The following is a 144,179-nucleotide window of genomic DNA, read 5'->3' on the forward strand; positions in this document are numbered from 1 at the left end:
ACAGTAAAGTTGAAATGATGTATGTAATCTGCTCTGATCCCGACAAGTCGATTGAAAGTACAATAATTCGTTTCGCTGTGGAGAATATAAACAACAAAATAAATAAGTTGTAAATTATTGAAACGAGTCCAATGTTTCCTTATGTTGAATTAATAGAGGGACAGAAGGAGACATTGCCTGCTTATGAATGTAGTCAATTGCAAAGCATGACAGTAAAATAGCGTGCAAATATTCTTCTACTATTATATATTAAGCCAAGACCTATGTCAATATTAGAATTCGCTTCTGTCAACATATGTCGACACTTGTATTTACAGCTGTAATATGGATATAAACGTGCCAGTAACTGATCAACCGTTCCGTGGACATTTCTGTATGTATGTTGAACTTCTTTCGCACTGTATGTAGCCGTGCTAAAAAGAGGTGCAAACCATTGAGTACATTATTTATTCTTTTGATGGTTATGAATACTATAACATTTTACAACAAAATGCCAAATATTCATTCAAAGAAAAAAAATCTCAAAATGTTTTTAAAAAGTTACTCACATGATCACGGAATGAATCTGTATCATTTATTATGTCAGGATTCTTAAACCACATAGTGAATTCCGCCTTCGGTGTGCCTTCAATAAAAGATACGTACGCACATATTAGCACCGTTAATGATTCAACAATACAATTAACGCAATCACATATTTAATACAGGAATGCTGACTTGGAAATCCAGAGGTCATGGGTTCGATTCACGTGTGGCGGGGTAAGTGTGGTTTAGCCCCACATCTTTCCAGGTCTTCTCTTCTGTGTAAGAGCATGTTTTTTGTTTGTATTTTCACCACAATTATCTGTGGTTAATGCAGACATGATTCCTTGCAAAATGGTTTCAGTTTGGTTTTTAACATCTTACCACCTGTTTTGTTGCCAGAAAAAGGGGAAAACCTATTCTCATATTTTATCAGAAAGTGGTACTAATTAAGTAATTGAGGAGTGATAAAACTATAATCCTTCAATTGCGAGTAAAGCACTATACCCAGAGTGACACTTTGTTGGATACTGCAGCTGGACAAATGATTGCTCGAATTAATGCACTTCTTTCAGAACCTTGATCAGTATCTATTTTAAATTCTTAAATATTGTTCGTGCCTTTTCAAATGAGACACAAGGCATAACTTTTCAGTTATAGAGAAAACATTGGCAAGAGGCGGAAACTATGTTAACAACTGTGCTGTAACTGAGAAAATATTCATCACATATACTCAATCCACTGCTGAATAAATGTATATCCGTGTTGTCATCGTCATCAATAGTCACTTGATGTAAAAAGTCTGCCTAGGATCTGTGCACGAGGTGATTTAAACGTTCCACTTCCAGAGTGGACAAACTCTCACACGCGTCCCTTCTCTTGGCTGCCAGTCCATTATTAGTCTCGACCACCGCCATCATCCCTTCTAATAATGCATCCTATCCAAGCCCGCTCATTTCTCTTGACAGTCAAAATTGTCTTGTACCTCTTTTGGTCCCTCAATGTAATTCTGAGCATTCTGTCCTAACATTTTAGCTTAAGTATTTGTAAATAAACAGCCCATGATTACCTTCTTTAAAAGTGGCACCGACGTAGCTGGCACCATACTGGCACTTGTCACCTCTGTAAGCAATCGGGCACTGACAGGTGGCGGTACAGTTGACATTGTTGGAACACACTCCTTCGTTCTTGCAGTATCCAGGAGTGCAGGCAGCTTCCTTGCAATTCTCTGCCACACACTGCTGCCCAATGTCTGAGAAGTGACAGACATGCCAAACGTCACTTACTACAAGTATACCTGCTCCACATTGTCATTGATACATTTAATGGGTTAATTTATGGGAAATGCAAAGTCAATTGTGCACACAGTACAGCCTTATATCTTACAGTTGTATCCATCCTGGCAGACACACTTGAATGAACCCGGCAGGTTCTCGCAGATTTCAAACAGAGGGCATGGGGAATTCCCAGACACACATTCATCCACGTCCACGCATGCTTTATTGACGAGCTTGTATCCCGCGATGCACGAGCAAGAATATGAGCCCACGGTGTTATGGCACACGGCCGCCTCGCCGCAGGCTTGTTTGTCCCCAGGTTGACATTCGTCAATGTCAAGGCAAAATGATCCATTGTCTGCGAGACAAAAGAAACATACATTTCCAAACCAAGAGCCATAAGCTCGACATGCTGTGCCATTCTTGCCACACCCAGCCCCCACTGCACCGGCACTGGCCACTGCACCACCAGGAAATTTGAGCCTCTAGCCACCACTGATTGTTTTATTTGAAACAATTTGGCTCCACATTCAGGTGATGCATCCCTCAGAAGGGGTGTTCAGGGTAGCCACCTCTCCTGACCCACCCGCCCCACCTTGGTACTGAAGTGTTCACAGCATTACAAAGTGTTTTCTTCCATGTCTACCGTCAGAAATGATATACAAATACATAGTATGCCAAATAACGTAGTTTTGTGTTCATTCACAGACATGTATGCATATTCATCTTCTTGGTTCTTTCAGTAAAGTCACGTAGAAGGGAAGTAATAAAATAATAAAAATAAAAATAATAAAATAATTCTCACGACGTTTCGGCCACAACGCAAGCAGCCGTCCTCAGGTGAAAACCAGGTCTGTCGAGGCGACAGAACCAAGAAGATGAATCCCTGCAGTCACGAAAGCTTTAAATCGAAATGTATGCATATTATTACGTGTATCATGTACAACTCTTGCTGGGCAATGCTTGTTGGTCAACACTTGCTGGCGAAGGCAGTACCACAATACATTGCCTCTGCTGCCGACAATGAAGCGGATAACCAAATCGCTGTGCGGCCATTCCCATAGCATCTCTGAAGATAATCGAGGTTGAGCCTGGATAGTACTTGCCTGGATAGCCACCAAAGCATAACAGATACCATAGGCTGCTTGGACTATATATTACCAAACAGTATTGTAATTACATCTAATTTACAAGAATACTAATTTCAAGAAAGTGAAAAAGACCATTTGAATTACATAGTCGCATACTTGTATGTGCTCAGAAAAATCTCTATTCAGTGTGCAATTGTCACAACTTGCTTTTATTTTTAAAAATACTTTAAACAACTATAAATAGTTTGTAAATGTGTATTTTTTTCTATTTTTTTTATTGTTTTCATTTTATGTTGAGCATTGATGTGACGGCGCTTTGGCGTGGAATATTTGTGCAAGAAAAGTGACGTGTATGTAAAACAAAATTGCAATTAAGCTGATTTTACGTAGATCAATAAAAAGGGTTGTATTTCATCAGCAATAAACACAATTCACATGCACTCACATGTATAACCGATGCTGCAAGTGCAGTTGTGGGAGCCCTCTGTGTTCACACAGATAGAGTTTCCCAAGCATGCAGGTGTGCCACTCTGGCACTCGTTTATATCCTTGCAAGTGCGCCCATCCGGTTCCAGTTCATATCCATGCTTACACGCACACGTATAGCTGCCCACTGTGTCCATGCATAACCCATGCAATGGATCACACGGTGTTCTTTTGTCAGCCCCCACTGATGAATTGCACTCATTGATGTTGACACACGCTGTTTCGCTTGTACCATCCGGGATGAATCTGAAAATCAGAATTGAAAGTTTTTTTCCCACATTGAACAAAGCGTTACATATTGCAAGTTATGTTTATGCTTTAAGCAAATATAATTGCGGCAATACTATCTAAAACATATGATTAGTGGAACTGGAAATTAATACGAAGGTACCAATGACATGCAAGATGTAAATGCTGTAGTTCTCATGTGGAATACGCTTTATTATTTAACCATATTATTAAACCATTTGAAAGCAAATGGTTTAATAAGTCTGTGTGTGTTTGTATGTGTATGTATGTGTGGTGGGGAGTTGTAGTGTAGTGGTTAGTGCGCTGCGCTACGAACCTGCCGATCCTGGGCCTCCGCTAGGTCGACTCAGCCTCAAATTAGTAACTGGTGCGGTGTGTAAACATCGCCACTCGGGAGACAAAGGCGGCCGGGCATGGTTCTGGCCACCCACCCCCTCGTGTGTTTGTGCCGGCCTTTATACATGTGTGCGCGTTTGTGTAAATGATCCTACGTCACCTTTGTCTTGGTGTACATGTGTGTTTGTGAAGTCTAGGCCTAGCCGAATGCACGGTAACCATTCGGAAGTGACTGCTTTCTGTTAACGATTCATATTAAAATCAACAATTTGATACAGCATATGTTCCGTTAGTTTAATAATGGGTAGTGTTAGGGTAGATATTTGATGAAATGAAAGAATCATAGGAAGTGCAGAGCGTATGTACAGCAATACGCGATACAGGTAGTGATAGAAAACGGACATCGCGATACGGTACTGAGAGAAAACGAAACTAGTAATCGGGTAGGGGAGGCACAACTATTTCCGGCTATGGGATTTTATCTTGAGTTTGTTGGGAAATTGTTCAGTTTTTCTGACATACGAAAAATTCGGGTTATGGATCGTTCTTGGGAACCTAACCCTTCCGTAAGTCGGGGACCGCCTGTATATAATTGGCAACAATTTGGGCTTTGGCCCTTTTTCATCGCACATAAACCAATGAAAGAAGGGCCAGTGCCCAAAACATCATGAATTAAATGTTTTCTGAAAAGGCATTGTTATTAATGAATGTTAATTGTGCTTATGCACCAGTGCCAATGCAGCAGAATCACCAAATGATGTTCACAAAACGTAACCATTTTGTGTGAACTTTTGGTAATATCCAGAAAACAAAAACCTGCCAATAAATGTATCTACATCACCCCTGATTATGCAATAACTACTCTGCACAAATTCTAACATTTAGCTTTTTCGTTATTAAAATTACATTATGCAAACTACTTATATGTGCTGGGAGAATACGTCATGCAAAGATACAAGATACATACCCCTCATAGCAGACACAGATTATGGAATGTTCTGCAGTTACGTGGCAGGTCCTATTGACACCACATATATCAGTCTCACAGGTATTATTGTTTCCTGAAAAGATAAAATTATTATTGTTAAGAAGTATGGAATTAAGTTGTATGCTGAAGTGCATTATTCTATGCATGGGGAATCAGCTGATTAAAATATGCACACTAAAACTAAATGTTGGTGGGAAAGTGGTTAAAGTACATTGTCCTTTTAAAAGTACATTTGCACGTGTTTTTCTGTTGTGATTTTGTAATTTTTCTAATTTTCAGAAAGTATTTAAATGAAAAAGGTCGCCATTCCATGACGTTCAAGGCGTACTAGTAGTGCATATTTTAGTGAAAAGATGTTTTACTAGCTTAGAAGTGTAGCTGTGGCTGTTAAGAACATACCAATGCATATGACCCCATTTCCTGTGTAACCAGTCTGGCACTGGCACTGAAAACCGCCATCATAGTTTTGGCAGAGTCCAACCTTCTTCGAACAGTTGTTTTGATCTGGTCGGTCACACTCGTTGATGTCTTCACATGACAAACATATACAATAAAACAGATGTGAACCATGAATAGCATTGGCATGTAAAACACTTTAATTGGGAAAACGTATCTTTGGTGTGCTTTTATTGAAATTAAACCTTGTGGAGTAAAATGTATTTCAAAGAGCAACTAAAGTGGCATTTATTTACATTTAAATTAAGGACAAATAAGTGGAGCACGATGCAGTGGAATATACTGACTTTTTATACCCTAAACAATAAAGGGTAGCATTGCTGCAAAGTTTAAACCTCTGCTAAAAGCATAGCTTAGCACACGCCTTTTCTATATTATACCATATCGCATGGACTGATGCTGTTTTCTGACATAAGGATCTCTGCGATGAGTTCCCTTAGTTGTGATGTTGAATTGGAAGGCATTGTTTAGGGTATGATTTAAGACTTGATGAGAATGTTAAGTGGAATGTGCAGTGGTGGTCTTGAGAAATAAATGAGCATGAACTCTTATACGAAACATTTATTTGCGTGGTATGACCCAATACATCAATTATGAAACTTATAAGATGTTTACAATGCCAACATTTTTTATTTGATTTGAGCGACTATTTTCTCAGCAAGTGCAGATGTAGGTTACATGTGATACTGGTGCCATTGAATTACCTGAACAATCTCTGTCCACGTCAGTCTCGTACCCTGTTTTACAGCTGCATGTGTATGAGCCCAGCGTGTTGGCACAATCCTTTTTTACTGGACAGGGATGCTTCTCCGTGCATTCGTCAATGTCTGAGATATGACAAATGTGGTTCATTCACATTTAACACCCAAAAAATGTAAACATGTATTATTTCATACAAACAGTAGGCATCGTCAAATATAATGAGGTTTATTATTGTGACTAGGTTAGTGTGCTATATTTATCATCACAATACCTGTGCAAGTTCCAATATTCATTCTGTATCCTGCTTGGCATTCACAGCTAAAAGTACCATTCTTGTTGATGCACTTTTCCAGTTCCTGACATGGGTTACTCAAACATTCATCAATGTCTGCACAGAAATAAAAATCATCCATTCACATTACGCGCATGCTGTAAGTTCACTGCAACAGTACAACACCAGAGTGGTGAAGTCAACAAATAAAATACCACCAACACATCACACGTATTTTAATACACAATGAAACATGTTAAAATAACTGAACTGTATTCCTATAATGGAGAGATATGCAACACATATTTTTTTGTAAGAGGAAGGAGAGTTGGCAAAGACACATTCCTTCCTTCCTGCCACTAATATTACTTGTTAAAATGTAAGTAGTAAAGCTTATACGAGTCCTAAAGTATAGTTATAAGTATTTTAACTTTAAATGTTTTCTGTTTTGGATCATAGTGACATTACTTACCATTGCAATGAGTGCCATTTCCTGTATATCCTCTGGCGCAAGTACAATAGAAAGAACCTGGAGTGTTCGTACAATTTGTACTTGCACTGTCACAGTTGTTAAGGCTATTATTACCACACTCGTCAATGTCGTAGCAGTTTTTGCCACTTCCAGCGAACCCTGTTTTGCATCTACAGTCGTACGAGCCATCCGTGTTGATACATTCGGCATCACTGTGACACGTGTTATTGTTGGTGTTGCATTCATTTATGTCTGTAAAACAAAAGTTAATTTTGTTGAATTATTCCAACAGTGATATCAGTGTCATGTCATTATACGAAGAATTTAATTGGAGCGGTGCATACCCCGTGTATTGGAGAACGGAGCATGGAATGAGATTTATAGAACTACTTCTGATATTCTCCCAATGGTAGATGCATTTACTCACATCACCTGCTACAGAACAATGCTTGTTTTACAGCTGTAATTTATACAAATGTGTATATACCCTTTGGTTCTTTCGGTAAAGTCACGAAGGTATAAAGTAAAATAAATCACGACGTTTCGGGCGCACAACACAAGCGTCCGTCATCAGGTGGGAAAGCGTAATGCGGACACTTGTGTTACACCCGAGGTAGGAAAGCATGATGATGGATGCTTGTGTTGCGCCCGAAACGTCGTGATTTCTTTTATTTTATACCTACGTGACTTTACCCGAAAGAACCAAAGAGTATGGATTCCTGCAGTCACGAAAGCTTCAAATCAAAAATGTGTATATATTTGTTTTATTATCAAATGTGATGGGTTTTTTCTATCATTGGTGACACTGAGCTAAGACAATAACGTTTCTACAATTGAAACCCCAGTTAATTACAGGAGGCTGTACCAATTGGAACCCATATTGTTCAGCAGTACTGGCTCAGTGGTCTGACTCGGCCACCTTCTACGAGTTTGTTGAAAGTGGCTGGGTTGCAACCCAAATTCCAGATTCATACCATATTCCAATGGATTAAAATATATATAATTAACCTGGACCTCAGCCGTATGTGCATGTCCGGGATCAAAATAATCTGTCAGATATAGTCAAAATATCATTATCTGTGGACGTTTATTCAAACCGAGTCAGTGTCTCCAAGCTCAATCAGAAGTGGTGCAGTGCTCATCACTATTGTAGGCCCTGAGCCAGAAAAGGACATTTCGCTTTCCCCTGATGTGAGGAGATTCTCTCAAGGAGAACCATTGTTGAATTCTCACAAAGGGGTACAAATTCAGACATCCATAGACAAGTGAGATATACATAATAAGTTATTTTTTTTGTTACCTGTGCAATTGTCTCCTGCGTATCCACTTTTGCATATGCAGTTGAAGGACCCCTCAGTGTTGTTACAAATGGAATTATTCCATAAGCGGCAGGGATCGTTATTGATACGACACTCAAAGATATCTGTAGGGAACATACAGAAGGCTTATAACAATTTGAAACAACTTCATTTTGTAATGTTGAAATATAAACCCCCATTGTGTAAAAAGATTACTTTATAATATAACAAATATATGAATAGTACATCCAGGGATACATTTTCTCAATTTCCCAGGGAGTATTTTTTAGCCCCCCCCCCAACTCCTAACCCCCTGCCGCCTTCAACAGCAGTAGTGGGATACGGGAATGGGGACATTTTACGAAGCTCAGCCCTAAACAGCTCTGGCTGAATATATTCCATTTAGTATGTACATTTTTCAACGACTCATTTTTGTCATGGCAGTATCAAGCAATGTTGGCTTAATGGTGTCATATTAAAATAAGACACAGTGTATTTGTACAATGGTCTTTTTAAAATAGGTGTACAAATAAAATCCAAGTAAACATAAAATCCTCCAAACAAATGTAAGCATTTCGTACCATAACAATACTTATCGCCATCTCCTTGGAATCCATTATTGCATCTGCACATATAGCTCCCAGGTGTGTTGACGCAGTGCCCATTTGTTGCACAAAGAGAAGAATTCAGTGCACACTCATTGATGTCTGCACACAAGGAGACACCACTTTTTAGCCATGGCACTGGGTGATCATATTGGGGCACATTAAAATTTCTTGAAATCATATTATTTGGGTCTTTCGGTATAGTCACGTGACTTTACCGAGAGACCCAAAGAATATGAATTCCTGCAGTCACGAAAGCTTTAAGTCAAGATTCTTCAAATCACTTAAGTCTTGGTTTGTGATGCACTTCCTTCGTCAGTATTACATTTATTGATATCTCTGTGTAGATGCATGCATCTCATATGCATGTGTAAATTTCTGGGATCTGTACTTAAAGTTGGGCTCACCAGAACCTAAAATATCCATTATCATTAGCAGGGGAGGAGACAAGTGGGGCTCACATGCCTTTTCTAGTGGAATTCCAACCTTACTGACAGCACGTAACACTCTTATTGGCTTAAGAGGACAATAATTGCCTTGTGGTACTTTTATATATAAGCATGGGAGTGTTTGCGTGTGCACAACTGTGTGCAGATAGCAATGGTGTGTTTCATAATAAATGTAAATGATGAGAAAAACAAAACGCCATCATAACATAATAAGAGTACAGGACAGAAAACCATAAAGTTTCCAACCACGTACAGACAATTGTGTCCAAAGCACACAGGCTCTGTGCATATATAAAAACAATCATAATTTTCTGAAAAAGTGCATTGTGGTCCTCTTCTCTTAGGTCACCATCAAAATACATTTAAGCAAAATTGACGAACTTACAGGCAGCAGTGATTAAATTTGTCCACAGTTGTCTATCACTGTCACCTGTCACATTTGTTCATATTTATTTTGTTGGTGACCTAAAGTAAGAGGACCGCAACGAATTTCAAGAAATGCCGATGGTATTTTCTTTTTTCACGGAGGCTGTGAGCTTTTTACAAATGTGTGTGTGTTGTTTGAAACTCATGGTGTGTTTGTCAGTGTATCGTACGAGTCACTGTCAACAACACAGCATTGTGGAAAGAAAGGCGTTCAGGCTGGTGTGTAAATGGCTCTGCCATTTCCTTGTGTGCTGTGCAATTTTGAAAGTTGGTCACTTAGAACATACATAGGTCTCTATGTTTGTATGTCTTTGTTTGTGTGAGTGGGAACAACATGTGAATGTGGTCTATATCTTGTTTTCAAATGCCTTACGCAAATATTGGGTTTTTTTTCTCATATACACGTTTTGTAATCAAATGACATGAACAAGAAACAGAGTACATCCAATGGTTAATAATACACACGCCAAAAGCTGCTCTTGCTTGACGTCCAGTATAGAGAGCACGCAATAAAGTATCTTACAGTTATTTAACTTTTTCATAAAACCTTTGTTCTGTTGTATGTTAAACTAAGAAGATCACACGTCATAAAACACACAGACACACATCTGTGAGCATACCAGATCAAACACAGCTATAGCCCTTGACCTTGATTCGTAAAACTAACAATGTTGATATATATTTATCCAGAGACGTTTACTTCATAGCAAATAAGAAGTCATCCAACTTTTTCCATATACAACATTTTCTTGCCAATGGAATTTCTCATCAATATATCCCATACAGCACCTTCACATTGGGAGCTGTTTGTGGTGCTGATGCTGTATCCTTTTGTGCAGCTGCACTGGTATCCACTAAGCGTGTTTTCACATGTCTGATCACACACCAGTGGCTGTGCCAAGCACTCATTCTCATCTGTCGAACAAAAACCAAAACAGATGATTTGATAGAAGAGAATGTCAAGCAACATGAATTCGCTACAATATTGTACAAAGGGGATTAGAACATGTATATAAACATTTCGCGAATTGTCCACTACCACAGTATAAACACATGTTCACTATTTTAAAACACATACATTTTGGCATTAAATTAATTAACCACAGTCACCAAACACATGGATACATGTGAATGATACGCAAGCATGGATGTATTTTGAACTTCTTTCACACTGTACGTAGCCAACCACGCTAATTGGAGGTGCGATACAGACTGATGTACAAGGATGTAGCTGATAGCATCAAAATGTGACTGCCCTCAACTAGGAGAGGATGATATAATCTACACAGAGAAAATAATTCACATACCATAACACTTTGTTCCATCGCCTTTTAGATGTGCTGGACATGGCCCGCATGTAAAATTCATGGATGGAGGGGGTAAATCAGTGCAATTCACGCCAGGGTGACAGGGGTCGTCTGCACACGCGTTAAAATCTTCTGCGCAGTATGTCCCCGTGTACCCAGGTTCACATAGACAGCCAGCAACCTTCAAGCACGGGCATGATAGGCGGCAAAAACACAAAGCTTACTGAGCAACATTAAATTTAAGTTAGTTGTGTAGCGTTGTAATGGGGATGCTGCCTCGGTACAACCGTTAGCACATTGGACTTTGGATCCAGAAGTCGCCTGGTTTGTTCTCTTGGGACAGAATTTGAAATAATTATGCATTTTCTTAAATCCCCCCTCTGTCCCGCCCCAGCAGTATACGTGGGTACACCACCACAGTTGGTTGTGCGTGTTGGGGAAAAGTGTGGGTACTTCCACCAATTCCAAGGTGTCTAGCCAGGATGAAAGTAGGCCGATTATTCTCTAGCAGGGCTCTCAAGAGCCTCCTCTAGTTCCAGGGTTTCACCTTCATCTCTTGGTAATCACAAAAATTGTCAACATATTTTATACAAGGCTATTTCAAGACTTACAAATTGAGCAAATACTGTTTAAAATAACGTGCGTAATTTTTTTTTAAATGTGTTTCTTTTTCTACTTGAAATGCATCATTGTGTAAAGACAGTACAGGGCCTAGTGGCCCTAAATAATGATTGCAGCGATGAGGACAGGCAGGGTCAAGTGAGGTAACTGGGTGAGGAGTCAACGCAGGGGTCGAGATGGAACCTCCGGGGTGTTATAGTGAGGCAAAGGAAAGAGTTCGGGAAAAGGGGCGTGGCAGAGCCGAGGGGAAATAAAAGGCAGCGTGGAGCGGGGCTCGGGGCTGCTGTGGGGAGTCGGGGTCCAGACCGTCGTCGCAGTCATCACGGTGGATTTCCCTCATCGTCTTGGAAGGCTAGGAAAGAAGTTATATATCTTCGCCGTGGCTACTACATCGACGGCTCCTATATGGTCAGTCAGCTACGTAGTGAACGTTGTGTAGCAGCTACGTAGATTCACCCAGTTGTATATAGTCAACCTGTGTCCACCTGACGACATGTCGAGTCGGGTGGACTGTAATATATAATCAATATTTTTTTACTTAAGCAAGACGGCGTCTCTGAGTTATACATTACAATTGTATTTATGATGTCGTTTACAATTGCTGGAGAAAAAAATAACGCATTCATATCAAGTGCCATGTTGTCAGTTGTTGCTAGTTAAATCATTCATAGGCTCAATGGACATTTTTAGCAGTGAAATACACCATAGGACAGTAATTCTAATACTTAGAAGAAAGAACCAAATTTGAGGGCCCCAGATAAAAAATTCACAGATATTCATGTTCTTGGTTCTTTCGGTAAAGTCACGTAGAAGGGAAATAAAAAAATAAAAAATATATAAAACAATAAAATTCTCACGACGTTTCGACTGCAACACAAGCAATCATCATCAGGTGTGAAATCCACAGCAAAAATTTGTTTTAAAAATTTTTCAAATTTTCTTGCTGTGGATTTCACACCTGATGATGATTTCTTGTGTTGCAGTCGAAACGTCGTGATAATTTTATTGTTTAATATTTTTATTATTTTTTTATGTCCCTTATACGTGACTTTACCGAAAGAACCAAGAATATGAATCCCTGCAGTCACGAAAGCTTTAAATCAAAATTCACAGATATTCGTTGCACAAATAATTGGAGTTCAACTGTATTGAATGATTACAATGTATTCACATGGCGTTTAAGAAACAATAACCCCAGAAGTTTTTTGACTTGTACAATTTTTTTTACAGATTTTGCAGCTGACCTGGTAAGTGGATCCATCTCTGCCGTTGACGCTCAGGGTGGTCTGGTTGTAGAGGCACGTGGAGTGGACGCTGCAGTTGCACAGAGTGAGGTTGAGCAGCAGCACAGAGGAGGCCTTGCCGTCGCTGGCGCTCACCACGCCAAACACCGGCTCTGAGCTTCTGGGACTCCATGTAAAATTCCCATCGCCTGCAACAACCATAGGCAGCAGCAGCAATCGCTGATCGTAATTTTGCGTAAAACATTTATAGCTATTTGTTATTTTAAACTGGATTTTGTCAATTACCTTACGAGTGCATTCCTACAAAGACATTTGGGTGGCACTCGATATTGAAGGTTGTTATTTTAAAGGTCATGCATCGTGGTTTCATTCATGTTCCTGTTACAATGAAGCACTCCGAGTTTAAAGACAACCACTCAATATTTATTGATTGCTCAACAGAGTTGAAAAATGCATTACAGTTGATACATAGTCACAGTATCAGAAGATAGGCAAAGAAAGATAGGGAATCTTGAACAACCTGTAAATATGATTAAAATCACATTTTCAGCTGTTGACCTTGACACCAAAAGAACAATTTACGAAAACGATGTGGTCCCAGAAAACTGAAACTCCACTTTTCCATATGGGTATTTTAGTGGCATTCCTGGATTACAATCTGTGGCGATTAGTCAATTAAGCAAATTAATCGACCATTAATTTCAATTTACCACTACTTTTTGCGGTCGATTACTCGGGCCCCCTTTAAAAATTGTTGGCCATCCTCCACACCTTGCCTCTTGAAGGTGGGAAACCCCCCAAACAAGCCCCACCAAGCATAATGTGAATGCTGATGCCGATGACGTCACCAATTCCCGTCCATCATACTACCGTCCAGGGCCACAAGCGTGGGAATAGAGGTGGGACCTTTTTCCCCATCTATTTTCCTGTTGTCATTTTGCTCAAGTAATTAAACCGAAGTAATTTTACTTTACTCAATGCTGGACAGAATACAACATCTGTATGGTAATCATGTTCCATTTATAATGTACATTTACAATTATTTTTCAGTGCATGACTATTGCCATGTAATGGATACTTACTTGTAATACTGAGGTCTGAGGAGTTAGTTATGATGTTAAAGTCTATGGGGTCCTTTTCTAAATCCACTGCAATCAGCTGGAAGAACACTGTTTCATTCAGTTTGCAATTAATCTGTCCAACGGAATTGATGTTTGGTGGGAAGTTTTCTGCAACAAGAACAAAACAACATTTCATATTTATGGAAAAAACCTCACCTTGGTTGAATAATTTATGCTAACTTCAGGCTTTTTTAAATTTTCTAAGCATTTTCTGCCAGGGATAAAACAAACATGAAATTTAACCACCTAATCTATATGTTCAGAAGTTTATCAAGGTCTTTATTTAATACATATTTTGTTTGTTATAATAACCTGTGTCACTGATGACCTTTTAGAAATCTTTCTTTTTTATTATTACCTACTATAATCAGCCAAAAATGTCTGTCTGTCCCGCGCGTGACGTCACTCCACATGAGGCCCACCCCCCGCGTGACGTCACTCCACATGAGCCCCCCCCCTCATTAATATTCATAAGTGGGTGGATTTTTTAACTAACGCAGAGGAAGGTCGAGCTCAATGAAATAATTGATTACGCTAAGTCGTTTCAAATATGACATTTCTTTATAGAATGTGACAGTAAAATATAAATATACGCAGCACAGTGCTGCATCCATGCGTGACGTCACTGAAAAAGAGCCCCCCCCCACTACATTAATATTCATGCCCGCGTGGAAATTTACACTAACGCACTCCACATGCCGCACCCCTCCCCTCATTAATAATCATAAGAGGGTGACGTCACTCCAAATGCCGCACCCCTCCACAATAACCATTCGCGGGTGAGGTCACTCCACATGGGGCAAGCCCCCCTCATTAATAATCATGAGCTGAACAATATTTCTATTGAATATTTCAGATTTACTGCAATATACACCCGTCCTTGGACGGGCAAAAAAGCTAGTATATATAAGTCATAATGAAAACTTGAAATGCTAACACAACACACATGAGCAATGCAGTATTACCAGTCAGCGGGTCATATATGTGATCCCACAAAAAGTTAACTGGAATATGACCTCCAACTCACCAAAATAATGTTACTACAAGTTAAGTTTCACCAAAATTTAACACAGATTGACTGCATGTTTTTGAGGATGTAACATCAAAAACGTGCACACTTACTTAGCTCTTGGCTCTCTTTGATAAACGCGTTAGTACTGGTTCGTGTAGCGAGTCCGAATTGCATGTCTCCAGTGCTAAGTGTATCAAAAATGCAATCCTTCTGCCCTCCACATGTACTTTCAACTGCTGCCAGATTTTCTGGGCTCGTTTGATTCACGAGGTCTTCATAAAACAGTGGCACAAAGCTATTGTTGTTGAAGGTGTACCAGCTCTCCCCAGTGCTGCTGTTATAAGAAAACAGGCTTGTGCTTGGTGTAGTTTTCCCTGCAAAGGTAATTGGAAACGGTGCTTTTTAATAAGCAAGCAGTACCCATCATTATGCTCATTCTTGATAAGTTATATTCAAAGCAATAAGTATAATTTACAAAACACGTTGCACTACAGGACAACTTACAAGTCATGCCAAACTCATAAAATATTGTAGATTCTGGTGGTAACGTTCCATTGAATGGCAGTACAGTGCCATTTGAAGGTTGAAAGTCATCTGTGGGATCCTTGTTGAAAACACCTGCGTAGAAAATAATCAAAGTAAGTGTTGCGAATTTATAACCCACAGAGCATTATGCCGTTTATATGCAGAACGTTACTCAATGTTTCCAGACTGCATTGTCATGTGTAGCACAGGTACTACTTTTGTCTGCAAAGAGGTACTGCATGTATGCATGTTTGTTGAAATTATTTCGCACCGTACGTAGCCAGCCGTACTAATTGGAAGGTGCTGCAGCAGTGGATATGTCATTAAAGTAAAATGTTGTGATCAAATGTATGGCAGATTTCATACAGTTATACAAGAACACCTGTATGTGTGAAAGCAATGCCATGCACGTTGGTCTAGAGATTTCAGCATGGCGATGCAAACATTTATATCAAGCCTAGGAGTGTCAGAACAAAAGTGGCAGCAACTTTAATTAACACACGATGGTGATGAAATAATTAATACCAGACAAAACACAGGTGTATTGCAGATAGGTCACCATGCTGTGCAATAAATGTTGTCTGAATTGCTGTGTCCCCATGTACAGCCATACATCTCAGCAGCACCTTTCACGAAAAATCTGATCATAGCTTTCTGCTTGACACTTGTATTTTTTTGCTCTTGTAGTGGCAGCCTCTGTGCAGCTTATACACGACACTACACGGCACTGCAGCATTGCAACCAATTGAGAAACATGCTGGACAAAGGCGACTGTATTCATCGCATGTGTTTTTCGGTAAAATGAACCTCTTGGAGTTTCTGTATGCACGTGTGAAATTTTTTTTTATTTAACCAGGTAAAAACTCAGCACACTAGGAAAGTTGCATGTCAAAGTAACCTGGGTCATTAAAATGACAAAAATAATAAACAGGGAAAATAAAAAAAATCAAGACCATGTTTTGGGTAAGATCACTTTAGTATAGATGTGTCATAAACCCACCACCAGTCGATATAGCCAATTAGTCAGGTTTGTCACGTAAATAAAACGTGCCAATTAGTTTATACTTCAGAACACTGGTGTGTTGGAGAGTAAATGCACAACATTTATCATTTGAGTAGGATGTTTCGCTGGTAATTACATCCAGCATCATCGGGCGATTTTGCCAGAATTGACACCGGTGGGCTGAAGTAGTAACTAAATGGCATGTTTTGTTTACGTGACAAACCTTACTAATTATCTGTGTCGGGTGGTGGCGGGTTAACAACACATTTATACTTATGCGATCTAACCCAAAACACCTTCAATATGAATAATATTGGTTGTGAAAGCCAAAGTGTGAAACTGAAACTCAAGGCAGTTTAAAAAATAATTATTTAACACAATGCTTGCTAAGTTGATACGTTTTAAGAAGGCACATGTTGTTTTAATATTTAGGACTGACATTCGACAACTTCGTGTGCCATTTGACGAACGATGAAGGGTCAATATGTGAGATTCCATCAGAGATAAGTCTCACCTAGTAGGCCTTGCGTGCGGTTGATGAACGTTTCTGGCAGCAGAATGATGTAGCTGAGGGCCCCGTAAACCCCTGACACGTTCACGGAGATGCCCGACGGGAATGAGGCCATTAGGCCTGAATTTCCTGACCGCTGAATTGATGTTGAGTTTTTTATGAATGGAACATCTGCCAAGACAGCGGCACCAGAATAAAACAATTAGGGCATGTCACGATATATAGAATAATCAATTAAAGTGAAATTTTACACTTGGAATAGTTTTATTTGTTTTATTATTTAAGATGTATTAAATTCACAAGCACATCACATGCTAATGCTTGCATTTAAGTTAATTGACTTAATACGATTAATACATATATACAAAATTACACATCAATCACAACATACAATACAAGAGGGGAAACTATTGATTATTGAACTGAATTACAACTCCGAATAGTGACATTTCATCAATCATTTGGAGATTAATCAGTACATATGTGTCTATGGATGATAATGACGGGCAATTTTTTTACACGGACAGTCAGAAGTATAAAAAAGGGAAGATTTTACGTTTAATTATTTGTATTACTTATATTCTCTATAATTATGCTGATGACGATTACAGTATTATTATATTTTAGTGTGTTTTTTTATGTATGTGTGAAAGTAAGCATACACGTCGGTTGTATTTATGTGAAGGGGTTTACTATTTTTATCTAGGCTGAGGATGCATGTAAATGTCTACACAAACAATACAATTATAACTTAATTTAATATATCGTAAAAAAAATACGTCCTCACATCCAAAAGGATGTATTTATATATTGACAGCATTGTCACATACACTACTTTGAATGTGAATTACACATTATAATATGTGCCTCATAAATACAAATAATAATGATAAACTGTATTGTTCCAAAAGTTACCTGTTACATTCACAGCTTCGTCGTTTAAAAAGACTGCAGTGCTGTTATCTCCGAGTATCCACTGCACCTGTTTAAATTGATCATAATTGTAAACATACATAGAAACATACCGCTCCGGAGGCTGTGACCCAGTCCACAATAGATAATAATAATAAAAATAATAAAGACCGTCAAACACAATCATGTTGTTGAAACAAGAGCGTAGGAGTGCGTGCTACATCAGCCCCATGCCAGTCTTCGAGATTGGAGTGGTAAGTACAATACAGTCAAAAACGGTAACTTTTACAGCAGGATATTTATTTTTTACTCTTCGTACGTTCATTTATGCCGATTTCAAAACAAATTTAAACAAAAAATAACATACATACGACACCTAAAAACATGGTTTTCAATGATGTGGAAAAATAAGCTATTTTAAATAAAGATTATTAGTGATTATCCGGCGTTTTTGAAAAAACCGGCGCTCCCTCCCCCGATAATCGATTATATTCTATGATCTACCTTATACCGTATATGTCATTTTGTTGCGAGACCCTTCATATAGGCCCTCGGTATTTTTGGTACGACAGTATAATGTTACACCTGTTGGTATGCCCATCATGTGCCACAGCAGTCTAGTGTGTTTTCAAAGAAAGTAATTTGGGACTTTGGAAATGCGGAAATAAGTTTGGTCATGAATTAGTAAGCTAACTCGGCAGTGTCATTCTGCTTGTTTAACATGCAGTGCATTTACAGCCTTTTTGGTCAATCCACTGCTGGGTGAGGGCCTTCCCATGCCATGTGGTTGTGGGAGATGTTTCATATTTTTCCACGCTGGTTCAGTACTGTACTGCTTGGTGAATGTGGGTCAGAATGTATTCATATATCACTCGCTACTAACGTTGATTATAGCAGTGGTCAAACCCATGGTAACTCGTGTTTCGTATAGCTGTGCTAATCACCTGCACTACTCCTCACCCAGTTACAGTTACTATACATACAGTTCCTTTATAGCACACGTTTGTATCTAACTTCTTAACAGAGTGATTCATTGGTAGACACTGTATGAGACTGGAAATGCATGTGAATGTATGGGGTAACATAGACCACAGCAAGACCACAGTTATTTTACAATCTGTGCGGATATCACGCAGATAAAGTACCGTGTAACCCTATGCATGTGCATTACAGGGAGATTTACATCATTGTAAATCACACTGCCCCCACATACCTTTGCTCCCCCCGTCTCGTGCGCGACAAGAGCTACAAAGGAGGTGGCTTTGAAGGTCCCATTGGTGCCTGCAACGTCAGTCCGGCCCTGCAGGATTAACTCGCTGCCATTCTCTCCGAATGCGTGAAGAACGGTGAACTCCCCGAGGCCGTTGAAGGTATACGAGACGTTGTCCAGCGTCGTAATGTGGGGGTCACCGATTAGAAATGCTGAAACAAAAATGTAACAGAAAACAGTGTCAGACCGCAGTTAATGTCCAATACACGGTAGTATAATACACCGCTGGAGTACTGCGCATAGACAAATGCACAAAAGTGTGATGATGGCACAATGTAGGCACCGAAGTTAATTTGAAAAAATAAGTGAATCAATATTACGGTTAAATATATAGATTTTACAGATGCCCGTGCCTCAAAGTTATAGTGTCAGTTGGTGGATGTCTTCATGCAGCAGCAGTGGATTGAAATTACATTATAGGATTGTAAATGTTTTTTAGTGTATGACCAAATATACAATATATGTAATGAAATCCCTATTACAAGAGGAAATACTGTTTTGGCAACTTTATAGCGTGGACTTAAATAGAAAGCTAATATAATAACTGGCATTTTTGGGAACATAGGAAAGATACGTGACAAAATGTGTGGAAGCTAAAGCCATAAGGCAATTCTGAGCAACGATTACAAGGCACATTCACAGTGTAACGCTTCGATTAGAACAAAAGTTGGTACATTAACAGTGCACGGTGATGTGACAGGATTGCTAAAATTCCACGTGCCCTCATTGCCTCTTTCAGGTGCAGCAATAGAGGAGTTACCCCCAACCACGCAAATCATCCACATCCCTTCATACACCACGCATTTTTGCAGCTGCTGCTGTTTCTTTAACTCACCGTGGAGATCAACCCTCTCGACGTGATTCATGTTTTGGAGGCCAAATTCCCTGTTGGACTAGGACATCAGTGCCATCAGAAGCTGATGTCCAGCCATGAGAGGTGTACTTCTTATACATTCGTAAATAAATTGTCGGGAAAGATTCATATCTGTTATTTTGGATCATATGGATGTCAGTCTCTTCCAACGGGTGGATGATATCCCTCGCACACAATTCGTTCTCGGCTCCTCAGTTCAAGAACTGCATCGAGTGTGCACGGTTCAAATCGGGATACATCGATCACAGGCCCAAGTCAAACCTCAAACCAGTTCAATATTGTTTCTCAATGGACATCTTTAAACAAAACTGTCCGATAGTTGTGGAAATAAAAAGTAAAGCCTTTTCTGTGTTGATCATTTTGATACTGTACTGGCAAAAAAGTCCCATAGATATAAACTGCTTAACTTGAGGTATTTATAATTTGGCGATACATTATCCTTGTATTGTTTGTCTTTTGACGTTCTCCGGTATAATGCTGGTGAGATAAAGCCATAAAGGAGTCTGTCTCTTGTGTAGGCCAATCAGTTTCAATGGCAATGCGTTCATTACCAAATCATATTTAATTGCATGTTTTACCACAGCTACAGTATGTGAGGTTAATGCAGACTCGATGCCTTGTAATGGGTGTCTCTTTGGTGTTTAAACGTCTTGACACCTGTATTGTTGCCTGAAAGGGTAAAGGTTTTTCTTTTTTCATCATCTTGATAATGGCAAAAAGGGTCCCATGGATCCAACTGGATTGGCAGATGGCTATGGAAGCCAATAACCCGGGAAATACTCAACAGAAGTCATGGGTCGGTTCAAGACCATTCATCGAGAGGAAGGCCGGATTGGTTTTGCATGATGCGGCAGTTAGGAAGAATCAAGAAGCATTTAAGGACACATTACAAGAGTTCAGAGTGCTCTTGAGTATTGGTTCTCGACAAGTGTGGTGTCACTTTGTCGCTCGGCTTAATAAATAAGCCCTTTCAGTACTCACGTTGTCGAGGTCCTTTTAAAAGTAGCACAGCAAAATTCAGTTCAAAATAGCGTGTTATGACGAGCTGCATAACATCGATGATGAAGAAGAAATACGAGACAGTGCTTTGAATGTTTTAATGAAACGCACACCTTGTGGTGCTTACTGATACAACTCAGTGTTCATATTTCCCGAAAAACCTGAGTGACTTGCATTACAAAATCAGTATGATATGAATTATATTTGTGAATCCTGTGCAAGGTGCGCAGGTAGGTAGTTTAGAGCTATATAATGTGCGGCAATTAAAGACGATATGTCTTCAAAACTGTGCGAGGTAAAAGCTTGATGAAAAGTTTTGGCAGAGAGATGTATGAAAGGCAAGAAAGATAACAAGAAACAAGAAGAGAAAGATAATGTTGTATGAGCTGAAGTTTGGAAGGATGAATTAGGAGGCATGTAAAGAAAGAGCAAAACATAATACACAGAACACCAATTGAATTGCATGCAATGTATGTTAAACACGTATGGTTTTAGCTAATGAAGCTCACCAGAGGTGGGTGGCCTATAGAAAGCACACTGGTTACGAGGGCGCCTCTGCTGATATAGCTCGCACAGCCTGCTCTCTCCAGATTTTTGACAGCAGGATCTGTAGGGTTCCAGTTCGTTTTCTAAAAGGAGTACAAAGACACACACACATAAGCAAATGGAGAATTAAAATTTATGTATACTCTTTGGTTATTTCGGTAAAGTCACGTAGGTATAAAATAAAATCAATCACGACGTTTTGATCGCAACACAAGCGGTCGTCCTCAGGCGGAAAAAATATAATCTAACAGTGAAACTGCTGAACTAGCGCAAGAGTAGCTGCTCTCTCGTCGTGATTTATTTTATTTTATACCTACGTGACTTTACTGAAAGAACCAAAGAATATGGATTCCTGCAGTCACGCAAGCTTAAGATTACATTTATGTAGCCTCTAGAATTGTGACTGCATCTTTAGATGCTGTACACAAGTAATGGCCATATTTTTATTTAGAAAGCATGCCCCACAGAAAGCCAATCAAATCTACATCATTTGTTGGTCTTTCACGTGTTTTTTTCAACAGTTACTTAAACTCGCTGGTATATTTTAACATACCATTGGGCTATTTCCAGAAAATATCGATTGAACTGATTCAGTGTGCAATGTTAACAAACCTACTGCACAAAATATATGGAAACAAATATACATTGCTTCTTGTACCTTACTGTCAAAACAGAAAGACATTAAACTCGGTACACGCAATCCTACAACAACATTCTTTGTGGGCGTTCTGAGTTCTTCACTCTATCATTTCACAATTTTAGCTGTGAATAGTGATAGCATATGAACTTCAAAGGTGACATTTCTGTAAAGCTACATCCAGTTTTTGTTGAAAAAGTATACACAGGAGCTATGTTTGGTTTGTCAAGATGATCGTTGCAATGAATCATCTACACTATTCAGAGAGTGACGTTAAACTGCCCTGTTGGGGTGTTGGTTTACTTTATAACATATCCAAGATGCTCCCATCTTGTTAATGTGTAGCATTACCATGGGTTCAGAGTAGGACATTTGATAGTGTTGACTAACTAAAACTTGATTTAACACAGCGCCATTCATACAAAGCCTCACAGCGCTCAACATAAAATAACCCAACCCTTAACAAACCCTTGCCATAGAAACCTGAACATTTTTTTTTCTTCTTGAGGTGTTGTTTCGGTGCAACATTTTAAATATTTCCTTTTTTACACCAGCTATAGAAAAACATTGTTGTATGTTTGTGATATTTTATGCCTTGGCACAAGTGGATTATTGTTGGATATATTTACAGACATAGTCCTGAAAAAGCTTCTATTTTGTTGAAAGAGAGGAGGCCTACATCTACAATATATACTTGGGAAACTCTGAGGTACGGTTTATGAAACATTCTCTCTAAATCCATCCTTAGAAGCTTTTATTACACCAAAACATGACTCACCTAGATAGTGCTGCCTCTCTTGTGGTAACCAAACATTGTGCATCCAATCGTAGAAGTCGATCCTTTGGTTATTACTAATGACATAGAGAGACCATTCATTGACGGGAGGATTCCACGGGGTGGGTAGATGCCTTTCATACCACCCGGACATGAGTGCCCCCAGTCTGTTGTAGTAGCACCTCACGCCTCCCCCAAAACGATTTTTACGGAAGCTTTGTAAGATCCAGCGCGCACCTAATGATAACGCAAAAGTGAACAGCAAAAAAAATCCATCACAATTTTTACAAAAATCATATTGATAAAAAAAATACACGACGCAGTATTACATTTAATTTCGATACGCGTTTCGTGACTTTTAAAGTTCTGCATCGTACTTTTAAACGAAGCCTGTGGCGTTAAATTGCACATAATTTAACAGGAGCGATTTGAAACTTTATATCATACGAGAAAGAGTAGAAACCATGCCAAAACATTTACATTACTTTTGCTTATTGGGTTAGGTAACGTTTTTTTGCCTTAATCATTTGAATTATCTGTATATTTAGTAGTGTTTTATGCAACAAATAATTAACTTCATTTACAGTGACTAATTTCTGTATTTTATTTGCGGTGTACTCGATTGCATTTCACTTAATACCATTAGACAAATGTATGGAAAGTAAGACTTTGCAAAAGCTATGTTTAATATGGTGCAGTTTACAATTGTGTATCAGAAGCCATGCTGCTATTAGATTACCTGGGACGTAGTGAACATCAAAGGAGTAGTAGAGGCTTATTAGGTTGCCATCAATGTAGTTACTGTCAAACACTCCTTGCTGATAGGAGCAGGGACAAGAGGTGAAGTAGGCCAAGGGAGGAAGGGCTATCTCATTCCTAACCCACTCTAGGCATTGACGCTTTGGGTTGGTTATGCTGAGTGAGTTATTTTCCAACCTGTAAGCCCACCTTCCCTTTAAACCTGCAATACATAATTTTTCTCAATGTAAAAAATAGTCACTTTATGAACAGATGAAAACATGTATTGCTGAGATTATTATTGTCATGAAAAAAAGTCATCAAACATATCAATCAAAGGGTGATTCACAAAATTCAATTGATGTGATGCAGCAATTAATAGGAGGCTGAATATTTCCAACTCCTAGTATACACATTGTACATTAAAGCGTTAAGTGTAAGATTGAGATGTAAACAAAAATATGTTTACATCTCATATGAATACAAAAAAATAAAAAATGTACATATCATTAACTTTGGTGTTCAAATGTTACCGAATTCCATACCTGTGTCTAGTCCAATAGCCTGGTCTGGACGATAACGAACCGACATATTTCCCCTCGAAAGTGGATGATTATAGTACAGCTCCTTGGTTCCACTGCACACAAAACGGTGGAATAGGTAGAACAGAAATGTGTGAATGAATGAAAAACTATTAATCCACTTTTAAGATCTAATGAGATCGGGTCCATGATTTGGTCACAGGCAATGTCACTTTTAACAGCACATATCGTTATACAAAATTTATGTTTGCCATTAATGAAGCCAATATAAATAACCTTCGTGTTATAAATATTTCAGTTTCATTTATTTGGTATAGCCCTGTGAGCCATTCGGCTCTTGAATCGGGTGCAACCGCAACAAACAAAAACATGAACAAGAAACATCTTAAAGTGACTACACGCAAACAGAAAAATTCAGGAAAAAACTGCAAAGTCTTCCAGAAAAAGCACCGTATATCAATGCTGTGTGCAAAAATCCCAGTGGGATACAAGTCAAACAATAACAACCATAAGACAATTTAGATTAAAATTATCAGTCTAACTCTGTACTACAACAAACAAATATGGCTAATCTTCTTGGTTCTTTTGGTAAAGTCACGTAGAAGGGAAATAATAAAATAATAAAAATAAAACATAATAAAATACAATTCTCACGACGTTTCGGCCACAACGCAAGCAGCAAAAAAAAAATACGGCTAAACCAAAACGTTTTCGAAATCACCAAAATAAAGCTATAAAAGCAATGTAACAGTGATCATAGGAACTGTGATTGAAATTTTCTAATAAACGATATACATAACATGTTCTACCAAACTTTTCAGCCATAGCTGGCTGCATGAGTCACTCCATAACAATAGGAGTATCAAAAATTGTCAATGCACCTTTAAAGATCATATAAATCAGTGCATCAAAGGTGATAAATGCCTTCATGCTGCCATATCCATTCACCTGTGAAATCCCATTAGCGCATTGTTGGTATTAGGGTCTCTGGTCTCTGGCCTCCACAGCATGCCTCCATCTTTAAACATTATTAGGCAAAATGAGAAGACGCCATCTGTATTCAGGACAGCCTGGAAGGTATTTGTCTGAAATAGAAATAAAAGCAAGTAAAAAGGTAATTATGCAGCCTTGCAATGTCTTGCTCACACCACTGATGGTAAAAGGTCTCCTGAATGTAATGCAGAATGTAATAATGGACAAAGTCTATCATAGTCAATTATATTATATAATAAATATATATTCTATATCACTCTAAAACAAAATTGGAATGAAATTGAGGACATGAGCTCTATTTGATGATAACTGGTTAATTGCGGATTGTTATTTTATGTCACGGAGAGAAAAAGAGCATCTGATGTATGTACGTATGTTAAACTTATTTCACGCCGTATGTAGCCAACCGTGCTATCCTTCAAAAAAAAGAAAACTTGCAAAATGGACAGGTTAGATGTGTTATCACAGAAAGGCCGTACATTTGCCAAGTTATTCCTGGCAGGTATAGCTGGGGCCTCCTTCCAGGTGATCTTCAGCATCCAAGTGGGATCATAGCTCTGTAAGTCTGGTTGACTGCTACTGCTGAAGTTGGCCCGAATCTGGGCCTTCACTCTTTCACGGAGGTCCTGGGCATGCATGGTCGGGGGGTTGCTGGTTTTTGTAAAATCGTACTCCTGCCAACAGACCACAGTTGCAGTTGGAATCAGTAGCTGTGTTGTTGGTTCAACTTATACATGTAATATGTATTTAAATAACATCACCAGATACAAACAATATTTCAAATGTGACTTTTCAACAACAACAAAATAATGCATTTAAAATAGAAGAGTTGTCTGAACAACATGAGCATTCTCAACATAATTGAACAAATCTGAAATGTAAGCGACGGGATATAGTCGATAAAAAATACTGGAGATATGTCGTAAGTCAGTATTCTTGAAAAGTCAATATCATATATAAAGTCAATATCCTTTATTTAACCAGGTGATAAAAAAAAACAATTGAGACATTTCATCTTTTGCAAGGGTGACCCGGTTCACATGTATGAATTAGTTTATAGCATTTGGAGAAACATAGCATCCTTTACTTCATATAATTGATACAAACAAATCATAATAAGACTGATCAGGTCAACAACAATAAGCCATTGCGTATATCTAACCAATTTAGCATACTACCAGACATCTTCTGTAGTGAGTGTGAAAGGATGATTCACTGGGTCTGTCTTAATTAAAAGATTCCAAAGTTAAAATTCTATAAATACCTTTTGCCACCAACACCCAACTATTATGTAATTACACATTTTTCTGGTACCTCTTTTCACGTGGACTTATAGGGTATAGAATGTCAGACATGTCCCACAAGATTTCGTGTATGTATGGCTGCATAAGTTCTCCTCTTTCATTGCTTTTTTACTGAATTCTCTATAATGCATTGCATTACCGCGCAGTGGATTTTAAAGCCTTTTTTATGCTGATATGTACATAGAAATCATGTACGCACCTGGAAATACATCGTCCCATTGTCTGATGAAAAATCGGAATCATCCCAGAAAACGGCAACCATGGGGACAGGAAATGAACTCGTAAATCCATTTTTGATGGGGTTGGGAAACGCGAAACGTGTCGGATTTTCACCTTCTTTGAACACAATCAACCCATTGTCTGAAAACTGTGGTTGAAAATAAATAATACAAAGATCAAGTAACAAATAGGTTCACACGAGTGAAAAACTTGCATACATCAATATGAAAAAAATATGACAAATATTAATACTATAATGACTAATAGATAAAATAACTGTTTTAAAAGTGCATGATGGTTTCAGAGAAATGGATGGAAAGTGACTGACTTTTAAATAGTTGGGCATGTTAATGGCTATCATTCTTCATTCAGCGACAAGCTCAGAGCTGCTTAAATACATTATTATGCCAATGTTTCATTTCACAACAGCGTAAAGTGGATACATATCTATTTTTGTGAATTTCTATTTACATGCAGACTGTAAACAATGGCAGTGTGATGAATAATTTATAAGTGAGCTTGTATATATGAATGACGGCTATGGGTATTCTAAACATATTACATGATTATTACCATGACATTTTTTAAATTTGGTGTTTTACATACTTTGGTAATAGACCACAACATTTGACAATTTGAACATAACCATCATTTACTCACATACAACTGTTGGTAGAACTTTGAAGAAAATGGAAACCCATAGGGAGGCGTGAAAGAAGGAGACACGAAATCTGTTAACCTGACTTTTAACTCTCGGTCATTCACTTCTGGACCATAATCAAATAGTCTGTTTTCTGTAAAATGGGGGAGAATGCAATATATTTATAATTATATACATATCACACGTGACATACATTCACTGAAATACTATTGCATTATTTCAGTCACCTTTCTCAAAAACGGATTAAAAAGTTAACGTGCCAAGCATAAATTAAGAATTGATTTTGACTTAAAACTTTCGTGACTGCAGAATTTATATTCTTTGGTTCTTTCGGTAAAGTCACGTAGATAGAAAAATAAGAGAAAAAAATAAAGTGAATAAAAATAATAACAAAAAAAACACTAATGCAGACTGTAGCCTGGTTCTTAACCTGAGTTAGCGCATAAGTTGACATTATCGACTGTCAGTACGCTCACTCAGTTTAATAACCATTTCTACAGTCGACAGTATAGACTGCCAATACGCTCACCAGCTTTAAACCAGGCTACAGTCTACATTATAGACTACCAGTACGCTCACCAAACTTAATAACCAGGCTACAGTCCACATTATAGGTTGCCAGTACACTCACTCCGATTAAAAACTAGGCTACAGTCTACATTAGTCGTTTTTGTTTTTATAATTTTTCTTTTATTGTTTTTATTAACTTTCATTTTTTATTATAATTTTTCTATCTACGTGACTTTACCGAAAGAACCAAAGAATATAAGAGTCAATTGATAAGCAAATGTAAAAGGTTGCTTTAATTACAGTACTGGCTGTAATATTTACGAGCGCAATGTAGCTTTGTAAATGTTACCAAAACATTCGATGCCGTCTCCAGCATAGCCAGCGATACACTGACAACTGTAAGAGCCAGGTGTGTTGATACAGACCCCCAGGGTTCTATGGCACCGGAAGGACCCTCCTTCACACTCGTTAGTATCTGCACATAAAAATACACACGTGAATAGGTCTTTTTGTTATGATTGCGTCCTGGATACATCGACAGAAATGTTACATCTTTTCTAAAGGAGGCTACAGTCAACATATGGAATGAGTTTATATTTCCATATTACTGATCATTCTGGGCAGTTTTTAAATGTGGCATATTCAGATGGTGATATCAACAGGCAGTGATACTGGCATGTTTTAGAAATGCTCACATAATTACTTTTCCGTAACTTTTATGCATGAAAACATCAAATATGAAATCATTTAACAATTAAATGAACATTTGTGGATAACACATTGCAAACAAATAACTTTTAAGGACGTAAATTTATTGGCAATTTGATTAGTAATTAACACGAAGTAATTAGAATACTTTTACTGTCATGACATTCATTTCAAGGTAGCACTTAATTTTCTGAAATCAATAATAGACCGAATGATAGACTTAAGTGATAGTGATCTGAATTGCATTAAGCATGTAAAAAAGTATATCTTACCAATCGAACAGGTATCACCACTCCATCCATCTACACATCTGCATGTGAAATTGCCAATGCCATCCACACATGTTGCATTATTCTGACATGTATTTCCAGTGCAGTCGTCAATATCTTTGAGGGGAAAAAGGAAAACAATACATAATTCAAATATTCGACGATCTGGTTGATTTAAAAAAAAAAACTTAGCATCGACCAAATATATGAAACTCATCACTATTTTTTTCCCATATTTAAAAAATTGACATCCATGTTAAACAATACTGATGAATAGACGGCAGTCTCGCACTTACCCAACTGGGACCAGGTGTGAATCTAAGGCAAGTAGTACCACAATGACTGGTCGTTATCGCGATAGCACAGTGCCTTAAGGTCACGCTTGGATGATAGAGGATTGCTTTTTTTCATGATCGAATAATTAAATTAGAGTCAGAATATTTAAACTGGAGGTATCTGATGAGATATAAAGCTCTTTTTCACAGATGCCCAGTAGGGGCAGGTCAGAACGTTACAACAATAAACAATATAAAAACATAATAGAAGTGAAAAGTATAGAAATAGTAAACAAATCACTTAAAAAATACAAATAAAACTAAACTGTTGTTTATCTTACCACGTAAAGCCCATTGAGCTATTAGCTTATTTTTCAGAAGCCACCTGGCCATAAATAATAGCTCAACGAAGTGGCTTATCGTGTGAAAATTTATAGCAGCAAAATAATCTGAATAATCTAAACACATGTTTCTGAATGTGGATGGAAAACCCAGAGGACCTGGAGAAAAAAATCCACACCACCACTGGGAGAACTTGCAAATTACAAAAATAGTGGTGCCAGGATAGAACCTCTGACCTCCATACCAGGCAAGGAAAATGACATCACACCACCATGGCACCCTTTGGTGTCAGGCAGCCCACAATACACAGCCTTGGTTTGTATCTGCAACTGCTGCCCAGTGTCTAGTGGGCTAATTAAAGCAGCAAAACGATAAGACATTGAGAATGATTTGGTAATGCTGCATTGGAAGCAGTGGTGCGCAAGTACAATGAACAAAAACAACTAAACACATTCGTCAATAACACAGCCGTGAACATGTATAACACTATGTAACAATATTTTTGTTCTTAGTAAGTGTTATTTTATAATTGTTTATGCCTCAAAAGTATAGTAGCTATTATTCCCCATATATAGTTTGTTCTTCTAATTCAGATACGTTGGCAAATGTATTGCATTGACTTTTGACATTGAGAATAGTCCTGCATCACCTCACTTCGACGCTGTGCTGCCCATTTTCAAACTGGAAAGTGCATAACGTTGGGGAGAAAACAACGTGTGATCATCTCACACTTGACCACGTGAGCGCTTACTATATTCGCAGAATTCTCCCATGAACCCTGGGGCACAAGTGCAGTTGACTCCATTGACAAGATCGTTGCAAGTTCCGTCATTTAGGCACAGCGGCATGTCTTTGCAGTCGTCAACGTCTGCATCAAAACAATACATTGTTGCAGATGAAGGGTTACATGTGAGACCAATACTTTTTAAACATCATCTTGTCAAATAGTAAAAAACTAAAATATAGATTTTCAGCATTTATAGTTCATAAATAGGCCGATAGCATATGCCAACACACAAGATCGACAAGTATACATGTATCACGCTTCTGTAGATGTGTATATTTAGTGCCTGGAGTTTCAAATAATGTAACACTGAACTGTTTATTAGCAGTGTAAATCATGAGTGAAGTAGAATAATTAAGCGTAAACAATTATTTACGTGAACGTTTACATTTCCCCTAATTTCTTAATGAGATTTGCATGCGATTAGCATACGTTATGCAATATGCTACAGTGTGCCCTATTTAATAGTACATTAGTTGTCAAGGTAGCTTTCATCATGAAGAAGTTATAGTTGTGTGAAATTGTGGTCCATTTAAATTCCCCTCTATATGCCATGAAAGCACAGTATATAACAATTTCCAAGCTATTGAAGCTGTCAAAATTAATGTTAAGAGGGATTGCTTGACAAATATTTCACATGGGAGTCACTCTTAATCATTCGTAATCATTTGGCAATACCATGGATGTGGATTATAGCATGGTGGAATGTTTGTATATCTACACACTTCCAAGCAAGATAACGACATTACGCAACACTGATTTAGTGCAGCAGTATAGGGCATACTAGGGTATATAAGTGTATTACTACAGAGTCCATCATTGCTGAATTGATTGATCCATCTTGCCATGTTTGCTCTACCTTTACACAACACGTTGGACGGTTGTAAAAAGGGTACAAGTACAGACGGCAGAAAAAAACCACACATTTTAAAGTTGTAAGGTAGCAGACAAAGTAAATGTGTAATTTGCAAATACTGTACAATATACAACACAGTGTGATCTCACTTGGCTCTCGACAGTTTGATTGGATTACAAAATAGGCACAGCTATGACTTTAAATCAAATATGCTTGGCTAATACTAAAGTGTGTGCATTATACACAGGTGTGACATCAAAGTGAGGGGCGGTGGCACTGTATTTGCGCATTCACAAAGAACCTGGCAACCCAAGTAAAGTTCCCTGTCATGGCTACATGAGTGGAAATTATATCTGAACCTGCCCTGGCTTCCCCTATTTACAAACCTGCACTGCCCAGTGTGGTGAAGTATGGTCAAAACAACAGTGATGTGGGCCTTCATCCAGCAGAGAATGTATGAAGAGATGTAAATCACCATTAATCACAGTGTTATAATATAATAACGGTTTCCCCCTCCTGATTGCCTGTCTTAAAACGTGTTCTGCTTGATGCAGATTTTCAATCCATAAATATAGTTATGTTTTCCCACAGCTTAAACAATTCATACACCACAGCCTCATTGGTAAGATAAAGGAGAATGTGCCGGCATAAGAGTATGTAGGAATTTAAGGAACTTACTTTTGTCACATAAGTTTCCTGTCCATCCCTTGGCACATTCACAGAAGAATTGATTGAGTCCATCCACACACTGGCCGTGCATGCAAGGATTTGACATGCAGTCATTAACATCTAAAAAACACGCAATATTATTTTAAGTTAATCCAGGCATCAAACAAACAGTTCACTCTGCAAATTACAATAAATTAGATTTGTTGCAGACTTCTGTTACTGAAATATAATATGCACGGTGCTTGGGCGAAAGCATAATGTTACATTTTGAATTACAGTAGTATGGAAACGAAATCATACAGATGTAGGGCTGTTACAGAGGGTCTGTTTGTGTAGGGCTGTTTACATAGGGGCAAATGGAAAACAGACACAGTGGGCGGGGTCTCCGTGAGCACACGGGGTGGTGCCCGCAACGACGTCCGTACTGGACGGCGTGAGGGGGGTTTCGATCCTCTAACGGGGTATAAAAAGGGTTGAGCCAGAGAGCTCGGGGCTCAGTCTTAGAGTAGTTAAGAGAAGAGAGAAGACCAGCCAGATAGGCCCTGGACTCCCCCTGGGACGCCGCCCTTGTAAGGGCAGTGCAGGCTGGAGCCAGTGGCGTGGTCCCGGAACCAGAGTCAGACCTCTGGGATTCCGGGTACCGTAGCCCGACTAACCAGTGTCGGGCCAGACAGCCTCCCCTAGCCCGTTAGCGGAGGACTCAGCTAGGAAGGCTAGCTAGGGGTGAATTCCCAGTTGTACGGGTGAGGGGGCCGATACATCCCTCTAGTACTGTAAGCCCTTTGTATAAATAAATACGTGTGCCTTACCCCGTTGTCCACGCGTCTTCAACAACACTTCATCTGGCGTCAGAAGTACCAAGAACATGGACACGCGCCAAACAGCTCGAGCCAGGGAACAGCGGGCGGAGGACGCCGCCGAAATTGCCGAGCCCGAGATGGCTCTACTAGACGACGTGCAGCCGGGGCCGGATGCGGGCTTACCGGAGCATCGCCATGAAGAGGAGCAGCGGGGAGACGACCTGAGGCTGGCTCATGAGAGGCTGGCGGAACTGCTCTACGCCGCTGCCGCTGCGCTGGGGGACATCACACGGCTGGCGGCTGGTGGTCCACCGCGGGGCGAGAGGAACCGGCGTGGGGAGCGTCTTCCCGCCATTTCTGAAGATTTAAATTTTGAAATTCCCGCCATCGACGCAGCGACCGCTAGGGGCGTGGCCAACCTCAACCTGGGGTCCGACATCGGCCGCGCTGGGGCTGCTGCATCAACGACGGAGGAGGGCGCGTCATCAAAGCTGCGACAGGCGATGCCATCTGCCATTCGCGCCGAGACGCAGCCGAGTCGGGGAGGCAGCAGTCCACGGGACTCCACGGCAGCCGCTGCGCTACACCAAAGGCTGCCCCCGCTTAAAGAATTCGTGGGCGCAGAGGGCGACTGGAGCGGCTTTCAAAGACGCTTCCTCGCCCACCAGGAGATGGCTAAATGGACGGACGAAGAAGCTCTCAGCGCCCTGCCGGCGCTCCTGGACGGCGACGCGCTTGCCGCCCTAACATCGGCACCCAAGGAAAGGCGCTCCACGTTACCGATGGCGCTGCAGCTGCTGGGAGGGGTCTACGGACCGTCGGCGGAATGCAGACAAGAGTTCTACGACCGCAAGCGGGGAGAGAAGGAGTCGCCCCTAGCGTACCGAACGAGCCTCCTGGCGATGGCCAAGTCGGCCTTCCCCCGGATGGATGACGACGGCATCGACGCTATGGTAACGGAGAAGATACTCCTCCTGGCCGACGATCTAGACATCGCTGTCGTCGCACAGGAGGACGCGGAAATGACATCGCTCCAGGCGGCGCGGCTCCTCCACGCAAACCTCCTGTCGCTTCGACGCAAAGCCAGCAGGGCATCGGCGGGGCGTGCGGTGGCTGCAGCCACCCTTCCGACGGAGGAACTCTACGCCGTCGACCACCGACGGCAACAGGCGACGAGTGCACGGCCGGGCCAGGACGGGTCAGGCCGTTCCGACCACTCGTCACCTCCGACGTCGCTCCCGCGGTGTTATAACTGCGGCGTCCGGGGCCACGTCGCCTCGGGGTGCCGCTCTCCTCGTCAGCGCGGGACGACACCTCACCGGGACGACGGGCCTCATCCCAAGCTCCACCGTCAAAAACCGGCGAGTCGCGGCACCCCACACGTTTGGCCCACACACACACCCGTCACGCACTCAAACACCGCGACGAGAGGGGGGCCGGTATCACGCACCATCGCACCATCACGCACCACTCCGGGTACCCATATCGAACCCGGCCAGTGGTCCGTGCTGGCCGATCGTGTGGTTGCCGCATCGTCGGGGTCGTCGGCCGTTGTAGGATATATCGACGGGGTGGAAGTGCGCATCCTGGTCGATACGGGGGCATCGGCGACTATTATTTCGGAATTAATTTACAATATTCTCCCTGTCCGGAGCCGTCCTTTGATGCCTGTTAACGTACCATTCTATGCGGCTAACGGGGGCTCACTTGGCATCATCGGACAAATTCGTGCCCAAATTTGTATTGGGGAAATTAAATTGTCTGGGCCGATTTTTGTTTCGTCCTCGCTGGCGGTTCCGTGCCTGCTGGGGACGGACTTCCTGGCCAAAATGCCGATTGTAATTTTGATCGACCAGGGGTGCATAGAGCTTCCATCGGGCAGACGCATGGCGTTCCTGCCATCACCAGTTGCGACTCGGACGGCGTTCGCGACGGTGCCGGCGTTCGTGGAGAGAACGGTACGCGTTCCTCCGGGAACGCAAATGTTGGTGCCCTTGAAGCTTCGGCGGCCCCTCGTTAAGGGTGCCGGGGCGCAAGGGGTACTGTTGGGACCGTCTAGGGCCGGGGTTAGTGGACCTGATTTACTACCGGCCCAGACCATAGTGAGAGGGGATAGTGAACCCTTCATCGCGGTCCTAAACGTGGGCTCGCAGACGGTGGTGCTCCCACAGGGGACCGTGCTTGCTCACGCAACGCCGGTGCCGTGTGAGGAGCCCGCCGTCAATTCCGTCAACACTGTCCCTGCGTCGCGACCGCGTTCGGACAGCGATGAAGGGTGGCTCGAGGCGCTTTGTGCGGGATCGACGGACCTGTCCGATTCAGAGCGTCAACAACTTAAAACGCTATTGCGAGAATTTTCCGACGTTTTTAGTCGAGATAAATATGATTTGGGCTGCACTCACTTGCTGCGTCACCATATTGACACGGGTGACAGCGCGCCAATTCGCCAAAATCCGTTTCGGTTGAGTCCCGCCGAAAAGGAACATGTCAAATCGGCTGTTGATGACATGTTAGCCGCGGACATCATTTCTCCTTCCACCAGCCCTTGGGGAGCGCCGATCGTCCTGGTTAAAAAGCAGGACGGTTCGTTGCGGTTTTGCGTTGACTTCCGGCGTCTTAATAAAATTTCGGTTGCCGACGCATACCCGCTCCCTCGGATGGATGAATCGCTTGACGCTTTGGCGGGAGCGCGATTCTTTTCCACACTCGATTTACTTTCGGGATTCTGGCAGCTTCCTCTGGATGATGAGTCTAAGCCTAAAACTGCTTTTCGTACACCGCACGGCTTGTTTCAATTCAACAGGTTGCCGATGGGCTTGCACTCAGCGCCGGCAACTTTCCAGCGTTTGATGGAATTGGTTTTGGCTGGACTGCAATGGGAGTCGTGCCTCATTTATTTGGATGACGTTATCGTCTTTAGTAAAACTTTTGATGACCATCTCCAGAGGTTGCGGGCAGTTTTCCTAAAGATGCGGGCTGCTAATTTGAAATTTAAGCCCCAAAAATGCCATTTGTTGCGTGATTCGGTGCGTTATTTGGGGCACATCGTGGGACGCTCGGGTATTGCTACCGATCCCGCCAAAACGCAGTGTGTCAGCTCCTGGCCGACTCCCACTACGGTGGGAGAGGTCAGGAGTTTTATTGGGTTCGCGTCGTATTATCGACGGTTTGTTGCTGATTTTGCAACAATTGCAAAACCCCTGCACGCTCTAACATCTAAAGGGGTTCGTTTCCACTGGGGTCAAGAGGAGGAGGCTGCGTTCCGCTCCCTTCGGGACGCCCTGGTGAAAGCCCCTCCCTTGATCTACCCTGATTTTTCGAAACCCTTTTTGCTCGACACCGATGCGAGCAACACGGGTATTGGGGGTGTGCTTTCCCAGGTGGTTGATGGCGTTGAACGGGTGGTCGCATACGGTAGTCGGGTGTTGTCTCCTGCGGAGCAGAGATATTGTGTTACCCGTAGAGAACTGTTGGCAATTGTTTTTTTCATCCAACAATACCGCCCATATCTGTACGGTCGGCATTTCACCGTCCGCACAGATCATGCGGCACTACAGTATGCCCTGCGAGTTCAGCAACCATCGGGACAGTTGTCTCGATGGTTGGAGGTTCTCCAGGATTTTGATTTTGAGACCACTTACCGTAAGGGCGTTCGCCATACCAACGCGGACGCTCTGTCACGCATGCCAACCGCCTCGGAATGTGCATGCCTCCTGGGGTCGGGACGTTGCAGACCTTCAGGGGACGCATCGGTCCCGATCCTGGCAGCCACCGACGATGACGAGCCACTGGCTGATAATTCTATCGAACAACAGGGAAGGGATTCCCTGTTGGGGTTGCCCGTCACTGAGTGGGGGCGCCTCCAAATGGAGGACACCTCCCTCCTCGGGTGGCGTCGTCGCGTCGGGGGTGCTGGCCGGGTGAAAGGTGATTCGGGTGCATGGGAAATGGTACAGGGTCTGCTCATGCACTGGGACGCAAAATCACAGCGACATCGGCTGGTCGTCCCTTCGGAGTTGCGAGGCAAAGTGGTGTGGGCCGCGCATGAGCGCCTGTTACATCTGGGGACTCTAAAGACCCTCGCACTAATACAGCTAGATTTTTTTTGGCCTGGTATGACAAAGGATGTGGGGGATCTTCTGAGTTCATGCCCGCGGTGTGCGCAGCGGAAATCGCCGGCGCGGGAGTCTAACCCGCCTTTACAATCGATCAAGGTGTCCAGAATAAATGAGCTGGTTGCACTGGACATCTTGGGCCCATTTCCCGCCACCCCCAGGGGCAATAAGTATTTGCTGACAGGTGTCGAGTATTTTACGCGCTGGCCCATGGCCTGGCCCCTTGCCAACCAGTCGGCAGCAGCCATCGTGGACGCCTTTGTTCAGGGTTACGTCCTGGACAAAGGTGCCCCGGAACGGCTGCTGACCGACCAGGGTAAAAATTTTTCCAGCAAATTACTTAAACAAGTCTGTGACCTCTTAGGCACAAAGAAAATTCGGACCTCCCCGTATCACCCACAGACTGACGGAATGGTCGAGCGCCTGCATCGCACCATTTCGTCAATGATGGCACAGCAGGTCTCAGATTCCCAGACTGATTGGGACCTGCATATTCAGGGGGTCTTGGCGGCATATCGGATGGCACCCCATGCAGCTACGGGGTTTTCCCCCTTTTACCTTATGTACGGTCGCGAACCCGACCCGCCTGTTCGCGCCCAGCTGCAGATCCCCGACCAGCAAGGTAAAACAAAATTGGCTGACCACGTCAAATTTAATTTGGCTAAGTTAACAGAGGCACGGGATGCTGCGAGGTTAAACTCGGACCTCCGTCAAAAGGCGAACGAGCGCCTCAGGTTGGGTCGAGCGCATGTCATACAGTGGAAACCGGGGGACAGGGCATGGTTGCACTGTCCCCAAGTACCCCTGGCTACCTCCCCAAAGCTGGCGCGACCGTGGCGGGGGCCTGTGGAAGTGGTCGAGGTCCTGCGACCACAGTGCGTGCGCATTCGTTGGGGGAAGCGGCGATGGTTCGTGCACCCCTCTCGGTTGAAACCTTTCGTCGCGGCACACAAACCCACTTCACACATGCGTGGCCAGACGTGTGGGGGGTCGACCGACTCACTAGGTCCGTCCCCACCGCGCTCACCTAATGCCTTGCCGGCCGTGCCACCTCCAGGTGCATCGAGACTGACGGGCTCACGCCCGACCACCCCTTCTGGGGATACCAACAGTCACGAGGCATCAGAGGAGGCCCCGCTCCCGGACGGACGATTGCCACCTGACGGTCCGCCACCCGGGGTTCCCCCGTGTGAGGGGCCCGCCGCAAGGACACGCGCAAAAATGCGCAAACTGTTGTGAAACCGCAAGGACACGCGCAAAAATGCGCAGACTGTTGAGGAACCGCAAGATTTGTATATATATGTTGTGTTCATTGTGTGTTGTGTGGGGGGGGGTGTCCCCTGCCCATTGGTGTGCATTGTGGCTTCGCTACAAATTGTATATAGCGTTCTTACGGTATCCGTATTTATTCGGGGGGGGGTGCGTCGGATTGTTCCCTTTCGGGGTTGAGGGTTTTGTTGTTGTCATTGTCGTTGTTGTTGTTGTTACTGTTGGTTCCTTCAAGTTAGCGTTAAAAACGTTTTTTTAAGGCACACGCGGGGATCCAGGGGTTGAATAACCTTTATTGAAAGTTGTTGCAGCCGGGACGGCTGCGAGCTGTACAGGGGGGGGTGATGTAGGGCTGTTACAGAGGGTCTGTTTGTGTAGGGCTGTTTACATAGGGGCAAATGGAAAACAGACACAGTGGGCGGGGTCTCCGTGAGCACACGGGGTTGTGCCCGCAACGACGTCCGTACTGGACGGCGTGAGGGGGGTTTCGATCCTCTAACGGGGTATAAAAAGGGTTGAGCCAGAGAGCTCGGGGCTCAGTCTTAGAGTAGTTAAGAGAAGAGAGAAGACCAGCCAGATAGGCCCTGGACTCCCCCTGGGACGCCGCCCTTGTAAGGGCAGTGCAGGCTGGAGCCAGTGGCGTGGTCCCGGAACCAGAGTCAGACCTCTGGGATTCCGGGTACCGTAGCCCGACTAACCAGTGTCGGGCCAGACAGCCTCCCCTAGCCCGTTAGCGGAGGACTCAGCTAGGAAGGCTAGCTAGGGGTGAATTCCCAGTTGTACGGGTGAGGGGGCCGATACATCCCTCTAGTACTGTAAGCCCTTTGTATAAATAAATACGTGTGCCTTACCCCGTTGTCCACGCGTCTTCAACAACACTTCACATATACATGTGTAGTACATTTCTGTGCATTATACCAATTCACTTAGTACATACGTGTATGATAAACATATAAGTATACACATTTAGTGTTATAGAACAACTGTATTTAGATCTAAAATTTGATATACACAATTTTTTATATAGTATATTGGGAGCAACTTCATTTTAAGCATTTGTTCAATTCCACAGCAGTGGAAATAAAACTTTACCGAAAGAACCAAAGAATATGAATCAGAAACTGATAATCACAACATTTGGCCTTTTCAGATATGGTTTTTGCACACCAGGTTTATGGAATACCTTAAAGAGCAAATTTCATCAACTTGAAATTTTGTTATCATGATATACCGACCAACACATTCCGAGCGACAACATACTTTCTGAGCAGAGGAGTCCAGTCCAGCCTGTTAAACATTCACAGGTGAATGACCCCGGGTTGTTATTACAGCTGCTCCCGTGCTTGCATGGGCTTGTGAGGCATTCATTTATATCTGTGACAAAAGGGTAAAAATGAGTGTAAATTAGCTGTGAACACAACATTGGATTTAAATAGCACTGCCACCTCTCCATAGTGTTTACACCTGGATGTGAGTATTTCATGGCATTGTGTTGGCAGCGGTGCATGAGCACAAAACGCAAATTCATCAATAATACTTTGGCTTTAAATAATTAGTATGGACAATACGTATACAGTACAGATTTCATATGGGTCTCCTCGGATGTTCGGGAGCACATGTTTAATATGCAGCAGATGTGGGATCTGGTAGAAGGTACAACGCATTGGCAAGGTGCAGGGCATAAATGGCTTTGGTCATGATGACATCTTGATCTCCTCTGAATTATGTGACTTGTTTAGTAGGTTGTGCTATTTGACAACTGCATACGACTTTGAAGTAAAACACTTTTGTTGCATGGTCATTGTTCACATTTGTTAAATTCAAAAGAGGCAACTGTATCTCTTCATGGTATTTGTTGTCATATTTACCAATGAGTAAATGTACGCAGTGTCTTCGGATAGCTTATATTTTCAATGATAACTAACGACAAATAGAATAACTGAGAGTGATTGCACAAAGAGTGATGTTTAAGCAACCAGAAAAGATGCATAGTTTATACGACCAGTAGGAATCGCGGTGGCATTCACATGCTAATGGCCTCAAAGCATTTGCTTAAAACTGGGTTCACCACAACCCTTGTTTATTATTCTTTAAAGTGTCTCTCAGATATATTGTATGCTTATCTATTTTGTTATTATATATAACGATGATCATTCTTATTTTTGAGTTTGTATTTTGTAAATTTTGCGTAATTTGAACTCGGACATAACCTAAAGAAGGGTCCTTACTTACAGCATGTTAGAAAGTTAGCCAGTGTCAGTTCAGGCAGGGCTGGCTCTCCCAGTGGGATCTCTCTGTTGGGACTGGTCCACAGTGTTACTGGTGCTGAATCAATACTGTGGCTACGTGGGCTGACGTTCACTCATGTAACATTGACATCGATATATAGAAATTGTATTATTAATTTTACTTGGGTATCTGGTGCTTTGTGTAAAAACATTCGCTAGATAAAAATAATGCTGCTGAAATCATTCAATCTCAGAAAGCCTTTAGGTTTTGTATATATACATATTGTCTTGCTTATACATATTGTCTTGCTTATCTAATTTGTTATTTATATTCTCCATAATGACACTAATGACTATTTATTGAGTTATGTATTTTTTAAAGGTCATTGCAAAAACTCATTAATAAGTACCGTGAATTGAATAAATAACTGTGCTTTTAATCCTACATGTTACTTGGTGATGCTCCATTTGGCAGTGGTGCACATCCACATTAAACAAACAAAAACTCGTCAACAATATTGCCTTAAAATTATAAAATATATAATCGTTGACATTTTAGGCAATGACCATTCTTCCATAGCACACTTAATCTTTTATGGAAGAAGGGCATTTAATCAATACTAAAACGAAGCCTAAACTTTTTAGTTTACCAGGTAAAGCTCACTGAGCTATATATGCATTTTTCATATAAGCAACCTGGCTACAAATGATAGCTCAAAGTTGATTGTGTGGAAATGTATAGCAGCCAAATATTCTAAATGCATGTTGATTCCAAATGTGGTGGAAAAAAAACCAAGAGGACCCGGAGAAGAATCTACGCGACCACGGGGAGAACATGCAAACTCCAAATATGCAGGCGTCAGGGTGGGGATTGAACCCAAACGTTATCATATCCCCCATCTGAGTTCAAATAGCAAAAGTCACACTACCCGAAACTAAAAACTGTTGCAATAAAGGACAGGTAGTGAGTTTGATCAAACTCACTGCAAGATTATCAGTGAATACTAACGTGTCAACAATGTTTGCGCAATTCTTTGGGATGGCTTCATTCCTTGAAACGTTTTGTATTTTTATAATACACAGATACGTTTGTTACATGAACCAGCCATCATCATATAAAATCAGCAATGACTCAAGAGTCCATATAAAAAAACGTGTACGCTGTTTGTCGTTAACGCCACTTTGAATTAGAACAATGGGCAACAGTAGTGATTTTATAATCGCCTAGTGATTTTATAATCGTCTAGTGTAGGAAGCCAGTTGTAATGGCAGCACAAAGGTTGGGCGACTCCACCCAAGCGCCTGTTGCTCATTCGCTTTATGTGTGGAAGAACTGGTTTCTGCTTGAACACGCCATTGGTCGTACAATTTATGACTTTATGTGATCGTATTCAGTTATACGTTGCCTTGGTACACACCATAACCAAGTGTCGTAAATATATGCAACTGTCATCACAGTTGCATACATTGTAATAAAAGAGCTACTATTTTATGACTGATTTCTTTTTGTCACGGTTCAAAAGGCGATTAGCTACACTCTATTGCATTGTTAAAAAAATTGGTATTTTTTAGTTTTCACTTCCTCTAATGAACGGTGTAATATATACATCGGGCTTGCTTACCATATTGGTCCTCGTTTAAAAAGTTTCAGTAGATCAAATATCGTTCCATAACGTTTACAGGATGTAATTTAAGTTGAAAATTAGACATTATATAGAGCCCCGTGTGTTACTTTCAAATACTGTATATGTCAATGTTCCACATTTTTTTAAATGACAAAAGTAAATGAGCAAATGTGAATGAAATATACCTCTCAAATGGAATGGAATTACATACATTGTGTGTATATTAGAGAGCGCCTATTATCCGCCGGTCCAATTTATCCGCGACTCTTATATTCTACCGCAGCTGTAGGAGAGCGAAAACGCTATCATTTGTGATTCTGCGACTTTTCCCATAAGTGATTGGGGTATGATATCCTATCATATAAACTTTTTCGCATTTAAGCAGGGTCATGGCAGTAAATGTAAATGACCAATCTGTTTCAAAGACAATGCATATATTATCAGAGAATGTTTTTTTGTTTGGATTCTGACCACAAATATTGTGGTTAATGCAAATGTAGGGATGTTGGAGAGAGGGCCGTTATGCATGGCAGCCTATGGGAAAGAAACACAGTGGGCGGGGCTACGTGTGTGCACAGGGAGATGCCCTCTGCGACGTCCGAGCCAGACACCCTGGGGGGGGGCTGGTTCGGCGTTACGATCCCCCGGGGCCCCACCCCTCAAGGAGGGTTGGGTATAAAAAGGGGTCGTTATATGGGCTTAGTTAGTTATGTTATAGTTAAGCTAAGAAGTCGGAAGACGTCGTAGCTAGAGCCCTGGACTCCCCCTGATCGCCGCCCTTATCAGGGCCCCACGGGATCAGGCTCGAGCCAGTGGCGTGGTCCCGCGAACCAGAGCCAGTGCTCTGGGACTCCGGGTACCGAGCCCGATTACCAGTGTCGGGCCAGACAGCCTCCCCTAGCTCTTAGTGGAGGACTCAGGGGATAGGCTATGGATAGCTAGGGGTATTCCCTGAGTTATACGGGTGAGGGGGCCGCTACCCCCTCTAGTGCTGTCCTGTACTGGCAACTTGTTAAATAAATATACGTGTGCCTCAACTCCGTTGTCAAGCGTCCTCGACGGGCACTTCATCTGGCGTCAGAAGTGGTAAAAATGGAAACGCGCCATACAGCTCGGACCAGGGTACCACGGGAGGAGGACGCCGCGGAGATCGCCGAGCCCGAGACAGAGCAACAAGATGGGGTGCAGCCGGAGCCTGGCGCCTTCTCACCGGGACGTCAGCATGGAGAGGGGCCGCAGCCAGATGCACTACGACTGGCTCACGAACGGCTGGCGGAGCTACTTTATGCCGCTGCCGCCACACTGGAAGGCATTACGCGGTTGGGGGTTGGTGGTCCACCGCAGGGCGAGGAGAACCGGCGGCCGGAGCACTTTCCCGCCATTTCAGCGACTTCAAAATTTGAATTTCCCGCCATGGACGCCGCGGCTGTTCGGGGCGTGGCCAGCTTAGACATCGGCTCCGACATCGCCGTCGCCGGGGCTGCAGCGTCATCGCAGCCGAAGGATGCGTCATCGCTGCCGCGACAGGCGATGCCATCGGCCAGTCGCGCCGAGGCACCGCCAAAGGGAGGTGAAAGCAACCTGCGGGAGTCCACATCGACCGCTGCGCTTCACCAAAGACTGCCCCCGCTGAAAGAATTCATCGGTGCGGAGGGGGACTGGGGCGGCTTTCGGCGACGCTTCCTCGCCCATCAGGAGATGGCGCGGTGGTCCGACGAGGAGGCCCTTTGCGCGCTGCCGGCGCTCCTCGATGGGGACGCGCTCGCCGCACTCACGTCGGCACCAAAAGAGAAGCGGGCTACACTACCAATGGCGCTACAGCTGCTGGCCGGGGTCTATGGACCTTCAGCCGAATGCCGTCAGCAGTTCTACGATCGCAGGCGGGGTGAAAAAGAGTCGCCTCTGGCTTTCCGGACAAGTCTTCTGGCGCTGGCAAAAACAGCCTTTCCCCGCATGGACGACGACGGCGTGGACGCAATGGTCGCGGAGAAGATCCTCCTCTTGGCGGACGACCTCGACATCGTCGTCATCACACAAGGGGATGCAGAAATGACCTCCCTCCAGGCTGCGCGACTCCTCCACGCCAACCTTCTGCAGCAGCGGCGAAAGGCAAACAGGGCATCGGCTGGGCGTGCGGTGGCTGCAGCCACCCTTCCGTCAGAAGAGCTTTATGCCGTCGACCATCGACGGCAACAGACGACGGGGGCGCGGCCGGGTCGGGACGGGTCGAGGCGTTTCGACCGTCCATCGTCTCCATCGGCGCTCCCGCGGTGCTTCAACTGCGGCATCCGGGGCCATGTCGCCTCGGGGTGCCGTTCTCCTCGACAGCGGGGGACGACGCCTCGACAGGACGCCGGCCCTCCTCTTCCTCCTCCCAAGCTCCAGCACCATGATCCGGCGAGTCGCGGCACCTCACATGTTTGGCCAACGCACCCACCTGTCGCACATTCTCGCACCGTAACGAACGGGGGGCCGGTGGGGCGCTGCGATGGACCGGCGCGGATCACTGCGGGGACTCAAATCGAGCCCGAGCGGTGGTCCGTGTTGGCCCATCGCGTGGTGGCCGCGGCGTCGGGATCGTCGGCCGTGGTCGGTTACATCGATGGGGTGGAGGTACGCATCATAGTCGATACAGGGGCATCGGCGACAATTATTTCGGAACTAATTTACAATATTCTACCGGTGCAGAGCCGTCCTTTGCTACCGGTTAATGTCCCTTTCTATGCCGCTAACGGGGGCTCTCTCGGCATCGTGGGACAGATTCGAGCGCAAATTTCTATCGGGGACATCAAATTGTCGGGGCCGATTTTTGTCTCCTCCTCACTGGCAGTTCCGTGCCTGCTGGGGACGGACTTCTTGGGCAGGATGCCAATTCGTATTTTGATCGACCAAGGATGCATTGAGCTTCCGTCGGGGCGACGTATGGCGTTCCTGCCTTCCCCTGTAGCGACTCGGACGGCGTTCGCGACGGTACCGGCGTTCGTCGTAAAAACAGTGCGTGTGCCGCCGGGGGCACAAATGCTGGTACCTCTTAAACTTCGTAGGCCCTTCGCTAAGGGTGTTGGGGATCAGGGTGTTGTGCTGGGGCCGTCTAGGGCCGGGGTTAATGGGCCTCATTTAATTCCGGCCCAGACCATTGTAAGGGGGGACGAGGACCCCTTCATCGCGGTCCTCAATGTCGGGTCGCAGACAGTAGTGGTTCCCCAAGGGACTGTGCTCGCTCACGCGACGCCGGTGCCCTGCGAGGAACCTGCCGTGAACCACATTGACACTGCTGCTCGGACGCACCCGCATTCGGACGGCGATGAAGGGTGGCTCGACGCGCTTTGTGCGGGATCGACGAACCTGTCCAATTTAGAGCGCCAACGGCTTAGATCACTGCTAAAGGAATTTTCCGACGTTTTCAGTCGGAATAAATACGATTTGGGTTGTACTCACCTGCTGCGTCACCATATTGACACGGGTGACAGCGCGCCTATTCGCCAAAATCCTTTTCGGTTGAGTCCCGCCGAAAAGGACCATGTCAAATCGGCTGTCGATGACATGTTAGCCGCCGACATTATCTCTCCCTCTACCAGCCCTTGGGGAGCACCGATTGTCCTGGTTAAGAAACAGGATGGCTCGTTGCGGTTTTGCGTAGATTTCCGTCGCCTTAATAAGGTTTCGGTTGCCGACGCATACCCGCTCCCACGGATGGACGAATCGCTGGACGCCTTGGCGGGAGCGCGATTCTTCTCCACACTAGATTTACTTTCGGGATTCTGGCAGCTTCCTCTGGACGATGATTCGAAGCCTAAAACCGCTTTCCGTACACCGCACGGCCTGTTCCAATTCAACCGGTTACCGATGGGCTTACACTCAGCGCCGGCAACCTTCCAGCGGTTGATGGAATTGGTTTTGGCTGGATTGCAATGGGAATCGTGCCTGATTTATTTGGATGACGTAATTGTTTTTGGAAGAACCTTTGACGAACATCTCCAGAGGCTGCGGGCGGTTTTCCAAAGGATGCGGGCTGCTAATTTGAAATTTAAGCCCCAAAAATGCTATTTGTTTCGCGAGTCAGTGCGTTATTTGGGGCACATCGTGGGGCGCTCGGGTATTGCTACCGATCCCGCCAAAACGCAGTGTGTCAGCTCCTGGCCAATTCCGACCTCGGTGGGGGAGGTGAGGAGTTTTATTGGCTTCGCTTCATATTACCGACGGTTCGTCGCTAATTTTGCTACAATTGCCAAACCCCTACATGCTTTGACATCAAAAGGGGTTCGGTTCCACTGGGGTCGGGATGAGGAAGTAGCTTTCTGCTCCCTTCGGGATGCATTGGTGAAGGCTCCTCCTTTGACTTACCCCGATTTTTCGAGGCCGTTTTTGCTCGACACCGACGCGAGCAACACAGGTATCGGAGGCGTGCTTTCCCAGGTGGTTGATGGCGTGGAACGGGTGGTTGCGTACGGCAGTCGGGTGTTGTCTCCAGCGGAGCAAAAATATTGTGTCACCCGTAGAGAACTGTTGGCAATTGTTTTCTTCATCCAACAGTACCGCCCATATCTGTACGGTCAGCATTTCACTGTCCGTACGGATCATGCAGCACTGCAGTACGCCCTGAAGGTTCAACAGCCATCGGGACAATTGTCCCGATGGCTGGAGGTCCTCCAGGATTTCGATTTTGACACCACCTATCGTAAGGGCATTCGCCACACAAATGCGGACGCTCTGTCGCGCATGCCAACCACCTCCGAATGCGCATGCCTCCTGGGGTCGGGGCGTTGCAAGCCAGCTGGGGACATGACGGTTCCAGTCCTGGCGGCCGCCGCCGATGTTGACACATCGCTTCCCGATGAGATCGGGAAACAGGGAAGGGATTCCCTGCTTGGGTTGCCTGTGATTGAGTGGGGATGCCTCCAGATGGATGACGCCTCCCTCCTCGCGCTGCGTCGTCGCGCCAGGGAGAGGGGGTGTGGGACGGGTGATGCCGACAATTGGGAAATACACGCGGGCTTGCTCATGCATTGGGACGGTAAATCCCACCGTCACCGGCTGGTAGTTCCTGCGGGGTTACGGGGTAAGGTGGTGTGGGCTGCTCATGAGCGCCTCCTCCACCTGGGTACCCAAAAGACCCTCGCCTCGCTCCAGCTGGATTTTTTTTGGCCGGGCATGACACGGGATGTCACGGATCTGCTGGCAGCATGCCCCCGGTGTGCGCAACGCAAACCACCAGCTCGGGAGTCGAACCCGCCGTTGCAGTCCATCACAGTCTCCAGGGTGAACGAACTCGTAGCGTTGGATATCCTGGGGCCGTTTCCCGCCACCCCTAGGGGCAATAGATATTTGCTAACAGGGGTCGAATACTTCACACGCTGGCCTATGGCCTGGCCCCTGGCAAATCAGTCGGCAGCAGCCATCGTGGACGCCTTTGTCCAAGGCTACGTCATGGACAAAGGTGCTCCGGAGCGGCTGCTGACCGACCAGGGTAAAAATTTTTCTGGGAACCTCCTCAAACAAGTCTGTGATCTCCTAGGTACAAAGAAGATTCGTACCTCTCCCTATCACCCACAAACTGACGGGATGGTCGAGCGTCTGCATCGTACCATCACGTCTATGTTGTCGCACCTGGTTTCGGAGTCACAGACCAATTGGGACTTGCAAATTCAAGGGGTCCTGGCAGCATATCGATTGGCCCCCCATGCTGCCACGGGATTTTCACCCTTCTTTCTCATGTATGGTCGCGAACATGACCCACCTGTTCGGGCACAGCTGCAGATCCCCGCGCCTCTAGGTAAAATAAAATTGGACGAGCACGTTAAATTTAACCTTCAAAAGCTAACTGAGGCGCGGGATGCTGCCATGCTCAATTCCCGCATGCGCCAAAAGGCGAATGAGCGCCTCAGACTCGCGCGCGCGCACGTGCTGCAGTGGAAGCCAGGGGACAGGGCATGGCTGCACTGTCCCCAGGTACCGCTTGCGACCTCCTCGAAACTGGTACGGCCATGGCGGGGCCCCGTCGAGGTGGTCGAGGTTTTGCGACCGCAGTGCGTTCGTATCAAGTGGGGGAGGCGCCGGTGGTTCGTTCACCCCTCTAGACTAAAACCCTTCGTTGCGGTGCGGGACTCTGCTCCACACGCGCAGGGCCAAGCATGTGAGGGGTCGACCGACCCGGAGGGTCCGCCTCTGTTGATCTCACCTGACGTCTTGCCGGTTGCCCCGCCCCCAGGTTCTCCCGGAATGACGGGCTCGCGCACATCCCTCACGGGGGATGCCGAGGGTCCCGCCACTCCAATTGCGGACTCGCCTCGGATGGGACAGCGGCCACCGAATGGTCCGCCATCTGAGGTTGGCCCTTGTGACGGGCCTGCGGCAAGGACGCGCGCTAAAATGCGCAGACTCTTATAAAAACACTGGAACGCGAACAAGAAGTGAAAACGAAACGAAAATAAGAAGAAAATTTTTTTTATTTTTTTTGCGTTTTCTGGTGCACTTTCGTGTGCTATTGTTACTGGACGCTGCGTTCGTGCGGCGCTCTTGGCGCGTTGTTGTATTATGGCTGTGTGTGTGTGTGCGTCTTGTGTGCGTGTTGTGCGTGCGCTGAGGGTTCCGGGAAATGTACATATCTTGCCTCTACGGATTTCGTATTTATTCGGGGGGGGGGGCGCGTCGGTTTGTTCTCCCTTTAGGGGCATTGTTAGTGTTGTTGTTCAATTCTCGTTCTGTTAAATGAAAAAATGGGGCACACACGGGGGGAGTCAAGGGGTAAAGATTCATTTGTTGAAATTGTTGCAGCCGGGACGGCTGCGAGCTATGCGGGGGGGAGTGATGTAGGGATGTTGGAGAGAGGGCCGTTATGCATGGCAGCCTATGGGAAAGAAACACAGTGGGCGGGGCTACGTGTGTGCACAGGGAGATGCCCTCTGCGACGTCCGAGCCAGACACCCTGGGGGGGGGCTGGTTCGGCGTTACGATCCCCCGGGGCCCCACCCCTCAAGGAGGGTTGGGTATAAAAAGGGGTCGTTATATGGGCTTAGTTAGTTATGTTATAGTTAAGCTAAGAAGTCGGAAGACGTCGTAGCTAGAGCCCTGGACTCCCCCTGATCGCCGCCCTTATCAGGGCCCCACGGGATCAGGCTCGAGCCAGTGGCGTGGTCCCGCGAACCAGAGCCAGTGCTCTGGGACTCCGGGTACCGAGCCCGATTACCAGTGTCGGGCCAGACAGCCTCCCCTAGCTCTTAGTGGAGGACTCAGGGGATAGGCTATGGATAGCTAGGGGTATTCCCTGAGTTATACGGGTGAGGGGGCCGCTACCCCCTCTAGTGCTGTCCTGTACTGGCAACTTGTTAAATAAATATACGTGTGCCTCAACTCCGTTGTCAAGCGTCCTCGACGGGCACTTCACAAACATGATTTCTTGTCAAAGGTTTCAGTTTGGTGTTTTAACATCTTGCACCATCAGAGTATTAGAGCTCGGAGTAAGCATTTACACCATTGGAACCTCCTTTTCCAGTAGCAAAATATGATAATTGTTTTTTTACCCTTTTATCTGGCAACAAAACTGACACCTTTTTTACAAGGAGTCATGTTTGCATTCACCACAATACCCCGAGCTCTCATACTCTGATGGTGCATTGTCTTTGAGTTGTGCGCCTTTTGGCGTCATCTGGTCCAAACACCATGTGAGACTAGACTCTAAGGAAAGCTGTCTCGGGTGTGGGCCAATCAATTTCAAGGACAGTGCATATATTATCAGAGTTGCGTTTTTGTTTGCATTCCGATTGCAGGTATTGTGGTCAATGCAAACATGACTCCTTGTAAAAAAGGTGTCAGTTTTGTTGCCAGATAAAAGGGTAAAAAAACAATTATCATATTTTGCTACTGGCAAAGGAGGTTCCAATTGTGATCTTAACACCTGTTTTGTTGCCAGAAAAAAATGGGAAAACCTATTCTCAGTAAATGTTCCGTTATTTGTTGGTTATCCGAGATTTTCTTTAATTCAACAGTGCTACTCCGCGATGTCGAAACGCAGCGAGGACGATTGCACCGAAACCCTGAACGCTCGTATGCACCATAGTGCATCATGTACAGCTCGTCGAGATGAGTCGAGATGATCGCCGACCATCAACAGACTAAAAATGACTGCATCACGGAGATTATGCGAGAGCCGGGGTACCGCCATAAGGTTCACGTGACAAACGGATGGGGTTCTTTTAACTCACAGAACCTGAATATAGCAACAGTTATTGCAGAACCAATATTGTACGTGACGACTGCGACCATCAACTCACCACACTTGAGAACCAGATTTATTCACAGGCGGCTGCCCTGTTCCAAACTCAAGGACCTCTATAGAGTCAGCTCAGTGCACTGACCTTGAGCCAACGGCGGCAATAAATGTATGAGCTATAAAATGGTTGATAAAACTGCTTGGCTAACAATATACACTCTCTGTTTAAATATCCAGTGCTGCTCCACTGAGGTGGGATCTTTTCACAATTCACACCCACCTTGGTCACAGTTGGTGCCCGTCCATCCACGAGCACACTGACAGGAATAGGCATTATCCAGGTTCTGGCACGTCCCATTGTTTTTACAAGGTTTGCTTAGACATTCATTGATATCTGTACAAAACATAGAGAAATGATAAATACTGCATTTATGATATATTTATATTGAGGCATGTTTAAAAGAACTCGATTCACGAGGAAAATGTATCAAGATATACAGTATTATTTTCAATAATATACTGCACAATAATTGCATGTTATGGAATAACGAATAATCATACTTTTTTAAAACATTGGAACACTACTCTGAAAAAATATATTTTATGATACTGCATTAGCAGTGGGATACACGTACAATTAACAAAAACACCCAACACACTCGTCAATAACAACATAAATTAAGAAGAATTGTCTTGCATTCCTTCCACTAATTTAGTGTGAGCACAGAAGGGGTGGGTGGAGGAGGGAGGGGGCTGCATGTTCTAATGCAAAATAGCTGCACATTTTTTTGGAACGAAATTGCAATTCAAATAATGAAACCCGAATAATTTGGCTGTTGTGTTTGGTCGTGTTGTTACAGACGTGAATGGTTATATATGAATCATGTTCAGTGGACTATATTCATTGTCGAGCACAATTGGGCTCTGTGATTTGTGAAAGATGCCTTTGTGTCTCAAGGTTTGACATATTATGTGCTACGTTACGTGAATGTATTTTCCAGAATGTAAAATGTGCATGCCGCATTTGTAGGTTTATTTAATTATTCAGTCCAGTGCAATAATATTTGTAAATATTGTTGATTTATTATGATTTTTTAATGTATTTACGAGAAATATAATTCACATATAAGGGTAAATGTTCAAAATGAACAGCTCAATAACGCAGACAAAGTGTAGGCGTTTGCCTACGAGGCGGCTTTATTTGGTCAAATAGCAACAGCTGAGAATTGAAGAATCAATTGCCTTTCAAAAATGTTTGTATAGTATTGGGCGGTTTTGTAAATATTGACATGAAAATAAGTGAGCTAATGGAATTGACCGTAAAAATGCATTCATTGAATACATTCCATAAGAGCTGTGAAACCTGCTTTATCCAACACGTAATGCAGTTTACAGTAGCGCACTCACATACCTACACATCCGTGAATGTTAGTGGAGTTCACTTCAAACCCGGGGAAGCAAGAACAAACATAGCTTCCAACAGTGTTGACACAGTCTTGTTCACACCGTTGAGGCAGTGTCTCACATTCATTGATGTCTACAGAATAAGTGAAAAACAATGAGGGAGCATTTACATATAAAATCAAAGTAATAATGGCACACGAGTTTTATACACATTTGAATATCACTTTCTCAGGTCAACTGAGGTAGTGATTTTAAAAATGTATTATAAAGCAAAGAAACAATAGCAAAATAGTAAAGACAACATAAGCAAAGTGGGTTAACTTAGTAAAACATATTACAAGCTATCTGACTTGCAAAATCATTGAAGTTGGACATTTTTGAAACTTTTTCTTGTTTGCTAGGGTATTGGATACAATTAGACATGTAAAGCAACGTGTTATGACATCGGTTTAAACAGTTATCTTTCTGTTTTGTTAATACGTATTCATCCAGACAGCTGTCAAACATTCGAGGTTACTTAAATACTATAGCCCTACATGGTTGGGCAAAAGCTCATTTATGTTCAACAACCACAACAAGAGTCAACATGTATGGCATTGAACATTGCTCTCTGTTTTGTAAGAGATGTTAAACTTAATGATCTCTTGCACTCCTGGCATTTCATAACAGTGGTTGTCCTGCTTTCCGCCAATCATGGAATGTTTTCAGTTTTCATGTGAGCCATGTGGCTCTTAACTCGGGTTCAACCGCAGCAAACAAAAACATGAACAAGAAACATCTCAAAGTGACTACACGCAGCATAAAAATCCAGGAAAAAATTGCAACGTCTTCCAGAAAAAACAGCGTATTTCAACGCTGTGTGCAAAAATCCCAGTGGGATGCAAGTCAAACAAAAACAACCATAAGATAATTTAGATTAAAGTTATCAGGCTAACTCTGTACTACAACAAACAAACATGGCTAAACCAAAACGTTTTCAAAATCACCAAAATAAAGCTATAAAAACAATGTAACAGTGATCATAGGAACTGTGATTCAAATTTAACAATAAACGATATACATAACATGTACGACCAACTTTGCAGCCATAGCTTGCTGCATGAGTCACTCCATAACAGCAGGAGTATCAGTAGCAGTATCAACAATTTTCAATACACCTTTAAAGATCAGCACATACTTTGCAGCGGTCATCCAGAACGATACATTTGATTTCAGGCCATATTGAATAGCAGTGGCAGCTAGGGGTGTACAACTCCTCTAGAGCAGTTTTGAGTGAAGATCTCACAGGTAGTGATCCAAGTTGCAGTTTATTGGCGATAGCATTCCAGACCCTGGGGGCATCAATAGAAAAGGCCCTTCCTCCAGTATTTGTACAGCAATAAGGAATGTGAAGCTGGTAAATGAGCGAAGACCTTAGGTCACATTTGTTATTCGAAACAGTGAGGAGATCCAGCAGATAGTCTGCTGATTTGTTTTGTAATATGAAGACCCCACACCTGCAGACCCCCACCTCCAATCAGCATGGTTGACTATGTATGGTGCGAAAGAAGTTCAACATACGCTGTACATATATACAAGACGGATACCACCTTGCACTTATTTGAGTAGGAGGTGAAACCAATACTTTTGCTGTATATATTTAACTACCAATTCGGGGTCCTTTTCAATTCGTGAGGACATTGCAAAAACAAATTAACTTTGTATGATGCGAAGACATGTGTGTGCCACAAAGACAAATTCAGGTCGGAATACAGTTAACCGCGACAAAGTATCATTGTAAATGGATTGGCATCTCCTGTCTGCTATGCTGGTCAGCCCTGAAATGTATTGCTCATGCTGCTGCTGGTGAAAGGGCATACACGAGAGGAAGCACTAGAAAACACTCTCAAGTATATTTGGCCTACTCTTCCATGCCGGCTCGACATTTTAGAAGTTATGGGAGTACCCACACTTTAACTCCACCACATGTGACCTGCTGATCGACTAACTGTGGTTTATCCATTTATACTGCTGGATGGACAGGGGTGGGGATACTTCATAAACTTGTCCTAACGTTTAGACTGCTGTGCCAGGAGATTGAATCGGGAATACATTCGACGCGATAAAAAAAATTGCCTTGAAATGTGTGGTTCTGGAATTTAACATGTTTAGGTTTACAGTCGTTTTATGGAGGATGAACGAAAATGGGGATGTTTGGATTGCCCCACGGATTACAAGGATTTACAGATTATTTGGATTTTCGCTGTATATTTTATGTTTGTGTGTAACTTTTCTGATTATTTTATATCATGTTCAATATAGAGCTGGCATTTTTACAGTCTTGTTAATTTTCCGAAAAAAAATCACGATATTTTTTCATTCGAATTCTCTTTTTAAAAACATTATCCACGTCCCCCTTACATTCTGGTGAATTCTTAACTGGTGAACTAAACTTAAAATATCTGTGCTAAACACACCAGTATAAGATTGCAGGCTCTTTATCACGTACAGCCATGTGTACAGATATGTTGATATTAAACTAAAAAAAATTACCAGGTAAGGCCCACTGAGCTATTTAGCTCTTCTTCAGAAGCGACCTGGCGACAAATCATGTGTACATTTAGAGCAGCCAAATACTCGAAACGCATGTTTCTAAATACAGAGGAAAAAACCGGAGGACCCCGTGAAAAATCCATGCGACCACAGGGAGAATATGGAAACTCCATATATACAGGCCTCAGGGTTGGGATCGAACCCACGACCTCCTCTAAACCAGGCAAGGGAGATAACATATCGCCACTGTGGCACACCTCATATAAAACAGTGTTTCAATGGCTTCACTAGGCTTTACAAAACGTTCACAAAAGGTCACGTAATAGCATTTCCTCGTGCAATATTTACCGAAGCAGTTGGGTTGACCTTCATGTAGTTCGTATCCTGTATTGCATTGGCAGGTGGAGTTTTTTGTGCTGGGATCAATGAAGCACATTCCATTGGTGCAAGGCAGAGAACAGGGTGTATTAGCTGCAGTAAAAATGAAACAAGAATACATACACAATTAAACATTTACATCATACAAGTCTATAAATCATATTTTACCTATAAGGTTAACTTCATGAAGCAAAATGAAATGTAAAATTTGTTTGTACCAGACAGTATTCACATTAGGCTTCCTAGCATTACTTTTATTTGACATTCCCATTGTTGTACCCTTCTACTTTTGTACGATGTACTGGAAACAAGCTATAGGGCCCGAGTAATGTACCTATTATGGCTATTATTCATTCTGCTACTTTTGGTGGAGTGAGGGCCATTTCATGAGAAAATTTTCTGTCATTCCACCATTTGAAATTCATGTATGATGGATACTTTACAGAAATGCACCTATATCTGCAACTAACGCATGCCAAAATTGCAGAATGATCCAAAGTGGGCTCGGTTAGGTTGGGGTAATGGTGGAAGCAATTATGGCATGACGTTTCTGCTTCTATGTGTAAACTCTGCATCGTTGTGTGGAATGATGTAATTCTCACTCCGTGAATTTGGCTTAAGAATGTAACGCTGAGAGAGCTTTTGCGAAGCCCATTCCGTACAAATTCGAGTGCAACTGTCGCTATATAAAGTGATATAATTATTCCGTGGAATATGGATAGCTAGATTATTATATAAAGGCGTGTGATGTAATGGTGGATGAAAAAATTGTGCAGTAACCTGGAGTAGTTGTTGTGGAAGAAATCTTCGTAGTCGGAGATGTGATTGGTGTTGTTGACAATGGAGACGTTGTTGCTGCTGTTGAGAAAGATTCAGTGCTCGAAGTTGTCGATTCTGAGGTAATGGTGGATGTGAAAATAGTTGTAGTGTCTGACGTAGGTGTTGTCGAAGAGAACGGTTCTGTTGGCGATGTGAATGTTGTCGATAAAGGAGATGTTGCTACTGATGTTGACACCGTTACTCTACTGGAAGTTGTTGCATTCGCTGATGTAAATTGTGTTGTTGACAATGGAGATGTTGCTGCTGGTGTTGAGCCAGATTCAGTATTTGAAGTTGTTGATTCTGAGGAAATGGTGGACGAAGAAATAGTTATAGTGTTTGATGTAGGTGTTGTGGAAGAAAACATTGTAATAGGAGATGTGAATGGTCTTGTTGACAATGCAGAAGTTGCTGCTACTGTTGAGATAGATTCAATGTTGGAAGTTGATTCTGAGGTTATGGTGGATTGGGAAATAGTTGTGTCTGACATAGGTGTTGTCGAAGAAAACGGTGCTGTTGATGATGTGAATGACGTTGTTGACAATGGAGATGTTGTTCCTGATGTTGACACCATTACTATACTGGAAGTTGTTGCAGTCGCTGATGTAAATGGTGTTGTTGATAGTGGAGGAGTTGCTGCTGCTGTTGAACCAGATTCAGTGCTTGAAGTTAACGATTCTGAGGTAATGGTGGATGTGAAAATAGTTGTAGTGTCTGACGTAGGTGTTGTCGAAGAATACGATTCTGTTGGCGATGTGAATGATGTTGTTGACAATGGAGAAGTTGCACCTGATGTTGACATCGTTTCTATATTGGAAGTTCTTGCAGTCGCCGATGTGAAAGGAGATGTTGCAGCTGTTGAAATCGTTTCAGTACGTGAAGTTGTCGATTCTGAGGTAATGGTGGATGGAGACGTAGTTGTGGTGTCTGACATAGGTGTTGTGGAAGAAAACGTTGTAGTTGGAGATGTGAATGGTGTTGTTGACAATGGAGACGTTGCTGCTGTTGAGACAGATTCAGTGCTTGAAGTTGTCGATTCTGAGGTAATGGTGGATGGAGAAATAGTTATAGCGTCTGAAATAGCTCTTGTCGAAGAAAACGGTGATGTTGGTGATGTGAATGATGTTGTTGACAATGGAGAAGTTGCACCTGATGTTGACATCGTTTCTATATTGGAAGTTCTTGCAGCCGCCGATGTGAAAGGTGTTGTTGACAATGGAGATGTTGCGGCTGTTGAAATCGTTTCAATACTTGAAGTTGTTGCTTCTGAGGTAATGGTGGATGTGGAAATCGTTGCAGTGTCTGCCGTAGGTGTTGTCGAAGAAAACGGTGCTGTTGGTGATGTTATTGATGTTGTCGACAATGGAGATGTCGCTCCTGATGTTGCCACTGTTAGTATACTGGAAGTTGTTGTAGTCGCTGATGTAAATGGTGTTGTTGACAATGGAAAACTTGCTGCTGCTGTTGAGACAGTTTCAGTTCTTGAAGTTGTCGATTCTGAGGTATTGGTGGATGGAGAAATAGTTGCAGTGTCCGACATAGATGTTGTGGAAGAAAACGTTGTAGTAGGAGACATGAATGGTGTTGTTGACGATGGAGACGTTGTTGCTGCTGTTGAGACAGATTCAGTGCTCAAAGTTGTCGATTCTGAGGCAATGGTGAATCGAGAAATAGTTGTAATGTCTGACATAGGTGTTGTGGAAGAAAAAGTTATAGTCGGAGATGTGAATGGTGTTGTTGACAATGGATACGTTGTTGCTGTTGTTGAGACAGATTCCGTGCTTGAAGCTGTCGATTCTGAAGTAATGGTGGATGGAGAAATAGTTGTAGTGTCTGACATAGGTGTTTTGGAAGACAACGTTGTAGTCGGAGATGTGAATGGTGTTGTTGCAAATGCAGACGTAGTTGCTGCTGTCGAGACAGATTCACTGCTCAAAGTTGTCGATTCTGAGTTCATGGTGGATGGTGAAATAGTTGTAGTATCTGACGTTGGTGTTGTGGAAGAAAACGTTGTAGTCGGAGATGTGAATGGTGTTGTTGACAATGGAGTTGTTGCTGCTGCTGTTGAGACAGATTCAGTGCTTGAAGTTGTCGATTCTGAGGTAATGGTGGATGAAAAAATAGTTGTAATGTCTGAAATAGCTGTTGTCGAAGAAATCGGTGATGTTGGTGATGTGAATGATGTTGTTGACAATGGAGAAGTTGCACCTGATGTTGACATCGTTTCTATATTGGAAGTTCTTGCAGTCGCTGATGTGAAACGTGTTGTTGACAATGGATAACTTGCTGTTGCTGTTGAAACAGTTTCAGTGCTTGAAGTTGTCGATTCTGAGGTAATGGTGGATGGGGAAATAGGTGTAGTGTCTGACATAGGTGTTGTGGAAGAATAAGTTGTAGTCGGAGATGTGAATGGTGTTGTTGACAATGGAGATGTTGATGCTGCTGTTGAGACAGATTCAGTGCTTGAAGTTGTCGATTCTGAGGTAATGGTGGATGAAAAAATAGTTGTAATGTCTGAAATAGCTGTTGTCGAAGAAATCGGTGATGTTGGTGATGTGAATGATGTTGTTGACAATGGAGAAGTTGCACCTGATGTTGACATCGTTTCTATATTGGAAGTTCTTGCAGTCGCTGATGGGAAAGGTGTTGTTGACAATGGAGATGTTGTGGCTGTTGAAATCGTTTCAGTACTTGAAGTTGTTGCTTCTGAGGTAATGGTAGTTGTGGAAATCATTGCAGTGTCTACCGTAGGTGTTGTCGAAGAAAACGGTGCTGTTGGTGATGTTATTGATGTTGTCGACAATGGAGATGTCACTCCTGATGTTGCCACTGTTATTAGACTGGAAGTTTTTGCAGTTGCTGATGTAAATTTTGTTGTTGACAATGGAGAACTTGTTGCTGCTGTTGAGACAGATTCAGTGTCCAAAGTTGTCGATTCTGAGGTCATGGTGGATGGAGAAATAGTTGTAGTGTCTGACATAGGTGTTGTGGAAGAAAACGTTGTCGTCGAAGATGTGAATGGTGTTGTTGACAATGCAGACGTTGTTGCTACTGTTGAGACAGATTCAGTGCTCAAAGTTGTCAATTCTGAGGCAATGGTGAATGGAGAAATAGTTGTGATGTCTGACATAGGTGTTGTGGAAGAAAAAGTTGTAGTCGGAGATGTGAATGGTGTTGTTGACAATGGAGACGTTGTTGTTGTTGTTGAGACAGATTCAGTGCTTGAAGTTGTCGATTCTGAAGTAATGATGGATGGAGAAATAGTTGGAGTGTTTGAAATAGCTGTTGTCGAAGAAAACGGTGATGTTGGTGATGTGAATGATGTTGTTGACAATGGAGAAGTTGCACCTGATGTTGACATCGTTTCTATATTGGAAGTTATTGCAGTCGCTGATGTGAAACGTGTTGTTGACAATGGAGAACTTGCTGCTGTTGAAATCGTGTTAGTACTTGAAGTTGTTGCTTCTGAGGTAATGGTGGATGTGGAAATCGTTGCAGTGTAGGCCGTAGGTGTTGTCGAATAAAACGGTGCTGTTGGTGATGTTATTGATGTTGTCGACAATGGAGATGTCGCTCCTGATGTTGCAACCGTTAGTATACTGGAAGTTGTTGCAGTCGCTGATGTAAATGGTGTTGTTGACAATGGAGATGTTGTTGCTGCAGTTGAGACAGATCCAGTGCTCGAAGTTGTTGATTCTGAGATAATGGTGGATGGGGAAATAGTTGTAGTGTCTGAAATTGTTGTTGTGAAAGAAATCGGTGATGTTGGTGATGTGAATGATGTTGTTGACAATGGAGATGTCGCTCCTGATGTTGCCACTGTTATTAGACTGGAAGTTGTTGCAGTTGCTGATGTAAATTGTGTTGTTGACAATGGAGAACTTGTTGCTGCTGTTGAGACAGATTCAGTGTTCAAAGTTGTCGATTCTGAGGTCATGGTGGATGGAGAAATAGTTGTAGTGTCTGACATAGGTGTTGTGGAAGAAAACGTTGTCGTCGAAGATGTGAATGGTGTTGTTGACAATGCAGACGTTGTTGCTACTGTTGAGACAGATTCAGTGTTCAAAGTTGTCGATTCTGAGGTCATGGTGGATGGAGAAATAGTTGTAGTATCTGACGTTGGTGTTGTGGAAGAAAACGTTGTAGTCGGAGATGTGAATGGTGTTGTTGACAATGGAGATGTTTCGGCTGCTGTTGAGACAGATTCAGTGCTTGAAGTTGTCGATTCTGAGGTAATGGTGGATGAAAAAATAGTTGTAGTGCCTGAAATAGCTGTTGTCGAAGAAATCGGTGATGTTGGTGATGTGAATAATGTTGTTAACAATGGAGAAGTTGCACCTGATGATGACATCGTTTCTATATTGGAAGTTCTTGCAGTCGCTGATGTGAAACGTGTTGTTGACAATGGAGATGTTGCGGCTGTTGAAATCGTGTTAGTACTTGAAGTTGTTGCTTCTGAGGTAATGGTGGATGTGGAAATCGTTGCAGTGTCTGCCGTAGGTGTCGTCGAATAAAACGGTGCTGTTGGTGATGTTATTGATGTTGTCGACAATGGAGATGTCGCTCCTGATGTTGCAACCGTTAGTATACTGGAAGTTGTTGCAGTCGCTGATGTAAATGGTGTTGTTGACAATGGAGACGTTGTTGCTGCAGTTGAGACAGATCCAGTGCTCGAAGTTGTCGATTCTGAGATAATGGTGGATGGAGAAATAGTTGTAGTGTCTGAAATTGTTGTTGTGAAAGAAATCGGTGATGTTGGTGATGTGAATGATGTTGTTGACAATGGAGATGTCGCTCCTGATGTTGCCACTGTTATTAGACTGGAAGTTGTTGCTGATGTAAATTTAGTTGTTGACAATGGAGAACTTGTTGCTGCTGTTGAGACAGATTCAGTGTCCAAAGTTGTCGATTCTGAGGTCATGGTGGATGGAGAAATAGTTGTAGTGTCTGACATAGGTGTTGTGGAAGAAAACGTTGTCGTCGAAGATGTGAATGGTGTTGTTGACAATGCAGACGTTGTTGCTACTGTTGAGACAGATTCAGTGTTCAAAGTTGTCGATTCTGAGGTCATGGTGGATGGAGAAATAGTTGTAGTATCTGACGTTGGTGTTGTGGAAGAAAACGTTGTAGTCGGAGATGTGAATGGTGTTATTGACAATAGAGACGTTGTTGCTGCTGTTGAGACAGATTCAGTGCTCAAAGTTGTCAATTCTGAGGCAATGGTGAATGGAGAACTAGTTGTGATGTCTGACAAAGGTGTTGTGGAAGAAAAAGTTGTAGTCGGAGATGTGAATGGTGTTGTTGACAATGCAGACGTTGTTGCTACTGTTGAGACAGATTCAGTGTTCAAAGTTGTCGATTCTGAGGTCATGGTGGATGGAGAAATAGTTGTAGTATCTGACGTTGGTGTTGTGGAAGAAAACGTTGTAGTCGGAGATGTGAATGGTGTTATTGACAATAGAGACGTTGTTGCTGCTGTTGAGACAGATTCAGTGCTCAAAGTTGTCAATTCTGAGGCAATGGTGAATGGAGAAATAGTTGTGATGTCTGACATAGGTGTTGTGGAAGAAAAAGTTGTAGTCGGAGATGTGAATGGTGTTGTTGACAATGGAGACGTTGTTGTTGTTGTTGAGACAGATTCAGTGCTTGAAGTTGTCGATTCTGAAGTAATGATGGATGGAGAAATAGTTGGAGTGTTTGAAATAGCTGTTGTCGAAGAAAACGGTGATGTTGGTGATGTGAATGATGTTGTTGACAATGGAGAAGTTGCACCTGATGTTGACATCGTTTCTATATTGGAAGTTCTTGCAGTCGCTGATGGGAAAGGTGTTGTTGACAATGGAGATGTTGTGGCTGTTGAAATCGTTTCAGTACTTGAAGTTGTTGCTTCTGAGGTAATGGTAGTTGTGGAAATCATTGCAGTGTCTACCGTAGGTGTTGTCGAAGAAAACGGTGCTGTTGGTGATGTTATTGATGTTGTCGACAATGGAGATGTCACTCCTGATGTTGCCACTGTTATTAGACTGGAAGTTTTTGCAGTTGCTGATGTAAATTTTGTTGTTGACAATGGAGAACTTGTTGCTGCTGTTGAGACAGATTCAGTGTCCAAAGTTGTCGATTCTGAGGTCATGGTGGATGGAGAAATAGTTGTAGTGTCTGACATAGGTGTTGTGGAAGAAAACGTTGTCGTCGAAGATGTGAATGGTGTTGTTGACAATGCAGACGTTGTTGCTACTGTTGAGACAGATTCAGTGCTCAAAGTTGTCAATTCTGAGGCAATGGTGAATGGAGAAATAGTTGTGATGTCTGACATAGGTGTTGTGGAAGAAAAAGTTGTAGTCGGAGATGTGAATGGTGTTGTTGACAATGGAGACGTTGTTGTTGTTGTTGTTGAGACAGATTCAGTGCTTGAAGTTGTCGATTCTGAAGTAATGATGGATGGAGAAATAGTTGGAGTGTTTGAAATAGCTGTTGTCGAAGAAAACGGTGATGTTGGTGATGTGAATGATGTTGTTGACAATGGAGAAGTTGCACCTGATGTTGACATCGTTTCTATATTGGAAGTTCTTGCAGTCGCTGATGGGAAAGGTGTTGTTGACAATGGAGATGTTGTGGCTGTTGAAATCGTTTCAGTACTTGAAGTTGTTGCTTCTGAGGTAATGGTAGTTGTGGAAATCATTGCAGTGTCTACCGTAGGTGTTGTCGAAGAAAACGGTGCTGTTGGTGATGTTATTGATGTTGTCGACAATGGAGATGTCACTCCTGATGTTGCCACTGTTATTAGACTGGAGGTTTTTGCAGTTGCTGATGTAAATTTTGTTGTTGACAATGGAGAACTTGTTGCTGCTGTTGAGACAGATTCATTGTCCAAAGTTGTCGATTCTGAGGTCATGGTGGATGGAGAAATAGTTGTAGTGTCTGACATAGGTGTTGTGGAAGAAAACGTTGTCGTCGAAGATGTGAATGGTGTTGTTGACAATAGGGACGTTGTTGCTGCTGTTGAGACAGATTCAGTGCTCAAAGTTGTCAATTCTGAGGCAATGGTGAATGGAGAAATAGTTGTGATGTCTGACATAGGTGTTGTGGAAGAAAAAGTTGTAGTCGGAGATGTGAATGGTGTTGTTGACAATGGAGACGTTGTTGTTGTTGTTGAGACAGATTCAGTGCTTGAAGTTGTCGATTCTGAAGTAATGATGGATGGAGAAATAGTTGGAGTGTTTGAAATAGCTGTTGTCGAAGAAAACGGTGATGTTGGTGATGTGAATGATGTTGTTGACAATGGAGAAGTTGCACCTGATGTTGACATCGTTTCTATATTGGAAGTTATTGCAGTCGCTGATGTGAAACGTGTTGTTGACAATGGAGAACTTGCTGCTGTTGAAATCGTGTTAGTACTTGAAGTTGTTGCTTCTGAGGTAATGGTGGATGTGGAAATCGTTGCAGTGTCGGCCGTAGGTGTTGTCGAATAAAACGGTGCTGTTGGTGATGTTATTGATGTTGTCGACAATGGAGATGTCGCTCCTGATGTTGCAACCGTTAGTATACTGGAAGTTGTTGCAGTCGCTGATGTAAATGGTGTTGTTGACAATGGAGACGTTGTTGCTGCAGTTGAGACAGATTCAGTGTCCAAAGTTGTCGATTCTGAGGTAATGGTGGATGAAAAAATAGTTGTAGTGTCTGAAATTGTTGTTGTGAAAGAAATCGGTGATGTTGGTGATGTGAATGATGTTGTTGACAATGGAGATGTCGCTCCTGATGTTGCCACTGTTATTAGACTGGAAGTTGTTGCAGTTGCTGATGTAAATTTAGTTGTTGACAATGGAGAACTTGTTGCTGCTGTTGAGACAGATTCAGTGTCCAAAGTTGTCGATTCTGAGGTCATGGTGGATGGAGAAATAGTTGTAGTGTCTGACATAGGTGTTGTGGAAGAAAACGTTGTCGTCGAAGATGTGAATGGTGTTGTTGACAATGCAGACGTTGTTGCTACTGTTGAGACAGATTCAGTGTTCAAAGTTGTCGATTCTGAGGTCATGGTGGATGGAGAAATAGTTGTAGTGTCTGAAATAGCTGTTGTCGAAGAAATCGGTGATGTTGGTGATGTGAAAAATGTTGTTAACAATGGAGAAGTTGCACCTGATGTTGACATCGTTTCTATATTGGAAGTTCTTGCAGTCGCTGATGTGAAAGGTGTTGTTGACAATGGAGATGTTGCGGCTGTTGAAATCGTGTTAGTACTTGAAGTTGTTGCTTCTGAGGTAATGGTGGATGTGGAAATCGTTGCAGTGTCTGCCGTAGGTGTCGTCGAATAAAACGGTGCTGTTGGTGATGTTATTGATGTTGTCGACAATGGAGATGTCGCTCCTGATGTTGCAACCGTTAGTATACTGGAAGTTGTTGCAGTCGCTGATGTAAATGGTGATGTTGACAATGGAGACGTTGTTGCTGCAGTTGAGACAGATCCAGTGCTCGAAGTTGTCGATTCTGAGATAATGGTGGATGGAGAAATAGTTGTAGTGTCTGAAATTGTTGTTGTGAAAGAAATCGGTGATGTTGGTGATGTGAATGATGTTGTTGACAATGGAGATGTCGCTCCTGATGTTGCCACTGTTATTAGACTGGAAGTTGTTGCAGTTGCTGATGTAAATTTAGTTGTTGACAATGGAGAACTTGTTGCTGCTGTTGAGACAGATTCAGTGTCCAAAGTTGTCGATTCTGAGGTCATGGTGGATGGAGAAATAGTTGTAGTGTCTGACATAGGTGTTGTGGAAGAAAACGTTGTCGTCGAAGATGTGAATGGTGTTGTTGACAATGCAGACGTTGTTGCTACTGTTGAGACAGATTCAGTGTTCAAAGTTGTCGATTCTGAGGTCATGGTGGATGGAAAAATAGTTGTAGTATCTGACGTTGGTGTTGTGGAAGAAAACGTTGTAGTCGGAGATGTGAATGGTGTTATTGACAATAGAGACGTTGTTGCTGCTGTTGAGACAGATTCAGTGCTCAAAGTTGTCAATTCTGAGGCAATGGTGAATGGAGAAATAGTTCTGATGTCTGACATAGGTGTTGTGGAAGAAAAAGTTGTAGTCGGAGATGTGAATGGTGTTGTTGACAATGGAGACGTTGTTGTTGTTGTTGTTGAGACAGATTCAGTGCTTGAAGTTGTCGATTCTGAAGTAATGATGGATGGAGAAATAGTTGGAGTGTTTGAAATAGCTGTTGTCGAAGAAAACGGTGATGTTGGTGATGTGAATGATGTTGTTGACAATGGAGAAGTTGCACCTGATGTTGACATCGTTTCTATATTGGAAGTTATTGCAGTCGCTGATGTGAAACGTGTTGTTGACAATGGAGAACTTGCTGCTGTTGAAATCGTGTTAGTACTTGAAGTTGTTGCTTCTGAGGTAATGGTGGATGTGGAAATCGTTGCAGTGTCGGCCGTAGGTGTTGTCGAATAAAACGGTGCTGTTGGTGATGTTATTGATGTTGTCGACAATGGAGATGTCGCTCCTGATGTTGCAACCTTTAGTATACTGGAAGTTGTTGCAGTCGCTGATGTAAATGGTGTTGTTGACAATGGAGACGTTGTTGCTGCAGTTGAGACAGATCCAGTGCTCGAAGTTGTTGATTCTGAGATAATGGTGGATGGGGAAATAGTTGTAGTGTCTGAAATTGTTGTTGTGAAAGAAATCGGTGATGTTGGTGATGTGAATGATGTTGTTGACAATGGAGATGTCGCTCCTGATGTTGCCACTGTTATTAGACTGGAAGTTGTTGCAGTTGCTGATGTAAATTGTGTTGTTGACAATGGAGAACTTGTTGCTGCTGTTGAGACAGATTCAGTGTTCAAAGTTGTCGATTCTGAGGTCATGGTGGATGGAGAAATAGTTGTAGTGTCTGACATAGGTGTTGTGGAAGAAAACGTTGTCGTCGAAGATGTGAATGGTGTTGTTGACAATGCAGACGTTGTTGCTACTGTTGAGACAGATTCAGTGTTCAAAGTTGTCGATTCTGAGGTCATGGTGGATGGAGAAATAGTTGTAGTATCTGACGTTGGTGTTGTGGAAGAAAACGTTGTAGTCGGAGATGTGAATGGTGTTGTTGACAATGGAGATGTTGCTGCTGCTGTTGAGACAGATTCAGTGCTTGAAGTTGTCGATTCTGAGGTAATGGTGGATGAAAAAATAGTTGTAGTGTCTGAAATAGCTGTTGTCGAAGAAATCGGTGATGTTGGTGATGTGAATAATGTTGTTAACAATGGAGAAGTTGCACCTGATGTTGACATCGTTTCTATATTGGAAGTTCTTGCAGTCGCTGATGTGAAAGGTGTTGTTGACAATGGAGATGTTGCGGCTGTTGAAATCGTGTTAGTACTTGAAGTTGTTGCTTCTGAGGTAATGGTGGATGTGGAAATCTTTGCAGTGTCTGCCGTAGGTGTCGTCGAATAAAACGGTGCTGTTGGTGATGTTATTGATGTTGTCGACAATGGAGATGTCGCTCCTGATGTTGCAACCGTTAGTATACTGGAAGTTGTTGCAGTCGCTGATGTAAATGGTGTTGTTGACAATGGAGACGTTGTTGCTGCAGTTGAGACAGATCCAGTGCTCGAAGTTGTCGATTCTGAGGAAATGGTGGATCGAGAAATAGTTGTAGTGTCTGACATAGGTGTTGCCGAAGAAAACAGTGATGTTGATGATATGAATGATATTGTTGAGAATGGAGAAGTTGTTGCTGCTGTTGAGACAGATTCACTGCTTGAGGTTGTCGATTCTGAGGCAATTGTGGATGCGGAAATAGTTGCAGTGTCTGCCATAGGTGTTGTCGAAGAAAACGGTGATGTTGGTGATGTGGATGATGCTGTCGACAATGGAGATGTCGCTCCTGATGTTGCGACCGTTAGTATACTGGAAGTTGTTGCAGTCGCTGATGTAAATGGTGTTGTTGACAATGGGGAAGTTGCTGCTGCTGTTGAGACAGTTTCAGTGCTTGAAGTTGTCGATTCTGAGGTAATGGTGGATGGAGAAATAGTTGCAGTGTCTGCTGTAGGTGTTGTCGAAGAAAACGGTGATGTTGGTGATGTGGATGATGTTGTTGAAAATGGAGACGTTGTTGCTGCTGTTGAGACAGATTCAGTGCTCGAAGTTGTCGATTCTGAGGTAATGGTGGATGGAGAAATAGTTGTAGTGTCTGACATAGGTGTTGTCGAAGAAAACAGTGATGTTGGTGATGTGAATGATGTTGTTGAAAATGGAGACGTTGTTGCTGCTGTTGAGACAGATTCAGTGCTTGAAGTTGTCGATTCTGAGGTAATGGTGGATGGAGAAATAGTTGTGTTGTCTGACATAGGTGTTGTTGAAGAAAACGTTGTAGAAGGAGATGTGAATGATGTTGCTGACAATGGAGACGTTGTTGCTGCTGTTGAGACAGATTCAGTGCTCGAAGTTGTCGATTCTGAGGTAATGGTGGATGGAGAAATAGTTGTAGTGTCTGACATAGGTGTTGTCGAAGAAAACAGTGATGTTGGTGATGTGAATGATGTTGTTGAAAATGGAGACGTTGTTGCTGCTGTTGAGACAGATTCAGTGCTTGAAGTTGTCGATTCTGAGGTAATGGTGGATGGAGAAATAGTTGTGTTGTCTGACATAGGTGTTGTTGAAGAAAACGTTGTAGTAGGAGATGTGAATGATGTTGCTGACAATGGAGACGTTGTTGTTGCTGTTGAGACAGATTCAGTGCTTGAAGTTGTCGATTCTGAGGGAATGGTGGATGGAGAAATAGTTGTACTGTCTGAAATAGGTGTTGTGGAAGAAAACGGTGATGTTGGTGATGTCAATAATGTTGTTGACAATGGAGAATATGCACCTGATGTTGATATCGTTTCTATATTTGAAGTTTTTGCAGTCGTTGATGTGAAAGGTGTTGTTGACAATGGAGATGTTGCGGCTGTTGAAACTGTTTCAGTACTTGAAGTTGTTACTTCTGAGGTAACGGTGGATGTGGAAATCGTTGCAGTGTCTGTCGTAGGTGTTGTCGAAGAAAACGGTGATGTTGATGATGTAGATGATGCTGTCGACAATGGAGATGTCGCTCCTGATGTTGCAACCGTTAGTATACTGGAAGTTGTTGCAGTCACTGATGTAAATGGTGTTGTTGACAATGGGGAAGTTGCTGCTGCTGTTGAGACAGATTCAGTGCTTGAAGTTGTCGAGTCTGAGGTAATAGTGGATGGAGAAATAGTCGCAGTGTCTGCTGTAGGTGTTGTCGAAGAAAACGGTGATGTTGGTGATGTGGATGATGTTGTTGAAAATGGAGACGTTGTTGCTGCTGTTGAGACAGATTCAGTGCTCGAAGTTGTCGATTCTGAGGTAATGGTGGATGGAGAAATAGTTGCAGTATCTTCTGTCGGTGTTGTCGAAGAAAACGGTGATGTTTGTGATGTGGATGATGCTGTCGACAATGGAGATGTCGCTCCTGATGTTGCAACCGTTAGTATACTGGAAGTTGTTGCAGTCGCTGATGTAAATGGTGTTGTTGACAATGGGGAAGTTGCTGCTGCTGTTGAGACAGATTCAGTGCTTGAAGTTGTCGAGTCTGAGGTAATGGTGGATGGAGAAATAGTTGCAGTGTCTGCTGTAGGTGTTGTCGAAGAAAACGGTGATGTTGGTGATGTGGATGATGTTGTTGAAAATGGAGACGTTGTTGCTGCTGTTGAGACAGATTCAGTGCTCGAAGTTGTCGATTCTGAGGTAATGGTGGATGGAGAAATAGTTGCAGTATCTGCTGTCGGTGTTGTCGAAGAAAACGGTGATGTTTGTGATGTGGATGATGCTGTCGACAATGGAGATGTCGCTCCTGATGTTGCAACCGTTAGTATACTGGAAGTTGTTGCAGTCGCTGATGTAAATGGTGTTGTTGACAATGGGGAAGTTGCTGCTGCTGTTGAGACAATTTCAGTGCTTGAAGTTGTCGATTCTGAGGTAATGATGGATGTTGAAATAGTTGTAGTGTCTGACATAGGTGTTGTTGAAGAAAACGTTGTAGTCCGAGATGTGAATTCTGTTGACAATGGGGAAGTTGCTGCTGCTGTTGAGACAGATTCAGTGCTCGAAGTTGTCGATTCTGAGGTAATGGTGGATGGAGAAATAGTTGCAGTGTCTGCTGTCGGTGTTGTCGAAGAAAACGGTGATGTTGGTGATGTGGATGATGCTGTCGACAATGGAGATGTCGCTCCTGATGTTGCAACCGTTAGTATACTGGAAGTTGTTGCAGTCGCTGATGTAAATGGTGTTGTTGACAATGGGGAAGTTGCTGCTGCTGTTGAGACAATTTCAGTGCTTGAAGTTGTCGATTCTGAGGTAATGTTGGATGGTGAAATAGTTGTAGTGTCTGACATAGGTGTCGTGGAAGAAAACGTTGTAGTCCGAGATGTGAATTGTGTTGACAATGGAGATGTTGTTGCTGCTGTTGAGACAGATTCAGTGCTTGAAGTTGTCGAGTCTGAGGTAATAGTGGATAGAGAAATAGTTGCAGTGTCTGCTGTAGGTGTTGTCGAAGAAAACGGTGATGTTGGTGATGTGGATGATGTTGAAAATGGAGACGTTGTTGCTGCTGTTGAGACAGATTCAGTGCTCGAAGTTGTCAATTCTGAGGTAATGGTGGATGTAGAAATAGTTGCAGTGTCTGCTGTCGGTGTTGTCGAAGAAAACAGTGATGTTGGTGATGTGGATGATGCTGTCGACAAAGGAGATGTCGCTCCTGATGTTGCAACCGTTAGTATACTGGAAGTTGTTGCAGTCGCTGATGTAAATGGTGTTGTTGACAATGGGGAAGTTGCTGCTGCTGTTGAGACAATTTCAGTGCTTGAAGTTGTCGAATCTGAGGAAATGGTGGATGGAGAAATAGTTGTAGTGTCTGCCATACTTGTTGCCGAAGAAAACAGTGATGTTGGTGATGTGAATGATGTTGTTGAGAATGGAGAAGTTGTTGCTGCTGTTGAGACAGATTCAGTGCTTGAGGTTGTCGATTCTGAGGCAATTGTGGATGCGGAAATAGTTGCAGTGTCTGCCATAGGTGTTGTCGAAGAAAACAGTGATGTTGGTGATGTGGATGATGCTGTTGACAATGGAGATGTCGCTCCTGATGTTGCGACCGTTAGTATACTGGAAGTTGTTGCAGTCGCTGATGTAAATGGTGTTGTTGACAATGGGGAAGTTGCTGCTGCTGTTGAGACAGTTTCAGTGCTTGAAGTTGTCGATTCTGAGGTAATGGTGGATGGAGAAATAGTTGCAGTGTCTGCTGTAGGTGTTGTCGAAGAAAACGGTGATGTTGGTGATGTGGATGATGTTGTTGAAAATGGAGACGTTGTTGCTGCTGTTGAGACAGATTCAGTGCTTGAAGATGTCGATTCTGAGGTAATGATGGATGTTGAAATAGTTGTAGTGTCTGACATAGATGTTGTTGAAGAAAACGTTGTAGTCCGAGATGTGAATTCTGTTGACAATGGGGAAGTTGCTGCTGCTGTTGAGACAGATTCAGTGCTCGAAGTTGTCGATTCTGAGGTAATGGTGGATGGAGAAATAGTTGCAGTGTCTGAAATAGGTGTTGTGGAAGAAAACGGTGATGCTGGTGATGTCAATGATGTTGTTGACAATGGAGAATATGCACCTGATGTTGAAATCGTTTCTATATTTGAAGTTCTTGCAGTCGTTGATGTGAAAGGTGTTGTTGACAATGGAGATGTTGCGGCTGTTGAAACTGTTTCAGTACTTGAAGTTGTTGCTTCTGAGGTAACGGTGGATGTGGAAATCGTTGCAGTGTCTGTCGTAGGTGTTGTCGAAGAAAACGGTGATGTTGATGATGTAGATGATGCTGTCGACAATGGAGATGTCGCTCCTGATGTTGCAACCGTTAGTATACTGGAAGTTGTTGCAGTCACTGATGTAAATGGTGTTGTTGACAATGGGGAAGTTGCTGCTGCTGTTGAGACAGATTCAGTGCTTGAAGTTGTCGAGTCTGAGGTAATAGTGGATGGAGAAATAGTCGCAGTGTCTGCTGTAGGTGTTGTCGAAGAAAACGGTGATGTTGGTGATGTGGATGATGTTGTTGAAAATGGAGACGTTGTTGCTGCTGTTGAGACAGATTCAGTGCTCGAAATGGTCGATTCTGAGGTAATGGTGGATGGAGAAATAGTTGCAGTATCTTCTGTCGGTGTTGTCGAAGAAAACGGTGATGTTTGTGATGTGGATGATGCTGTCGACAATGGAGATGTCGCTCCTGATGTTGCAACCGTTAGTATACTGGAAGTTGTTGCAGTCGCTGATGTAAATGGTGTTGTTGACAATGGGGAAGTTGCTGCTGCTGTTGAGACAGATTCAGTGCTTGAAGTTGTCGAGTCTGAGGTAATGGTGGATGGAGAAATAGTTGCAGTGTCTGCTGTAGGTGTTGTCGAAGAAAACGGTGATGTTGGTGATGTGGATGATGTTGTTGAAAATGGAGACGTTGTTGCTGCTGTTGAGACAGATTCAGTGCTCGAAGTTGTCGATTCTGAGGTAATGGTGGATGGAGAAATAGTTGCAGTATCTGCTGTCGGTGTTGTCGAAGAAAACGGTGATGTTTGTGATGTGGATGATGCTGTCGACAATGGAGATGTCGCTCCTGATGTTGCAACCGTTAGTATACTGGAAGTTGTTGCAGTCGCTGATGTAAATGGTGTTGTTGACAATGGGGAAGTTGTTGCTGCTGTTGAGACAGATTCAGTGCTTGAAGTTGTCGAGTCTGAGGTAATGGTGGATGGAGAAATAGTTGCAGTGTCTGCTGTAGGTGTTGTCGAAGAAAACGGTGATGTTGGTGATGTGGATGATGTTGTTGAAAATGGAGACGTTGTTGCTGCTGTTGAGACAGATTCAGTGCTCGAAGTTGTCGATTCTGAGGTAATGGTGGATGGAGAAATAGTTGCAGTATCTGCTGTCGGTGTTGTCGAAGAAAACGGTGATGTTTGTGATGTGGATGATGCTGTCGACAATGGAGATGTCGCTCCTGATGTTGCAACCGTTAGTATACTGGAAGTTGTTGCAGTCGCTGATGTAAATGGTGTTGTTGACAATGGAGATGTTGCGGCTGTTGAAACTGTTTCAGTACTTGAAGTTGTTGCTTCTGAGGTAACGGTGGATGTGGAAATCGTTGCAGTGTCTGTCGTAGGTGTTGTCGAAGAAAACGGTGATGTTGATGATGTAGATGATGCTGTCGACAATGGAGATGTCGCTCCTGATGTTGCAACCGTTAGTATACTGGAAGTTGTTGCAGTCACTGATGTAAATGGTGTTGTTGACAATGGGGAAGTTGCTGCTGCTGTTGAGACAGATTCAGTGCTTGAAGTTGTCGAGTCTGAGGTAATAGTGGATGGAGAAATAGTCGCAGTGTCTGCTGTAGGTGTTGTCGAAGAAAACGGTGATGTTTGTGATGTGGATGATGCTGTCGACAATGGAGATGTCGCTCCTGATGTTGCAACCGTTAGTATACTGGAAGTTGTTGCAGTCGCTGATGTAAATGGTGTTGTTGACAATGGGGAAGTTGCTGCTGCTGTTGAGACAATTTCAGTGCTTGAAGTTGTCGATTCTGAGGTAATGATGGATGTTGAAATAGTTGTAGTGTCTGACATAGATGTTGTTGAAGAAAACGTTGTAGTCCGAGATGTGAATTCTGTTGACAATGGGGAAGTTGCTGCTGCTGTTGAGACAGATTCAGTGCTCGAAGTTGTCGATTCTGAGGTAATGGTGGATGGAGAAATAGTTGCAGTGTCTGCTGTCGGTGTTGTCGAAGAAAACGGTGATGTTGGTGATGTGGATGATGCTGTCGACAATGGAGATGTCGCTCCTGATGTTGCAACCGTTAGTATACTGGAAGTTGTTGCAGTCGCTGATGTAAATGGTGTTGTTGACAATGGGGAAGTTGCTGCTGCTGTTGAGACAATTTCAGTGCTTGAAGTTGTCGATTCTGAGGTAATGTTGGATGGTGAAATAGTTGTAGTGTCTGACATAGGTGTCGTGGAAGAAAACGTTGTAGTCCGAGATGTGAATTGTGTTGACAATGGAGATGTTGTTGCTGCTGTTGAGACAGATTCAGTGCTTGAAGTTGTCGAGTCTGAGGTAATAGTGGATAGAGAAATAGTTGCAGTGTCTGCTGTAGGTGTTGTCGAAGAAAACGGTGATGTTGGTGATGTGGATGATGTTGAAAATGGAGACGTTGTTGCTGCTGTTGAGACAGATTCAGTGCTCGAAGTTGTCAATTCTGAGGTAATGGTGGATGTAGAAATAGTTGCAGTGTCTGCTGTCGGTGTTGTCGAAGAAAACAGTGATGTTGGTGATGTGGATGATGCTGTCGACAAAGGAGATGTCGCTCCTGATGTTGCAACCGTTAGTATACTGGAAGTTGTTGCAGTCGCTGATGTAAATGGTGTTGTTGACAATGGGGAAGTTGCTGCTGCTGTTGAGACAATTTCAGTGCTTGAAGTTGTCGAATCTGAGGAAATGGTGGATGGAGAAATAGTTGTAGTGTCTGCCATACTTGTTGCCGAAGAAAACAGTGATGTTGGTGATGTGAATGATGTTGTTGAGAATGGAGAAGTTGTTGCTGCTGTTGAGACAGATTCAGTGCTTGAGGTTGTCGATTCTGAGGCAATTGTGGATGCGGAAATAGTTGCAGTGTCTGCCATAGGTGTTGTCGAAGAAAACAGTGATGTTGGTGATGTGGATGATGCTGTTGACAATGGAGATGTCGCTCCTGATGTTGCGACCGTTAGTATACTGGAAGTTGTTGCAGTCGCTGATGTAAATGGTGTTGTTGACAATGGGGAAGTTGCTGCTGCTGTTGAGACAGTTTCAGTGCTTGAAGTTGTCGATTCTGAGGTAATGGTGGATGGAGAAATAGTTGCAGTGTCTGCTGTAGGTGTTGTCGAAGAAAACGGTGATGTTGGTGATGTGGATGATGTTGTTGAAAATGGAGACGTTGTTGCTGCTGTTGAGACAGATTCAGTGCTTGAAGATGTCGATTCTGAGGTAATGGTGGATGGATAAATAGTTGTGGTGTCTGACATAGGTGTTGTTGAAGAAAACGTTGTAGTCGGAGATGTGAATGGTGTTGTTGACAATGGGGAAGTTGCTGCTGCTGTTGAGACAGATTCAGTGCTTGAAGTGGTCGAGTCTGAGGTAATAGTGGATGGAGAAATAGTTGCAGTGTCTGAAATAGGTGTTGTGGAAGAAAACGGTGATGCTGGTGATGTCAATGATGTTGTTGACAATGGAGAATATGCACCTGATGTTGAAATCGTTTCTATATTTGAAGTTCTTGCAGTCGTTGATGTGAAAGGTGTTGTTGACAATGGAGATGTTGCGGCTGTTGAAACTGTTTCAGTACTTGAAGTTGTTGCTTCTGAGGTAACGGTGGATGTGGAAATCGTTGCAGTGTCTGTCGTAGGTGTTGTCGAAGAAAACGGTGATGTTGATGATGTAGATGATGCTGTCGACAATGGAGATGTCGCTCCTGATGTTGCAACCGTTAGTATACTGGAAGTTGTTGCAGTCACTGATGTAAATGGTGTTGTTGACAATGGGGAAGTTGCTGCTGCTGTTGAGACAGATTCAGTGCTTGAAGTTGTCGAGTCTGAGGTAATAGTGGATGGAGAAATAGTCGCAGTGTCTGCTGTAGGTGTTGTCGAAGAAAACGGTGATGTTGGTGATGTGGATGATGTTGTTGAAAATGGAGACGTTGTTGCTGCTGTTGAGACAGATTCAGTGCTCGAAGTTGTCGATTCTGAGGTAATGGTGGATGGAGAAATAGTTGCAGTATCTTCTGTCGGTGTTGTCGAAGAAAACGGTGATGTTTGTGATGTGGATGATGCTGTCGACAATGGAGATGTCGCTCCTGATGTTGCAACCGTTAGTATACTGGAAGTTGTTGCAGTCGCTGATGTAAATGGTGTTGTTGACAATGGGGAAGTTGCTGCTGCTGTTGAGACAGATTCAGTGCTTGAAGTTGTCGAGTCTGAGGTAATGGTGGATGGAGAAATAGTTGCAGTGTCTGCTGTAGGTGTTGTCGAAGAAAACGGTGATGTTGGTGATGTGGATGATGTTGTTGAAAATGGAGACGTTGTTGCTGCTGTTGAGACAGATTCAGTGCTCGAAGTTGTCGATTCTGAGGTAATGGTGGATGGAGAAATAGTTGCAGTATCTGCTGTCGGTGTTGTCGAAGAAAACGGTGATGTTTGTGATGTGGATGATGCTGTCGACAATGGAGATGTCGCTCCTGATGTTGCAACCGTTAGTATACTGGAAGTTGTTGCAGTCGCTGATGTAAATGGTGTTGTTGACAATGGGGAAGTTGTTGCTGCTGTTGAGACAGATTCAGTGCTTGAAGTTGTCGAGTCTGAGGTAATGGTGGATGGAGAAATAGTTGCAGTGTCTGCTGTAGGTGTTGTCGAAGAAAACGGTGATGTTGGTGATGTGGATGATGTTGTTGAAAATGGAGACGTTGTTGCTGCTGTTGAGACAGATTCAGTGCTCGAAGTTGTCGATTCTGAGGTAATGGTGGATGGAGAAATAGTTGCAGTATCTGCTGTCGGTGTTGTCGAAGAAAACGGTGATGTTTGTGATGTGGATGATGCTGTCGACAATGGAGATGTCGCTCCTGATGTTGCAACCGTTAGTATACTGGAAGTTGTTGCAGTCGCTGATGTAAATGGTGTTGTTGACAATGGGGAAGTTGCTGCTGCTGTTGAGACAATTTCAGTGCTTGAAGTTGTCGATTCTGAGGTAATGATGGATGTTGAAATAGTTGTAGTGTCTGACATAGGTGTTGTTGAAGAAAACGTTGTAGTCCGAGATGTGAATTCTGTTGACAATGGGGAAGTTGCTGCTGCTGTTGAGACAGATTCAGTGCTCGAAGTTGTCGATTCTGAGGTAATGGTGGATGGAGAAATAGTTGCAGTGTCTGCTGTCGGTGTTGTCGAAGAAAACGGTGATGTTGGTGATGTGGATGATGCTGTCGACAATGGAGATTTCGCTCCTGATGTTGCAACCGTTAGTATACTGGAAGTTGTTGCAGTCGCTGATGTAAATGGTGTTGTTGACAATGGGGAAGTTGCTGCTGCTGTTGAGACAATTTCAGTGCTTGAAGTTGTCGATTCTGAGGTAATGTTGGATGGTGAAATAGTTGTAGTGTCTGACATAGGTGTCGTGGAAGAAAACGTTGTAGTCCGAGATGTGAATTGTGTTGACAATGGAGATGTTGTTGCTGCTGTTGAGACAGATTCAGTGCTTGAAGTTGTCGAGTCTGAGGTAATAGTGGATAGAGAAATAGTTGCAGTGTCTGCTGTAGGTGTTGTCGAAGAAAACGGTGATGTTGGTGATGTGGATGATGTTGAAAATGGAGACGTTGTTGCTGCTGTTGAGACAGATTCAGTGCTCGAAGTTGTCAATTCTGAGGTAATGGTGGATGTAGAAATAGTTGCAGTGTCTGCTGTCGGTGTTGTCGAAGAAAACAGTGATGTTGGTGATGTGGATGATGCTGTCGACAAAGGAGATGTCGCTCCTGATGTTGCAACCGTTAGTATACTGGAAGTTGTTGCAGTCGCTGATGTAAATGGTGTTGTTGACAATGGGGAAGTTGCTGCTGCTGTTGAGACAATTTCAGTGCTTGAAGTTGTCGAATCTGAGGAAATGGTGGATGGAGAAATAGTTGTAGTGTCTGCCATACTTGTTGCCGAAGAAAACAGTGATGTTGGTGATGTGAATGATGTTGTTGAGAATGGAGAAGTTGTTGCTGCTGTTGAGACAGATTCAGTGCTTGAGGTTGTCGATTCTGAGGCAATTGTGGATGCGGAAATAGTTGCAGTGTCTGCCATAGGTGTTGTCGAAGAAAACAGTGATGTTGGTGATGTGGATGATGCTGTTGACAATGGAGATGTCGCTCCTGATGTTGCGACCGTTAGTATACTGGAAGTTGTTGCAGTCGCTGATGTAAATGGTGTTGTTGACAATGGGGAAGTTGCTGCTGCTGTTGAGACAGTTTCAGTGCTTGAAGTTGTCGATTCTGAGGTAATGGTGGATGGAGAAATAGTTGCAGTGTCTGCTGTAGGTGTTGTCGAAGAAAACGGTGATGTTGGTGATGTGGATGATGTTGTTGAAAATGGAGACGTTGTTGCTGCTGTTGAGACAGATTCAGTGCTTGAAGATGTCGATTCTGAGGTAATGGGGGATGGATAAATAGTTGTGGTGTCTGACATAGGTGTTGTTGAAGAAAACGTTGTAGTCGGAGATGTGAATGGTGTTGTTGACAATGGGGAAGTTGCTGCTGCTGTTGAGACAGATTCAGTGCTTGAAGTGGTCGAGTCTGAGGTAATAGTGGATGGAGAAATAGTTGCAGTGTCTGAAATAGGTGTTGTGGAAGAAAACGGTGATGCTGGTGATGTCAATGATGTTGTTGACAATGGAGAATATGCACCTGATGTTGAAATCGTTTCTATATTTGAAGTTCTTGCAGTCGTTGATGTGAAAGGTGTTGTTGACAATGGAGATGTTGCGGCTGTTGAAACTGTTTCAGTACTTGAAGTTGTTGCTTCTGAGGTAACGGTGGATGTGGAAATCGTTGCAGTGTCTGCCGTAGGTGTTGTCGAAGACAACGGTGATGTTGGTGATGTGGATGATGCTGTCGACAATGGAGACGTTGTTGCTGCTGTTGAGACAGATTCAGTGCTCGAAGTTGTCAATTCTGAGGTAATGGTGGATGGAGAAATAGTTGCAGTGTCTGCTGTCGGTGTTGTCGAAGAAAACAGTGATGTTGGTGATGTGGATGATGCTGTCGACAATGGAGATGTCGCTCCTGATGTTGCAACCGTTAGTATACTGGAAGTTGTTGCAGTCGCTGATGTAAATGGTGTTGTTGACAATGGGGAAGTTGCTGCTGCTGTTGAGACAATTTCAGTGCTTGAAGTTGTCGAATCTGAGGAAATGGTGGATGGAGAAATAGTTGTAGTGTCTGACATACTTGTTGCCGAAGAAAACAGTGATGTTGGTGATGTGAATGATGTTGTTGAGAATGGAGAAGTTGTTGCTGCTGTTGAGACAGATTCAGTGCTTGAGGTTGTCGATTCTGAGGCAATTGTGGATGCGGAAATAGTTGCAGTGTCTGCCATAGGTGTTGTCGAAGAAAACAGTGATGTTGGTGATGTGGATGATGCTGTTGACAATGGAGATGTCGCTCCTGATGTTGCGACCGTTAGTATACTGGAAGTTGTTGCAGTCGCTGATGTAAATGGTGTTGTTGACAATGGGGAAGTTGCTGCTGCTGTTGAGACAGTTTCAGTGCTTGAAGTTGTCGATTCTGAGGTAATGGTGGATGGAGAAATAGTTGCAGTGTCTGCTGTAGGTGTTGTCGAAGAAAACGGTGATGTTGGTGATGTGGATGATGTTGTTGAAAATGGAGACGTTGTTGCTGCTGTTGAGACAGATTCAGTGCTCGAAGTTGTCGATTCTGAGGTAATGGTGGATGCAGAAATAGTTGTAGTGTCTGACATAGGTGTTGTCGAAGAAAACAGTGATGTTGATGATGTGAATGATGTTGTTGAAAATGGAGACGTTGTTGCTGCTGTTGAAACAGATTCAGTGCTTGAAGATGTCGATTCTGAGGTAATGGTGGATGAATAAATAGTTGTGGTGTCTGACATAGGTGTTGTTGAAGAAAACGTTGTAGTCGGAGATGTGAATGATGTTGCTGACAATGGAGACGTTGTTGCTGCTGTTGAGACAGATTCAGTGCTTGAAGTTGTCGATTCTGAGGGAATGGTGGATGGAGAAATAGTTGTAGTGTCTGAAATAGGTGTTGTGGAAGAAAACGGTAATGTTGGTGATGTCAATGATGTTGTTGACAATGGAGAATATGCACCTGATGTTGATATCGTTTCTATATTTGAAGTTCTTGCAGTCGTTGATGTGAAAGGTGTTGTTGACAATGGAGATGTTGCGGCTGTTGAAACTGTTTCAGAACTTGAAGTTGTTGCTTCTGAGGTAACGGTGGATGTGGAAATCGTTGCAGTGTCTGTCGTAGGTGTTGTCGAAGAAAACGGTGATGTTGATGATGTGGATGATGCTGTCGACAATGGAGATGTCGCTCTTGATGTTGCAATCGTTAGTATACTGGAAGTTGTTGCAGTCGCTGATGTAAATGGTGTTGTTGACAATGGGGAAGTTGCTGCTGCTGTTGAGACAGATTCAGTGCTTGAAGTTGTCGAGTCTGAGGTAATAGTGGATGGAGAAATAGTTGCAGTGTCTGAAATAGGTGTTGTGGAAGAAAACGGTGATGCTGGTGATGTCAATGATGTTGTTGACAATGGAGAATATGCACCTGATGTTGAAATCGTTTCTATATTTGAAGTTCTTGCAGTCGTTGATGTGAAAAGTGTTGTTGACAATGGAGATGTTGCGGCTGTTGAAACTGTTTCACTACTTGAAGTTGTTGCTTCTGAGGTAACGGTGGATGTGGAAATCGTTGCAGTGTCTGCCGTAGGTGTTGTCGAAGACAACGGTGATGTTGGTGATGTGGATGATGCTGTCGACAATGGAGACGTTGTTGCTGCTGTTGAGACAGATTCAGTGCTCGAAGTTGTCGATTCTGAGGTAATGGTGGATGGAGAAATAGTTGCAGTGTCTGCTGTAGGTGTTGTCGAAGAAAACGGTGATGTTGGTGATGTGGGTGATGTTGTTGAAAATGGAGACGTTGTTGCTGCTGTTGAGACAGATTCAGTGCTTGAAGTTGTCGATTCTGAGCCAATTGTGGATGCGGAAACAGTTGCAGTGTCTGCTGTAGGTGTTGTCGAAGAAAACGGTGATGTTGATGATGTGGATGATGGTGTCGACAATGGAGATGTCGCTCCTGATGTTGCAACCGTTAGTATACTGGAAGTTGTTGCAGTCGCTGATGTAAATGGTGTTGTTGACAATGGGGAAGTTGCTGCTGCTGTTGAGACAATTTCAGTGCTTGAAGTTGTCGAATCTGAGGAAATGGTGGATGGAGAAATAGTTGTAGTGTCTGACATACTTGTTGCCGAAGAAAACAGTGATGTTGGTGATGTGAATGATGTTGTTAAGAATGGAGAAGTTGTTGCTGCTGTTGAGACAGATTCAGTGCTTGAGGTTGTCGATTCTGAGGCAATTGTGGATGCGGAAATAGTTGCAGTGTCTGCCATAGGTGTTGTCGAAGAAAACAGTGATGTTGGTGATGTGGATGATGCTGTTGACAATGGAGATGTCGCTCCTGATGTTGCGACCGTTAGTATACTGGAAGTTGTTGCAGTCGCTGATGTAAATGGTGTTGTTGACAATGGGGAAGTTGCTGCTGCTGTTGAGACAGTTTCAGTGCTTGAAGTTGTCGATTCTGAGGTAATGGTGGATAGAGAAATAGTTGCAGTGTCTGCTGTAGGTGTTGTCGAAGAAAACGGTGATGTTGGTGATGTGGATGATGTTGTTGAAAATGGAGACGTTGTTGCTGCTGTTGAGACAGATTCAGTGCTCGAAGTTGTCGATTCTGAGGCAATTGTGGATGCGGAAACAGTTGCAGTGTCTGCTGTAGGTGTTGTCGAAGAAAACGGTGATGTTGATGATGTGGATGATGGTGTCGACAATGGAGATGTCGCTCCTGATGTTGCAACCGTTAGTATACTGGAAGTTGTTGCAGTCGCTGATGTAAATGGTGTTGTTGACAATGGGGAAGTTGCTGCTGCTGTTGAGACAGTTTCAGTGCTTGAAGTTGTCGATTCTGAGGTAATGATGGACGGTGAAATAGTTGTGGTATCTGACATAGGTGTTGTCGAAGAAAACGGTGATGTTGGTGATGTGGATGATGCTGTCGACAATGGAGACGTTGTTGCTGCTGTTGAGACAGATTCAGTGCTTGAAGTTGTCGATTCTGAGGTAATGGTGGATGGAGAAATAGTTGTGGTGTCTGACATAGGTGTTGTTGAAGAAAACGTTGTAGTCGGAGATGTGAATGATGTTGCTGACAATGGAGACGTTGTTGCTGCTGTTGAGACAGATTCAGTGCTTGAAGTTGTCGATTCTGAGGGAATGGTGGATGGAGAAATAGTTGTAGTGTCTGAAATAGGTGTTGTGGAAGAAAACGGTGATGTTGGTGATGTCAATGATGTTGTTGACAATGGAGAATATGCACCTGATGTTGATATCGTTTCTATATTTGAAGTTCTTGCAGTCGTTGATGTGAAAGGTGTTGTTGACAATGGAGATGTTGCGGCTGTTGAAACTGTTTCAGAACTTGAAGTTGTTGTTTCTGAGGTAACGGTGGATGTGGAAATCGTTGCAGTGTCTGTCGTAGGTGTTGTCGAAGAAAACGGTGATGTTGATGATGTGGATGATGCTGTCGACAATGGAGATGTCACTCTTGATGTTGCAACCGTTAGTATACTGGAAGTTGTTGCAGTCGCTGATGTAAATGGTGTTGTTGACAATGGGGAAGTTGCTGCTGCTGTTGAGACAGATTCAGTGCTTGAAGTTGTCGAGTCTGAGGTAATAGTGGATGGAGAAATAGTTGCAGTGTCTGAAATAGGTGTTGTGGAAGAAAACGGTGATGCTGGTGATGTCAATGATGTTGTTGACAATGGAGAATATGCACCTGATGTTGAAATCGTTTCTATATTTGAAGTTCTTGCAGTCGTTGATGTGAAAGGTGTTGTTGACAATGGAGATGTTGCGGCTGTTGAAACTGTTTCAGTACTTGAAGTTGTTGCTTCTGAGGTAACGGTGGATGTGGAAATCGTTGCAGTGTCTGCCGTAGGTGTTGTCGAAGACAACAGTGATGTTGGTGATGTGGATGATGCTGTCGACAATGGAGACGTTGTTGCTGCTGTTGAGACAGATTCAGTGCTCGAAGTTGTCGATTCTGAGGTAATGGTGGATGGAGAAATAGTTGCAGTGTCTGCTGTAGGTGTTGTCGAAGAAAACGGTGATGTTGGTGATGTGGGTGATGTTGTTGAAAATGGAGACGTTGTTGCTGCTGTTGAGACAGATTCAGTGCTTGAACTTGTCGATTCTGAGGCAATTGTGGATGCGGAAACAGTTGCAGTGTCTGCTGTAGGTGTTGTCGAAGAAAACGGTGATGTTGATGATGTGGATGATGGTGTCGACAATGGAGATGTCGCTCCTGATGTTGCAACCGTTAGTATACTGGAAGTTGTTGCAGTCGCTGATGTAAATGGTGTTGTTGACAATGGGGAAGTTGCTGCTGCTGTTGAGACAGTTTCAGTGCTTGAAGTTGTCGATTCTGAGGTAATGATGGATGGTGAAATAGTTGTGGTATCTGACATAGGTGTTGTCGAAGAAAACGGTGATGTTGGTGATGTGGATGATGCTGTCGACAATGGAGACGTTGTTGCTGCTGTTGAGACAGATTCAGTGCTCGAAGTTGTCGATTCTGAGGTAATGGTGGATGGAGAAATAGTTGCAGTGTTTGCTGTAGGTGTTGTTGAAGAAAACGTTGTAGTCGGAGATGTGAATGATGTTGCTGACAATGGAGACGTTGTTGCTGCTGTTGAGACAGATTCAGTGCTTGAAGTTGTCGATTCTGAGGGAATGGTGGATGGAGAAATAGTTGTAGTGTCTGAAATAGGTGTTGTGGAAGAAAACGGTGATGTTGGTGATGTCAATGATGTTGTTGACAATGGAGAATATGCACCTGATGTTGATATAGTTTCTATATTTGAAGTTCTTGCAGTCGTTGATGTGAAAGGTGTTGTTGACAATGGAGATGTTGCGGCTGTTGAAACTGTTTCAGAACTTGAAGTTGTTGCTTCTGAGGTAACGGTGGATGTGGAAATCGTTGCAGTGTCTGTCGTAGGTGTTGTCGAAGAAAACGGTGATGTTGATGATGTGGATGATGCTGTCGACAATGGAGATGTCGCTCTTGATGTTGCAACCGTTAGTATACTGGAAGTTGTTGCAGTCGCTGATGTAAATGGTGTTGTTGACAATGGAGAACTTGCTGCTGTTGAAATCGTGTTAGTACTTGAAGTTGTTGCTTCTGAGGTAATGGTGGATGTGGAAATCGTTGCAGTGTCGGCCGTAGGTGTTGTCGAATAAAACGGTGCTGTTGGTGATGTTATTGATGTTGTCGACAATGGAGATGCTGCTCCTGATGTTGCAACCGTTAGTATACTGGAAGTTGTTGCAGTCGCTGATGTAAATAGTGTTGTTGACAATGGAGACGTTGTTGCTGCAGTTGAGACAGATCCAGTGCTCGAAGTTGTTGATTCTGAGATAATGGTGGATGGGGAAATAGTTGTAGTGTCTGAAATTGTTGTTGTGAAAGAAATCGGTGATGTTGGTGATGTGAATGATGTTGTTGACAATGGAGATGTCGCTCCTGATGTTGCCACTGTTATTAGACTGGAAGTTGTTGCAGTTGCTGATGTAAATTTAGTTGTTGACAATGGAGAACTTGTTGCTGCTGTTGAGACAGATTCAGTGCTTGAAGATGTCGAGTCTGAGGTAATGGTGGATGGAGAAATAGTTGCAGTGTCTGCTGTAGGTGTTGTCGAAGAAAACGGTGATGTTGGTGATGTGGATGATGTTGTTGAAAATGGAGACGTTGTTGCTGCTGTTGAGACAGATTCAGTGCTCGAAGTTGTCGATTCTGGGGTAATGGTGGATGGAGAAATAGTTGCAGTGTCTGCTGTAGGTGTTGTCGAAGAAAACGGTGATGTTGGTGATGTGGATGATGCTGTCGACAATGGAGATGTCGCTCCTGATGTTGCGACCGTTAGTATACTGGAAGTTGTTGCAGTCGCTGATGTAAATGGTGTTATTGACAATGGGAAAGTTGCTGCTGCTGTTGAGACAGATTCAGTGCTTGAAGTTGTCGAGTCTGAGGTAATGGTGGATGGAGAAATAGTTGCAGTGTCTGCTGTAGGTGTTGTCAAAGAAAACGGTGATGTTGGTGATGTGGATGATGTTGTTGAAAATGGAGACGTTGTTGCTGCTGTTGAGACAGATTCAGTGCTTGAAGTTGTCGATTCTGAGGGAATGGTGGATGGAGAAATAGTTGTAGTGTCTGAAATAGGTGTTGTGGAAGAAAACGGTGATGTTGGTGATGTCAATGATGTTGTTGACAATGGAGAATATGCACCTGATGTTGAAATCGTTTCTATATTTGAAGTTCTTGCAGTCGTTGATGTGAAAGGTGTTGTTGACAATGGAGATGTTGCGGCTGTTGAAACTGTTTCAGTACTTGAAGTTGTTGCTTCTGAGGTAATGGTGGATGGAGAAATAGTTGCAGTGTCTGCCGTAGGTGTTGTCGAAGACAACGGTGATGTTGGTGATGTAGATGATGCTGTCGACAATGGAGACGTTGTTGCTGCTGTTGAGACAGATTCAGTGCTCGAAGTTGTCGATTCTGAGGTAATGGTGGATGGAGAAATAGTTGCAGTGTCTGCTGTAGGTGTTGTCGAAGAAAACGGTGATGTTGGTGATGTGGGTGATGTTGTTGAAAATGGAGATGTCGCTCCTGATGTTGCAACCGTTAGTATACTGGAAGTTGTTGCAGTCGCTGATGTAAATGGTGTTGTTGACAATGGGGAAGTTGCTGCTGCTGTTGAGACAGATTCAGCGCTTGAAGTTGTCGAGTCTGAGGTAATGGTGGATGGAGAAATAGTTGCAGTGTCTGCTGTAGGTGTTGTCGAAGAAAACGGTGATGTTGGTGATGTGGATGATGTTGTTGAAAATGGAGACGTTGTTGCTGCTGTTGAGACAGATTCAGTGCTTGAAGTTGTCGAGTCTGAGGTAATGGTGGATGGAGAAATAGTTGCAGTGTCTGCTGTAGGTGTTGTCGAAGAAAACGGTGATGTTGGTGATGTGGATGATGCTGTCGACAATGGAGATGTCGCTCCTGATGTTGCGACCGTTAGTATACTGGAAGTTGTTGCAGTCGCTGATGCAAATGGTGTTGTTGACAATGGGGAAGTTGCTGCTGCTGTTGAGACAGATTCAGTGCTTGAAGTTGTCGATTCTGAGGGAATGGTGGATGGAGAAATAGTTGTAGTGTCTGAAATAGGTGTTGTGGAAGAAAATGGTGATGTTGGTGATGTCAATGATGTTGTTGACAATGGAGAATATGCACCTGATGTTGAAATCGTTTCTATATTTGAAGTTCTTGCAGTCGTTGATGTGAAAGGTGTTGTTGACAATGGAGATGTTGCGGCTGTTGAAACTGTTTCAGTACTTGAAGTTGTTGCTTCTGAGGTAACGGTGGATGTGGAAATCGTTGCAGTGTCTGCCGTAGGTGTTGTCGAAGAAAACGGTGATGTTGATGATGTGTATGATGCTGTCGACAATGGAGATGTCGCTCCTGATGTTGCAACCGTTAGTATACTGGAAGTTGTTGCAGTCGCTGATGTAAATGGTGTTGTTGACAATGGGGAAGTTGCTGCTGCTGTTGAGACAGATTCAGTGCTTGAAGTTGTCGAGTCTGAGGTAATGGTGGATGGAGAAATAGTTGGAGTGTCTGCTGTAGGTGTTGTCAAAGAAAACGGTGATGTTGGTGATGTGGATGATGTTGTTGAAAATGGAGACGTTGTTGCTGCTGTTGAGACAGATTCAGTGCTCGAAGTTGTCGATTCTGAGGTAATGGTGGATGGAGAAATAGTTGCAGTGTCTGCTGTAGGTGTTGTCGAAGAAAACGGTGATGTTGGTGATGTGGATGATGCTGTCGACAATGGAGATGTTGTTGCTGCTGTTGAGACAGATTCAGTGCTCGAAGTTGTCGATTCTGAGGTAATGGTGGATGGAGAAATAGTTGCAGTGTCTGCTGTAGGTGTTGTCGAAGAAAACGGTAATGTTGGTGATGTGGATGATGCTGTCGACAATGGAGTTGTCGCTCCTGATGTTGCGACCGTTAGTATACTGGAAGTTGTTGCAGTTGCTGATGTAAATGGTGTTGTTGACAATGGGGAAGTTGCTGCTGCTGTTGAGACAGATTCAGTGCTTGAAGTTGTCGATTCTGAGGTAATGGTGGATGGAGAAATAGTTGTGGTGTCTGACATAGGTGTTGTTGAAGAAAACGTTGTAGTCGAAGATGTGAATGATGTTTCTGACAATGGAGACGTTGTTGCTGCTGTTGAGACAGATTCAGTGCTTGAAGTTATCGATTCTGAGGTAATGGTGGATGTGGAAATCGTTGCAGTGTCTGCCGTAGGTGTTGTCGAAGAAAACGGTGATGTTGATGATGTGTTTGATGCTGTCGACAATTGAGATGTCGCTCCTGATGTTGCAACCGTTAGTATACTGGAAGTTGTTGCAGTCGCTGATGTAAATGGTGTTGTTGACAATGGGAAAGTTGCTGCTGCTGTTGAGACAGATTCAGTGCTTGAAGTTGTCAAGTCTGCGGTAATGGTGGATGGAGAAATAGTTGCAGTGTCTGCTGTAGGTGTAGTCGAAGAAAACGGTGATGTTGGTGATGTGGATGATGTTGTTGAAAATGGAGACGTTGTTGCTGCTGTTGAGACAGATTCAGTGCTCGAAGTTGTCGATTCTGGGGTAATGGTGGATGGAGAAATAGTTGCAGTGTCTGCTGTAGGTGTTGTCGAAGAAAACGGTGATGTTGGTGATGTGGATGATGCTGTCGACAATGGAGATGTCGCTCCTGATGTTGCGACCGTTAGTATACTGGAAGTTGTTGCAGTCGCTGATGTAAATGGTGTTGTTGACAATGGGGAAGTTGCTGCTGCTGTTGAGACAGATTCAGTGCTTGAAGTTGTCGAGTCTGAGGTAATGGTGGATGGATAAATAGTTGCAGTGTCTGCTGTAGGTGTTGTCGAAGAAAACGGTGATGTTGGTGATGTGGATGATGTTGTTGAAAATGGAGACGTTGTTGCTGCTGTTGAGACAGATTCAGTGCTTGAAGTTGTCGATTCTGAGGGAATGGTGGATGGAGAAATAGTTGTAGTGTCTGAAATAGGTGTTGTGGAAGAAAACGGTGATGTTGGTGATGTCAATGATGTTGTTGACAATGGAGAATATGCACCTGATGTTGAAATCGTTTCTATATTTGAAGTTCTTGCAGTCGTTGATGTGAAAAGTGTTGTTGACAATGGAGATGTTGCGGCTGTTGAAACTGTTTCAGTACTTGAAGTTGTTGCTTCTGAGGTAATGGTGGATGGAGAAATAGTTGCAGTGTCTGCCGTAGGTGTTGTCGAAGACAACGGTGATGTTGGTGATGTAGATGATGCTGTCGACAATGGAGACGTTGTTGCTGCTGTTGAGACAGATTCAGTGCTCGAAGTTGTCGATTCTGAGGTAATGGTGGATGGAGAAATAGTTGCAGTGTCTGCTGTAGGTGTTGTCGAAGAAAACGGTGATGTTGGTGATGTGGGTGATGTTGTTGAAAATGGAGATGTCGCTCCTGATGTTGCAACCGTTAGTATACTGGAAGTTGTTGCAGTCGCTGATGTAAATGGTGTTGTTGACAATGGGGAAGTTGCTGCTGCTGTTGAGACAGATTCAGCGCTTGAAGTTGTCGAGTCTGAGGTAATGGTGGATGGAGAAATAGTTGCAGTGTCTGCTGTAGGTGTTGTCGAAGAAAACGGTGATGTTGGTGATGTGGATGATGTTGTTGAAAATGGAGACGTTGTTGCTGCTGTTGAGACAGATTCAGTGCTTGAAGTTGTCGAGTCTGAGGTAATGGTGGATGGAGAAATAGTTGCAGTGTCTGCTGTAGGTGTTGTCGAAGAAAACGGTGATGTTGGTGATGTGGATGATGCTGTCGACAATGGAGATGTCGCTCCTGATGTTGCGACCGTTAGTATACTGGAAGTTGTTGCAGTCGCTGATGCAAATGGTGTTGTTGACAATGGGGAAGTTGCTGCTGCTGTTGAGACAGATTCAGTGCTTGAAGTTGTCGATTCTGAGGGAATGGTGGATGGAGAAATAGTTGTAGTGTCTGAAATAGGTGTTGTGGAAGAAAACGGTGATGTTGGTGATGTCAATGATGTTGTTGACAATGGAGAATATGCACCTGATGTTGAAATCGTTTCTATATTTGAAGTTCTTGCAGTCGTTGATGTGAAAGGTGTTGTTGACAATGGAGATGTTGCGGCTGTTGAAACTGTTTCAGTACTTGAAGTTGTTGCTTCTGAGGTAACGGTGGATGTGGAAATCGTTGCAGTGTCTGCCGTAGGTGTTGTCGAAGAAAACGGTGATGTTGATGATGTGTATGATGCTGTCGACAATGGAGATGTCGCTCCTGATGTTGCAACCGTTAGTATACTGGAAGTTGTTGCAGTCGCTGATGTAATTGGTGTTGTTGACAATGGGGAAGTTGCTGCTGCTGTTGAGACAGATTCAGTGCTTGAAGTTGTCGAGTCTGAGGTAATGGTGGATGGAGAAATAGTTGCAGTGTCTGCTGTAGGTGTTGTCAAAGAAAACGGTGATGTTGGTGATGTGGATGATGTTGTTGAAAATGGAGACGTTGTTGCTGCTGTTGAGACAGATTCAGTGCTCGAAGTTGTCGATTCTGAGGTAATGGTGGATGGAGAAATAGTTGCAGTGTCTGCTGTAGGTGTTGTCGAAGAAAACGGTGATGTTGGTGATGTGGATGATGCTGTCGACAATGGAGATGTCGCTCCGGATGTTGCGACCGTTAGTATACTGGAAGTTGTTGCAGTCGCTGATGTAAATGGTGTTGTTGACAATGGGGAAGTTGCTGCTGCTGTTGAGACAGATTCAGTGCTTGAAGTTGTCGATTCTGAGGGAATGGTGGATGGAGAAATAGTTGTGGTGTCTGACATAGGTGTTGTTGAAGAAAACGTTGTAGTCCGAGATGTGAATGGTGTTGACAATGGAGATGTTGTTGCTGCTGTTGAGACAGATTCAGTGCTTGAAGTTGTCGATTCTGAGGGAATGGTGGATGGAGAAATAGTTGTAGTGTCTGAAATAGGTGTTGTGGAAGAAAACGGTGATGTTGGTGATGTCAATGATGTTGTTGACAATGGAGAATATGCACCTGATGTTGAAATCGTTTCTATATTTGAAGTTCTTGCAGTCGTTGATGTGAAAGGTGTTGTTGACAATGGAGATGTTGCGGCTGTTGAAACTGTTTCAGTACTTGAAGTTGTTGCTTCTGAGGTAACGGTGGATGTGGAAATCGTTGCAGTGTCTGCCGTAGGTGTTGTCGAAGAAAACGGTGATGTTGATGATGTGTATGATGCTGTCGACAATGGAGATGTCGCTCCTGATGTTGCAACCGTTAGTATACTGGAAGTTGTTGCAGTCGCTGATGTAAATGGTGTTGTTGACAATGGGGAAGTTGCTGCTGCTGTTGAGACAGATTCAGTGCTTGAAGTTGTCGAGTCTGAGGTAATGGTGGATGGAGAAATAGTTGCAGTGTCTGCTGTAGGTGTTGTCAAAGAAAACGGTGATGTTGGTGATGTGGATGATGTTGTTGAAAATGGAGACGTTGTTGCTGCTGTTGAGACAGATTCAGTGCTCGAAGTTGTCGATTCTGAGGTAATGGTGGATGGAGAAATAGTTGCAGTGTCTGCTGTAGGTGTTGTCGAAGAAAACGGTGATGTTGGTGATGTGGATGATGCTGTCGACAATGGAGATGTCGCTCCGGATGTTGCGACCGTTAGTATACTGGAAGTTGTTGCAGTCGCTGATGTAAATGGTGTTGTTGACAATGGGGAAGTTGCTGCTGCTGTTGAGACAGATTCAGTGCTTGAAGTTGTCGATTCTGAGGGAATGGTGGATGGAGAAATAGTTGTGGTGTCTGAAATAGGTGTTGTTGAAGAAAACGTTGTAGTCCGAGATGTGAATGGTGTTGACAATGGAGATGTTGTTGCTGCTGTTGAGACAGATTCAGTGCTTGAAGTTGTCGATTCTGAGGGAATGGTGGATGGAGAAATAGTTGTAGTGTCTGAAATAGGTGTTGTGGAAGAAAACGGTGATGTTGGTGATGTCAATGATGTTGTTGACAATGGAGAATATGCACCTGATGTTGAAATCGTTTCTATATTTGAAGTTCTTGCAGTCGTTGATGTGAAAGGTGTTGTTGACAATGGAGATGTTGCGGCTGTTGAAACTGTTTCAGTACTTGAAGTTGTTGCTTCTGAGGTAACGGTGGATGTGGAAATCGTTGCAGTGTCTGCCGTAGGTGTTGTCGAAGAAAACGGTGATGTTGATGATGTGTATGATGCTGTCGACAATGGAGATGTCGCTCCTGATGTTGCAACCGTTAGTATACTGGAAGTTGTTGCAGTCGCTGATGTAAATGGTGTTGTTGACAATGGGGAAGTTGCTGCTGCTGTTGAGACAGATTCAGTGCTTGAAGTTGTCGAGTCTGAGGTAATGGTGGATGGAGAAATAGTTGCAGTGTCTGCTGTAGGTGTTGTCAAAGAAAACGGTGATGTTGGTGATGTGGATGATGTTGTTGAAAATGGAGACGTTGTTGCTGCTGTTGAGACAGATTCAGTGCTCGAAGTTGTCGATTCTGAGGTAATGGTGGATGGAGAAATAGTTGCAGTGTCTGCTGTAGGTGTTGTCGAAGAAAACGGTGATGTTGGTGATGTGGATGATGCTGTCGACAATGGAGATGTCGCTCCGGATGTTGCGACCGTTAGTATACTGGAAGTTGTTGCAGTCGCTGATGTAAATGGTGTTGTTGACAATGGGGAAGTTGCTGCTGCTGTTGAGACAGATTCAGTGCTTGAAGTTGTCGATTCTGAGGGAATGGTGGATGGAGAAATAGTTGTGGTGTCTGAAATAGGTGTTGTTGAAGAAAACGTTGTAGTCCGAGATGTGAATGGTGTTGACAATGGAGATGTTGTTGCTGCTGTTGAGACAGATTCAGTGCTTGAAGTTGTCGATTCTGAGGGAATGGTGGATGGAGAAATAGTTGTAGTGTCTGAAATAGGTGTTGTGGAAGAAAACGGTGATGTTGGTGATGTCAATGATGTTGTTGACAATGGAGAATATGCACCTGATGTTGAAATCGTTTCTATATTTGAAGTTCTTGCAGTCGTTGATGTGAAAGGTGTTGTTGACAATGGAGATGTTGCGGCTGTTGAAACTGTTTCAGTACTTGAAGTTGTTGCTTCTGAGGTAACGGTGGATGTGGAAATCGTTGCAGTGTCTGCCGTAGGTGTTGTCGAAGAAAACGGTGATGTTGATGATGTGTATGATGCTGTCGACAATGGAGATGTCGCTCCTGATGTTGCAACCGTTAGTATACTGGAAGTTGTTGCAGTCGCTGATGTAAATGGTGTTGTTGACAATGGGGAAGTTGCTGCTGCTGTTGAGACAGATTCAGTGCTTGAAGTTGTCGAGTCTGAGGTAATGGTGGATGGAGAAATAGTTGCAGTGTCTGCTGTAGGTGTTGTCAAAGAAAACAGTGATGTTGGTGATGTGGATGATGTTGTTGAAAATGGAGACGTTGTTGCTGCTGTTGAGACAGATTCAGTGCTCGAAGTTGTCGATTCTGAGGTAATGGTGGATGGAGAAATAGTTGCAGTGTCTGCTGTAGGTGTTGTCGAAGAAAACGGTGATGTTGGTGATGTGGATGATGCTGTCGACAATGGAGATGTCGCTCCGGATGTTGCGACCGTTAGTATACTGGAAGTTGTTGCAGTCGCTGATGTAAATGGTGTTGTTGACAATGGGGAAGTTGCTGCTGCTGTTGAGACAGATTCAGTGCTTGAAGTTGTCGATTCTGAGGTAATGGTGGATGGAGAAATAGTTGTGGTGTCTGACATAGGTGTTGTTGAAGAAAACGTTGTAGTCGAAGATGTGAATGATGTTTCTGACAATGGAGACGTTGTTGCTGCTGTTGAGACAGATTCAGCGCTTGAAGTTATCGATTCTGAGGTAATGGTGGATGTGGAAATCGTTGCAGTGTCTGCCGTAGGTGTTGTCAAAGAAAACGGTGATGTTGATGATGTGTATGATGCTGTCGACAATGGAGATGTCGCTCCTGATGTTGCAACCGTTAGTATACTGGAAGTTGTTGCAGTCGCTGATGTAAATGGTGTTGTTAACAATGGGAAAGTTGCTGCTGCTGTTGAGACAGATTCAGTGCTTGAAGTTGTCAAGTCTGAGGTAATGGTGGATGGAGAAATAGTTGCAGTGTCTGCTGTAGGTGTTGTCGAAGAAAACGGTGATGTTGGTGATGTGGATGATGTTGTTGAAAATGGAGACGTTGTTGCTGCTGTTGAGACAGATTCAATGCTTGAGGTTGTCGTTTCTGAGGCAAGTGTGGATGCGGAAACAGTTGCAGTGTCTGCTGTAGGTGTTGTCGAAGAAAACGGTGATGTTGGTGATGTGGATGATGCTGTCGACAATGGAGATGTCGCTCCTGATGCTGCGACCGTTAGTATACTGGAAGTTGTTGCAGTCGCTGATGTAAATGGTGTTGTTGACAATGGGGAAGTTGCTGCTGCTGTTGAGACAGATTCAGTGCTTGAAGTTGTCGATTCTGAGGTAATGGTGGATGGAGAAATAGTTGTGGTGTCTGACATAGGTGTTGTTGAAGAAAACGTTGTAGTCGGAGATGTGAATGATGTTTCTGACAATGGAGACGTTGTTGCTGCTGTTGAGACAGATTCAGTGCTTGAAGTTGTCGATGCTGAGGGAATGGTGGATGGAGAAATAGTTGTAGTGTCTGAAATAGGTATTGTGGAAGAAAACGGTGATGTTGGTGATGTCAATGATGTTGTTGACAATGGAGAATATGCACCTGATGTTGAAATCGTTTCTATATTTGAAGTTCTTGCAGTCGTTGATGTGAAAGGTGTTGTTGACAATGGAGACGTTGTTGCTGCTGTTGAGACAGATTCAGTGCTCGAAGTTGTCGATTCTGAGGTAATGGTGGATGGAGAAATAGTTGCAGTGTCTGCTGTAGGTGTTGTCGAAGAAAAAGGTAAAGTTGGTGATGTGGGTGATGTTGTTGAAAATGGAGACGTTGCTGCTGTTGAGACAGATTCAGTGCTTGAAGTTGTCGATTCTGAGGTAATGGTGGATGGAGAAATAGTTGCAGTGTCTGCTGTAGGTGTTGTCGAAGAAAACGGTGATGTTGGTGATGTGGATGATGCTGTCGACAATGGAGATGTCGCTCCTGATGTTGCGACCGTTAGTATACTGGAAGTTGTTGCAGTCGCTGATGTAAATGGTGTTTTAGACAATGGGGAAGTTGCTGCTGCTGTTGAGACAGATTCAGTGCTTGAAGTTGTCGATTCTGAGGGAATGGTGGATGGAGAAATAGTTGTAGTGTCTGAAATAGGTGTTGTGGAAGAAAACGGTGATGTTGGTGATGTCAATGATGTTGTTGACAATGGAGAATATGCACCTGATGTTGAAATCGTTTCTATATTTGAAGTTCTTGCAATCGTTGATGTGAAAGGTGTTGTTGACAATGGAGATGTTGCGGCTGTTGAAACTGTTTCAGTACTTGAAGTTGTTGCTTCTGAGGTAACGGTGGATGTGGAAATCGTTGTAGTGTCTGCCGTAGGTGTTGTCGAAGAAAACGGTGATGTTGATGATGTGTATGATGCTGTCGACAATGGAGATGTCGCTCCTGATGTTGCAACCGTTAGTATACTGGAAGTTGTTGCAGTCGCTGATGTAAATGGTGTTGTTGACAATGGGGAAGTTGCTGCTGCTGTTGAGACAGATTCAGTGCTTGAAGTTGTCGAGTCTGAGGTAATGGTGGATGGAGAAATAGTTGCAGTGTCTGCTGTAGGTGTTGTCGAAGAAAACGGTGATGTTGGTGATGTGGATGATGTTGTTGAAAATGGAGACGTTGTTGCTGCTGTTGAGACATATTCAGTGCTTGAAGTTGTCGATTCTGAGGGAATGGTGGATGGAGAAATAGTTGTAGTGTCTGAAATAGGTGTTGTGGAAGAAAACGGTGATGTTGGTGATGTCAATGATGTTGTTAACAATGGAGAATATGCACCTGATGTTGAAATCGTTTCTATATTTGAAGTTCTTGCAGTCGTTGATGTGAAAGGTGTTGTTGACAATGGAGATGTTGCGGCTGTTGAAACTGTTTCAGTACTTGAAGTTGTTACTTCTGAGGTAACGGTGGATGTGGAAATAGTTGCAGTGTCTGTCGTAGGTGTTGTCGAAGACAACGGTGATGTTGGTGATGTGGATGATGTTGTTGAGAATGGAGAAGTTGTTGCTGCTGTTGAGACAGATTCAGTGCTTGAGGTTGTCGATTCTGAGGCAAGTGTGGATGCGGAAACAGTTGCAGTGTCTGCTGTAGGTGTTGTCGAAGAAAACGGTGATGTTGGTGATGTGGATGATGCTGTCGACAATGGAGATGTCGCTCCTGATGCTGCGACCGTTAGTATACTGGAAGTTGTTGCAGTCGCTGATGTAAATGGTGTTGTTGACAATGGGGAAGTTGCTGCTGCTGTTGAGACAGATTCAGTGCTTGAAGTTGTCGATTCTGAGGTAATGGTGGATGGAGAAATAGTTGTGGTGTCTGACATAGGTGTTGTTGAAGAAAACGTTGTAGTCGGAGATGTGAATGATGTTTCTGACAATGGTGACGTTGTTGCTGCTGTTGAGACAGATTCAGTGCTTGAAGTTGTCGATGCTGAGGGAATGGTGGATGGAGAAATAGTTGTAGTGTCTGAAATAGGTATTGTGGAAGAAAACGGTGATGTTGGTGATGTCAATGATGTTGTTGACAATGGAGAATATGCACCTGATGTTGAAATCGTTTCTATATTTGAAGTTCTTGCAGTCGTTGATGTGAAAGGTGTTGTTGACAATGGAGATGTTGCGGCTGTTGAAACTGTTTCAGTACTTGAAGTTGTTGCTTCTGAGGTAACGGTGGATGTGGAAATCGTTACAGTGTCTGCCGTAGGTGTTGTCGAAGACAACGGTGATGTTGGTGATGTAGATGATGCTGTCGACAATGGAGACGTTGTTGCTGCTGTTGAGACAGATTCAGTGCTCGAAGTTGTCGATTCTGAGGTAATGGTGGATGGAGAAATAGTTGCAGTGTCTGCTGTAGGTGTTGTCGAAGAAAAAGGTAAAGTTGGTGATGTGGGTGATGTTGTTGAAAATGGAGACGTTGCTGCTGTTGAGACAGATTCAGTGCTTGAAGTTGTCGATTCTGAGGTAATGGTGGATGGAGAAATAGTTGCAGTGTCTGCTGTAGGTGTTGTCGAAGAAAACGGTGATGTTGGTGATGTGGATGATGCTGTCGACAATGGAGATGTCGCTCCTGATGTTGCGACCGTTAGTATACTGGAAGTTGTTGCAGTCGCTGATGTAAATGGTGTTGTTGACAATGGGGAAGTTGCTGCTGCTGTTGAGACAGATTCAGTGCTTGAAGTTGTCGATTCTGAGGGAATGGTGGATGGAGAAATAGTTGTAGTGTCTGAAATAGGTGTTGTGGAAGAAAACGGTGATGTTGGTGATGTCAATGATGTTGTTGACAATGGAGAATATGCACCTGATGTTGAAATCGTTTCTATATTTGAAGTTCTTGCAGTCGTTGATGTGAAAGGTGTTGTTGACAATGGAGATGTTGCGGCTGTTGAAACTGTTTCAGTACTTGAAGTTGTTGCTTCTGAGGTAACGGTGGATGTGGAAATCGTTGTAGTGTCTGCCGTAGGTGTTGTCGAAGAAAACGGTGATGTTGATGATGTGTATGATGCTGTCGACAATGGAGATGTCGCTCCTGATGTTGCAACCGTTAGTATACTGGAAGTTGTTGCAGTCGCTGATGTAAATGGTGTTGTTGACAATGGGGAAGTTGCTGCTGCTGTTGAGACAGATTCAGTGCTTGAAGTTGTCGAGTCTGAGGTAATGGTGGATGGAGAAATAGTTGCAGTGTCTGCTGTAGGTGTTGTCGAAGAAAACGGTGATGTTGGTGATGTGGATGATGTTGTTGAAAATGGAGACGTTGTTGCTGCTGTTGAGACAGATTCAGTGCTTGAAGTTGTCGATTCTGAGGGAATGGTGGATGGAGAAATAGTTGTAGTGTCTGAAATAGGTGTTGTGGAAGAAAACGGTGATGTTGGTGATGTCAATGATGTTGTTGACAATGGAGAATATGCACCTGATGTTGAAATCGTTTCTATATTTGAAGTTCTTGCAGTCGTTGATGTGAAAGGTGTTGTTGACAATGGAGATGTTGCGGCTGTTGAAACTGTTTCAGTACTTGAAGTTGTTACTTCTGAGGTAACGGTGGATGTGGAAATAGTTGCAGTGTCTGTCGTAGGTGTTGCCGAAGACAACGGTGATGTTGGTGATGTGGATGATGTTGTTGAGAATGGAGAAGTTGTTGCTGCTGTTGAGACAGATTCAGTGCTTGAGGTTGTCGATTCTGAGGCAAGTGTGGATGCGGAAACAGTTGCAGTGTCTGCTGTAGGTGTTGTCGAAGAAAACGGTGATGTTGGTGATGTGGATGATGCTGTCAACAATGGAGATGTCGCTCCTGATGCTGCGACCGTTAGTATACTGGAAGTTGTTGCAGTCGCTGATGTAAATGGTGTTGTTGACAATGGGGAAGTTGCTGCTGCTGTTGAGACAGATTCAGTGCATGAAGTTGTCGATTCTGAGGTAATGGTGGATGGAGAAATAGTTGTGGTGTCTGACATAGGTGTTGTTGAAGAAAACGTTGTAGTCGGAGATGTGAATGATGTTTCTGACAATGGTGACGTTGTTGCTGCTGTTGAGACAGATTCAGTGCTTGAAGTTGTCGATGCTGAGGGAATGGTGGATGGAGAAATAGTTGTAGTGTCTGAAATAGGTATTGTGGAAGAAAACGGTGATGTTGGTGATGTCAATGATGTTGTTGACAATGGAGAATATGCACCTGATGTTGAAATCGTTTCTATATTTGAAGTTCTTGCAGTCGTTGATGTGAAAGGTGTTGTTGACAATGGAGATGTTGCGGCTGTTGAAACTGTTTCAGTACTTGAAGTTGTTGCTTCTGAGGTAACGGTGGATGTGGAAATCGTTACAGTGTCTGCCGTAGGTGTTGTCGAAGACAACGGTGATGTTGGTGATGTAGATGATGCTGTCGACAATGGAGACGTTGTTGCTGCTGTTGAGACAGATTCAGTGCTCGAAGTTGTCGATTCTGAGGTAATGGTGGATGGAGAAATAGTTGCAGTGTCTGCTGTAGGTGTTGTCGAAGAAAAAGGTAAAGTTGGTGATGTGGGTGATGTTGTTGAAAACGGAGACGTTGCTGCTGTTGAGACAGATTCAGTGCTTGAAGTTGTCGATTCTGAGGTAATGGTGGATGGAGAAATAGTTGCAGTGTCTGCTGTAGGTGTTGTCGAAGAAAACGGTGATGTTGGTGATGTGGATGATGCTGTCGACAATGGAGATGTCGCTCCTGATGTTGCGACCGTTAGTATACTGGAAGTTGTTGCAGTCGCTGATGTAAATGGTGTTGTTGACAATGGGGAAGTTGCTGCTGCTGTTGAGACAGATTCAGTGCTTGAAGTTGTCGATTCTGAGGGAATGGTGGATGGAGAAATAGTTGTAGTGTCTGAAATAGGTGTTGTGGATGAAAACGGTGATGTTGGTGATGTCAATGATGTTGTTGACAATGGAGAATATGCACCTGATGTTGAAATCGTTTCTATATTTGAAGTTCTTGCAGTCGTTGATGTGAAAGGTGTTGTTGACAATGGAGATGTTGCGGCTGTTGAAACTGTTTCAGTACTTGAAGTTGTTGCTTCTGAGGTAACGGTGGATGTGGAAATCGTTGCAGTGTCTGCCGTAGGTGTTGTCGAAGAAAACGGTGATGTTGATGATGTGTATGATGCTGTCGACAATGGAGATGTCGCTCCTGATGTTGCAACCGTTAGTATACTGGAAGTTGTTGCAGTCGCTGATGTAAATGGTGTTGTTGACAATGGGGAAGTTGCTGCTGCTGTTGAGACAGATTCAGTGCTTGAAGTTGTCGAGTCTGAGGTAATGGTGGATGGAGAAATAGTTGCAGTGTCTGCTGTAGGTGTTGTCAAAGAAAACGGTGATGTTGGTGATGTGGATGATGTTGTTGAAAATGGAGACGTTGTTGCTGCTGTTGAGACAGATTCAGTGCTCGAAGTTGTCGATTCTGAGGTAATGGTGGATGGAGAAATAGTTGCAGTGTCTGCTGTAGGTGTTGTCGAAGAAAACGGTGATGTTGGTGATGTGGATGATGCTGTCGACAATGGAGATGTCGCTCCGGATGTTGCTACCGTTAGTATACTGGAAGTTGTTGCAGTCGCTGATGTAAATGGTGTTGTTGACAATGGGGAAGTTGCTGCTGCTGTTGAGACAGATTCAGTGCTTGAAGTTGTCGATTCTGAGGTAATGGTGGATGGAAAAATAGTTGTGGTGTCTGACATAGGTGTTGTTGAAGAAAACGTTGTAGTCCGAGATGTGAATGGTGTTGACAATGGAGATGTTGTTGCTGCTGTTGAGACAGATTCAGTGCTTGAAGTTGTCGATTCTGAGGGAATGGTGGATGGAGAAATAGTTGTAGTGTCTGAAATAGGTGTTGTGGAAGAAAACGGTGATGTTGGTGATGTCAATGATGTTGTTGACAATGGAGAATATGCACCTGATGTTGAAATCGTTTCTATATTTGAAGTTCTTGCAGTCGTTGATGTGAAAGGTGTTGTTGACAATGGAGATGTTGCGGCTGTTGAAACTGTTTCAGTACTTGAAGTTGTTGCTTCTGAGGTAACGGTGGATGTGGAAATCGTTGCAGTGTCTGCCGTAGGTGTTGTCGAAGAAAACGGTGATGTTGATGATGTGTATGATGCTGTCGACAATGGAGATGTCGCTCCTGATGTTGCAACCGTTAGTATACTGGAAGTTGTTGCAGTCGCTGATGTAAATGGTGTTGTTGACAATGGGGAAGTTGCTGCTGCTGTTGAGACAGATTCAGTGCTTGAAGTTGTCGATTCTGAGGGAATGGTGGATGGAGAAATAGTTGTAGTGTCTGAAATAGGTGTTGTGGAAGAAAACGGTGATGTTGGTGATGTCAATGATGTTGTTGACAATGGAGAATATGCACCTGATGTTGAAATCGTTTCTATATTTGAAGTTCTTGCAGTCGTTGATGTGAAAGGTGTTGTTGACAATGGAGATGTTGCGGCTGTTGAAACTGTTTCAGTACTTGAAGTTGTTGCTTCTGAGGTAACGGTGGATGTGGAAATCGTTGCAGTGTCTGCCGTAGGTGTTGTCGAAGAAAACGGTGATGTTGATGATGTGTATGATGCTGTCGACAATGGAGATGTCGCTCCTGATGTTGCAACCGTTAGTATACTGGAAGTTGTTGCAGTCGCTGATGTAAATGGTGTTGTTGACAATGGGGAAGTTGCTGCTGCTGTTGAGACAGATTCAGTGCTTGAAGTTGTCGATTCTGAGGTAATGGTGGATGGAAAAATAGTTGTGGTGTCTGACATAGGTGTTGTTGAAGAAAACGTTGTAGTCCGAGATGTGAATGGTGTTGACAATGGAGATGTTGTTGCTGCTGTTGAGACAGATTCAGTGCTTGAAGTTGTCGATTCTGAGGGAATGGTGGATGGAGAAATAGTTGTAGTGTCTGAAATAGGTGTTGTGGAAGAAAACGGTGATGTTGGTGATGTCAATGATGTTGTTGACAATGGAGAATATGCACCTGATGTTGAAATCGTTTCTATATTTGAAGTTCTTGCAGTCGTTGATGTGAAAGGTGTTGTTGACAATGGAGATGTTGCGGCTGTTGAAACTGTTTCAGTACTTGAAGTTGTTGCTTCTGAGGTAACGGTGGATGTGGAAATCGTTGCAGTGTCTGCCGTAGGTGTTGTCGAAGAAAACGGTGATGTTGATGATGTGTATGATGCTGTCGACAATGGAGATGTCGCTCCTGATGTTGCAACCGTTAGTATACTGGAAGTTGTTGCAGTCGCTGATGTAAATGGTGTTGTTGACAATGGGGAAGTTGCTGCTGCTGTTGAGACAGATTCAGTGCTTGAAGTTGTCGATTCTGAGGGAATGGTGAATGGAGAAATAGTTGTAGTGTCTGAAATAGGTGTTGTGGAAGAAAACGGTGATGTTGGTGATGTCAATGATGTTGTTGACAATGGAGAATATGCACCTGATGTTGAAATCGTTTCTATATTTGAAGTTCTTGCAGTCGTTGATGTGAAAGGTGTTGTTGACAATGGAGATGTTGCGGCTGTTGAAACTGTTTCAGTACTTGAAGTTGTTGCTTCTGAGGTAACGGTGGATGTGGAAATCGTTGCAGTGTCTGCCGTAGGTGTTGTCGAAGAAAACGGTGATGTTGATGATGTGTATGATGCTGTCGACAATGGAGATGTCGCTCCTGATGTTGCAACCGTTAGTATACTGGAAGTTGTTGCAGTCGCTGATGTAAATGGTGTTGTTGACAATGGGGAAGTTGCTGCTGCTGTTGAGACAGATTCAGTGCTTGAAGTTGTCGATTCTGAGGTAATGGTGGATGGAAAAATAGTTGTGGTGTCTGACATAGGTGTTGTTGAAGAAAACGTTGTAGTCCGAGATGTGAATGGTGTTGACAATGGAGATGTTGTTGCTGCTGTTGAGACAGATTCAGTGCTTGAAGTTGTCGATTCTGAGGGAATGGTGGATGGAGAAATAGTTGTAGTGTCTGAAATAGGTGTTGTGGAAGAAAACGGTGATGTTGGTGATGTCAATGATGTTGTTGACAATGGAGAATATGCACCTGATGTTGAAATCGTTTCTATATTTGAAGTTCTTGCAGTCGTTGATGTGAAAGGTGTTGTTGACAATGGAGATGTTGCGGCTGTTGAAACTGTTTCAGTACTTGAAGTTGTTGCTTCTGAGGTAACGGTGGATGTGGAAATCGTTGCAGTGTCTGCCGTAGGTGTTGTCGAAGAAAACGGTGATGTTGATGATGTGTATGATGCTGTCGACAATGGAGATGTCGCTCCTGATGTTGCAACCGTTAGTATACTGGAAGTTGTTGCAGTCGCTGATGTAAATGGTGTTGTTGACAATGGGGAAGTTGCTGCTGCTGTTGAGACAGATTCAGTGCTTGAAGTTGTCGATTCTGAGGGAATGGTGGATGGAGAAATAGTTGTAGTGTCTGAAATAGGTGTTGTGGAAGAAAACGGTGATGTTGGTGATGTCAATGATGTTGTTGACAATGGAGAATATGCACCTGATGTTGAAATCGTTTCTATATTTGAAGTTCTTGCAGTCGTTGATGTGAAAGGTGTTGTTGACAATGGAGATGTTGCGGCTGTTGAAACTGTTTCAGTACTTGAAGTTGTTGCTTCTGAGGTAACGGTGGATGTGGAAATCGTTGCAGTGTCTGCCGTAGGTGTTGTCGAAGAAAACGGTGATGTTGATGATGTGTATGATGCTGTCGACAATGGAGATGTCGCTCCTGATGTTGCAACCGTTAGTATACTGGAAGTTGTTGCAGTCGCTGATGTAAATGGTGTTGTTGACAATGGGGAAGTTGCTGCTGCTGTTGAGACAGATTCAGTGCTTGAAGTTGTCGAGTCTGAGGTAATGGTGGATGGAGAAATAGTTGCAGTGTCTGCTGTAGGTGTTGTCAAAGAAAACGGTGATGTTGGTGATGTGGATGATGTTGTTGAAAATGGAGACGTTGTTGCTGCTGTTGAGACAGATTCAGTGCTCGAAGTTGTCGATTCTGAGGTAATGGTGGATGGAGAAATAGTTGCAGTGTCTGCTGTAGGTGTTGTCGAAGAAAACGGTGATGTTGGTGATGTGGATGATGCTGTCGACAATGGAGATGTCGCTCCGGATGTTGCTACCGTTAGTATACTGGAAGTTGTTGCAGTCGCTGATGTAAATGGTGTTGTTGACAATGGGGAAGTTGCTGCTGCTGTTGAGACAGATTCAGTGCTTGAAGTTGTCGATTCTGAGGTAATGGTGGATGGAAAAATAGTTGTGGTGTCTGACATAGGTGTTGTTGAAGAAAACGTTGTAGTCCGAGATGTGAATGGTGTTGACAATGGAGATGTTGTTGCTGCTGTTGAGACAGATTCAGTGCTTGAAGTTGTCGATTCTGAGGGAATGGTGGATGGAGAAATAGTTGTAGTGTCTGAAATAGGTGTTGTGGAAGAAAACGGTGATGTTGGTGATGTCAATGATGTTGTTGACAATGGAGAATATGCACCTGATGTTGAAATCGTTTCTATATTTGAAGTTCTTGCCGTCGTTGATGTGAAAGGTGTTGTTGACAATGGAGATGTTGCGGCTGTTGAAACTGTTTCAGTACTTGAAGTTGTTACTTCTGAGGTAACGGTGGATGTGGAAATCGTTGCAGTGTCTGCCGTAGGTGTTGTCGAAGAAAACGGTGATGTTGATGATGTGTATGATGCTGTCGACAATGGAGATGTCGCTCCTGATGTTGCAACCGTTAGTATACTGGAAGTTGTTGCAGTCGCTGATGTAAATGGTGTTGTTGACAATGGGGAAGTTGCTGCTGCTGTTGAGACAGATTCAGTGCTTGAAGTTGTCGAGTCTGAGGTAATGGTGGATGGAGAAATAGTTGCAGTGTCTGCTGTAGGTGTTGCCGAAGAAAACGGTGATGTTGGTGATGTGGATGATGCTGTCGACAATGGAGATGTCGCTCCGGATGTTGCGACCGTTAGTATACTGGAAGTTGTTGCAGTCGCTGATGTAAATGGTGTTGTTGACAATGGGGAAGTTGCTGCTGCTGTTGAGACAGATTCAGTGCTTGAAGTTGTCGATTCTGAGGTAATGGTGGATGGAAAAATAGTTGTGGTGTCTGACATAGGTGTTGTTGAAGAAAACGTTGTAGTCCGAGATGTGAATGGTGTTGACAATGGAGATGTTGTTGCTGCTGTTGAGACAGATTCAGTGCTTGAAGTTGTCGATTCTGAGGGAATGGTGGATGGAGAAATAGTTGTAGTGTCTGAAATAGGTGTTGTGGAAGAAAACGGTGATGTTGGTGATGTCAATGATGTTGTTGACAATGGAGAATATGCACCTGATGTTGAAATCGTTTCTATATTTGAAGTTCTTGCAGTCGTTGATGTGAAAGGTGTTGTTGACAATGGAGATGTTGCGGCTGTTGAAACTGTTTCAATACTTGAAGTTGTTGCTTCTGAGGTAACGGTGGATGTGGAAACCGTTGCAGTGTCTGCCGTAGGTGTTGTCGAAGACAACGGTGATGTTGGTGATGTGGATGATGCTGTTGACAATGGAGATGTCGCTCCTGATGTTGCAACTGTTAGTATACTGGAAGTTGTTGCAGTCGCTGATGTAAATGGTGTTGTTGACAATGGGGAAGTTGCTGCTGCTGTTGAGACAGATTCAGTGCTTGAAGATGTCGAGTCTGAGGTAATGGTGGATGGAGAAATAGTTGCAGTGTCTGCTGTAGGTGTTGTCGAAGAAAACGGTGATGTTGGTGATGTGGATGATGTTGTTGAAAATGGAGACGTTGTTGCTGCTGTTGAGACAGATTCAGTGCTCGAAGTTGTCGATTCTGAGGTAATGGTGGATGGAGAAATAGTTGCAGTGTCTGCTGTAGGTGTTGTCGAAGAAAACGGTGATGTTGGTGATGTGGATGATGCTGTCGACAATGGAGATGTCGCTCCGGATGTTGCTACCGTTAGTATACTGGAAGTTGTTGCAGTCGCTGATGTAAATGGTGTTGTTGACAATGGGGAAGTTGCTGCTGCTGTTGAGACAGATTCAGTGCTTGAAGTTGTCGATTCTGAGGTAATGGTGGATGGAGAAATAGTTGCAGTGTCTGCTGTAGGTGTTGTCAAAGAAAACGGTGATGTTGGTGATGTGGATGATGTTGTTGAAAATGGAGACGTTGTTGCTGCTGTTGAGACAGATTCAGTGCTCGAAGTTGTCGATTCTGAGGTAATGGTGGATGGAGAAATAGTTGCAGTGTCTGCTGTAGGTGTTGTCGAAGAAAACGGTGATGTTGGTGATGTGGATGATGCTGTCGACAATGGAGATGTCGCTCCGGATGTTGCTACCGTTAGTATACTGGAAGTTGTTGCAGTCGCTGATGTAAATGGTGTTGTTGACAATGGGGAAGTTGCTGCTGCTGTTGAGACAGATTCAGTGCTTGAAGTTGTCGATTCTGAGGTAATGGTGGATGGAAAAATAGTTGTGGTGTCTGACATAGGTGTTGTTGAAGAAAACGTTGTAGTCCGAGATGTGAATGGTGTTGACAATGGAGATGTTGTTGCTGCTGTTGAGACAGATTCAGTGCTTGAAGTTGTCGATTCTGAGGGAATGGTGGATGGAGAAATAGTTGTAGTGTCTGAAATAGGTGTTGTGGAAGAAAACGGTGATGTTGGTGATGTCAATGATGTTGTTGACAATGGAGAATATGCACCTGATGTTGAAATCGTTTCTATATTTGAAGTTCTTGCAGTCGTTGATGTGAAAGGTGTTGTTGACAATGGAGATGTTGCGGCTGTTGAAACTGTTTCAGTACTTGAAGTTGTTACTTCTGAGGTAACGGTGGATGTGGAAATCGTTGCAGTGTCTGCCGTAGGTGTTGTCGAAGAAAACGGTGATGTTGATGATGTGTATGATGCTGTCGACAATGGAGATGTCGCTCCTGATGTTGCAACCGTTAGTATACTGGAAGTTGTTGCAGTCGCTGATGTAAATGGTGTTGTTGACAATGGGGAAGTTGCTGCTGCTGTTGAGACAGATTCAGTGCTTGAAGTTGTCGAGTCTGAGGTAATGGTGGATGGAGAAATAGTTGCAGTGTCTGCTGTAGGTGTTGCCGAAGAAAACGGTGATGTTGGTGATGTGGATGATGCTGTCGACAATGGAGATGTCGCTCCGGATGTTGCGACCGTTAGTATACTGGAAGTTGTTGCAGTCGCTGATGTAAATGGTGTTGTTGACAATGGGGAAGTTGCTGCTGCTGTTGAGACAGATTCAGTGCTTGAAGTTGTCGATTCTGAGGTAATGGTGGATGGAAAAATAGTTGTGGTGTCTGACATAGGTGTTGTTGAAGAAAACGTTGTAGTCCGAGATGTGAATGGTGTTGACAATGGAGATGTTGTTGCTGCTGTTGAGACAGATTCAGTGCTTGAAGTTGTCGATTCTGAGGGAATGGTGGATGGAGAAATAGTTGTAGTGTCTGAAATAGGTGTTGTGGAAGAAAACGGTGATGTTGGTGATGTCAATGATGTTGTTGACAATGGAGAATATGCACCTGATGTTGAAATCGTTTCTATATTTGAAGTTCTTGCAGTCGTTGATGTGAAAGGTGTTGTTGACAATGGAGATGTTGCGGCTGTTGAAACTGTTTCAATACTTGAAGTTGTTGCTTCTGAGGTAACGGTGGATGTGGAAACCGTTGCAGTGTCTGCCGTAGGTGTTGTCGAAGACAACGGTGATGTTGGTGATGTGGATGATGCTGTTGACAATGGAGATGTCGCTCCTGATGTTGCAACTGTTAGTATACTGGAAGTTGTTGCAGTCGCTGATGTAAATGGTGTTGTTGACAATGGGGAAGTTGCTGCTGCTGTTGAGACAGATTCAGTGCTTGAAGATGTCGAGTCTGAGGTAATGGTGGATGGAGAAATAGTTGCAGTGTCTGCTGTAGGTGTTGTCGAAGAAAACGGTGATGTTGGTGATGTGGATGATGTTGTTGAAAATGGAGACGTTGTTGCTGCTGTTGAGACAGATTCAGTGCTCGAAGTTGTCGATTCTGAGGTAATGGTGGATGGAGAAATAGTTGCAGTGTCTGCTGTAGGTGTTGTCGAAGAAAACGGTGATGTTGGTGATGTGGATGATGCTGTCGACAATGGAGTTGTCGCTCCTGATGTTGCGACCGTTAGTATACTGGAAGTTGTTGCAGTCGCTGATGTAAATGGTGTTGTTGACAATGGGGAAGTTGCTGCTGCTGTTGAGACAGATTCAGTGCTTGAAGTTGTCGATTCTGAGGTAATGGTGGATGGAAAAATAGTTGTGGTGTCTGACATAGGTGTTGTTGAAGAAAACGTTGTAGTCGAAGATGTGAATGATGTTTCTGACAATGGAGACGTTGTTGCTGCTGTTGAGACAGATTCAACGCTTGAAGTTATCGATTCTGAGGTAATGGTGGATGTGGAAATCGTTGCAGTGTCTGCCGTAGGTGTTGTCGAAGAAAACGGTGATGTTGATGATGTGTATGATGCTGTCGACAATGGAGATGTCGCTCCTGATGTTGCAACCGTTAGTATACTGGAAGTTGTTGCAGTCGCTGATGTAAATGGTGTTGTTAACAATGGGAAAGTTGCTGCTGCTGTTGAGACAGATTCAGTGCTTGAAGTTGTCGATTCTGAGGTAATGGTGGATGGAGAAATAGTTGTGGTGTCTGACATAGGTGTTGTTGAAGAAAACGTTGTAGTCGGAGATGTGAATGATGTTTCTGACAATGGAGACGTTGTTGCTGCTGTTGAGACAGATTCAGTGCTTGAAGTTGTCGATGCTGAGGGAATGGTGGATGGAGAAATAGTTGTAGTGTCTGAAATAGGTATTGTGGAAGAAAACGGTGATGTTGGTGATGTCAATGATGTTGTTGACAATGGAGAATATGCACCTGATGTTGAAATCGTTTCTATATTTGAAGTTCTTGCAGTCGTTGATGTGAAAGGTGTTGTTGACAATGGAGATGTTGCGGCTGTTGAAACTGTTTCAGTACTTGAAGTTGTTGCTTCTGAGGTAACGGTGGATGTGGAAATCGTTACAGTGTCTGCCGTAGGTGTTGTCGAAGACAACGGTGATGTTGGTGATGTAGATGATGCTGTCGACAATGGAGACGTTGTTGCTGCTGTTGAGACAGATTCAGTGCTCGAAGTTGTCGATTCTGAGGTAATGGTGGATGGAGAAATAGTTGCAGTGTCTGCTGTAGGTGTTGTCGAAGAAAAAGGTAAAGTTGGTGATGTGGGTGATGTTGTTGAAAATGGAGACGTTGCTGCTGTTGAGACAGATTCAGTGCTTGAAGTTGTCGATTCTGAGGTAATGGTGGATGGAGAAATAGTTTCAGTGTCTGATGTAGGTGTTGTCGAAGAAAACGGTGATGTTGGTGATGTGGATGATGCTGTCGACAATGGAGATGTCGCTCCTGATGTTGCGACCGTTAGTATACTGGAAGTTGTTGCAGTCGCTGATGTAAATGGTGTTGTTGACAATGGGGAAGTTGCTGCTGCTGTTGAGACAGATTCAGTGCTTGAAGTTGTCGATTCTGAGGGAATGGTGGATGGAGAAATAGTTGTAGTGTCTGAAATAGGTGTTGTGGAAGAAAACGGTGATGTTGGTGATGTCAATGATGTTGTTGACAATGGAGAATATGCACCTGATGTTGAAATCGTTTCTATATTTGAAGTTCTTGCAGTCGTTGATGTGAAAGGTGTTGTTGACAATGGAGATGTTGCGGCTGTTGAAACTGTTTCAGTACTTGAAGTTGTTGCTTCTGAGGTAACGGTGGATGTGGAAATCGTTGTAGTGTCTGCCGTAGGTGTTGTCGAAGAAAACGGTGATGTTGATGATGTGTATGATGCTGTCGACAATGGAGATGTCGCTCCTGATGTTGCAACCGTTAGTATACTGGAAGTTGTTGCAGTCGCTGATGTAAATGGTGTTGTTGACAATGGGGAAGTTGCTGCTGCTGTTGAGACAGATTCAGTGCTTGAAGTTGTCGAGTCTGAGGTAATGGTGGATGGAGAAATAGTTGCAGTGTCTGCTGTAGGTGTTGTCGAAGAAAACGGTGATGTTGGTGATGTGGATGATGTTGTTGAAAATGGAGACGTTGTTGCTGCTGTTGAGACAGATTCAGTGCTTGAAGTTGTCGATTCTGAGGGAATGGTGGATGGAGAAATAGTTGTAGTGTCTGAAATAGGTGTTGTGGAAGAAAACGGTGATGTTGGTGATGTCAATGATGTTGTTGACAATGGAGAATATGCACCTGATGTTGAAATCGTTTCTATATTTGAAGTTCTTGCAGTCGTTGATGTGAAAGGTGTTGTTGACAATGGAGATGTTGCGGCTGTTGAAACTGTTTCAGTACTTGAAGTTGTTACTTCTGAGGTAACGGTGGATGTGGAAATAGTTGCAGTGTCTGTCGTAGGTGTTGTCGAAGACAACGGTGATGTTGGTGATGTGGATGATGTTGTTGAGAATGGAGAAGTTGTTGCTGCTGTTGAGACAGATTCAGTGCTTGAGGTTGTCGATTCTGAGGCAAGTGTGGATGCGGAAACAGTTGCAGTGTCTGCTGTAGGTGTTGTCGAAGAAAACGGTGATGTTGGTGATGTGGATGATGCTGTCGACAATGGAGATGTCGCTCCTGATGCTGCGACCGTTAGTATACTGGAAGTTGTTGCAGTCGCTGATGTAAATGGTGTTGTTGACAATGGGGAAGTTGCTGCTGCTGTTGAGACAGATTCAGTGCTTGAAGTTGTCGATTCTGAGGTAATGGTGGATGGAAAAATAGTTGTGGTGTCTGACATAGGTGTTGTTGAAGAAAACGTTGTAGTCCGAGATGTGAATGGTGTTGACAATGGAGATGTTGTTGCTGCTGTTGAGACAGATTCAGTGCTTGAAGTTGTCGATTCTGAGGGAATGGTGGATGGAGAAATAGTTGTAGTGTCTGAAATAGGTGTTGTGGAAGAAAACGGTGATATTGGTGATGTCAATGATGTTGTTGACAATGGAGAATATGCACCTGATGTTGAAATCGTTTCTATATTTGAAGTTCTTGCAGTCGTTGATGTGAAAGGTGTTGTTGACAATGGAGATGTTGCGGCTGTTGAAACTGTTTCAGTACTTGAAGTTGTTGCTTCTGAGGTAACGGTGGATGTGGAAATCGTTGCAGTGTCTGCCGTAGGTGTTGTCGAAGAAAACGGTGATGTTGATGATGTGTATGATGCTGTCGACAATGGAGATGTCGCTCCTGATGTTGCAACCGTTAGTATACTGGAAGTTGTTGCAGTCGCTGATGTAAATGGTGTTGTTGACAATGGGGAAGTTGCTGCTGCTGTTGAGACAGATTCAGTGCTTGAAGTTGTCGATTCTGAGGGAATGGTGGATGGAGAAATAGTTGTAGTGTCTGAAATAGGTGTTGTGGAAGAAAACGGTGATGTTGGTGATGTCAATGATGTTGTTGACAATGGAGAATATGCACCTGATGTTGAAATCGTTTCTATATTTGAAGTTCTTGCAGTCGTTGATGTGAAAGGTGTTGTTGACAATGGAGATGTTGCGGCTGTTGAAACTGTTTCAGTACTTGAAGTTGTTGCTTCTGAGGTAACGGTGGATGTGGAAATCGTTGCAGTGTCTGCCGTAGGTGTTGTCGAAGAAAACGGTGATGTTGATGATGTGTATGATGCTGTCGACAATGGAGATGTCGCTCCTGATGTTGCAACCGTTAGTATACTGGAAGTTGTTGCAGTCGCTGATGTAAATGGTGTTGTTGACAATGGGGAAGTTGCTGCTGCTGTTGAGACAGATTCAGTGCTTGAAGTTGTCGAGTCTGAGGTAATGGTGGATGGAGAAATAGTTGCAGTGTCTGCTGTAGGTGTTGTCAAAGAAAACGGTGATGTTGGTGATGTGGATGATGTTGTTGAAAATGGAGACGTTGTTGCTGCTGTTGAGACAGATTCAGTGCTCGAAGTTGTCGATTCTGAGGTAATGGTGGATGGAGAAATAGTTGCAGTGTCTGCTGTAGGTGTTGTCGAAGAAAACGGTGATGTTGGTGATGTGGATGATGCTGTCGACAATGGAGATGTCGCTCCGGATGTTGCTACCGTTAGTATACTGGAAGTTGTTGCAGTCGCTGATGTAAATGGTGTTGTTGACAATGGGGAAGTTGCTGCTGCTGTTGAGACAGATTCAGTGCTTGAAGTTGTCGATTCTGAGGTAATGGTGGATGGAAAAATAGTTGTGGTGTCTGACATAGGTGTTGTTGAAGAAAACGTTGTAGTCCGAGATGTGAATGGTGTTGACAATGGAGATGTTGTTGCTGCTGTTGAGACAGATTCAGTGCTTGAAGTTGTCGATTCTGAGGGAATGGTGGATGGAGAAATAGTTGTAGTGTCTGAAATAGGTGTTGTGGAAGAAAACGGTGATGTTGGTGATGTCAATGATGTTGTTGACAATGGAGAATATGCACCTGATGTTGAAATCGTTTCTATATTTGAAGTTCTTGCAGTCGTTGATGTGAAAGGTGTTGTTGACAATGGAGATGTTGCGGCTGTTGAAACTGTTTCAGTACTTGAAGTTGTTACTTCTGAGGTAACGGTGGATGTGGAAATCGTTGCAGTGTCTGCCGTAGGTGTTGTCGAAGAAAACGGTGATGTTGATGATGTGTATGATGCTGTCGACAATGGAGATGTCGCTCCTGATGTTGCAACCGTTAGTATACTGGAAGTTGTTGCAGTCGCTGATGTAAATGGTGTTGTTGACAATGGGGAAGTTGCTGCTGCTGTTGAGACAGATTCAGTGCTTGAAGTTGTCGAGTCTGAGGTAATGGTGGATGGAGAAATAGTTGCAGTGTCTGCTGTAGGTGTTGCCGAAGAAAACGGTGATGTTGGTGATGTGGATGATGCTGTCGACAATGGAGATGTCGCTCCGGATGTTGCGACCGTTAGTATACTGGAAGTTGTTGCAGTCGCTGATGTAAATGGTGTTGTTGACAATGGGGAAGTTGCTGCTGCTGTTGAGACAGATTCAGTGCTTGAAGTTGTCGATTCTGAGGTAATGGTGGATGGAAAAATAGTTGTGGTGTCTGACATAGGTGTTGTTGAAGAAAACGTTGTAGTCCGAGATGTGAATGGTGTTGACAATGGAGATGTTGTTGCTGCTGTTGAGACAGATTCAGTGCTTGAAGTTGTCGATTCTGAGGGAATGGTGGATGGAGAAATAGTTGTAGTGTCTGAAATAGGTGTTGTGGAAGAAAACGGTGATGTTGGTGATGTCAATGATGTTGTTGACAATGGAGAATATGCACCTGATGTTGAAATCGTTTCTATATTTGAAGTTCTTGCAGTCGTTGATGTGAAAGGTGTTGTTGACAATGGAGATGTTGCGGCTGTTGAAACTGTTTCAGTACTTGAAGTTGTTGCTTCTGAGGTAACGGTGGATGTGGAAATCGTTGCAGTGTCTGCCGTAGGTGTTGTCGAAGAAAACGGTGATGTTGATGATGTGTATGATGCTGTCGACAATGGAGATGTCGCTCCTGATGTTGCAACCGTTAGTATACTGGAAGTTGTTGCAGTCGCTGATGTAAATGGTGTTGTTGACAATGGGGAAGTTGCTGCTGCTGTTGAGACAGATTCAGTGCTTGAAGTTGTCGATTCTGAGGGAATGGTGGATGGAGAAATAGTTGTAGTGTCTGAAATAGGTGTTGTGGAAGAAAACGGTGATGTTGGTGATGTCAATGATGTTGTTGACAATGGAGAATATGCACCTGATGTTGAAATCGTTTCTATATTTGAAGTTCTTGCAGTCGTTGATGTGAAAGGTGTTGTTGACAATGGAGATGTTGCGGCTGTTGAAACTGTTTCAGTACTTGAAGTTGTTGCTTCTGAGGTAACGGTGGATGTGGAAATCGTTGCAGTGTCTGCCGTAGGTGTTGTCGAAGAAAACGGTGATGTTGATGATGTGTATGATGCTGTCGACAATGGAGATGTCGCTCCTGATGTTGCAACCGTTAGTATACTGGAAGTTGTTGCAGTCGCTGATGTAAATGGTGTTGTTGACAATGGGGAAGTTGCTGCTGCTGTTGAGACAGATTCAGTGCTTGAAGTTGTCGAGTCTGAGGTAATGGTGGATGGAGAAATAGTTGCAGTGTCTGCTGTAGGTGTTGTCAAAGAAAACGGTGATGTTGGTGATGTGGATGATGTTGTTGAAAATGGAGACGTTGTTGCTGCTGTTGAGACAGATTCAGTGCTCGAAGTTGTCGATTCTGAGGTAATGGTGGATGGAGAAATAGTTGCAGTGTCTGCTGTAGGTGTTGTCGAAGAAAACGGTGATGTTGGTGATGTGGATGATGCTGTCGACAATGGAGATGTCGCTCCGGATGTTGCTACCGTTAGTATACTGGAAGTTGTTGCAGTCGCTGATGTAAATGGTGTTGTTGACAATGGGGAAGTTGCTGCTGCTGTTGAGACAGATTCAGTGCTTGAAGTTGTCGATTCTGAGGTAATGGTGGATGGAAAAATAGTTGTGGTGTCTGACATAGGTGTTGTTGAAGAAAACGTTGTAGTCCGAGATGTGAATGGTGTTGACAATGGAGATGTTGTTGCTGCTGTTGAGACAGATTCAGTGCTTGAAGTTGTCGATTCTGAGGGAATGGTGGATGGAGAAATAGTTGTAGTGTCTGAAATAGGTGTTGTGGAAAAAAAACGGTGATGTTGGTGATGTCAATGATGTTGTTGACAATGGAGAATATGCACCTGATGTTGAAATCGTTTCTATATTTGAAGTTCTTGCAGTCGTTGATGTGAAAGGTGTTGTTGACAATGGAGATGTTGCGGCTGTTGAAACTGTTTCAGTACTTGAAGTTGTTACTTCTGAGGTAACGGTGGATGTGGAAATCGTTGCAGTGTCTGCCGTAGGTGTTGTCGAAGAAAACGGTGATGTTGATGATGTGTATGATGCTGTCGACAATGGAGATGTCGCTCCTGATGTTGCAACCGTTAGTATACTGGAAGTTGTTGCAGTCGCTGATGTAAATGGTGTTGTTGACAATGGGGAAGTTGCTGCTGCTGTTGAGACAGATTCAGTGCTTGAAGTTGTCGAGTCTGAGGTAATGGTGGATGGAGAAATAGTTGCAGTGTCTGCTGTAGGTGTTGCCGAAGAAAACGGTGATGTTGGTGATGTGGATGATGCTGTCGACAATGGAGATGTCGCTCCGGATGTTGCGACCGTTAGTATACTGGAAGTTGTTGCAGTCGCTGATGTAAATGGTGTTGTTGACAATGGGGAAGTTGCTGCTGCTGTTGAGACAGATTCAGTGCTTGAAGTTGTCGATTCTGAGGTAATGGTGGATGGAAAAATAGTTGTGGTGTCTGACATAGGTGTTGTTGAAGAAAACGTTGTAGTCCGAGATGTGAATGGTGTTGACAATGGAGATGTTGTTGCTGCTGTTGAGACAGATTCAGTGCTTGAAGTTGTCGATTCTGAGGGAATGGTGGATGGAGAAATAGTTGTAGTGTCTGAAATAGGTGTTGTGGAAGAAAACGGTGATGTTGGTGATGTCAATGATGTTGTTGACAATGGAGAATATGCACCTGATGTTGAAATCGTTTCTATATTTGAAGTTCTTGCAGTCGTTGATGTGAAAGGTGTTGTTGACAATGGAGATGTTGCGGCTGTTGAGACAGATTCAGTGCTTGAAGTTGTCGATTCTGAGGTAATGGTGGATGGAGAAATAGTTGCAGTGTCTGCTGTAGGTGTTGTCGAAGAAAACGGTGATGTTGGTGATGTGGATGATGCTGTCGACAATGGAGATGTCGCTCCTGATGTTGCGACCGTTAGTATACTGGAAGTTGTTGCAGTCGCTGATGTAAATGGTGTTGTTGACAATGGGGAAGTTGCTGCTGCTGTTGAGACAGATTCAGTGCTTGATGATGTCGAGTCTGAGGTAATGGTGGATGGAGAAATAGTTGCAGTGTCTGCTGTAGGTGTTGTGGAAGAAAACGGTGATGTTGGTGATGTGGATGATGTTGTTGAAAATGGAGACGTTGTTGCTGCTGTTGAGACAGATTCAGTGCTCGAAGTTGTCGATTCTGAGGTAATGGTGGATGGAGAAATAGTTGCAGTGTCTGCTGTAGGTGTTGTCGAAGAAAACGGTGATGTTGGTGATGTGGATGATGCTGTCGACAATGGAGTTGTCGCTCCTGATGTTGCGACCGTTAGTATACTGGAAGTTGTTGCAGTCGCTGATGTAAATGGTGTTGTTGACAATGGGGAAGTTGCTGCTGCTGTTGAGACAGATTCAGTGCTTGAAGTTGTCGATTCTGAGGTAATGGTGGATGGAAAAATAGTTGTGGTGTCTGACATAGGTGTTGTTGAAGAAAACGTTGTAGTCGAAGATGTGAATGATGTTTCTGACAATGGAGACGTTGTTGCTGCTGTTGAGACAGATTCAACGCTTGAAGTTATCGATTCTGAGGTAATGGTGGATGTGGAAATCGTTGCAGTGTCTGCCGTAGGTGTTGTCGAAGAAAACGGTGATGTTGATGATGTGTATGATGCTGTCGACAATGGAGATGTCGCTCCTGATGTTGCAACCGTTAGTATACTGGAAGTTGTTGCAGTCGCTGATGTAAATGGTGTTGTTGACAATGGGAAAGTTGCTGCTGCTGTTGAGACAGATTCAGTGCTTGAAGTTGTCGATTCTGAGGTAATGGTGGATGGAGAAATAGTTGTGGTGTCTGACATAGGTGTTGTTGAAGAAAACGTTGTAGTCGGAGATGTGAATGATGTTTCTGACAATGGAGACGTTGTTGCTGCTGTTGAGACAGATTCAGTGCTTGAAGTTGTCGATGCTGAGGGAATGGTGGATGGAGAAATAGTTGTAGTGTCTGAAATAGGTATTGTGGAAGAAAACGGTGATGTTGGTGATGTCAATGATGTTGTTGACAATGGAGAATATGCACCTGATGTTGAAATCGTTTCTATATTTGAAGTTCTTGCAGTCGTTGATGTGAAAGGTGTTGTTGACAATGGAGATGTTGCGGCTGTTGAAACTGTTTCAGTACTTGAAGTTGTTACTTCTGAGGTAACGGTGGATGTGGAAATCGTTGCAGTGTCTGCCGTAGGTGTTGTCGAAGAAAACGGTGATGTTGATGATGTGTATGATGCTGTCGACAATGGAGATGTCGCTCCTGATGTTGCAACCGTTAGTATACTGGAAGTTGTTGCAGTCGCTGATGTAAATGGTGTTGTTGACAATGGGGAAGTTGCTGCTGCTGTTGAGACAGATTCAGTGCTTGAAGTTGTCGAGTCTGAGGTAATGGTGGATGGAGAAATAGTTGCAGTGTCTGCTGTAGGTGTTGCCGAAGAAAACGGTGATGTTGGTGATGTGGATGATGCTGTCGACAATGGAGATGTCGCTCCGGATGTTGCGACCGTTAGTATACTGGAAGTTGTTGCAGTCGCTGATGTAAATGGTGTTGTTGACAATGGGGAAGTTGCTGCTGCTGTTGAGACAGATTCAGTGCTTGAAGTTGTCGATTCTGAGGTAATGGTGGATGGAAAAATAGTTGTGGTGTCTGACATAGGTGTTGTTGAAGAAAACGTTGTAGTCCGAGATGTGAATGGTGTTGACAATGGAGATGTTGTTGCTGCTGTTGAGACAGATTCAGTGCTTGAAGTTGTCGATTCTGAGGGAATGGTGGATGGAGAAATAGTTGTAGTGTCTGAAATAGGTGTTGTGGAAGAAAACGGTGATGTTGGTGATGTCAATGATGTTGTTGACAATGGAGAATATGCACCTGATGTTGAAATCGTTTCTATATTTGAAGTTCTTGCAGTCGTTGATGTGAAAGGTGTTGTTGACAATGGAGATGTTGCGGCTGTTGAGACAGATTCAGTGCTTGAAGTTGTCGATTCTGAGGTAATGGTGGATGGAGAAATAGTTGCAGTGTCTGCTGTAGGTGTTGTCGAAGAAAACGGTGATGTTGGTGATGTGGATGATGCTGTCGACAATGGAGATGTCGCTCCTGATGTTGCGACCGTTAGTATACTGGAAGTTGTTGCAGTCGCTGATGTAAATGGTGTTGTTGACAATGGGGAAGTTGCTGCTGCTGTTGAGACAGATTCAGTGCTTGATGATGTCGAGTCTGAGGTAATGGTGGATGGAGAAATAGTTGCAGTGTCTGCTGTAGGTGTTGTGGAAGAAAACGGTGATGTTGGTGATGTGGATGATGTTGTTGAAAATGGAGACGTTGTTGCTGCTGTTGAGACAGATTCAGTGCTCGAAGTTGTCGATTCTGAGGTAATGGTGGATGGAGAAATAGTTGCAGTGTCTGCTGTAGGTGTTGTCGAAGAAAACGGTGATGTTGGTGATGTGGATGATGCTGTCGACAATGGAGTTGTCGCTCCTGATGTTGCGACCGTTAGTATACTGGAAGTTGTTGCAGTCGCTGATGTAAATGGTGTTGTTGACAATGGGGAAGTTGCTGCTGCTGTTGAGACAGATTCAGTGCTTGAAGTTGTCGATTCTGAGGTAATGGTGGATGGAAAAATAGTTGTGGTGTCTGACATAGGTGTTGTTGAAGAAAACGTTGTAGTCGAAGATGTGAATGATGTTTCTGACAATGGAGACGTTGTTGCTGCTGTTGAGACAGATTCAACGCTTGAAGTTATCGATTCTGAGGTAATGGTGGATGTGGAAATCGTTGCAGTGTCTGCCGTAGGTGTTGTCGAAGAAAACGGTGATGTTGATGATGTGTATGATGCTGTCGACAATGGAGATGTCGCTCCTGATGTTGCAACCGTTAGTATACTGGAAGTTGTTGCAGTCGCTGATGTAAATGGTGTTGTTGACAATGGGAAAGTTGCTGCTGCTGTTGAGACAGATTCAGTGCTTGAAGTTGTCGATTCTGAGGTAATGGTGGATGGAGAAATAGTTGTGGTGTCTGACATAGGTGTTGTTGAAGAAAACGTTGTAGTCGGAGATGTGAATGATGTTTCTGATAATGGAGACGTTGTTGCTGCTGTTGAGACAGATTCAGTGCTTGAAGTTGTCGATGCTGAGGGAATGGTGGATGGAGAAATAGTTGTAGTGTCTGAAATAGGTATTGTGGAAGAAAACGGTGATGTTGGTGATGTCAATGATGTTGTTGACAATGGAGAATATGCACCTGATGTTGAAATCGTTTCTATATTTGAAGTTCTTGCAGTCGTTGATGTGAAAGGTGTTGTTGACAATGGAGATGTTGCGGCTGTTGAAACTGTTTCAGTACTTGAAGTTGTTGCTTCTGAGGTAACGGTGGATGTGGAAATCGTTACAGTGTCTGCCGTAGGTGTTGTCGAAGACAACGGTGATGTTGGTGATGTAGATGATGCTGTCGACAATGGAGACGTTGTTGCTGCTGTTGAGACAGATTCAGTGCTCGAAGTTGTCGATTCTGAGGTAATGGTGGATGGAGAAATAGTTGCAGTGTCTGCTGTAGGTGTTGTCGAAGAAAAAGGTAAAGTTGGTGATGTGGGTGATGTTGTTGAAAATGGAGACGTTGCTGCTGTTGAGACAGATTCAGTGCTTGAAGTTGTCGATTCTGAGGTAATGGTGGATGGAGAAATAGTTGCAGTGTCTGATGTAGGTGTTGTCGAAGAAAACGGTGATGTTGGTGATGTGGATGATGCTGTCGACAATGGAGATGTCGCTCCTGATGTTGCGACCGTTAGTATACTGGAAGTTGTTGCAGTCGCTGATGTAAATGGTGTTGTTGACAATGGGGAAGTTGCTGCTGCTGTTGAGACAGATTCAGTGCTTGAAGTTGTCGATTCTGAGGGAATGGTGGATGGAGAAATAGTTGTAGTGTCTGAAATAGGTGTTGTGGAAGAAAACGGTGATGTTGGTGATGTCAATGATGTTGTTGACAATGGAGAATATGCACCTGATGTTGAAATCGTTTCTATATTTGAAGTTCTTGCAGTCGTTGATGTGAAAGGTGTTGTTGACAATGGAGATGTTGCGGCTGTTGAAACTGTTTCAGTACTTGAAGTTGTTGCTTCTGAGGTAACGGTGGATGTGGAAATCGTTGTAGTGTCTGCCGTAGGTGTTGTCGAAGAAAACGGTGATGTTGATGATGTGTATGATGCTGTCGACAATGGAGATGTCGCTCCTGATGTTGCAACCGTTAGTATACTGGAAGTTGTTGCAGTCGCTGATGTAAATGGTGTTGTTGACAATGGGGAAGTTGCTGCTGCTGTTGAGACAGATTCAGTGCTTGAAGTTGTCGAGTCTGAGGTAATGGTGGATGGAGAAATAGTTGCAGTGTCTGCTGTAGGTGTTGTCGAAGAAAACGGTGATGTTGGTGATGTGGATGATGTTGTTGAAAATGGAGACGTTGTTGCTGCTGTTGAGACAGATTCAGTGCTTGAAGTTGTCGATTCTGAGGGAATGGTGGATGGAGAAATAGTTGTAGTGTCTGAAATAGGTGTTGTGGAAGAAAACGGTGATGTTGGTGATGTCAATGATGTTGTTGACAATGGAGAATATGCACCTGATGTTGAAATCGTTTCTATATTTGAAGTTCTTGCAGTCGTTGATGTGAAAGGTGTTGTTGACAATGGAGATGTTGCGGCTGTTGAAACTGTTTCAGTACTTGAAGTTGTTACTTCTGAGGTAACGGTGGATGTGGAAATAGTTGCAGTGTCTGTCGTAGGTGTTGTCGAAGACAACGGTGATGTTGGTGATGTGGATGATGTTGTTGAGAATGGAGAAGTTGTTGCTGCTGTTGAGACAGATTCAGTGCTTGAGGTTGTCGATTCTGAGGCAAGTGTGGATGCGGAAACAGTTGCAGTGTCTGCTGTAGGTGTTGTCGAAGAAAACGGTGATGTTGGTGATGTGGATGATGCTGTCGACAATGGAGATGTCGCTCCTGATGCTGCGACCGTTAGTATACTGGAAGTTGTTGCAGTCGCTGATGTAAATGGTGTTGTTGACAATGGGGAAGTTGCTGCTGCTGTTGAGACAGATTCAGTGCTTGGAGTTGTCGATTCTGAGGTAATGGTGGATGGAGAAATAGTTGTGGTGTCTGACATAGGTGTTGTTGAAGAAAACGTTGTAGTCGGAGATGTGAATGATGTTTCTGACAATGGTGACGTTGTTGCTGCTGTTGAGACAGATTCAGTGCTTGAAGTTGTCGATGCTGAGGGAATGGTGGATGGAGAAATAGTTGTAGTGTCTGAAATAGGTATTGTGGAAGAAAACGGTGATGTTGGTGATGTCAATGATGTTGTTGACAATGGAGAATATGCACCTGATGTTGAAATCGTTTCTATATTTGAAGTTCTTGCAGTCGTTGATGTGAAAGGTGTTGTTGACAATGGAGATGTTGCGGCTGTTGAAACTGTTTCAGTACTTGAAGTTGTTGCTTCTGAGGTAACGGTGGATGTGGAAATCGTTACAGTGTCTGCCGTAGGTGTTGTCGAAGACAACGGTGATGTTGGTGATGCAGATGATGCTGTCGACAATGGAGACGTTGTTGCTGCTGTTGAGACAGATTCAGTGCTCGAAGTTGTCGATTCTGAGGTAATGGTGGATGGAGAAATAGTTGCAGTGTCTGCTGTAGGTGTTGTCGAAGAAAAAGGTAAAGTTGGTGATGTGGGTGATGTTGTTGAAAATGGAGACGTTGCTGCTGTTGAGACAGATTCAGTGCTTGAAGTTGTCGATTCTGAGGTAATGGTGGATGGAGAAATAGTTGCAGTGTCTGCTGTAGGTGTTGTCGAAGAAAACGGTGATGTTGGTGATGTGGATGATGCTGTCGACAATGGAGATGTCGCTCCTGATGTTGCGACCGTTAGTATACTGGAAGTTGTTGCAGTCGCTGATGTAAATGGTGTTGTTGACAATGGGGAAGTTGTTGCTGCTGTTGAGACAGATTCAGTGCTTGAGGTTGTCGATTCTGAGGCAAGTGTGGATGCGGAAACAGTTGCAGTGTCTGCTGTAGGTGTTGTCGAAGAAAACGGTGATGTTGGTGATGTGGATGATGCTGTCGACAATGGAGATGTCGCTCCTGATGCTGCGACCGTTAGTATACTGGAAGTTGTTGCAGTCGCTGATGTAAATGGTGTTGTTGACAATGGGGAAGTTGCTGCTGCTGTTGAGACAGATTCAGTGCTTGGAGTTGTCGATTCTGAGGTAATGGTGGATGGAGAAATAGTTGTGGTGTCTGACATAGGTGTTGTTGAAGAAAACGTTGTAGTCGGAGATGTGAATGATGTTTCTGACAATGGTGACGTTGTTGCTGCTGTTGAGACAGATTCAGTGCTTGAAGTTGTCGATGCTGAGGGAATGGTGGATGGAGAAATAGTTGTAGTGTCTGAAATAGGTATTGTGGAAGAAAACGGTGATGTTGGTGATGTCAATGATGTTGTTGACAATGGAGAATATGCACCTGATGTTGAAATCGTTTCTATATTTGAAGTTCTTGCAGTCGTTGATGTGAAAGGTGTTGTTGACAATGGAGATGTTGCGGCTGTTGAAACTGTTTCAGTACTTGAAGTTGTTGCTTCTGAGGTAACGGTGGATGTGGAAATCGTTACAGTGTCTGCCGTAGGTGTTGTCGAAGACAACGGTGATGTTGGTGATGTAGATGATGCTGTCGACAATGGAGACGTTGTTGCTGCTGTTGAGACAGATTCAGTGCTCGAAGTTGTCGATTCTGAGGTAATGGTGGATGGAGAAATAGTTGCAGTGTCTGCTGTAGGTGTTGTCGAAGAAAAAGGTAAAGTTGGTGATGTGGGTGATGTTGTTGAAAATGGAGACGTTGCTGCTGTTGAGACAGATTCAGTGCTTGAAGTTGTCGATTCTGAGGTAATGGTGGATGGAGAAATAGTTGCAGTGTCTGCTGTAGGTGTTGTCGAAGAAAACGGTGATGTTGGTGATGTGGATGATGCTGTCGACAATGGAGATGTCGCTCCTGATGTTGCGACCGTTAGTATACTGGAAGTTGTTGCAGTCGCTGATGTAAATGGTGTTGTTGACAATGGGGAAGTTGCTGCTGCTGTTGAGACAGATTCAGTGCTTGATGATGTCGAGTCTGAGGTAATGGTGGATGGAGAAATAGTTGCAGTGTCTGCTGTAGGTGCTGTGGAAGAAAACGGTGATGTTGGTGATGTGGATGATGTTGTTGAAAATGGAGACGTTGTTGCTGCTGTTGAGACAGATTCAGTGCTCGAAGTTGTCGATTCTGAGGTAATGGTGGATGGAAAAATAGTTGCAGTGTCTGCTGTAGGTGTTGTCGAAGAAAACGGTGATGTTGGTGATGTGGATGATGCTGTCGACAATGGAGTTGTCGCTCCTGATGTTGCGACCGTTAGTATACTGGAAGTTGTTGCAGTCGCTGATGTAAATGGTGTTGTTGACAATGGGGAAGTTGCTGCTGCTGTTGAGACAGATTCAGTGCTTGAATTTGTCGATTCTGAGGTAATGGTGGATGGAGAAATAGTTGTGGTGTCTGACATAGGTGTTGTTGAAGAAAACGTTGTAGTCGAAGATGTGAATGATGTTTCTGACAATGGAGACGTTGTTGCTGCTGTTGAGACAGATTCAGTGCTTGAAGTTATCGATTCTGAGGTAATGGTGGATGGAGAAATAGTTGCAGTGTCTGCTGTAGGTGTTGTCGAAGAAAACGGTGATGTTGGTGATGTGGATGATGTTGTTGAAAATGGAGACGTTGTTGCTGCTGTTGAGACAGATTCAATGCTTGAGGTTGTCGATTCTGAGGCAAGTGTGGATGCGGAAACAGTTGCAGTGTCTGCTGTAGGTGTTGTCGAAGAAAACGGTGATGTTGGTGATGTGGATGATGCTGTCGACAATGGAGATGTCGCTCCTGATGCTGCGACCGTTAGTATACTGGAAGTTGTTGCAGTCGCTGATGTAAATGGTGTTGTTGACAATGGGGAAGTTGCTGCTGCTGTTGAGACAGATTCAGTGCTTGAAGTTGTCGATTCTGAGGTAATGGTGGATGGAGAAATAGTTGTGGTGTCTGACATAGGTGTTGTTGAAGAAAACGTTGTAGTCGGAGATGTGAATGATGTTTCTGACAATGGAGACGTTGTTGCTGCTGTTGAGACAGATTCAGTGCTTGAAGTTGTCGATGCTGAGGGAATGGTGGATGGAGAAATAGTTGTAGTGTCTGAAATAGGTATTGTGGAAGAAAACGGTGATGTTGGTGATGTCAATGATGTTGTTGACAATGGAGAATATGCACCTGATGTTGAAATCGTTTCTATATTTGAAGTTCTTGCAGTCGTTGATGTGAAAGGTGTTGTTGACAATGGAGATGTTGCGGCTGTTGAAACTGTTTCAGTACTTGAAGTTGTTGCTTCTGAGGTAACGGTGGATGTGGAAATCGTTACAGTGTCTGCTGTAGGTGTTGTCGAAGACAACGGTGATGTTGGTGATGTAGATGATGCTGTCGACAATGGAGACGTTGTTGCTGCTGTTGAGACAGATTCAGTGCTCGAAGTTGTCGATTCTGAGGTAATGGTGGATGGAGAAATAGTTGCAGTGTCTGCTGTAGGTGTTGTCGAAGAAAAAGGTAAAGTTGGTGATGTGGGTGATGTTGTTGAAAATGGAGACGTTGCTGCTGTTGAGACAGATTCAGTGCTTGAAGTTGTCGATTCTGAGGTAATGGTGGATGGAGAAATAGTTGCAGTGTCTGATGTAGGTGTTGTCGAAGAAAACGGTGATGTTGGTGATGTGGATGATGCTGTCGACAATGGAGATGTCGCTCCTGATGTTGCGACCGTTAGTATACTGGAAGTTGTTGCAGTCGCTGATGTAAATAGTGTTGTTGACAATGGGGAAGTTGCTGCTGCTGTTGAGACAGATTCAGTGCTTGAAGTTGTCGATTCTGAGGGAATGGTGGATGGAGAAATAGTTGTAGTGTCTGAAATAGGTGTTGTGGAAGAAAACGGTGATGTTGGTGATGTCAATGATGTTGTTGACAATGGAGAATATGCACCTGATGTTGAAATCGTTTCTATATTTGAAGTTCTTGCAGTCGTTGATGTGAAAGGTGTTGTTGACAATGGAGATGTTGCGGCTGTTGAAACTGTTTCAGTACTTGAAGTTGTTGCTTCTGAGGTAACGGTGGATGTGGAAATCGTTGTAGTGTCTGCCGTAGGTGTTGTCGAAGAAAACGGTGATGTTGATGATGTGTATGATGCTGTCGACAATGGAGATGTCGCTCCTGATGTTGCAACCGTTAGTATACTGGAAGTTGTTGCAGTCGCTGATGTAAATGGTGTTGTTGACAATGGGGAAGTTGCTGCTGCTGTTGAGACAGATTCAGTGCTTGAAGTTGTCGAGTCTGAGGTAATGGTGGATGGAGAAATAGTTGCAGTGTCTGCTGTAGGTGTTGTCGAAGAAAACGGTGATGTTGGTGATGTGGATGATGTTGTTGAAAATGGAGACGTTGTTGCTGCTGTTGAGACAGATTCAGTGCTTGAAGTTGTCGATTCTGAGGGAATGGTGGATGGAGAAATAGTTGTAGTGTCTGAAATAGGTGTTGTGGAAGAAAACGGTGATGTTGGTGATGTCAATGATGTTGTTGACAATGGAGAATATGCACCTGATGTTGAAATCGTTTCTATATTTGAAGTTCTTGCAGTCGTTGATGTGAAAGGTGTTGTTGACAATGGAGATGTTGCGGCTGTTGAAACTGTTTCAGTACTTGAAGTTGTTACTTCTGAGGTAACGGTGGATGTGGAAATAGTTGCAGTGTCTGTCGTAGGTGTTGTCGAAGACAACGGTGATGTTGGTGATGTGGATGATGTTGTTGAGAATGGAGAAGTTGTTGCTGCTGTTGAGACAGATTCAGTGCTTGAGGTTGTCGATTCTGAGGCAAGTGTGGATGCGGAAACAGTTGCAGTGTCTGCTGTAGGTGTTGTCGAAGAAAACGGTGATGTTGGTGATGTGGATGATGCTGTCGACAATGGAGATGTCGCTCCTGATGCTGCGACCGTTAGTATACTGGAAGTTGTTGCAGTCGCTGATGTAAATGGTGTTGTTGACAATGGGGAAGTTGCTGCTGCTGTTGAGACAGATTCAGTGCTTGAAGTTGTCGATTCTGAGGGAATGGTGGATGGAGAAATAGTTGTAGTGTCTGAAATAGGTGTTGTGGAAGAAAACGGTGATGTTGGTGATGTCAATGATGTTGTTGACAATGGAGAATATGCACCTGATGTTGAAATCGTTTCTATATTTGAAGTTCTTGCAGTCGTTGATGTGAAAGGTGTTGTTGACAATGGAGATGTTGCGGCTGTTGAAACTGTTTCAGTACTTGAAGTTGTTGCTTCTGAGGTAACGGTGGATGTGGAAATCGTTGTAGTGTCTGCCGTAGGTGTTGTCGAAGAAAACGGTGATGTTGATGATGTGTATGATGCTGTCGACAATGGAGATGTCGCTCCTGATGTTGCAACCGTTAGTATACTGGAAGTTGTTGCAGTCGCTGATGTAAATGGTGTTGTTGACAATGGGGAAGTTGCTGCTGCTGTTGAGACAGATTCAGTGCTTGAAGTTGTCGAGTCTGAGGTAATGGTGGATGGAGAAATAGTTGCAGTGTCTGCTGTAGGTGTTGTCGAAGAAAACGGTGATGTTGGTGATGTGGATGATGTTGTTGAAAATGGAGACGTTGTTGCTGCTGTTGAGACAGATTCAGTGCTTGAAGTTGTCGATTCTGAGGGAATGGTGGATGGAGAAATAGTTGTAGTGTCTGAAATAGGTGTTGTGGAAGAAAACGGTGATGTTGGTGATGTCAATGATGTTGTTGACAATGGAGAATATGCACCTGATGTTGAAATCGTTTCTATATTTGAAGTTCTTGCAGTCGTTGATGTGAAAGGTGTTGTTGACAATGGAGATGTTGCGGCTGTTGAAACTGTTTCAGTACTTGAAGTTGTTGCTTCTGAGGTAACGGTGGATGTGGAAATCGTTGTAGTGTCTGCCGTAGGTGTTGTCGAAGAAAACGGTGATGTTGATGATGTGTATGATGCTGTCGACAATGGAGATGTCGCTCCTGATGTTGCAACCGTTAGTATACTGGAAGTTGTTGCAGTCGCTGATGTAAATGGTGTTGTTGACAATGGGGACGTTGCTGCTGCTGTTGAGACAGATTCAGTGCTTGAAGTTGTCGATTCTGAGGAAATGGTGGATGGAGAAATAGTTGTAGTGTCTGACATAGGTGTTGCCGAAGAAAACAGTGATGTTGGTGATGTGAATGATGTTGTTGAGAATGGAGAAGTTGTTGCTGCTGTTGAGACAGATTCAATGCTTGAGGTTGTCGATTCTGAGGCAAGTGTGGATGCGGAAACAGTTGCAGTGTCTGCTGTAGGTGTTGTCGAAGAAAACGGTGATGTTGGTGATGTGGATGATGCTGTCGACAATGGAGATGTCGCTCCTGATGCTGCGACCGTTAGTATACTGGAAGTTGTTGCAGTCGCTGATGTAAATGGTGTTGTTGACAATGGGGAAGTTGCTGCTGCTGTTGAGACAGATTCAGTGCTTGGAGTTGTCGATTCTGAGGTAATGGTGGATGGAGAAATAGTTGTGGTGTCTGACATAGGTGTTGTTGAAGAAAACGTTGTAGTCGGAGATGTGAATGATGTTTCTGACAATGGTGACGTTGTTGCTGCTGTTGAGACAGATTCAGTGCTTGAAGTTGTCGATGCTGAGGGAATGGTGGATGGAGAAATAGTTGTAGTGTCTGAAATAGGTATTGTGGAAGAAAACGGTGATGTTGGTGATGTCAATGATGTTGTTGACAATGGAGAATATGCACCTGATGTTGAAATCGTTTCTATATTTGAAGTTCTTGCAGTCGTTGATGTGAAAGGTGTTGTTGACAATGGAGATGTTGCGGCTGTTGAAACTGTTTCAGTACTTGAAGTTGTTGCTTCTGAGGTAACGGTGGATGTGGAAATCGTTACAGTGTCTGCCGTAGGTGTTGTCGAAGACAACGGTGATGTTGGTGATGTAGATGATGCTGTCGACAATGGAGACGTTGTTGCTGCTGTTGAGACAGATTCAGTGCTCGAAGTTGTCGATTCTGAGGTAATGGTGGATGGAGAAATAGTTGCAGTGTCTGCTGTAGGTGTTGTCGAAGAAAAAGGTAAAGTTGGTGATGTGGGTGATGTTGTTGAAAATGGAGACGTTGCTGCTGTTGAGACAGATTCAGTGCTTGAAGTTGTCGATTCTGAGGTAATGGTGGATGGAGAAATAGTTGCAGTGTCTGCTGTAGGTGTTGTCGAAGAAAACGGTGATGTTGGTGATGTGGATGATGCTGTCGACAATGGAGATGTCGCTCCTGATGTTGCGACCGTTAGTATACTGGAAGTTGTTGCAGTCGCTGATGTAAATGGTGTTGTTGACAATGGGGAAGTTGCTGCTGCTGTTGAGACAGATTCAGTGCTTGATGATGTCGAGTCTGAGGTAATGGTGGATGGAGAAATAGTTGCAGTGTCTGCTGTAGGTGTTGTGGAAGAAAACGGTGATGTTGGTGATGTGGATGATGTTGTTGAAAATGGAGACGTTGTTGCTGCTGTTGAGACAGATTCAGTGCTCGAAGTTGTCGATTCTGAGGTAATGGTGGATGGAAAAATAGTTGCAGTGTCTGCTGTAGGTGTTGTCGAAGAAAACGGTGATGTTGGTGATGTGGATGATGCTGTCGACAATGGAGATGTCGCTCCTGATGTTGCAACCGTTAGTATACTGGAAGTTGTTGCAGTCGCTGATGTAAATGGTGTTGTTGACAATGGGGAAGTTGCTGCTGCTGTTGAGACAGATTCAGTGCTTGAAGTTGTCGAGTCTGAGGTAATGGTGGATGGAGAAATAGTTGCAGTGTCTGCTGTAGGTGTTGTCGAAGAAAACGGTGATGTTGGTGATGTGGATGATGTTGTTGAAAATGGAGACGTTGTTGCTGCTGTTGAGACAGATTCAGTGCTTGAAGTTGTCGATTCTGAGGGAATGGTGGATGGAGAAATAGTTGTAGTGTCTGAAATAGGTGTTGTGGAAGAAAACGGTGATGTTGGTGATGTCAATGATGTTGTTGACAATGGAGAATATGCACCTGATGTTGAAATCGTTTCTATATTTGAAGTTCTTGCAGTCGTTGATGTGAACGGTGTTGTTGACAATGGAGATGTTGCGGCTGTTGAAACTGTTTCAGTACTTGAAGTTGTTGCTTCTGAGGTAACGGTGGATGTGGAAATCGTTGTAGTGTCTGCCGTAGGTGTTGTCGAAGAAAACGGTGATGTTGATGATGTGTATGATGCTGTCGACAATGGAGATGTCGCTCCTGATGTTGCAACCGTTAGTATACTGGAAGTTGTTGCAGTCGCTGATGTAAATGGTGTTGTTGACAATGGGGAAGTTGCTGCTGCTGTTGAGACAGATTCAGTGCTTGAAGTTGTCGATTCTGAGGAAATGGTGGATGGAGAAATAGTTGTAGTGTCTGACATAGGTGTTGCCGAAGAAAACAGTGATGTTGGTGATGTGAATGATGTTGTTGAGAATGGAGAAGTTGTTGCTGCTGTTGAGACAGATTCAATGCTTGAGGTTGTCGATTCTGAGGCAAGTGTGGATGCGGAAACAGTTGCAGTGTCTGCTGTAGGTGTTGTCGAAGAAAACGGTGATGTTGGTGATGTGGATGATGCTGTCGACAATGGAGATGTCGCTCCTGATGTTGCGACCGTTAGTATACTGGAAGTTGTTGCAGTCGCTGATGTAAATGGTGTTGTTGACAATGGGGAAGTTGCTGCTGCTGTGGAGACAGATTCAGTGCTTGAAGTTGTCGATTCTGAGGTAATGGTGGATGGAAAAATAGTTGTGGTGTCTGACATAGGTGTTGTTGAAGAAAACGTTGTAGTCGGAGATGTGAATGATGTTTCTGACAATGGAGACGTTGTTGCTGCTGTTGAGACAGATTCAGTGCTTGAAGTTATCGATTCTGAGGGAATTGTGGATGGAGAAATAGTTGTAGTGTCTGAAATAGGTGTTGTGGAAGAAAACGGTGATGTTGGTGATGTCAATGATGTTGTTGACAATGGAGAATATGCACCTGATGTTGAAATCGTTTCTATATTTGAAGTTCTTGCAGTCGTTGATGTGAAAGGTGTTGTTGACAATGGAGATGTTGCGGCTGTTGAAACTGTTTCAGTACTTGAAGTTGTTGCTTCTGAGGTAACGGTGGATGTGGAAATCGTTACAGTGTCTGCCGTAGGTGTTGTCGAAGACAACGGTGATGTTGGTGATGTAGATGATGCTGTCGACAATGGAGACGTTGTTGCTGCTGTTGAGACAGATTCAGTGCTCGAAGTTGTCGATTCTGAGGTAATGGTGGATGGAGAAATAGTTGCAGTGTCTGCTGTAGGTGTTGTCGAAGAAAAAGGTAAAGTTGGTGATGTGGGTAATGTTGTTGAAAATGGAGACGTTGCTGCTGTTGAGACAGATTCAGTGCTTGAAGTTGTCGATTCTGAGGTAATGGTGGATGGAGAAATAGTTGCAGTGTCTGCTGTAGGTGTTGTCGAATAAAACGGTGATGTTGGTGATGTGGATGATGCTGTCGACAATGGAGATGTCGCTCCTGATGTTGCGACCGTTAGTATACTGGAAGTTGTTGCAGTCGCTGATGTAAATGGTGTTGTTGACAATGGGGAAGTTGCTGCTGCTGTTGAGACAGATTCAGTGCTTGAAGTTGTCGATTCTGAGGGAATGGTGGATGGAGAAATAGTTGTAGTGTCTGAAATAGGTGTTGTGGAAGAAAACGGTGATGTTGGTGATGTCAATGATGTTGTTGACAATGGAGAATATGCACCTGATGTTGAAATCGTTTCTATATTTGAAGTTCTTGCAGTCGTTGATGTGAAAGGTGTTGTTGACAATGGAGATGTTGCGGCTGTTGAAACTGTTTCAGTACTTGAAGTTGTTGCTTCTGAGGTAACGGTGGATGTGGAAATCGTTGTAGTGTCTGCCGTAGGTGTTGTCGAAGAAAACGGTGATGTTGATGATGCGTATGATGCTGTCGACAATGGAGATGTCGCTCCTGATGTTGCAACCGTTAGTATACTGGAAGTTGTTGCAGTCGCTGATGTAAATGGTGTTGTTGACAATGGGGAAGTTGCTGCTGCTGTTGAGACAGATTCAGTGCTTGAAGTTGTCGAGTCTGAGGTAATGGTGGATGGAGAAATAGTTGCAGTGTCTGCTGTAGGTGTTGTCGAAGAAAACGGTGATGTTGGTGATGTGGATGATGTTGTTGAAAATGGAGACGTTGTTGCTGCTGTTGAGACAGATTCAGTGCTTGAAGTTGTCGATTCTGAGGGAATGGTGGATGGAGAAATAGTTGTAGTGTCTGAAATAGGTGTTGTGGAAGAAAACGGTGATGTTGGTGATGTCAATGATGTTGTTGACAATGGAGAATATGCACCTGATGTTGAAATCGTTTCTATATTTGAAGTTCTTGCAGTCGTTGATGTGAAAGGTGTTGTTGACAATGGAGATGTTGCGGCTGTTGAAACTGTTTCAGTACTTGAAGTTGTTGCTTCTGAGGTAACGGTGGATGTGGAAATCGTTGTAGTGTCTGCCGTAGGTGTTGTCGAAGAAAACGGTGATGTTGATGATGTGTATGATGCTGTCGACAATGGAGATGTCGCTCCTGATGTTGCAACCGTTAGTATACTGGAAGTTGTTGCAGTCGCTGATGTAAATGGTGTTGTTGACAATGGGGAAGTTGCTGCTGCTGTTGAGACAGATTCAGTGCTTGAAGTTGTCGATTCTGAGGAAATGGTGGATGGAGAAATAGTTGTAGTGTCTGACATAGGTGTTGCCGAAGAAAACAGTGATGTTGGTGATGTGAATGATGTTGTTGAGAATGGAGAAGTTGTTGCTGCTGTTGAGACAGATTCAATGCTTGAGGTTGTCGATTCTGAGGCAAGTGTGGATGCGGAAACAGTTGCAGTGTCTGCTGTAGGTGTTGTCGAAGAAAACGGTGATGTTGGTGATGTGGATGATGCTGTCGACAATGGAGATGTCGCTCCTGATGCTGCGACCGTTAGTATACTGGAAGTTGTTGCAGTCGCTGATGTAAATGGTGTTGTTGACAATGGGGAAGTTGCTGCTGCTGTTGAGACAGATTCAGTGCTTGGAGTTGTCGATTCTGAGGTAATGGTGGATGGAGAAATAGTTGTGGTGTCTGACATAGGTGTTGTTGAAGAAAACGTTGTAGTCGGAGATGTGAATGATGTTTCTGACAATGGTGACGTTGTTGCTGCTGTTGAGACAGATTCAGTGCTTGAAGTTGTCGATGCTGAGGGAATGGTGGATGGAGAAATAGTTGTAGTGTCTGAAATAGGTATTGTGGAAGAAAACGGTGATGTTGGTGATGTCAATGATGTTGTTGACAATGGAGAATATGCACCTGATGTTGAAATCGTTTCTATATTTGAAGTTCTTGCAGTCGTTGATGTGAAAGGTGTTGTTGACAATGGAGATGTTGCGGCTGTTGAAACTGTTTCAGTACTTGAAGTTGTTGCTTCTGAGGTAACGGTGGATGTGGAAATCGTTACAGTGTCTGCCGTAGGTGTTGTCGAAGACAACGGTGATGTTGGTGATGTAGATGATGCTGTCGACAATGGAGACGTTGTTGCTGCTGTTGAGACAGATTCAGTGCTCGAAGTTGTCGATTCTGAGGTAATGGTGGATGGAGAAATAGTTGCAGTGTCTGCTGTAGGTGTTGTCGAAGAAAAAGGTAAAGTTGGTGATGTGGGTGATGTTGTTGAAAATGGAGACGTTGCTGCTGTTGAGACAGATTCAGTGCTTGAAGTTGTCGATTCTGAGGTAATGGTGGATGGAGAAATAGTTGCAGTGTCTGCTGTAGGTGTTGTCGAAGAAAACGGTGATGTTGGTGATGTGGATGATGCTGTCGACAATGGAGATGTCGCTCCTGATGTTGCGACCGTTAGTATACTGGAAGTTGTTGCAGTCGCTGATGTAAATGGTGTTGTTGACAATGGGAAAGTTGCTGCTGCTGTTGAGACAGATTCAGTGCTTGATGATGTCGAGTCTGAGGTAATGGTGGATGGAGAAATAGTTGCAGTGTCTGCTGTAGGTGTTGTGGAAGAAAACGGTGATGTTGGTGATGTGGATGATGTTGTTGAAAATGGAGACGTTGTTGCTGCTGTTGAGACAGATTCAGTGCTCGAAGTTGTCGATTCTGAGGTAATGGTGGATGGAAAAATAGTTGCAGTGTCTGCTGTAGGTGTTGTCGAAGAAAACGGTGATGTTGGTGATGTGGATGATGCTGTCGACAATGGAGATGTCGCTCCTGATGTTGCAACCGTTAGTATACTGGAAGTTGTTGCAGTCGCTGATGTAAATGGTGTTGTTGACAATGGGGAAGTTGCTGCTGCTGTTGAGACAGATTCAGTGCTTGAAGTTGTCGAGTCTGAGGTAATGGTGGATGGAGAAATAGTTGCAGTGTCTGCTGTAGGTGTTGTCGAAGAAAACGGTGATGTTGGTGATGTGGATGATGTTGTTGAAAATGGAGACGTTGTTGCTGCTGTTGAGACAGATTCAGTGCTTGAAGTTGTCGATTCTGAGGGAATGGTGGATGGAGAAATAGTTGTAGTGTCTGAAATAGGTGTTGTGGAAGAAAACGGTGATGTTGGTGATGTCAATGATGTTGTTGACAATGGAGAATATGCACCTGATGTTGAAATCGTTTCTATATTTGAAGTTCTTGCAGTCGTTGATGTGAAAGGTGTTGTTGACAATGGAGATGTTGCGGCTGTTGAAACTGTTTCAGTACTTGAAGTTGTTGCTTCTGAGGTAACGGTGGATGTGGAAATCGTTGTAGTGTCTGCCGTAGGTGTTGTCGAAGAAAACGGTGATGTTGATGATGTGTATGATGCTGTCGACAATGGAGATGTCGCTCCTGATGTTGCAACCGTTAGTATACTGGAAGTAGTTGCAGTCGCTGATGTAAATGGTGTTGTTGACAATGGGGAAGTTGCTGCTGCTGTTGAGACAGATTCAGTGCTTGAAGTTGTCGATTCTGAGGAAATGGTGGATGGAGAAATAGTTGTAGTGTCTGACATAGGTGTTGCCGAAGAAAACAGTGATGTTGGTGATGTGAATGATGTTGTTGAGAATGGAGAAGTTGTTGCTGCTGTTGAGACAGATTCAATGCTTGAGGTTGTCGATTCTGAGGCAAGTGTGGATGCGGAAACAGTTGCAGTGTCTGCTGTAGGTGTTGTCGAAGAAAACGGTGATGTTGGTGATGTGGATGATGCTGTCGACAATGGAGATGTCGCTCCTGATGCTGCGACCGTTAGTATACTGGAAGTTGTTGCAGTCGCTGATGTAAATGGTGTTGTTGACAATGGGGAAGTTGCTGCTGCTGTTGAGACAGATTCAGTGCTTGGAGTTGTCGATTCTGAGGTAATGGTGGATGGAGAAATAGTTGTGGTGTCTGACATAGGTGTTGTTGAAGAAAACGTTGTAGTCGGAGATGTGAATGATGTTTCTGACAATGGTGACGTTGTTGCTGCTGTTGAGACAGATTCAGTGCTTGAAGTTGTCGATGCTGAGGGAATGGTGGATGGAGAAATAGTTGTAGTGTCTGAAATAGGTATTGTGGAAGAAAACGGTGATGTTGGTGATGTCAATGATGTTGTTGACAATGGAGAATATGCACCTGATGTTGAAATCGTTTCTATATTTGAAGTTCTTGCAGTCGTTGATGTGAAAGGTGTTGTTGACAATGGAGATGTTGCGGCTGTTGAAACTGTTTCAGTACTTGAAGTTGTTGCTTCTGAGGTAACGGTGGATGTGGAAATCGTTACAGTGTCTGCCGTAGGTGTTGTCGAAGACAACGGTGATGTTGGTGATGTAGATGATGCTGTCGACAATGGAGACGTTGTTGCTGCTGTTGAGACAGATTCAGTGCTCGAAGTTGTCGATTCTGAGGTAATGGTGGATGGAGAAATAGTTGCAGTGTCTGCTGTAGGTGTTGTCGAAGAAAAAGGTAAAGTTGGTGATGTGGGTGATGTTGTTGAAAATGGAGACGTTGCTGCTGTTGAGACAGATTCAGTGCTTGAAGTTGTCGATTCTGAGGTAATGGTGGATGGAGAAATAGTTGCAGTGTCTGCTGTAGGTGTTGTCGAAGAAAACGGTGATGTTGGTGATGTGGATGATGCTGTCGACAATGGAGATGTCGCTCCTGATGTTGCGACCGTTAGTATACTGGAAGTTGTTGCAGTCGCTGATGTAAATGGTGTTGTTGACAATGGGGAAGTTGCTGCTGCTGTTGAGACAGATTCAGTGCTTGATGATGTCGAGTCTGAGGTAATGGTGGATGGAGAAATAGTTGCAGTGTCTGCTGTAGGTGTTGTGGAAGAAAACGGTGATGTTGGTGATGTGGATGATGTTGTTGAAAATGGAGACGTTGTTGCTGCTGTTGAGACAGATTCAGTGCTCGAAGTTGTCGATTTTGAGGTAATGGTGGATGGAAAAATAGTTGCAGTGTCTGCTGTAGGTGTTGTCGAAGAAAACGGTGATGTTGGTGATGTGGATGATGCTGTCGACAATGGAGTTGTCGCTCCTGATGTTGCGACCGTTAGTATACTGGAAGTTGTTGCAGTCGCTGATGTAAATGGTGTTGTTGACAATGGGGAAGTTGCTGCTGCTGTTGAGACAGATTCAGTGCTTGAATTTGTCGATTCTGAGGTAATGGTGGATGGAGAAATAGTTGTGGTGTCTGACATAGGTGTTGTTGAAGAAAACGTTGTAGTCGAAGATGTGAATGATGTTTCTGACAATGGAGACGTTGTTGCTGCTGTTGAGACAGATTCAGTGCTTGAAGTTATCGATTCTGAGGTAATGGTGGATGGAGAAATAGTTGCAGTGTCTGCTGTAGGTGTTGTCGAAGAAAACGGTGATGTTGGTGATGTGGATGATGTTGTTGAAAATGGAGACGTTGTTGCTGCTGTTGAGACAGATTCAATGCTTGAGGTTGTCGATTCTGAGGCAAGTGTGGATGCGGAAACAGTTGCAGTGTCTGCTGTAGGTGTTGTCGAAGAAAACGGTGATGTTGGTGATGTGGATGATGCTGTCGACAATGGAGATGTCGCTCCTGATGCTGCGACCGTTAGTATACTGAAAGTTGTTGCAGTCGCTGATGTAAATGGTGTTGTTGACAATGGGGAAGTTGCTGCTGCTGTTGAGACAGATTCAGTGCTTGAAGTTGTCGATTCTGAGGTAATGGTGGATGGAAAAATAGTTGTGGTGTCTGACATAGGTGTTGTTGAAGAAAACGTTGTAGTCGGAGATGTGAATGATGTTTCTGACAATGGAGACGTTGTTGCTGCTGTTGAGACAGATTCAGTGCTTGAAGTTATCGATTCTGAGGGAATTGTGGATGGAGAAATAGTTGTAGTGTCTGAAATAGGTGTTGTGGAAGAAAACGGTGATGTTGGTGATGTCAATGATGTTGTTGACAATGGAGAATATGCACCTGATGTTGAAATCGTTTCTATATTTGAAGTTCTTGCAGTCGTTGATGTGAAAGGTGTTGTTGACAATGGAGATGTTGCGGCTGTTGAAACTGTTTCAGTACTTGAAGTTGTTGCTTCTGAGGTAACGGTGGATGTGGAAATCGTTACAGTGTCTGCCGTAGGTGTTGTCGAAGACAACGGTGATGTTGGTGATGTAGATGATGCTGTCGACAATGGAGACGTTGTTGCTGCTGTTGAGACAGATTCAGTGCTCGAAGTTGTCGATTCTGAGGTAATGGTGGATGGAGAAATAGTTGCAGTGTCTGCTGTAGGTGTTGTCGAAGAAAAAGGTAAAGTTGGTGATGTGGGTAATGTTGTTGAAAATGGAGACGTTGCTGCTGTTGAGACAGATTCAGTGCTCGAAGTTGTCGATTCTGAGGTAATGGTGGATGGAGAAATAGTTGCAGTGTTTGCTGTAGGTGTTGTCGAAGAAAACGGTGATGTTGGTGATGTGGATGATGCTGTCGACAATGGAGATGTCGCTCCGGATGTTGCGACCGTTAGTATACTGGAAGTTGTTGCAGTCGCTGATGTAAATGGTGTTGTTGACAATGGGGAAGTTGCTGTTGCTGTTGAGACAGATTCAGTGCTTGAAGTTGTCGATTCTGAGGTAATGGTGGATGGAAAAATAGTTGTGGTGTCTGACATAGGTGTTGTTGAAGAAAACGTTGAATTCGGAGATGTGAATGATGTTTCTGACAATGGAGACGTTGTTGCTGCTGTTGAGACAGATTCAGTGCTTGAAGTTATCGATTCTGAGGGAATTGTGGATGGAGAAATAGTTGTAGTGTCTGAAATAGGTGTTGTGGAAGAAAACGGTGATGTTGGTGATGTCAATGATGTTGTTGACAATGGAGAATATGCACCTGATGTTGAAATCGTTTCTATATTTGAAGTTCTTGCAGTCGTTGATGTGAAAGGTGTTGTTGACAATGGAGATGTTGTGGCTGTTGAAACTGTTTCAGTACTTGAAGTTGTTACTTCTGAGGTAACGGTGGATGTGGAAATCGTTGCAGTGTCTGTCGTAGGTGTTGTCGAAGACAACGGTGATGTTGGTGATGTGGATGATGCTGTCGACAATGGAGACGTTGTTGCTGCTGTTGAGACAGATTCAGTGCTCGAAGTTGTCGATTCTGAGGTAATGGTGGATGGAGAAATAGTTGCAGTGTCTGCTGTAGGTGTTGTCAAAGAAAACGGTGATGTTGGTGATGAGGGTGATGTTGTTGAAAATGGAGACGTTGCTGCTGTTGAGACAGATTCCGTGCTTGAAGTTGTCGATTCTGAGGTAATGATGGATGGTGAAATAGTTGTAGTGTCTGACATAGGTGGTGTGGAAGAAAACGTTGTAGTCCGAGAGGTGAATGGTGCTGACAATGGAGATGTTGTTGTTACTGTTGAGACAGATTCAGTGCTTGAAGTTGTCGATTCTGAGGAAATGGTGGATGGAGAAATAGTTGTAGTGTCTGACATAGGTGTTGCCGAAGAAAACAGTGATGTTGGTGATGTGAATGATGTTGTTGAGAATGGAGAAGTTGTTGCTGCTGTTGAGACAGATTCAATGCTTGAGGTTGTCGATTCTGAGGCAAGTGTGGATGCGGAAACAGTTGCAGTGTCTGCTGTAGGTGTTGTCGAAGAAAACGGTGATGTTGGTGATGTGGATGATGCTGTCGACAATGGAGATGTCGCTCCTGATGTTGCGACCGTTAGTATACTGGAAGTTGTTGCAGTCGCTGATGTAAATGGTGTTGTTGACAATGGGGAAGTTGCTGCTGCTGTTGAGACAGATTCAGTGCTTGAAGTTGTCGATTCTGAGGTAATGGTGGATGGAAAAATAGTTGTGGTGTCTGACATAGGTGTTGTTGAAGAAAACGTTGTAGTCGGAGATGTGAATGATGTTTCTGACAATGGAGACGTTGTTGCTGCTGTTGAGACAGATTCAGTGCTTGAAGTTATCGATTCTGAGGGAATTGTGGATGGAGAAATAGTTGTAGTGTCTGAAATAGGTGTTGTGGAAGAAAACGGTGATGTTGGTGATGTCAATGATGTTGTTGACAATGGAGAATATGCACCTGATGTTGAAATCGTTTCTATATTTGAAGTTCTTGCAGTCGTTGATGTGAAAGGTGTTGTTGACAATGGAGATGTTGCGGCTGTTGAAACTGTTTCAGTACTTGAAGTTGTTGCTTCTGAGGTAACGGTGGATGTGGAAATCGTTACAGTGTCTGCCGTAGGTGTTGTCGAAGACAACGGTGATGTTGGTGATGTAGATGATGCTGTCGACAATGGAGACGTTGTTGCTGCTGTTGAGACAGATTCAGTGCTCGAAGTTGTCGATTCTGAGGTAATGGTGGATGGAGAAATAGTTGCAGTGTCTGCTGTAGGTGTTGTCGAAGAAAAAGGTAAAGTTGGTGATGTGGGTAATGTTGTTGAAAATGGAGACGTTGCTGCTGTTGAGACAGATTCAGTGCTTGAAGTTGTCGATTCTGAGGTAATGGTGGATGGAGAAATAGTTGCAGTGTCTGCTGTAGGTGTTGTCGAATAAAACGGTGATGTTGGTGATGTGGATGATGCTGTCGACAATGGAGATGTCGCTCCTGATGTTGCGACCGTTAGTATACTGGAAGTTGTTGCAGTCGCTGATGTAAATGGTGTTGTTGACAATGGGGAAGTTGCTGCTGCTGTTGAGACAGATTCAGTGCTTGAAGTTGTCGATTCTGAGGGAATGGTGGATGGAGAAATAGTTGTAGTGTCTGAAATAGGTGTTGTGGAAGAAAACGGTGATGTTGGTGATGTCAATGATGTTGTTGACAATGGAGAATATGCACCTGATGTTGAAATCGTTTCTATATTTGAAGTTCTTGCAGTCGTTGATGTGAAAGGTGTTGTTGACAATGGAGATGTTGCGGCTGTTGAAACTGTTTCAGTACTTGAAGTTGTTGCTTCTGAGGTAACGGTGGATGTGGAAATCGTTGTAGTGTCTGCCGTAGGTGTTGTCGAAGAAAACGGTGATGTTGATGATGCGTATGATGCTGTCGACAATGGAGATGTCGCTCCTGATGTTGCAACCGTTAGTATACTGGAAGTTGTTGCAGTCGCTGATGTAAATGGTGTTGTTGACAATGGGGAAGTTGCTGCTGCTGTTGAGACAGATTCAGTGCTTGAAGTTGTCGAGTCTGAGGTAATGGTGGATGGAGAAATAGTTGCAGTGTCTGCTGTAGGTGTTGTCGAAGAAAACGGTGATGTTGGTGATGTGGATGATGTTGTTGAAAATGGAGACGTTGTTGCTGCTGTTGAGACAGATTCAGTGCTCGAAGTTGTCGATTCTGAGGTAATGGTGGATGGAGAAATAGTTGCAGTGTTTGCTGTAGGTGTTGTCGAAGAAAACGGTGATGTTGGTGATGTGGATGATGCTGTCGACAATGGAGATGTCGCTCCGGATGTTGCGACCGTTAGTATACTGGAAGTTGTTGCAGTCGCTGATGTAAATGGTGTTGTTGACAATGGGGAAGTTGCTGCTGCTGTTGAGACAGATTCAGTGCTTGAAGTTGTCGATTCTGAGGTAATGGTGGATGGAAAAATAGTTGTGGTGTCTGACATAGGTGTTGTTGAAGAAAACGTTGTAGTCGGAGATGTGAATGATGTTTCTGACAATGGAGACGTTGTTGCTGCTGTTGAGACAGATTCAGTGCTTGAAGTTGTCGATTCTGAGGAAATGGTGGATGGAGAAATAGTTGTAGTGTCTGACATAGGTGTTGCCGAAGAAAACAGTGATGTTGGTGATGTGAATGATGTTGTTGAGAATGGAGAAGTTGTTGCTGCTGTTGAGACAGATTCAATGCTTGAGGTTGTCGATTCTGAGGCAAGTGTGGATGCGGAAACAGTTGCAGTGTCTGCTGTAGGTGTTGTCGAAGAAAACGGTGATGTTGGTGATGTGGATGATGCTGTCGACAATGGAGATGTCGCTCCTGATGTTGCGACCGTTAGTATACTGGAAGTTGTTGCAGTCGCTGATGTAAATGGTGTTGTTGACAATGGGGAAGTTGCTGCTGCTGTTGAGACAGATTCAGTGCTTGAAGTTGTCGATTCTGAGGTAATGGTGGATGGAAAAATAGTTGTGGTGTCTGACATAGGTGTTGTTGAAGAAAACGTTGTAGTCGGAGATGTGAATGATGTTTCTGACAATGGAGACGTTGTTGCTGCTGTTGAGACAGATTCAGTGCTTGAAGTTATCGATTCTGAGGGAATTGTGGATGGAGAAATAGTTGTAGTGTCTGAAATAGGTGTTGTGGAAGAAAACGGTGATGTTGGTGATGTCAATGATGTTGTTGACAATGGAGAATATGCACCTGATGTTGAAATCGTTTCTATATTTGAAGTTCTTGCAGTCGTTGATGTGAAAGGTGTTGTTGACAATGGAGATGTTGCGGCTGTTGAAACTGTTTCAGTACTTGAAGTTGTTGCTTCTGAGGTAACGGTGGATGTGGAAATCGTTACAGTGTCTGCCGTAGGTGTTGTCGAAGACAACGGTGATGTTGGTGATGTAGATGATGCTGTCGACAATGGAGACGTTGTTGCTGCTGTTGAGACAGATTCAGTGCTCGAAGTTGTCGATTCTGAGGTAATGGTGGATGGAGAAATAGTTGCAGTGTCTGCTGTAGGTGTTGTCGAAGAAAAAGGTAAAGTTGGGGATGTGGGTAATGTTGTTGAAAATGGAGACGTTGCTGCTGTTGAGACAGATTCAGTGCTTGAAGTTGTCGATTCTGAGGTAATGGTGGATGGAGAAATAGTTGCAGTGTCTGCTGTAGGTGTTGTCGAAGAAAACGGTGATGTTGGTGATGTGGATGATGCTGTCGACAATGGAGATGTCGCTCCTGATGTTGCGACCGTTAGTATACTGGAAGTTGTTGCAGTCGCTGATGTAAATGGTGTTGTTGACAATGGGGAAGTTGCTGCTGCTGTTGAGACAGATTCAGTGCTTGAAGTTGTCGATTCTGAGGGAATGGTGGATGGAGAAATAGTTGTAGTGTCTGAAATAGGTGTTGTGGAAGAAAACGGTGATGTTGGTGATGTCAATGATGTTGTTGACAATGGAGAATATGCACCTGATGTTGAAATCGTTTCTATATTTGAAGTTCTTGCAGTCGTTGATGTGAAAGGTGTTGTTGACAATGGAGATGTTGCGGCTGTTGAAACTGTTTCAGTACTTGAAGTTGTTGCTTCTGAGGTAACGGTGGATGTGGAAATCGTTGTAGTGTCTGCCGTAGGTGTTGTCGAAGAAAACGGTGATGTTGATGATGCGTATGATGCTGTCGACAATGGAGATGTCGCTCCTGATGTTGCAACCGTTAGTATACTGGAAGTTGTTGCAGTCGCTGATGTAAATGGTGTTGTTGACAATGGGGAAGTTGCTGCTGCTGTTGAGACAGATTCAGTGCTTGAAGTTGTCGAGTCTGAGGTAATGGTGGATGGAGAAATAGTTGCAGTGTCTGCTGTAGGTGTTGTCGAAGAAAACGGTGATGTTGGTGATGTGGATGATGTTGTTGAAACTGGAGACGTTGTTGCTGCTGTTGAGACAGATTCAGTGCTCGAAGTTGTCGATTCTGAGGTAATGGTGGATGGAGAAATAGTTGCAGTGTTTGCTGTAGGTGTTGTCGAAGAAAACGGTGATGTTGGTGATGTGGATGATGCTGTCGACAATGGAGATGTCGCTCCGGATGTTGCGACCGTTAGTATACTGGAAGTTGTTGCAGTCGCTGATGTAAATGGTGTTGTTGACAATGGGGAAGTTGCTGCTGCTGTTGAGACAGATTCAGTGCTTGAAGTTGTCGATTCTGAGGTAATGGTGGATGGAAAAATAGTTGTGGTGTCTGACATAGGTGTTGTTGAAGAAAACGTTGTAGTCGGAGATGTGAATGATGTTTCTGACAATGGAGACGTTGTTGCTGCTGTTGAGACAGATTCAGTGCTTGAAGTTATCGATTCTGAGGGAATTGTGGATGGAGAAATAGTTGTAGTGTCTGAAATAGGTGTTGTGGAAGAAAACGGTGATGTTGGTGATGTCAATGATGTTGTTGACAATGGAGAATATGCACCTGATGTTGAAATCGTTTCTATATTTGAAGTTCTTGCAGTCGTTGATGTGAAAGGTGTTGTTGACAATGGAGATGTTGTGGCTGTTGAAACTGTTTCAGTACTTGAAGTTGTTACTTCTGAGGTAACGGTGGATGTGGAAATCGTTGCAGTGTCTGTCGTAGGTGTTGTCGAAGACAACGGTGATGTTGGTGATGTGGATGATGCTGTCGACAATGGAGACGTTGTTGCTGCTGTTGAGACAGATTCAGTGCTCGAAGTTGTCGATTCTGAGGTAATGGTGGATGGAGAAATAGTTGCAGTGTCTGCTGTAGGTGTTGTCAAAGAAAACGGTGATGTTGGTGATGAGGGTGATGTTGTTGAAAATGGAGACGTTGCTGCTGTTGAGACAGATTCCGTGCTTGAAGTTGTCGATTCTGAGGTAATGATGGATGGTGAAATAGTTGTAGTGTCTGACATAGGTGGTGTGGAAGAAAACGTTGTAGTCCGAGAGGTGAATGGTGCTGACAATGGAGATGTTGTTGTTACTGTTGAGACAGATTCAGTGCTTGAAGTTGTCGATTCTGAGGAAATGGTGGATGGAGAAATAGTTGTAGTGTCTGACATAGGTGTTGCCGAAGAAAACAGTGATGTTGGTGATGTGAATGATGTTGTTGAGAATGGAGAAGTTGTTGCTGCTGTTGAGACAGATTCAATGCTTGAGGTTGTCGATTCTGAGGCAAGTGTGGATGCGGAAACAGTTGCAGTGTCTGCTGTAGGTGTTGTCGAAGAAAACGGTGATGTTGGTGATGTGGATGATGCTGTCGACAATGGAGATGTCGCTCCTGATGTTGCGACCGTTAGTATATTGGAAGTTGTTGCAGTCGCTGATGTAAATGGTGTTGTTGACAATGGGGAAGTTGCTGCTGCTGTTGAGACAGATTCAGTGCTTGAAGTTGTCGATTCTGAGGTAATGGTGGATGGAAAAATAGTTGTGGTGTCTGACATAGGTGTTGTTGAAGAAAACGTTGTAGTCGGAGATGTGAATGATGTTTCTGACAATGGAGACGTTGTTGCTGCTGTTGAGACAGATTCAGTGCTTGAAGTTATCGATTCTGAGGGAATTGTGGATGGAGAAATAGTTGTAGTGTCTGAAATAGGTGTTGTGGAAGAAAACGGTGATGTTGGTGATGTCAATGATGTTGTTGACAATGGAGAATATGCACCTGATGTTGAAATCGTTTCTATATTTGAAGTTCTTGCAGTCGTTGATGTGAAAGGTGTTGTTGACAATGGAGATGTTGTGGCTGTTGAAACTGTTTCAGTACTTGAAGTTGTTACTTCTGAGGTAACGGTGGATGTGGAAATCGTTGCAGTGTCTGTCGTAGGTGTTGTCGAAGACAACGGTGATGTTGGTGATGTGGATGATGCTGTCGACAATGGAGACGTTGTTGCTGCTGTTGAGACAGATTCAGTGCTCGAAGTTGTCGATTCTGAGGTAATGGTGGATGGAGAAATAGTTGCAGTGTCTGCTGTAGGTGTTGTCAAAGAAAACGGTAATGTTGTTGATGTGGGTGATGTTGTTGAAAATGGAGACGTTGCTGCTGTTGAGACAGATTCCGTGCTTGAAGTTGTCGATTCTGAGGTAATGATGGATGGTGAAATAGTTGCAGTGTCTGACATAGGTGGTGTGGAAGAAAACGTTGTAGTCCGAGAGGTGAATGGTGTTGACAATGGAGACGTTGTTGCTACTGTTGAGACAGATTCAGTGCTTGAAGTTGTCGATTCTGAGGAAATGGTGGATGGAGAAATAGTTGTAGTGTCTGACATAGGTGTTGCCGAAGAAAACAATGATGTTGGTGATGTGAATGATGTTGTTGAGAATGGAGAAGTTGTTGCTGCTGTTGAGACAGATTCAATGCTTGAGGTTGTCGATTCTGAGGCAAGTGTGGATGTGGAAACAGTTGCAGTGTCTGCTGTAGGTGTTGTCGAAGAAAACGGTGATGTTGGTGATGTGGATGATGCTGTCGACAATGGAGATGTCGCTCCTGATGCTGCGACCGTTAGTATACTGGAAGTTGTTGCAGTCGCTGATGTAAATGGTGTTGTTGACAATGGGGAAGTTGCTGCTGCTGTTGAGACAGATTCAGTGCTTGAAGTTGTCGATTCTGAGGTAATGGTGGATGGAGAAATAGTTGTGGTGTCTGACATAGGTGTTGTTGAAGAAACCGTTGTAGTCGGAGATGTGAATGATGTTTCTGGCAATGGAGACGTTGTTGCTGCTGTTGAGACAGATTCAGTGCTTGAAGTTGTCGATTCTGAGGTAATGGTGGATGGAGAAATAGTTGTAGTGTCTGCTGTAGGTGTTGTCGAAGAAAAAGGTAAAGTTGGTGATGTGGGTGATGTTGTTGAAAATGGAGACGTTGCTGCTGTTGAGACAGATTCAGTGCTTGAAGTTGTCGAGTCTGAGGTAATGGTGGATGGAGAAATAGTTGCAGTGTCTGCTGTAGGTGTTGTCAAAGAAAACGGTGATGTTGGTGATGTGGATGATGCTGTCGACAATGGAGATGTCGCTCCTGATGTTGCGACCGTTAGTATACTGGAAGTTGTTGCAGTCGCTGATGTAAATGGTGTTGTTGACAATGGGGAAGTTGCTGCTGCTGTTGAGACAGATTCAGTGCTTGAAGTTGTCGATTCTGAGGGAATGGTGGATGGAGAAATAGTTGTAGTCTCTGAAATAGGTGTTGTGGAAGAAAACGGTGATGTTGGTGATGTCAATGATGTTGTTGACAATGGAGAATATGCACCTGATGTTGAAATTGTTTCTATATTTGAAGTTCTTGCAGTCGTTGATGTGAAAGGTGTTGTTGACAATGGAGATGTTGCGGCTGTTGAAACTGTTTCAGTACTTGAAGTGGTTGCTTCTGAGGTAACGGTGGATGTGGAAATCGTTGCAGTGTCTGCCGTAGGTGTTGTCGAAGACAACGGTGATGTTGGTGATGTGGGTGATGTTGTTGAAAATGGAGACGTTGCTGCTGTTGAGACAGATTCAGTGCTTGAAGTTGCCGATTCTGAGGTAATGATGGATGGTGAAATAGTTGTAGTGTCTGACATAGGTGTTGTGGAAGAAAACGTTGTAGTTTGAGATGTGAATGGTGTTGACAATGGAGATGTTGTTGCTGCTGTTGAGACAGATTCATTGCTTGAGGTTGTCGATTCTGAGGCAAGTGTGGATGCGGAAACAGTTGCAGTGTCTGCTGTAGGTGTTGTCAAAGAAAACGGTGATGTTGGTGATGTGGATGATGCTGTCGACAATGGAGATGTCGCTCCTGATGCTGCGACCGTTAGTATACTGGAAGTTGTTGCAGTCGCTGATGTAAATGGTGTTGTTGACAATGGGGAATTTGCTGCTGCTGTTGAGACGGATTCAGTGCTTGAAGTTGTCGATTCTGAGGGAATGGCGGATGGAGAAATAGTTGTAGTGTCTGAAATAGGTGTTGTGGAAAAAAACGGTGAAGTTGGTGATGTCATTGATGTTGTTGACAATGGAGAATATGCACCTGATGTTGATATCGTTTCTATATTTGAAGTTCTTGCAGTCGTTGATGTGAAAGGTGTTGTTGACAATGGAGATGTTGCGGCTGTTGAAACTGTTTCAGTACTTGAAGTTGTTGCTTCTGAGGTAACGGTGGATGTGGAAATCGTTGCAGTGTCTGCCGTAGGTGTTGTCGAAGAAAACGGTGATGTTGATGATGTGTATGATGCTGTCGACAATGGAGATGTCGCTCCTGATGTTGCAACCGTTAGTATACTGGAAGTTGTTGCAGTCGCTGATGTAAATGGTGTTGTTGACAATGGGGAAGTTGCTGCTGCTGTTGAGACAGATTCAGTGCTTGAAGTTGTCGAGTCTGAGGTAATGGTGGATGGAGAAATAGTTGCAGTGTCTGCTGTAGGTGTTGTCGAAGAAAACGGTGATGTTGGTGATGTGGATGATGTTGTTGAAAATGGAGACGTTGTTGCTGCTGTTGAGACAGATTCAGTGCTCGAAGTTGTCGATTCTGAGGTAATGGTGGATGGAGAAATAGTTGTGGTATCTGACATAGGTGTTGTCGAAGAAAACGGTGATGTTGGTGATGTGGATGATGCTGTCGACAATGGAGACGTTGTTGCTGCTGTTGAGACAGATTCAGTGCTCGAAGTTGTCGATTCTGAGGTAATGGTGGATGGAGAAATAGTTGCAGTGTCTGCTGTAGGTGTTGTCGAAGAAAACGGTGATGTTGGTGATGTGGATGATCCTGTCGACAATGGAGATGTCGCTCCTGATGTTGCAACCGTTAGTATACTGGAAGTTGTTGCAGTCGCTGATGTAAATGGTGTTGTTGACAACGGGGAAGTTGCTGCTGCTGTTGAGACAGTTTCAGTGCTCGAAGTTGTCGATTCTGTGGTAATGGTGGATGGGGAAACAGTTATAGTGTCTGACATAGGTGTTGTCGAAGAAAACAGTGATTTTGGTGATGTGAATGATGTTGTTGAAAATGGAGACGTTGTTGCTGCTGTTGAGACAGATTCAGTGCTTGAAGTTGTCG

General features: G+C 43.5%; 2 protein-coding genes across 2 annotated transcripts; both read right to left on the reverse strand.

Moving 5' to 3' along the window:
* Positions 1-5,310: 5,310 nt before the first annotated feature.
* On the reverse strand, positions 5,311-63,330 carry LOC133351251 (mucin-2-like). The gene is made up of 32 exons (XM_061566346.1): positions 55,196-63,330; positions 54,386-54,508; positions 51,513-51,638; positions 50,382-50,495; positions 39,300-39,413; positions 31,865-31,975; positions 30,298-30,414; positions 28,933-29,046; positions 28,302-28,427; positions 27,442-27,575; positions 26,762-26,929; positions 25,738-25,932; positions 25,214-25,350; positions 24,269-24,360; positions 23,725-23,946; positions 22,989-23,222; positions 21,537-21,656; positions 19,098-19,306; positions 17,888-17,954; positions 16,976-17,143; positions 15,438-15,551; positions 15,044-15,307; positions 13,883-14,029; positions 12,801-12,988; positions 10,936-11,116; positions 10,418-10,543; positions 8,730-8,855; positions 8,151-8,273; positions 6,851-7,102; positions 6,379-6,495; positions 6,110-6,232; positions 5,311-5,477 (listed from the first exon to the last, which is right to left on the reverse strand). The coding sequence occupies exons 1-32, from the start codon at positions 63,264-63,266 to the stop codon at positions 5,311-5,313; spliced, it is 12,690 nt and encodes a 4,229-aa protein (XP_061422330.1). The 5' UTR covers positions 63,267-63,330.
* A 55-nt stretch (positions 63,331-63,385) lies between these two features.
* LOC133351252 (mucin-2-like) lies at positions 63,386-97,826 on the reverse strand (the record flags this gene model as incomplete). The annotated part of the gene is made up of 11 exons (XM_061566347.1): positions 63,386-63,399; positions 63,656-64,598; positions 64,779-65,468; positions 76,452-76,498; positions 78,369-78,390; positions 78,939-78,992; positions 79,851-79,901; positions 84,798-84,845; positions 90,348-90,398; positions 95,955-96,437; positions 97,779-97,826. Coding segments are annotated over 11 exons (2,451 nt in total), but the record flags the coding sequence as incomplete, so codon positions are not given.
* Between the last annotated feature and the right edge of the window lie 46,353 nt (positions 97,827-144,179).

This window comes from Lethenteron reissneri, chromosome 36, assembly GCF_015708825.2.
Source record: "Lethenteron reissneri isolate LAM-NWPU_2019-01 chromosome 36, ASM1570882v1, whole genome shotgun sequence".
In the NCBI taxonomy this organism is placed as follows: Eukaryota; Metazoa; Chordata; class Hyperoartia; order Petromyzontiformes; family Petromyzontidae; genus Lethenteron; species Lethenteron reissneri.

Coding starts and splice junctions, on each gene's coding strand:
- LOC133351251 (XM_061566346.1), bottom strand. CDS start 63,266: ATGACCTCAGAATCGACAACTTTGAACACTGAATCTGTCTCAACAGTA. Junction 24,361..25,213: donor GCGCTAATGGGATTTCACAG/GTGAATGGATAT, acceptor TTTTGTGTGCAG/TGGAACCAAGGAGCTGTACT. Junction 6,496..6,850: donor AAATGGCACTCATTGCAATG/GTAAGTAATGTC, acceptor ATTTCTGTGCAG/ACATTGATGAATGTTTGAGT.